Source organism: Mesoplodon mirus (assembly GCF_964341445.2).
Source record: "Mesoplodon mirus genome assembly, chromosome: 18".
NCBI lineage: Eukaryota > Metazoa > Chordata > Mammalia > Artiodactyla > Ziphiidae > Mesoplodon > Mesoplodon mirus.
In genome coordinates, this window is record NC_138994.1 from 37881014 (window position 1) to 38025192 (window position 144179).

General features: G+C 41.9%; 1 protein-coding gene, 2 long non-coding RNA genes and 1 pseudogene across 4 annotated transcripts; all 4 read right to left on the reverse strand.

The window, feature by feature from the left end:
- Window positions 1–4636: 4636 nt before the first annotated feature.
- Window positions 4637–27717, reverse strand: LOC309794216 (uncharacterized protein; the record flags this gene model as incomplete). The annotated part of the gene is made up of 11 exons (XM_082605425.1): window positions 4637–5033; window positions 5370–5530; window positions 6047–6204; window positions 6803–7010; window positions 8931–9016; window positions 10599–10705; window positions 11664–11824; window positions 12200–12322; window positions 23614–23793; window positions 24174–24353; window positions 27676–27717. The coding sequence occupies 11 exons, from the start codon at window positions 27715–27717 to the stop codon at window positions 4637–4639; spliced, it is 1803 nt and encodes a 600-aa protein (XP_082461551.1).
- Window positions 27718–30826: 3109 nt separating this feature from the next.
- LOC309794217 (leucine-rich repeat-containing protein 37A2-like) lies at window positions 30827–67419 on the reverse strand (annotated as a pseudogene). Its single transcript, XR_014296225.1, has 12 exons — window positions 67352–67419; window positions 63092–63172; window positions 57021–57092; window positions 56401–56475; window positions 47498–47615; window positions 45363–45484; window positions 43682–44171; window positions 43212–43256; window positions 32622–32686; window positions 31284–31338; window positions 31048–31202; window positions 30827–30955 (listed from the first exon to the last, which is right to left on the reverse strand). The product of XR_014296225.1 is annotated as a leucine-rich repeat-containing protein 37A2-like (transcript).
- Window positions 67420–83859: 16440 nt separating this feature from the next.
- On the reverse strand, window positions 83860–90204 carry LOC309792860. Its single transcript, XR_014291818.1, has 4 exons — window positions 90134–90204; window positions 88180–88287; window positions 87446–87501; window positions 83860–83977 (listed from the first exon to the last, which is right to left on the reverse strand). It is a non-coding gene; the product is annotated as an uncharacterized lncRNA (long non-coding RNA).
- Window positions 90205–122681: 32477 nt separating this feature from the next.
- On the reverse strand, window positions 122682–132617 carry LOC309792861. The gene is made up of 4 exons (XR_014291819.1): window positions 132279–132617; window positions 131333–131444; window positions 123608–123658; window positions 122682–122728 (listed from the first exon to the last, which is right to left on the reverse strand). It is a non-coding gene; the product is annotated as an uncharacterized lncRNA (long non-coding RNA).
- Window positions 132618–144179: the final 11562 nt, after the last annotated feature.

The following is a 144179-nucleotide window of genomic DNA, read 5'->3' on the forward strand; positions in this document are numbered from 1 at the left end:
AGAGCTGCAATGAACATTTTGGTACATGACTATTTTTGAATTATGGTTTTCTCAGGGTATATGCCCAGTAGTGGAATTGCTGGGTCGTATGGTAGTTCTATTTGTAGTTTTTTAAGGAACCTCCATACTGTTCTCCATAGTGGCTGTATCAATTTTCATTCCCACCAAGAGTGCAAGAGGGTTCCCTTTTCTGCACACCCTCCCCAGCATTTGTTGTTTGTAGATTTTTTGATGATGCCCATTCTAACTGGTGTGAGGTGATATCTCATTATAGTTTTCATTTGCATTTCTCTAATGATTAATGATGTCGAGTGTTCTTTCATGTGCTTGTTGGCAATCTGTATATCTTCTTTGGAGAAATGTCTGTTTAGGTATTCTGCCCATTTTTGGATTGGGTTGTTTGTTTTTTTGTTATTGAGCTGCATGAGCTGCTTGTAAATTGTGGAGATTCATCCTTTGACAGTTGCTTCATTTGCAAATATTTTCTTCCACTCTGAGGGTTGTCTTTTGTTCTTGTTTATGGCTTTCTTTGCTGTGCAAAAGCTTTTAAGTTTCATTTGGTCCCATTTGTTTATTTTTGTTTTTATTTCCATTTCTCTAGGAGGTGGGTCAAAAAGGATCTTGCTGTGATTTATATCATAGAGTGTTCTGCCTACAGGTTGAAGGAGAAAAACCATATGATTATCTCAATAGATGCAGAGAAAGCTTTTGACAAAATTCAATGCCTATTTATGGTAAAAACCCTGCAGAAAGTAGGCATAGAGGGAACTTTCCTCAACATAATAAAGGCCATATGTGACAAACCCACAGCCAACATCATCCTAATTGGCGAAAAACTGAAACCATTTACACTAAGAACAGAAACAAGACAAGGTTGCCCACTCTCACCACTATTATTCAACATAGTTTTGGAAGCTGTAGTCACAGCAATCCAGAGAAGAAAAAGAAATAAAAGGAATCCAAATCGGAAAGGAAGAAGTAAAGCTGTCATTGTTTGCAGATGACATGATACTATACATAGAGAATCCTAAAGATGCTACCAGAAAACTACTAGAGCTAATCAATGAAGTTGGTAAAGTAGCAGGGTACAAAATTAATGCACAGAAATCTCTGGCATTCCTATACACTAATGATGAGAAATATGAAAGAGAAATTAAGAAAACACTCCCATTTACATTGCACTGAAAAGAATAAAATATCTAGGAATAAATCTACCTTAGGAGAAATAAGACCTGTATGCAGAAAATTATAAGACACTGATGAAAGAAATTAAAGATGATACAAATAGATGGAGAGATATACCACGTTCTTGGATTGGAAGAATCAACATTGTGAAAATGACTCTACTACCCAATGCAATCTACAGATTCAATGCAATCCCTATCAAACTACCACTGGCATTTTTCAACACAACTAGAACAAAAAATTTCACAATTTGTATGGAACCACAAAAGACCCCGAATATCCAAAGCAATCTTGAGAATGAAAAATGGAGCTGGAGGAATCAAGCTCCCTGACTTCAGACTATACTACAAAGCTACAGTAATCAAGACAGTATGGTACTGGCACAAAAACAGAAATATAGATCAATGGAACAGGAGAGAATCTCTACTCTTAACCACTTTGTTGTATTACCACCAATGAGATGGGGAGAGGGACATGTTGCTGTAAAGAGGATGGAGTAAAGATGGGAGAAGAGTAGATGTTAAGGAATTAAATAATGGGGTAAAAAATGGAGAAGGAAAATATAAGGGCAATTAAAAGTAAAAGACTGAAGGAGAGGGCAAAATAGTAAGAAGGAGAATGAAGATAAGGAATCATTGAGAAGCAAAAGGTAGAAACAGAAAGTCAGTCAATGTGGATTGAGGAGAAAAGGAGGACCCAGGAAGACCTGAAGAAAGGCTGCCATGTCAGGCAGAATGCAGAGAACAAATGAGGAAAGGCAATTCTTACATGATGGTGAAGGTGCCGTTGTAGGTGTTAGGCTCTGGCTCAGGCACTCTGTGGAGCTTCTGCTTTGGGCTGAGACCAACACATGACAGCGTCTCATTTTTGCAGGTACAGAGCTCACATAAGCTGATGTTTGTGGTGGCATTCTGTTCTGGCTGCTTCTTTTCTGGGGTATATTTTACACCAGGAAAGCCTGTGGATACTGAACACTGAGTTGAAGGAAAAAGAACTGTCTCAGATGGCCTTGGTTGCTGAGATGTGTTAACTCCCAGGTTCACAGGTGGAACTGTGACTTGAGTCAGGTTTGGTTGTGCAAGTGTCACCTCAGGGTGTTTTGGTGGGGGAGCTGTAGGGATGTAGAATGTCCAGCCTCCGTAGTGGGTTCTGGAGTTGTGGTTTGCTCTAGGTCCACATGATGAACTGTGACGCTGGATGATGTTGAATACTGACCTTGATCCTTCCTTGGAGTTGGAACTGTCACCTCCTGCTGGAATGGAAATTGAACTACAATGCCCTGAGGTGCCTCTAGAGGCTGAGTTTGGGTCTCCTGCATGATTGGAGAAGGTACAGTCTCCATATTGGATCCTGTAGTAACAGTAAGTTCCACATCCTTAGGTTGAATTGTGACTTGAGTCAGGTTTGGCTGTGCAAGTGTCACCTCAGGGTGTTTTGGAGGGAGAGCTGTAGTCTGCTGCAGGGCTGTAGAAAGTTCAGACTCTGTAGTAGGTTCTGGAGTTGCAGTAAGCTCCAGGTCCAAAGATTTAACTGTGATACTGGGTGATGTTGGATGCTCAGCATGATCCTGATCTGGTGTTGGAACTACTGGGTTCTGATATACTGGAGGCTGAGCTACAAAAACCTCCTTAGGTGGTTCTGGAGGCTGGATTAAGGTCCCCTGCATGGTTGGAGAAGGTTCATCCTCCTTAGTGGGTTCTGGCCTTATGGTCAGTTCAAGGTCCAAAGGTTGAAGTGTGACCTCAGTCAAGGTTGGATGCTGAGCCTGAACTTGCTCTGGATTTGGAAATGTCACCTCGGGGTATGTTGGAGGAACTGCAGTCTGCTGCAGGGCTGCGGAATGTTCAGCCTCCATTGTAGGTTCTGGAGCTGTGGGAAGCCCCTGGTCCAAAGATTTAACTGTGACACTGGGCATGTTTGAATGCTGTGCTTGATCCTGTCCTAGTGTGGAACTGTCATCCCATAATGCACTGGAGTTTGTGCTACAACCTCCTTAGGTGGCGCTGGAGGCTGAGATGGGGCCTCCTGCTCGGCTGGATAAGGTTCTGTCTCTTTAAGGGGTTCCAGAGGTAGGTCTGGGAACTCTGTTGGACTGGAAAAGATTCCATATTCTCAGGGAGATGTAGAAGCTGAGGAAGGGTCCCTTGAGGGACTGGAAATGGTTCCACCTTTGCAAGGAGCTCTGATGACTGAGCCTGAAGCTCCTGCTGTGTGGGAGAAGGTACCACCTCCTTAGGGGGCTCAGGAGATGTAGCTGAGTCCCGCTGGGTAACTGGAGACTGAGCTGGGGCCTACTCCTGGACTAAAGAAAGCTCTATCCTTCCAGGGGGATCTGGAGTCTGAGTAGGGTCCTCCTGTTGCACTGGAGGATGTTCAACCTCTTTAGTGGGCTCTAGAGTTAAGATAACTGCAAGACCCATGGGTTTAACTGTGATATTAGGCAACACTGGATGTTCAACTCCCCTGGACTGAGAGGTGAGAATGTCACTTCATTATGCACTGAAGGTTCAGCTGCACCATCTGTAGAGGCCCCTGGAGGCTGAGTTGGGTGCTGATGCTGGACTGGAGAAGGTCCAACCCACTCAGTGTGCTTTGGATGCTGAGCTGGGCTCTCCTGCTGGCTTGGAGAAGGTTCAGTTTCCTCAGGAAGCTCTTCAGGTTGAGTTGGGGCTCCCTGCTGAACTGGAGAAGGTTCAACATTTTCAAAGGGGGTTGGATGCTGATCTGAAACCTCTTGCCGGACTGACAAAGGTTCCAACTGCTCAGGGGACACTGTAGACTGAGCCGAGGTTTCTTGTTGAGGTGGAAACGCTCATTAGTGAACGCTGGAGTTACGATAAGTGCGAGATCCACAGGTTTAACAGTGACATCGTGCCGCTGAAGAAGCTGAGCTTGATCCTGACCGAGAGGAGAAACTGTTGTCACAGGATGCTCTGGAGAGAAAACTACAGTCACATTAGAGAGTTCTAGAGACTGAGTTGGATAGGATTCAAACTCACAGGAGACTCTGCATGCTGAGCTGTGGCTTCCTGCTGAGGTGGAGAAGGTACAACCTCAGGAGCCTGTGGATGCTGATCTGGAGTCTCCTGCTGGCTTGTGGCAGGTATAACTTCTCCAGAATGCTCTGGATACTGAGCTAGGGTCTCCTCTTGTACTGAAGATTTATTATGTGTACTGGCTTCTGGAGATTGGGCTGGAGCCTCCTGTTGAACTGGCAAAGGTTCAACCTCCTCAGGTGGCTGTGAAGGCAGCGTGGGGGTCTCATGCTGGGTTGTAGAAAATTCTGCATTAGTAAGGGGCACTGAGGACTGAGCTGAAGGCTTGTGCTGATTTGGAGAACGTTCCACCTCTGGAGTGGGTTCTTTTGTTATGTAAGCTCCACATTTGCAGGTTTGACAGTGACATTGGATGTTTAAATGCTTAGCATGAGGGTGACTTGGAGGTGGAACTGTCATTTCCTGATGTCTGAAGCTTGAGCTGGCTGTCCCTGTTGAGTTGGGGAAGGTTCCACCTCCCCTGAAGAAGGTTCTGGAGTCTGAGCTGGTTGCTCCTGCAGGGTTGCAGAAGGTTCTATCTCCACTGGAGACAGAGCTGGGATCCCCTGCTCAGTTGGAGAAGATTCTGCCTCATTAGCGGGCTCTGGAGACTGAGCTGAGGCTTTCTCCTGGGTTGCAGAAGTTTCAGGTTCTCCAAAAGACTCTGAAAGCTGATCTGGGGTCTCCTGCTGGGTTGCTGGTTTCACCTTCTCAGGAGGCTCTGTAGGCTCAGAAGGCTGAGTCAGTTTGTTCCTCTTCACTTGGAGAAGGCTCAGCTTCCACAAGAGGCTTTGGAGGCTGACCTGTGGGCTCCTGCTTGGTTGGAGAAGATTCAACTTCCCCAGGAGGCTCAGAAGGCTGAGCTCATTGCTCCTGCTCCCTTGAAGGCTCAACCTCTCCAGGAGGCTCTGGAGGCTTCACTGAGGTCTTCTGTTGGGTTGGAAAAGATTCTGTCTCCTCAGGATGCTCAAGAGGTGGAGCCAGGGCCTCCTGTTAAGTTGTAGGAAATTCAGCTTCCGTAGTGGGCTCTGGAGTGATGGGAAGTTCCAAATCCAGAGGTTGAAGTGTAACACTGGGCAAGTTTGAATGAGCATGACACTGAACGCCAGGTAGAGATGCTACCTCTACACTCACTGGAATTGGAATTACATATCAGTAGGGAACCCTGGAGCCTGAGTTGGGGCCTCTTGATGGAGTAGAGAAGGTTCAATCTCCTCAGGGCGCTCTGGAGACTGAGATGGGGTCTGCTGCTGAAGTGAAGGTGGTTCTGCCTCTTCAGTGTGCTCTGAATGCTGATCCTGGTCCTCTGCCTGGGGTGAAAAAGATTCAACCTCCTCAGGGGTCTGTGGATGCTGAGCAGGGGTCTCTTGCTGCGGTAAACATTCTGCCTCCTCAGTGAGCTCTGGATGACGAGTTTGGGCCTCCTGCTGGGATGGAGAAATTTCAGCTACCTCAGGGGGCTCTGGAGGTTCATCTGGGCTCCCCAGAAAATCCCTACAAGGGTCTCCTCCGAATAAGAAACATCTGTACTGTGATCTAAATAATCACCCTGCAACTGTTGTTCTACACCCTGAGTGTTTTTTTCAATTTGGCCTGTCGTTCCAACAACTTTGGCAAGACGTTGATGCTGAACTGGATCATTCTTCAGGTTTTGGGGTGATACAATAAACTTCATTGGTTTTGAGACCTTACTACCTAGAGGTGGAACAAGAATTTCAAATGATTGGTGACCTTCAGCCTGATCTAGACCTATGTTTTTAGCCTTATTTTTGTGTAGAAGGCAGAACCAAGGATTGATTATGATTCCAATCTAGCACTGGAACTACCTCTGGGAGCTTTTGATGTTGGGTTTGCTTGTTATTCAGATCCTGATGTGGAACAGTAAACTGATCTGGTCCTGTAGGCAGCTCTCCAACGGAATCCGTGTCCGGGTATGGAGCCTCAGTCTCAGTCAACTCCTGATGAGGTGGGGCCAACATCTGGACTGGAGATGAGGACATCAATTAATTAAAGCCTCCGGCTTCTGCCAGGGGTGTAAGGGCATGGGGCAATTTGGGAGGGGGGTCTGAGGCATATGAAGACCAAGCCTCGTCAGATGTGCGGGGTTGGGGGGTCACCTGAACGGGGTCCAGGGCCCACTCCGAAGGCTGAACTGCCTGAACTAGAAGCCACAGTTGTTGCCACGTGAGGAAGAGCCGTGGCAACCAAAGGAATGACCGGGACATAATGTGCAGCGGCTCCCAGGTGCAGTGACACATGCCAGTGAGGAGCCAGAGCCACATCCTGTGTCTGAGCTGAACCGCTATGCCAGTGCCGAGGTGAGGGCTCACGTTAGCAACCGTGCGCCCCTCCCCCCCCCAACTTCCCACCCGTTATTTATGACATCTTTAGTTACACCACCTTTATTAGGCTCGTGCGGAGATCCAATCCGTGCCACCAGAGTGGGCCTTTTTCCCAGAGACCCAGGGCACAAGCCATCCTTCCCCTTGCAAAGGCAACAATTACCTCCTGCCGGGCCCTCTTCCCAACCCCTCCCTGCCCTCCCTGGCCCCAAACAATGAGGTGGGATTGGGGTTGCAGACCCGAGTGGCCCCAAACTCCAGCAGCCAAGGGGTGGAAGGGGGTTCGGAAGGATGTAGAGCTTCCTGAGGAAACCACAGGACGTGGCATTCTGGGAAATTCAAAAGTGCTAGTCCAGTCTGGCAATATGAACTCTTCCTCCTCCGAGCTGAAGTCTGAGAGACATTCTTCCTCCCTTTGGCCACACGGCTGACAAGAAAAGTAGCTGACCTGCAAAATGAGCACCAGTTAGCGTGGCGGGAGGGGAACACACCTTACAATTATTCAAAAATGTTGTGTATATATGTCCATGCCACTCTCTCACTTTGTCACAGCAGCTCGGTGATTTGTGACCACCTAGAGTGGTGGGATAGGGAGGGTGGGAGGGAGGGAGGTGCAAGAGGGAAGAGATATGGGAACATATTTATATGTATAACTGATGTATAACTTTGTTATAAAACAGAAACTAACACACCACTGTAAAGCAAATATACTCCAATAAAGATGTTAAAAAATAAAATAAATTGTTGCCATTTCCTCCAAACTCTCAGTATTCACGTCTCATTAATAATTCACCACTCTATTATTAGGGGTTACCACTGAATCAGTGATGACTCCAGAACTTCTATAGGAGGCGTTTGGGGCAGATGAATAATCCATTCTGGGAAAGAGACTCTAAAACCAAATGAATGGCCCTTTACATTAGCATGGGAAAACTTCTCCCACCCCACCTTGTCTCAACAGAGCCATTAATCTAGAGAAAACTACAGTGTCACTTTTCAGAGGTCTTCCCTGGGTGCAGACATGGAGAAGGCACTTAGAATGTTAAAGTCAGCATGTTAAGTAATTTTCTTGAAATACTGTAACTAGCACCCAGTTTACTTTCTTCACAGTCCTTTTCATAATCTATTTAATTTTAGTCCTTTTTAATTGTCTGGTACACCTCTAACACCTAAACTCCAAGACAGAAGGAGCTTCATCTTATTTCCAGTGCCTAGCACATAATGGTTTCTAAATGGAACTCATTCCACGATTGGCCTCATTTAGGAATGGATCTGTTGTTATAATCAGGTTTCCAAAATCTTTAGTATCAATACGGAATCCTTTCCTCTCACATTTCACAGTAAGCTAGACTTCTTTTTTTTTTTTTTTTTTTTTTTTTGCGGTACGTGGGCCTCTCACTGTTGTGGCCTCTCCCATTGTGGAGCACAGGCTCCGGACGCGCAGGCTCAGCGGCCATGGCTCACGGGCCTAGCTGCTCCACGGCATGTGGGATCTTCCCGGACCGGGGCATGAACCCGTGTCCCCCACATCGGCAGGCGGACTCTCAACCACTGCACCACCAGGGAAGCCCGTAAGCTAGACTTCTTAAAGCCCAAATATGGATACGTCTGAAGTTTCCTTGACTGATTTAAATTGAATTAAAATAATTATTTTCTACAGGAAAAACTTTCAAAATTTTTACATTTTTCAGAACATAACCACCTTTTCTTTCTCTACATTCTTCCCTTCAAAACAAACTTTGCAACATTGGGGTGAGTTAACTAATCAGAAATCTAGCCCCAAATTAAGCTCTCAATGACATGAAACACATTTTTTGCTCCTTTTTAATAAAAATCCTATGTGCAGTACATTACTGTTTTCTTTTAGAAATTACGTTGAGTATTTGATCCCTAATTCGAGGCATCCATATAATTGCTTTACAGCAAGGTTCTTTGGCAAAATATTTAATACAAGATATATATGAGATGCTGAGATCTGGGTAATATACCTTACTTGAAATGCATGAATAGTTTTTAAACACCGTAGCATAATCACACTTAAGGCCATAGTTACTTTGTTCCCAAATTCCTGCAATTCTATTTGAGGGGAGTTCTAAACGGCCTGTGTCTTCTCCTGTGTCCACAACTGTAGACGTATATTGATGGCCCTCAATCCTGCTCTCCAAACTTCAAATAAGGGGCCAGAGACAAGGCTCAGAACTTGGAAAAGTCCTAGAAATACCCTGCCTCAAAAGCAGTTTCAGAGTTTCACATTTTCCTAAGGATGACAGAGCTGAGTAGACATGCCAAAGTCTTCCAAATCCTGCTGGATGTTTTGAATTATGGCTACACTGGCTGTAAAACCCCTTGAGTTTTTATCTCCACATACAAGAATTAAATCCTGTAGTTCCTCTTCCGTTCTAGCAACTGTGACCTCTTCACAGGGTCTATATGCCACAGCTATTTTACTACTTTCTGAAATAAAGTTAACAAGGATCAATTCAGAAGTTTTCTTGTTCTAAAACTTCCTGTATACAATGGTAGCATCCAATAATTAGATATTCTTTTGATTTCTAAAAGCAGAAAATAAGAGCATTTTCCTAGAAGTTCCCTCATCTGACACTCCAGTTTTTATCATAATTATTTGTGAAAAAATATATAAGAAGTATCAACTTTGGTTCAAAAACCTTTATGATCTTAGAAATAAGAACTAAGGAATAATGACATAGAAATTAAAAGCTGTGGAAACAAAAATGTTCAATCACAATACAATTAAATAGGAAGGCATTAGGTGGGGGTCAAAGTGAGTTCAAACCTGGGATAGATACCACTGGACTATAATAGACACTTCATATTAGAAACAAGGTAAGTGCCTACTCCTTGGGACCAAAATTCTACCAGATACAATGAACAAAGTGTTGGAGACAGAGAGAGAGAGAGCATTTGCACACTCTACTGGCAGAAACTGGACCATGTACCTTTTTGACAATACAGCTTTCCTCAAGGCAAGCTAGAGCCACCAGGCTTTTTGGTCTAAGGAGTTTTGAGTACATATAAGGAATACTTTGGCATATTAGGGACAAACAACCCAGACATTTAGTTTGGTTCTTAAAGGTTGTTACCCAGAGTTGACAGCTGATGGAGATTCTGCCTGATGACCAGGGAAGTCAAACTTCACTGGAAGGACTGCCCAGGCTGGAAGGCCAAGACCAATCCAGGGTCAACTCTTACAAGCAAATAAGGTCTCTGACAACTTAGCTAGGATTTCTCAGTCTCTAAGCCTGTAGGGCTGTGAAGCAGGGGAGCAATTCTGTTCCAAGAATCTACTAATCATAAAGTTTCCTTTGGGCACAGCCTGTGACATTCTCACTGCTGTATAACTCGATAGGGAACACAATCAACGCTATTCAGTAGCATGACCACTTTTAAGGCTCACAAAAACATAGCCGATTATTATATAAGAATCATATTCACCCAATATATCAGAAGTGAAAACTGAAATTAAATTGATTCCAAAAACATAATCTAATAAACTCTTCAACAAGAAAACACCAACAATAAGAATAATAGTCCATATATTTTGTCTGCTTACTATGTTTCAGGCATAGTTCTAAGCTTTTTACATTCATCATCTCATTTACTCTTACAATATCCCCCATTAGGTGATAAGCTGAATTACTAACCCTATTTGCAGATAAAGAAATTGCAGCTTAGAGATATTAAATACCTTCAAATGTCTCTGGCTAGAAAAACCTAAAATTGCAACAACAACAAAAAAATCTAAGAGACAATGTTAGGACTCAAACACAGGTGTCCAAGGCTTGTAATCACCACATTATTCTGTATGATAAGCAAGCAATTGAGGAAGAACTGGATCAACACTTTCAGTATGAACTGAGGCAAGTCATTCTACGTCACTGCTGCTGTGAAAGCATCTGGTGAATGAAAGAATATGTAATGTTTTAGATAACCATTATTTTCATCCAATTAACTTTTCATATAACTTTATTTGCTCAATGAAACTGAAGCACTTCAAGGACAATCAAAAAGGTCTTACCTAAAACCACAATCAGCAGTTTCTGGAATGCATCTGTCATAGCCTTCTGAATAGCAAGCTTCTGGGTTACCTTCCTTTTCATAAGGAATGCTAATGACCCTAAATCCAACCAAAACAGATGAATTTAAAATGCCTGTCTGCATAACTGATTTCTAGGTTATGTGCTTAAAACTAAAAATGCATCTGTGATTCTTAGATCATTATCTTAGTGATTAAGGGCAGGCACAACACTGGGGTATGGGTGAATGTCTCTGTTGTAGGTATACCCTGGCTTGGCACATTTTTACTGCTCAGATCTATTCTGAAAGTTCCTAAAATACTCAATGGGAAATGCAAACCAAGAACGTGCACAAATCTCATACTACTCACAGATTTCAAATGGACAAGCTGAGGCTGCACTGCTACAGACCCTGCTCTCCTGTGCATAAAGGGCTGGATTCATACAGTGAGATAGATTTGGTGGTAGTGCAGATGATCTGGCCTCTCCTCAACCATCACCCACTCAGGTGGATGGTGGAGCATCCTCCACTCCATTCGCTAACAGCCCTGCCTCTGACTTAAAACCCTAAGCCCAAGTGCCATGGATCCTAGGAAAAACTCAGTACCAATCGGAGTCCTCCTTCTAGGGATCTACATTTACTTTTTCTGCTCAGGCCCTTCTATAGGAGGCAAAGGACTGAATATTTACACAAGAGTTTATTTCAATCTTTAGACAACGACTTTGTTGGGATAACTGAAGGCCAGAAGACATCTGTATTTGAAGGACTGTTTTAGCACAAAACAAATTATTAACCAAAAAACAAACCAAAAAAAACCCTAATTTTCCCCCCTCCTAAGCTTCTTTGCAGGCAGTCAGTTCTAAAATTCTAAAGTTTAAGGTGCTGTCAGGTATTGCCTAAGATAAAAACCTATATTGTCAGGCAGAAAAATTCTGCCCAGCTCATTAGTTGCCTGGCAAAGGTGATTATGTATCTGAAAAGTTGAGTTTCAGAAAGAAAGGAAAACAGAGAAATCCCACTCCCTCACTCCCCCCACACACACATACTGGAAAACAGACCTTCCTACAACTTATCCAAAGGTTCCTCAGCCATGCCAACTCCGGGACTCCTGCACTCGTGGGAGGAAAACTCCACCTCTAAAGCACAAAACAACTTCAGGCTTTGCTTCTGAAGTGGTGTCACAATATCTTCATTTTCCCTTTCTTCAAGGTTAGAAAGATGCTGAAGCTGTTAGGATTTTGAATTAAAGGCTAGACTTCAAAATATTCTGTTGTTAGAAATAAAAACTAAACTCCAGCAATCCCAGGTAATAGTTTAGGTATGCTATAGCTTCAAAATCAAGTGAGACTTGCAAATGAATGACTAGATATGGACAACTATTTTTTATTATATACCATACAAGTACTGGAGAAAATTATGGACACCACTGTCCAAGTCATTGAGATTATCACTAATTCTAGGTGGCAGGCCAATGCTCAGATACTTCCATGTGGAAGCCTCTCACATCTCCTCCCCATAGCCCTGTTCTATTCTTCTCTCTAAAATCTAGGAGTTCAATGTTGAAAGGAGTCTGCTTAGTCAAAGAAAATCTACCGAGTTTACCTTGATGATCCTTTTTGAGCACCCACTGAAACCAAAGTAGTAATTTGCCAATTCTTGGCATCTGGAGCTGTTTAGGGCCAATGTATTATGTTGAACCGCCTTATGTCTGGTGCCGAGATGAACCTAAAGACATAAAAGACCTAAAAGTATCACAATCCTACATAGAGACTTATTTTGGATATACCTGAGATTTATCAATACCAATTTCATAGAGTGGTTGTGAAGATTAAGTAGGACATTTTAAGCAATGAGTTCACAGTCAGCCCTAAATAAATGTTATTTATTTTTTTTTCTTTTTCTTTTTTTTTTTTGTGGTACGTGGGCCTCCCACTGCTGTGGCCCCTCCCGTTGCAGAGCACAGGCTCCGAACGTGCAGGCCCAGTGGCCAGGGCCCACAGGCCCAGCCGCTCCACGGCACGTGGAATCCCCCCAGACCGGGGCACGAACCCGCGTCCCCCGCATCGGCAGGTGGACTCCCAACCACTGTGCCACCAGGGAAGCCTATTATTTTTAAGTCAGTAATTTTCTGCATCATTTCCAGGGCCCTTGATTAACCGGAAGGTTCCCTGACCTCTGGTGGTGAAAGTGATGATGAAAGCAACCAAGGAAGCCCAGCAGAAGCCTATTATGGGGCTGGGGGTAAGCAAAGGAAGTGAACTGTTTTAGTCGTCTCATCCTGTAGTCCCTGCTTGAGAGTATGAGCTGAAGAGGAGATAAGATGGACCTGCCACTGAATTAGGACCTTAATCTGCAGCACCCCCTCCCAAGTTACTAAACCCTGTTAGAAGAGGGAATACGTATACCTCTATAAATATAAATAAAGCAACCAAAAGAATTAGAGGTTCATTTGCATTAACAAGCTTCTTTGAAAGTGCAAATATTTCCAGTCTTAACTCTCTAAATAACTTACATATTACTGTGGATTTTTTCACCACTAGTTCTTTCTTAAATGTGTATTTCCACTTTGAACAGGGTGTAGTATATAAATATAGTCATAAAAATTCAAATAATACAAATAAAGTCAAAGCATTGTTAATTCTTTATTAATTTCTTTGTGCATCTTCCTCTGTCACTAGTTTATGAGCTCCTTAAGTGCTTGAAGGAACCATATATTATTCTTTCCAGAAACAAGCATAGATCTTGGCATATAATAGAGGAGTGATGTTCTGTTGACTGAGTGAAAGAATGAGTACATAAGAAAATGAAATTACTTTCTCCAACTGAAGCTGCCTGCTGGGAAGGAGAAATGAAGACTAATTTTTAAATGTTGTGTGTCACATGGGAGGCTAGGCCCTGTACGGTGAGTCATAATGGAGCTGTCCTGGACAATTAGGAAGCTTCAGAAGGGCTCTGAGCCCCTGGGTAGTACAGAGAGTTGACATCTTGGATAACCTTGTCACAGTTCTTGCTGGCAAACATTTCCCTTCATGCTAATGAGAAAAACTCAGATACATTAGGCCTTTCCTTCATTTTATTTTAAGATGTTACTCTCTTTTCTGTATTTATTAAAAAAATACAGGGGAAAAAAGATAAGAAGTATGTATACCTGCCAATGAATAAAAGAACACATAATTGGAACTTCCCTGCTGGTGCAGTGGTTAAGACTCCATGCTCCGCCCCCGGAGGAAGATGGCGGAAGAGTAAGACGCGGAGATCACCTTCCTCCCCACAGATACATCAGAAATTCATCTACACGTGGAACAACTCCTACAGAACACCTACTGAACGCTGACAGAAGACCTAAGACTCCCCAAAAGGCAAGAAACTCCCCACATACCTGGGTAGGGCAAAAGAAAAAAGAATAAACAGAGACAGAAGGATAAGGACGGGACCTGCACCAGTGGGAGGGAGTCGTGAAGGAGGAAATGTTTCCACACACTAGAAGCCCCTTCGCGGGAAGAGACTGCAGGTGGCGGAGGGGGAAAGCTTCGGAGTAGCGGAGGAGAGCACAGCAACAGGGGTGTGGAGGGCAAAGTGGAGAGATTCCAGCAGAGGATCGGTGCCCTCAGGCACACACCAGCTTGTCTGCTCGGCCGCCGGGGTGGGCGGGGCTGGGAGCTGAGTCTCAGGTATCCGGTTTCAGTTGGAGCACAGGGAGAGGACTGGGGCTGGCGGCAGGAAGAGAGCCTGAAGGGGTTAGTGCACCATGGCTAGCCCAGAGGGAGTCCGGGGAAAGGGTCTGGAGCTGCCGAAGAGGTAAGAGACTTTTTCTTCCCTTTTGTTTCCTGGTGCACGAAGAGAGGGCATTAAGAGGGCTGCTTGGGGAAGCGCCGGAGAGAGGCGCGAGCCGCGGCTACAGGCGCGGACCCCAGAGACGGGCGTGGGATGCTGGGGCTGCTGCTGCCGCCGCTGCGGGACCTGTGTGCGAGCGTGGATCAATGTCCACCCCACCTTCCGGGGGGCCTGTGCACCCTCCACTGCCGGGGTCCCAGGACCCGGGGACGGCTTTCCCGGGAAAGCGCATGGAGCGCCTCGGTCTGGTGAAACGTCACGCCGGCCTCTGCCGCCACAGGCCCGCCCCACACTGCGTGCCCCTCCCTCCCCTCTGCCTGAGTGAGCCAGAGCCCCCGAATCAGCGGCTCCTTTAAACCCGTCCTGTCTGAGTGAAAAACGGACGCCCTCCGGCGACCTACACGCAGAGGCGGGGCCAGGTCCAAGGCTGAGACCCGGGAGCTGTGAGAGGAGAGAAGAGACAGGGAAATCTCTCTGTGCAGCATCGGAGGCAGTGGATTAAAGGTCCACGGTCCACTTGATGTGCCCTGCGTTTGTGGAGTGCATGTATGGACAGCGAATCATCCCAAATTCAGGAAGTGGACTTTGAGGACAAGATTTAAGACTTTCCCACCTTTTCCTCTTTTTACAACGAATTATCCCAAATTAAGGAGGTGGACTTAGAGAGCAAGATTTCAGACTTCTCGCCCTTTTCCTCTTTTTACAACGAATTATCCCAAATAGAGGAGGTGGACTTGGAGAGCAAGATTTTTGATTTTTCCCCCTGTTCTCTTTTTGTGAATGTGTATGTGTATTCTTCTGTGTAAGATTCTCTCTGTATAGCTTTGCTTCCACCATATGTCCCAGGGTTCTATCTGTCCGTTTTTTTTCAATGATTACTTTTTAATTTTAATAATGCTACTATATTTTATACTTTATTCTACTTTACTTTACCTGCTCTTTCTTTTTTTCCTACCTTCCCTTCCTCCCTCCCTCCCTCGGCCCCTCCTTTCCTTCTTTCTCTCTTTCTTTCCTTCCTCCTTCCATCCCACCCTTCTTCCTTTCACTCTTTCTTTTTCTTTCCTTCCTCCCTCCCTCCCTCCTGTCTTTCTTTCTTTCTTTCTTTCTTTCTTTCTTTCTTTCCTTCCTCCCTCCCTCCCTTCTTCCATTCACTCTTCCATTTTCTTTCATTCCTCCCTCCCTCCCTCCTCTCTTTCTTTCCATCCTTCCTCCCTCCCTCCCTTGTTTCTTTCTTCCTTCCTTCCTTCCTTCCTTTCTTTCCTTCTTCCATTCTTTCTCTCTCTCTTTCTTTCTTCTACTAATTCTTTCTTTCTACTTTTTCTCCCTTTTATTCTGAGCAGGGTAGATGAAAGGCTCTTGGTGCTGCAGCTAGGAGGCAATGCTGTGCCTCTGAAGTGGGAGAGCCAACTTCAGGTCATGGGCCCACAAGAGACCTCCCAGCTCCACATAATATCAAGTAGCGAAAATATCCCAGAGATCTCCATCTCAACACCAGCACCCAGCTTCACTCAACGACCAGGAAGCTACAGTGCCGGTCACCCAATGCCAAGCAACTAGCAAGACAGGAACACAACCCCATCCATTAACAGAGAGGCTGCCTAAAAACATAATAAGGCCACAGGCACCCCAAAACACACCACCAGACGTGGACCTGCCCACCAGAAAGACAAGATCGAGCCTCAACCACCAGAACACAGGCACTAGTCCCCCCCACCAGGAAACCTACACAACCTACTGAAACAAACTTAGTCACTGGGGACAGACACCAAAAACAACGGGAACTACGAATCTGCAGCCTGCAAAAAGGAGACCCCAAACACAGTAACATAAGCAAAATGAGAAGATAGAAAAACACACAGCAGGTGAAGGAGCAAGCTAAAAACCTACCAGACCTAACAAACGAAGAGGTAATAGGCAGTCTACCTGAAAAAGAATTCAGAATAATGATAGTACAGATGATCCAAGATTCTATTTCCAAGATCCAAAATCTTGGAAACAGAATAGACAAAATGCAAGAAACAGTTAACAAGGACCTAGAAGAACTAAAGATGAATCAAGCATTGATTAAAAACACAATAAATGAAATGAAAAATACTCTAGATGGGATCAATAGCAGAATAACTGAGGCAGAAGAACGGATAAGTGAGGTGGAAGATAAAATAGTTGAAATAACTGCTGCAGAGCAAAATAAAGAAAAAAGAATGAAAAGAACAGAGGACAGTCTCAGAGACCTCTGGGACAACATTAAACACACCAACATTCGAATTATAGGGGTTCCAGAAGAAGAAGAGAAAAAGAAAGGGACTGAGAAAATATTTGAAGAGATTATAGTTGAAAACTTCCCTAATATGGGAAAGGAAATAGTTAATCAAGTCCAGGAGGCACAGAGAGTCCCATACAGAATAAATCCAAGGAGAAATACGCCAAGACACATATTAATCAAACTGTCAAAAATTAAACATAAAGAAATCATATTAAAAGCAGCAAGGGAAAAAAACAAATAACACACAAGGGAATCCCCATCAGGTTAACAGCTGATCTCTCAGAAGAAACTCTACAAGCCAGAAGGGAGTGGCAGGACATAATTAAAGTGATGAAGGAGAGAAACCTGCAACCAAGATTACTCTACCCAGCAAGGATCTCATTCAGATTTGATGGAGAAATTAAAACCTTTACAGACAAGCAAACGCTGAGAGAGTTCAGCACCACCAAACCAGCTTTACAACAAATGCTAAAGGAACTTCTCTAGGCAAGAAACACAACAGAAGGAATATACCTACAATAACGAACCCAAAGCAATTAAGGAAATGGGAATAGGAACATACATATCAATAATTACCTTAAATGTAAATGGACTAAATGCTCCCATCAAAAGACACAGATTGGCTGAATGGATACAAAAACAAGACCCATATATATGCTGTCTACAAGAGACCTACTTCAGACCTAGAGACATACAGGTTGAAAGTAAAGGGATGGAAAAAGATATTCCATGCAAATGGAAATCAAAAGAAAGCTGGAGTAGCAATTCTTATATGAGACAAAATAGACTTTAAAATAAAGACTATTAGAAGAGACAAAGAAGGACACTACATAATGATCAAAAGATCGATCCAAGAAGAAGATATAACAATTGTAAATATTTATGCACCCAACATAGGAGCACCTCAATACATAAGGCAAATACTAACAGCCATAAAAGGGGAAATCGACAGTAACACACTCATAGTAGGGGACTTTAACACCCCACTTTCACCAATGGACAGATCATCCAAAATGAAAATAAATAAGGAAACACAAGCTTTAAATGATACATTAAACTAGATGGACTTAATTGATATTTATAATACATTCCTTCCAAAAACAACAGAATACACATTTTTCTCAAGTGCTCATGGCACATTCTCCAGGAGAGATCATATCTTGGGTCACAAATCAGGCCTTGGTAAATTTAAGAAAATTGTAATTGTATCAAGTATCTTTTCCGACCACAATGCTATGAGACTAGACATCAATTACAGGAAAAGATCTGTAAAAAATACAAACACATGGAGGCTAAACAATACACTACTCAATAACGAAGTGATCACTGAAGAAATCAAAGAGGAAATTTAAAAATACCTAGAAACAAATGACAGTGCAGACACGACGACCCAAAACCTATGGGACGCAGCAAAAGCAGTTCTAAGGGGGAAGTATATAGCAATACAATCCCACCTTAAGAAACAGGAAATATCTCGAGGAAACAACCTGACCCTGCACCTAAAGCAATTAGAGAAAGAAGAACAAAAAAACCCCAAAGTTAGCAGAAGGAAAGAAATCATAAAGATCAGATCAGAAATAAATGAAAAAGAAAGGAAGGAAATGATAGCAAAGATCAATAAAACTAAAAGCTGGTTCTTTGAGAAGATAAACAAAATTGATAAACCATTAGCCAGACTCATCAAGAAAAAAAGGGAGAAGACTCAAATCAATAGAATTAGAAATGAAAAAGGAGAAGTAACAACTGACACTGCAGAAATACAAAAGATCATGAGAGATTACTACAAGAAACTCTATGCCAATAAAATGGACAACCTGGAAGAAATGGACAAATTCTTAGAAATGCACAACCTGCCAAGACTGAATCAGGAAGAAATAGAAAATATGAATAGACCAATCACAAGCACTGAAATTGAAACTGTGATTAAAAATCTTCCAACAAACAAAAGCCCAAGACCAGATGGCTTCACAGGCGAATTCTATCAAACATTTAGAGAAGAGCTAACACCCATCCTTCTCAAACTCTTCCAAACAATATCAGAGGAAGGAACACTCCCAAACTCATTCTACGAGGCCACCATCACCTTGATACCAAAACCAGACAAGGATGTCACAAAGAAAGAAAACTACAGGCCAATATCACTGATGAACATAGATGCAAAAATCCTCAACAAAATACTAGCAAACAGAATCCAACAGCACATTAAAAGGATCATACACCATGATCAAGTGGGGTTTATTCCAGAAATGCAAGGATTCTTCAATATACGCAAATCAATCAATGTGACACACCATATTAACAAGTTGAAGGAGAAAAACCATATGATCATCTCAATAGATGCAGAGAAAGCTTTCGACAAAATTCAACACCCATTTATGATAAAAACCCTGCAGAAAGTAGGCATAGAGGGAACTTTCCTCAACATAATAAAGGCCATATATGACAAACCCACAGCCAACATTGTCCTCAATGGTGAAAAACTGAAACCATTTCCACTAAGATCAGGAACAAGAGAAGGCTGCCCACTCTCACCACTCTTATTCAACCTAGTTTTGGAAGTTTTAGCCACAGCAATCAGAGAAGAAAAGGAAATAAAAGGAATCCAAATTGGAAAAGAAGAAGTAAAGCTGTCACTGTTTGCAGATGACATGATACTATACATAGAGAATCCTAAAGATGCTACCAGAAAACTACTAGAGCTAATCAATGACTTTGGTAAAGTAGCAGGATACAAATTAATGCACAGAAACCTCTGGCATTCCTGTACACTAATGATGAAAAATCTGAAAATGAAATCAAGAAAACACTCCCATTTACCATTGCAACAAAAAGAATAAAATATCTAGGAATAAACCTACCTAAGGAGACAAAAGACCTGTATGCAGAAAATTATAAGACACTGATGAAAGAAATTAAAGATGATACAAATAGATGGAGAGATATACCATGCTCCTGGATTGGAAGAATCAATATTGTGAAAATGACTCTACTACCCAAAGCAATCTACAGATTCAATGCAATCCCTATCAAACTACCACTGGCATTTTTCACAGAACTAGAACAAAAAATTTCAAAATTTGTTTGGAAAAACAAAAGATGCCAAATAGCGAAAGCAATCATGAGAACGAAAAATGGAGCTGGAGGAATCAGGCTCCCTGACTTCAGATAATACTACAAAGCTACAGTAATCAAGACAGTGTGGTACTGGCACAAAAACAGAAAGATAGATCAATGGAACAGGATAGAAAGCCCAGAGATAATCCCACACACATATGGTCAACTTATCTTTGATAAAGGAGGCAGGAATGTACAGTGGAGAAAGGACAGCCTCTTCAATAAGTGGTGCTGGGAAAACTGGACAGGGACATGTAAAAGTATGAGATTAGATCATTCCCTAACACCATACACAAAAATAAGCTCAAAGTGGATTAAAGACCTAAATGTAAGGCCAGAAACTATCAAACTCTTAGAGGAAAACATAGGCAGAACACTCTATGACATAAATCACAGCAAGATCCTTTTGGACCCACCTCCTAGAGAAATGGAAATAAAAACAAAGATAAACAAATGGGACCTAATGAAACTTTAAAGCTTTTGCACAGCAAAGGAAACCATAAACAAGACCAAAAGACAACCCTCGGAATGGGAGAAAATATTTGCAAATGAAGCAACTGACAAAGGATTAATCTCCAAAATTTATAAACAGCTCATGCAGCTCAATAGCAAGAAAACAAACAACCCAATCCAAAAATGGGCAGAAGACTTAAATAGGCATTTCTCCAAAGAAGATATACAGACTGCCAACAAACACATGAAAGAATGCTCAACATCATTAATCAGTAGAGAAATGCAAATCAAAACTACAATGAGATATCATCTCACACCAGTCAGAATGGCCATCATCAAAAAATCTAGAAACAATAAATGCTGGAGAGGGTGTGGAGAAAAGGGAACACTCTTGCACTGCTGGTGGGAATGTGAATTGGTACAGCCACTATGGAGAACGGTATGGAGGTTCCTTAAAAAACTACAAATAGAACTACCATATGACCCAGCAATCCCACTACTGGGCATCTACCCTGAGAAAACCATAATTCAAAAAGAGACATGTACCAAAATGTTCATTGCAGCTCTAGTCACAATAGCCCGGAGCTGGAAACAACCTAAGTGTCCATCATCGGATGAATGGATAAAGAAGATGTGGCACATATATACAATGGAATATTACTCAGCCATAAAAAGAAACGAAACTGAGCTATCTGTAATGAGGTGGATAGACCTAGAGTCTGTCATACAGAGTGAAGTAAGTCAGAAAGAGAAAGACAAATACCATATGCTAACACATATATATGGAATTTTAAAAAAAGATGTCATGAAGAACCTAGGGGTAAAATGGGAATAAAGACACAGGCCTACTTGAGAATGGACTTGAGGATATGGGGAGGGGGAAGGGTAAGCTGTGACAAAGCGAAGGAGAGGCATGGACATATATACACTACCAAATGTAAGGTAGATAGATAGTGGGAAGCAGCCGCAGAGCACAGGGAGATCAGCTCGGTGCTTTGTGACCGCCTGGAGGGGTGGGATGGGGAGGGTGGGAGGGAGGGAGATGCATGAGGGAAGGGATGTGGTAACAGATGTATATGCATGACTGATTCACTTTGTTATAAAGCAGAAACTAATAAAAAAAAAGGTTATGAAGAACCTAGGGGCAGGATGGGAATAAGGATGCAGACCTACTAGAGAATGGACTTGAGGACATGGGGAGTGGGAAGGGTAAGCTGGGATGAAGTGAGAGAGTGGCATGGGCATATATACACTTCCAAATGTAAAATAGATAGCTAGTGGGAAGCAGCCGCATAGCACAAGGAGATCAGCTCAGTGTTTTGTGACCACCTAGAGGAGTGGGATAGGGAGGGTGGGAGGGAGGGAGATGCAAGAGGGAGGAGATATGGGGATATATGTATAACTGATTCACTTTGTTATACAGCAGAAACTAACACACCATTGTAAAGCAATTATACTTCAATAAAGATGTTTTAAAAAAAAAAAAGACTCCATGCTCCCAATGCAGGGGGTCCAGGTTCGATCCCTGGTCAGGGAACTAGGTCTCACATGCATACTGCAAATAAGATTTCACACGCCACAGTTAAGAAGCCTGCATGCCACAACTAAAGGAGCCTGCCTGCTGCAACTGTGGAGCCCTTGAGCCGCAACTAAGGAGCCCGCCTGCTGCAACAAAGACCCAGTGTAAACAAATAAATAAATAAATAAAATTGAAAAAGAATGCATAATTAAAGGAGGTAACAATTTCGGGGCTGTCAGTAGTAAACTAAGGCTCTGCATTAAATAAAGAAATCTAATACGAATGCCCTTTCCTCTCAACTCTATAGAGACGTGTAGGACATTTTCTTCTTTACTCTATCAGTGACGGGCTTTCTGCTGTGAAAATCTCAGTACCTAAGCTTATGGAATGGTCTTAATGTCCAATATAAGAAAAGAACTCATTACTCACAACTGATACCAAGTAACTGTTTCATAATCTTTCCAGGACCATCTGTAATATCTGAGTGGTTATGTGAAATGGTTGCAGGGTCTGCAAATTAAAGAATGTCTGACACAAAATCAGTTCAATCCCAGGGAGTACAGCCAGGATTGAAGAGGGTTGTAAACAGGGCACAGAAGTGGGGGGTAGTGTACCTGGAGTCATATCTGAGGAGAGTTCTCAGATTCAATAAAGGTGAAATCAGTGAGTAAAGAAATATGGGTGAGAATAGGCAGCAAGATCAGTAGGAAGTAGCCAGAGTAAGAAGCCAATCGGAGAAGACACAATTATAAAGTGAAAGGTCTGGGAAATCTAAGCCTCACTCACTTATTCAGTGGAAATGAAAAGGTCCTTGAGAAAGGAATGGTGGCTGAATAGAGGCACATAATGAAATGTTAATTCTGGGGCAGTAAAATTGGATGGCATGTTAATATGGAATAAGGCTTCTACAGTGCATTAAAGAATATTTTAATCATTTTCTGGAATCTGAAAGGAGCTCTGAATAGGCAGTTTGAGAGTGATGGTGATGATGAAGCCTCCTTTATGTTACATCTGAGAAAAGTTTGTCAAGCTCGGGACTTCCCTGGTGGCACAGTGTTTAAGAGTCCGACTGCCAATGCAGGGGACGTGGGTTAGATTCCTGGTCCGAGAAGATCCCACATGCCGCAGAGCAGCTAAGCCCGTGTGCCACAACTACTGAGCCTGTGCTCTAGAGCCCGTAAGCCACAACTACTGAAGCCCGTGTGCCTAGAACCCGTACTCTGCAACAAGAGAAGCCATCGTGATGAGAAAGCCATGCACCACAACGAAGAGCAACCCCCGCTCGCCACAACTAGAGAAAGCTGGCGCACAGCAACAAAACCCAACGCAGCCAAAAATTAATTAATTAATTAGAAAAATTTGTCAACCTCACACATTTAAAATCCACATAAAAGTAAATATAAGGAAGTCTCTTGTGAAGATTTCTTAAATTAAGGGGCAGCATAAAATGACATGGGGTTTAACATCAGTTAAGTTTGGGTTTGGCCTCTAGTTTCCACATATACTGTCATGAACCTTAAGTAAGTCACTTAACCATCCTGAGTTGGAGTTTCTTCATCTAAAAAAAAGAAAGAAAGAACTGGGGAACTGGGGCATCAGTGGAGCAGTGCATCTGAGGGCATTCTGTATACCACAGTGCTGTAGAAACGTTGGCCTTTTTTTTTCCCCTGGGATGTAGGATCTTAGTTTCCTGACCAGGGATTGAACCCGGGCCCTCAGCAGTGAAAGTGCAGAGTCCTAACCACTGGACCGCCAGGGAATTCCCGATGGCCTATTAGTTTTAAATTCAGCACTTCATCCTAGTAGAACGAGGAATTCCACATTTGGACCCACCTTCACTGGAGATGTCTGAAAAAGCTGCTTCTGGTCGCATGCCTTTTGGGCTCTGTGGGCATCCCTTGGTGAATAAAACTTGATGATGGCATAGAACCCAGGACCGGCCACTGCTGCATTTGGGAAGACTCGGACTGAATACAGAAGGCCAAACTGGGAGAAGACTGTGAACAGAGAATGCTGTAGGGTGGTCCCACGCTAAGTTAGTGCAGAAAATTTCACGCCCAGGAAACAAAACCACCCATTCCCTTATATTCCCCCAGCCCTCCGCCACAGGCAACTGTGGTGAGCCTGCAATTCCAAACACTTCTCATTTCATGAACACGTTTCCCTCTGAAATCCTAAGCTTCGAGAAGCATTAGGAGGCAATGCCGTCTGTTGGGAACTATCTCTCAAAACGCTATGGGGGCGAGCTGACTGCTCAGGTCGGCTCTAGAACTAAGATTCCTCTCAGTGGAGACCACAGGCAGATGAGGTGCTGAAGCAGTACCCCGGGGCACCCAGTTACTGGGGCTCGGGGCGGCTTCCTCCACCCCTCCCTCCGCCCCGGCTCGGCTCACTTGCAGGTCCTCGGCCATGGGTCCAGAGCTCAGCTCCCACACCAGCAAGGTTTTGTCACCCCCGATGGGAAACGCAAAAGGTACCAACTCCACCACCCTACCGTCACCGTGTGTGCGCGGCTCGGGGCGCAAGCAGACTGCGCCTGTGCACGCGAGCCCGCGCTTTTTTAAAACGGGAGCCTGAGGGGCGGAGTCAGCTTGGTGGGAGTGGGATGAGGGCGGTGCTTGGACCTCTCCCTCGCCCCTCCCACTCCCGGCTTGTCTCTGCCTCTAGTTTCCCTTCTGCAACCCCCGCGGCCAGAAGTCTTGGAGTTTAGCGCTTCTATTCAAGTGTATTTTTAGCGTAGAGTCCAAAGTGTGAGTTTACAGGATCGAATGGTGCGGACATCTTTATAGCAGCTGGCTTCATCTTCAAACTCTCAGAGAAGACTAGAGTACTAAGTAGTTAGCGCTAGCAATCCACTGAACTTTAAAAATTTAGACTTCCCAACTCGGTGTGAGAAATGACCACCACAGATACAATCCTTCGACTTGAGTGTTTTCATGAGCCTTAAATATGCATATCAAGGTATAACTCATTAAAGCCATCAACAGTCTAATATGAAATTCTTAAAAAGCTTGTTTCTAGCCCATTTTCCTAAAGTACCCCCAAATCACCGAGCACATTTCACCATCCCCACCATGACTTTCTCCACCTCAATATATCAGACCCTTAGCCCCACCCATTACCTAGTTCTGAGCTCTTTTATTTCAAAAATTGTTGACTTTGGAGGAATTACTTGGATGTTGATACTGTTTCAAACCAATAACTATAGATTTATTATCTATATCATTATCCATGGCATTCATTGTATGTATCCATTTATTCATTGTATCCATTATCTGTGTATGGAGAAGATCCATAATCTTCTCCAGATAGATTATGAACCCCTCATGAACAATATTTACAGATTTATCATCCTTTTTCTAGTACCTAGCACATTCATACTCTATTAGGTACTCAAATATACTTGGGATTAATCCGTTGTGGAGCACAGGCTCTAGGCAAGCGGGCTTCAGTAGTTGCAGCACGAGGGCTCAGTAGCTGTGGCTCGCAGACTCTAGAGCACAGGCTCAGTAGTTGTGGCACACAGGCTTAGTTGCTCTGCAGCAGGTGGGATCTTCCTGGACCAGGGCTCAAACCCATGTCCCCTGCATTGGCAGGTGGATTCTTAACTACTGCGCCACCAGGGAAGTCTGGAAGGCGGATTGCTTACCACTGGACCATCAGGGAATTCCCAGGATCCGCCTTTTAAAGAAGCAGCCCAGAGATGTTTGAGTGTAGAGGTCCACAGACCATATTTTGAGAAATGATATTTCCCTATGGACACTTTTCCTCTGGCAGTGCTTTTGAATGGCAGCTATGCTCTCTGATGCTGCACTGCCTGCAGTCTACCCAGCTTTCATTCCAGTGAGAACATTCCAGAGACCAACTAAGGATCAACTCCAGGTGTTTCTCCAGTCACCTCTGGGGCTGGCTGCATGTCACCAGCAACCAGTACCTTACCTGCTACCCAAGTACAGTGACACCTTCCAGATTTGTGACTCAGCTAGCTCTCCACCACGTTATTCTATGTAGACACCACCCCCCTTTTACAAAGCCTTGGACACCCATAAGCTTATTTTTAAAAAGGAGTAGGGCTCCAGGACTTCTCCAAGTACAGGTGGTGCCTCCACACCATACCTGTATATGGACACATGTTGGATAGTGTTGGTTGGCTCTTGACACCCATTTCTACCTCCTTCTCTGCAGGTGCTAGAAGCCTGGGAACCATATTTCACAGATCCCCTCGATAGCTGGGTTCTGCCAATAAAATGTACTTGTGTGAAATTTGGAAGGTGGAAAGCAGATGGAAATCATTCTTTCCTCCTCTGCAGTAGACACCATATTCCCCATTTAGTCACACCCTTGGGGCTTTGGGGCTGCAATGACCTCATCAGTGGTTTCCCAAAATTTCCTGACTTCTGAGTGGCAGCAGCAGTTTTGAGTCTATGGGAAGCAGCTGTGGTGGAGTAACCTGAAGGCTAGTGCTACAATGCCCCCATCCCCAACTTTCACCGCCATTAGCCCCCTCAATGATAAGCACCAACTGTTTGGATATAATCTCCCTTTCTTTCTGGCATTTTTTTTTTTGCTTGAAATATCTAGAGTGCTTTCTATTTTCTTGTCTATGGTAGTTTAAAAATATGTCTGCAAATTCTTTGACTCTTCTTTCTTCAAAAGCTGGAGTCTAAATCCCCTCCTCTTGAATGTGAGCTGGAACGAGTGACTGACCTCTAACCATGCTATGTGGCAGAAGTGGTGCTATGTGCCTTCTGAGGCCAGGCCATAAGAGGAATGACCTCTGTCTCTCTCCTGGACAGCTCCCTCTGGAGGAAGCCAGCCATCATGTAGTGAGGACATTCAATCAAGTAGCAGGTGGACAGACAGGCCCACACAGGGAGGAAATGAGGCCTCCCTCTAACAACCAGCACAACCCTGGCAGCCAGGTAAGGGAGTGAACCATCTTGGAAGTGGACCCTGAAGCCTCAGTCCAGCTGTCAGATGACTGCAGCCCTGGCCGATATCTTGAGGACCTCATGAGAGACCCAGAGACACAACTGCCCAAGATATTCCTAAAGGCTTGACTCAGAAATTGTGAGGAATAAATGTTTATTGTTGTTTTGAGCCACTATTTTGGTGTGATCTGTTACATACCACCAGATAGTCAATACACTGTCTGATTCAGGGGTTGAACCAGACAGACTTGAGACCCTCAATATATTGAATTGGCATATTAATGAATGATGCGCTCGTAACCGTTGGGGACTTCGGTCCTGGGCTCCAAGTCTTTTCCTCTAACACAATACTTGCCATGCCAACAACCCACAGATTTTCCTGGGCACGAAATTCCTCAACCCCCTACTGTGCAAATATACAGTAGGGTTTTATTGTTCAGGGGGTGGGGTGGGAACTTATAAGCAAAACAATAACAGTGTGCACTCAATCCCACAAGCTTTCAGAGAAGGGGATTAGACCACACTTAGCTGCATTGTGTGTCCCATGACCAGAGTTCCCGTAGAGGAGGAGCCAGCCTGGAGTGTGTCACAGTTACAGGGATGTGAGGCAGGGAACGTCTATACTACTAACAGTGGCAACTGCTTGGTGACAGAAATGGTCGCAGTAGGAGGGGGAGCCTATTTTTTCCATTGAGCTCGCTGGTACCTGCTGAGCTAGCTTTTTGCTGAGCTACTGAAAGTGGAAAGGAATGAGTGTTCAGGATTATCCGAATTATTTCTCATCATCTTCTGGATTCCCAACACCTCACTGATCTCCATTCCAAGGTTACATTTGGACCTTATCATCATCTAGAATTTGTCATAAAAAATCTTAAATCTACAATCTTTTTTTTAAGTACAATCTTTCATTCTCTGAACATAAGCTCTTGTCCTTTCAGTTCTCACTCATGTTTATCCACCGTACATGCTCTTCAGTTGCATCAAAACCTCTGGTCTGGTGTCCCATTTTCGCCCAGTTCCTACTTGGTCTAAACACCCAGGTTGACCTCTCGGCCTCTCTAATTTTAGGTCACCATCAATGTACTCTTTATAAAACTAAAGCTTCGTCATGTCTCTTCTCTGTTTAAAACATTGTACTTTGTGCTCTGTTTGGTCAAGGCCATGTGCTTTGACCAGGCCCTTTGGGATTGGTTCTCTGCTCGCCCGCACAGCCTCACCTACTGCCCTTTCCTCCTTGTGCTTCATGCTTGGGAACACCAGCCTGCACATGCTTCAAGCCCACCCAAGCTTTCATGCCTCTTGCCTCTGTACTGTCCTCCATCTAGAATGCCTTTCCTTCAACTCGTCCTCTCAAGAAACTTCTGTTTGCGTTTCTTCTTCTTCCCCTCCTCTAAGCCATCCCTCACATTACTCCTTTCCAGCCAACCAAGAGCTGAACCACTTCTTGGTACACTGCCATTGTCATATCAACACACTGTCTTCCATGTATGTCTTCAGGTGACTGTGCTTCCTCTCAGTCTTAGGGCCCCACAAGAGCAGGGACTTTGTCCTAATCAGTTCTTTCCCCAGCGCCAGGCACAGTGTCTGGCCTATAATCCAGGCCCAGATCAAGTTCTACCTTTCTCATGGACCCTCCTTAATTTCCTAACCCTCCCTCCTCTGAATCCTACAATTTTCTTCTCTGTATCATTTTTGCCCTAATCATATATTGTCTCATTTCATTATCTTTTAAAAAGTGGATCATTTCTCTGACAGATTTCATCGGAATCAGAATTTTCATTCATTTAGTAGCTGTTGGCCTTGTATCTCCCTCTCCCCTTCTATCTCTCAGGTCTCACTAAGGAGTTGGGCTCTGAGCTAGTTTGTCCATCATAAGATGGTGACAGAGGCAGCCCCAGGCGGCCATGTTTTGTACCACCTGACCCTGTGCACCCCTCCTGCTTCTGGGCCAGAGCCAGGGATGAGTCCCTGATCCAAGGAGAGACAGCTCACTCACAGGCTGGCCAGGTGAAGTCTCTGGCTCTGGCAAAAACACTGCCCAATCTAAGTCAAGCTGGGCAAAGCAGAATCTTACTCTTGGGAATTTTAATTTAGAAATATGGTAGGGTAGCATTTGAGACTAATAAAAACTTGTGCAAATCTGAGGTAGTATGATACAAAAAATATTATCTAAGCCTCATTTATGTACCAACTTTGAAATAATGGAACTATCCCAAAATAGGAACCTGGAGCTACCTGGAATCCTGGTCCACACTTTGGGAAGCCCAGCAGTACAAGGATCTCTACCCCTGGTTTCTCGTCAGCTCCCTGTCTTTGTGACCACCTCTCCTATTGAAATTAGACCCCCACTCATTACAGAGTTTGAGCGGGCATGGGGACCTTCCGCTCTTGTGACCTAATAGTGTAACCAAAGTGCCTAGTACTGTACCTGGTCCATAGCAGGTGCTCAATAAACAGCAGCTGCCTCCTTCTCTTCACTATTATCATTGTTATCAACTCTCTGGTGGCAAACACAGCTTATACTTCTCTGCATCCCTGTTGGAGTCTAACAGTTCCGGGCTCCAAACTTAACTCACACTTTTGGATGTGGGGCCTTGGGCCCTTGAGCAGGTTACCTACATTCTTTAAACCCTGTTTCCTATCTGTCAAATGAGGATAACAAGATATGCTTCCACGGACTGTTGGGCTAAATAAGACCATAAGATGCCTAACCCAGGGCTTTGCACCAAGCAAGCAAGTGGTGAACGTTAGCTGCTGTTGTTTCCTATTGTTAGTAGTACTAATCATGTGCCTTCAACACAGTAAATACTTGTTGGCTCACTGAAGTCATCGCCCAGAGAAAAACACTTGTTTTTCATTCTCAGTAAGAAACTTTGGGAGGTGACTTGGGCAGGCACTGAGAGAAGAGATGTCTCTCATGAAGCATCAGCAAACTAACAGATCAGAAGCATTGATGGGTCCTTCACTTTGCTTGGAACCCCAGCCAACCAGCAGAACCTGCTGGACCATCTCCCAGGCCCACTGATCCTCTGGGGGACCGTGTGCTATCACCCCATGGTTTGCACCGTCCTTCACCTCATATTACTAAACCACCAGCACTATCTGTGGTCATTTTGGTAGAGTATGAAGTCTTGTTCATCCAGAATTTCTTTTACTCATTAATGTATTTAACTCTCACTGACTTAATAAATGTGATGAATGACTTTCTTTGCAGGAGTGGAAGAGCCTTTGCAAATTCCACAGGTGGCACTCTCACTATATAATCACTTGGAATCATGCAGCCCTGTGCCTGTGCTGGGTGAGGCAGGAGGTGGCTAGGTTTGGTGCTGGGCTGAGCTGGAGGGAGCCGAGCAGCACACAGCTGACCCGCAGTGGGGTCAGGAGAGGCCAGGGCCTGAGGAGTGCTGTCTTGGGCAATGGCTGCTCTCACACATTCTTCTTTACCCTGTCTTTCTGGCACCTCCCTGCTAGTTATCCAAGAGTTGGGATTTTTTTAAAGAAAAAAACAACCCAATGGGAATTTTCCACCAGCTTGAAATGGTGGAGAATCCCCTACCAAGACAGGGTACACATTTGTACATGAGTTTGAGAACTTGGGAGAAAAGTCAGGCCTTGGCTCCACAGTGGAGGGAGGCCCAATGATCCAAATATTCTCACAACCACAATGACCTACAAGAGAGGCCAGAAGTAGATGATCCTCTATGGGCAGGAATTCGAGCATGTTGTAAATAACTGGTACTTGATGGACCAGGAGAGAGAGCACCAGAATAAACTATTTGATTTAATGATCTATGCCCCTTGTGGATGGTATGTTTTCCAGTTCCGAGGGACGGATGATACTGGGGAAACAAGGGAGGGAAGCCCCTCTTCATCCTTCCACTCATCCTCCTTTGCCCACATTTCCTCTTGTGGAAGTACTGGCTACCATGAGGGATTCTAGTTTCAGCTCTGTTTCTTCTTGCAGGCCCTTGTTATTGGTATATAAATATTCAACTATTTACATTTTAATTCCTTACCACATGGTTAGACTTGGTTATGAATTTATACCTTTTAATATGAGAAAAATATTTATTTTACAAGCAATGCTGAGAAGCCAATATTAGAAAATAAAATTTGCAGGTGGCTTGAGGCAGAACAGGGCTCACTCTGTGGCAGTCTTGTGTGCTGTCTCACTTTCCTCACCCTCCTCTTCATCAATCCAATATGCATCCAGAAGCTTCTCTGTTGGGGCTTTGATGACTTCCCTGGGGTAAGAATAATGCCAAAGCTTTTACTTTTGAAAGGAACAATTATATTTCATTATTTCCTCAATTTAGATGAGAATTTTAAATTGTACCCTATTATTTATGGTGCATCCTTATAGACTATCTCATCCTCATCAGAAGACCCCCTGCCATGTAGCTTTTCTGCCATGTTCTCCTTGCGTGTGGCGTTGAGAGGCCTATACATATCCTTAAGCCACAGTGGCCGCCTTCTCCCAAAAAAGCCCTCCTAGAACACAGAAAGGGAAATATTAATTCTGCATCTCCCTTGTTTTCTCTGGCCACAGTATTTTACCCTCCTCAAACTTACCTGACTCTCACTTTCCCCTGAGCTTCTCTTATGCAGAAGAAATCGAAAAAAGCCCCTTGGAGAAAAACACACAGTTAGTGTTACATGTCACTTTTCATCTCTCGCACAATGTGTTATCTCTCGTCTTATTAGAACTAAACGGGTACCTCAGTCCATAATCACAATGAGCAAAATCACCACAATCGCAGGATCTTGAAATTCATTACAAGCATGCTGGAAGTTCTCTGTGTCTGTCCAAAATGGCCCCCCAGTGTCTCTGGGGAGACCTTTGTATGTGGCTTAACATGGAGTATAGGCGGGATTTTCAGCCCCAGATGCGCTTCACAACAGTCCGCTTCGGACTTAGTTGCACATGCAGCATTTGCTTGGAGTGTGGGTGTGGGGAGAAGGTGCTTTTATTTTCCTGGCTGCTCTGTCCTATAACTTGAATCACACCAAGTAAACACCTGAACCCAACGAGCAAAGTCATCTATAGCTCTCTGACTTTCACTCTGCAGGCTGTCACTCAGGTGTCAGTGAACTGTGGAATCCGTTTAAAGGCCGTGACCAGCAGGGAAGCACAAAATACTCTTTTCGAATACAAATAGAATAGAGAAAAATCACAGTGCACAATAAGTTTGTTTCAGAAACTACTTATGTCCGTATAGTATGTGTCTACTCAACTGTGACATAAAACGTAGCTCACAGCCCAAGCACAGTGTGTGATCAGTGGAGAAGTCCTCAGTGGAAAGGGACCATCTTCTTCTCGGTAATCACTAGCAGTATGACCATGGGGCAAGATAGTTTCCCTTTCTCTTTCTCCAGTTCCTTATTACAAAAGGAAGAGACAAACTAGTGTCTAAAGTTTCTCCCGGTTAAAATTCTATGAGGTTTGGATAAAGGGAATAGAGAGTAGGGGCCTGAAAAACAGTAGGATGAGAAGGGAAGTTTTCTTGCCACTTTCCAGGAGGGACTCATATGTTCTACCTTTCGTCAGCTTTGAGTGAGGCCAGCCCCAGATTCCCCAACCAGGTGGCCCTCCCGACCCCAGAGCCTCCTAGAAGGCCTCTGGACTGGCCTGATGCCTAGGAACCAGGCATCAGGCCAGCAAGAACAGGTACAACCAAAACCTCCCCCCGTCCACCCTCTTTCCTTAAAGGACTAGTGAAAGCAGATGAATGTGTGCCAGTCCTGTTCTAACTCAGCTTGGGTTGGGGAGCTATATCTGCTGATAAATAAATTAGGGTAAACCATTAGGGTAATTAAACATTCCTCCTGCCTTTGGTGAGGAAATTGAAATTGATGAGTTCTAAGGTCTCCTCTAGTTGTAAAATTCTGCTTTTAAAGACCAATATTTACTTTCTGCTTCTTTTTCTATCTTCCTCTTTTGCAATTCTATGAGAAGAAATCTGTTTTGAAAGAAAACATGATCATGATTATCCATTACAACTATTTCCAAATCCTTATTCATTCCTTTTTACTTTATTTTTTTATTATTTTTTTTATTAGTTTCTGCTTTATAACAAAGTGAATCAGTCATACATATACATCTGTTCCCACATCCCTTCCCTCATGCATCTCCCTCCCTCCCACCCTCCCCATCCCACCCCTCCAGGCGGTCACAAAGCACCGAGCTGATCTCCCTGTGCTCTGCGGCTGCTTCCCACTATCTATCTACCTTACGTTTGGTACTGTATATATGTCCATGCCTCTCTTTCGCTTTGTCACAGCTTACCCTTCCCCCTCCCCATATCCTCAAGTCCATTCTCAAGTAGGTCTGTGTCTTTATTCCCGTTTTACCCCTAGGTTCTTCATGACATTATTTTTTAAATTCCGTATATATGTGTTAGCATACGGTATTTGTCTTTCTCTTTCTGACTGACTTCACTCTGTATGACAGACTCTAGGTCTATCCACCTCATTACAAATAGCTCAGTTTCGTTTCTTTTTATGGCTGAGTAATATTCCATTGTATATATGTGCCACATCTTCTCTATCCATTCATCCGATGATGGACACTTAGGTTGTTTCCATCTCCGGGCTATTGTGAATAGAGCTGCAATGAACATTTTGGTACATGTCTCTTTTTGAATTATGGTTTTCTCAGGGAATATGCCTACTAGTGGGATTGCTGGGTCATATGGTAGTTCTATTTGTAGTTTTTTAAGGAACCTCCATACCGTTCTCCATAGTGGCTGTACCAATTCACATTCCCACCAGCAGTGCAAGAGTGTTCCCTTTTCTCCACACCCTCTCCAGCATTTATTGTTTCTAGATTTTTTGATGATGGCCATTCTGACTGGTGTGAGATGATATCTCATTGTAGTTTTGATTTGCATTTCTCTACTGATTAATGATGTTGAGCATTCTTTCATGTGTTTGTTGGCAGTCTGTATATCTTCTTTGGAGAAATTCCTATTTAAGTCTTCTGCCCATTTTTGGATTGGGTTGTTTGTTTTCTTGCTATTGAGCTGCATGAGCTGTTTATAAATTTTGGAGATTAATCCTTTGTCAGTTGCTTCATTTGCAAATATTTTCTCCCATTCTGAGGGTTGTATTTAGGTCTTCTTTGTGGTTTCCTTTGCTGTGCAAAAGCTTTGAAGTTTCATTAGGTCCCATTTGTTTATCTTTGTTTTTATTTCCATTTCTCTAGGAGGTGGGTCCAAAAGGATCTTGCTGTGATTTATGTCATAGAGTGTTCTACCTATTTTTTCCTCTAAGAGTTTGATAGTTTCTGGCCTTACATGTAAGTCTTTAATCCATTTTGAGCTTATTTTTGTGTATGGTGTTAGGGAATGATCTAATCTCAAACTTTTACATGTCCCTGTCCAGTTTTCCCAACACCACTTATTGAAGAGGCTGTCCTTTCTCCACTGTACATTCCTGCCTCCTTTATCAAAGATAAGTTGGCCATATGTGCGTGGGTTTATCTCTGGGCTTTCTATCCTGATCCACTGATCTATCTTTCTGTTTTTATGCCAGTACCACACTGTCTTAATTACTGTAGCTTTGTAGTATAGTCTGAAGTCAGGGAGCCTGATTCCTCCAGCTCCGTTTTTCGTTCTCAAGATTGCTTTGGCTATTCGGGGCCTTTTGTTTTTGCAAACAAATTTTGAAATTTTTTGTTCTAGTTCTGTGAAAAATGCCAGTGGTAGTTTGATAGGGATTGCATTGAATCTGTAGATTGCTTTGGGTAGTAGAGTCATTTTCACAATATTGATTCTTCCAATCCAGGAGCATGGTATATCTCTCCATCTATTTGTATCATCTTTAATTTCTTTCATCAGTGTCTTATAATTTTCTGCATACAGGTCTTTTGTCTCCTTAGGTAGGTTTATTCCTAGATATTTTATTCTTTTTGTTGCAATGGTAAATGGGAGTGTTTTCTTGATTTCATTTTCAGATTTTTCATCATTGGTATATAGGAATGCCAGAGATTTCTGTACATTACTTTTGTAACCTTCTACTTTACCAAATTCATTGATTAGCTCTAGTAGTTTTCTGGTAGCATCTTTAGGATTCTCTATGTATAGTATCATGTCATCTGCAAACAGTGACAGCTTTACTTCTTCTTTTCCAATTTGGATTCCTTTTATTTCCTTTTCTTCTCTGATTGCTGTGGCTAAAACTTCCAAAACTAGGTTGAATAAGAGTGGTGAGAGTGGGCAGCCTTGTCTTGTTCCTGATCTTAGTGGAAATGGTTTCAGTTTTTCACCATTGAGGACAATGTTGGCTGTGGGTTTGTCATATATGGCCTTTATTATGTTGAGGAAAGTTCCCTCTATGCCTACTTTCTGCAGGGTTTTTATCATAAATGGGTGTTGAATTTTGTCGAAAGCTTTCTCTGCATCTATTGAGATGATCATATGGTTTTTCTCCTTCAACTTGTTAATATGGTGTATCACATTGATTGATTTGCGTATATTGAAGAATCACTGCATTCCTGGAATAAACCCCACTTGATCATGGTGTATGATCCTTTTAATGTGCTGTTGGATTCTGTTTGCTAGTATTTTGTTGAGGATTTTTGCATCTATGTTCATCAGTGATATTGGCCTGTAGTTTTCTTTCTTTGTGACATCTTTGCCTGGTTTTGGTATCAAGGTGATGGTGGCCTCATAGAATGAGTTTGGGAGTGTTCCTTCCTCTGATATTGTTTGGAAGAGTTTGAGAAGGATGGGTGTTAGCTCTTCTCTAAATGTTTGATAGAATTCGCCTGTGAAGCCATCTGGTCCTGGGCTTTTGTTTGATGGAAGATTTTTAATCACAGTTTCCATTTCAGTGCTTGTGATTGGCCTAGTCATATTTTCTATTTCTTCCTGATTCAGTCTTGGCAGGTTGTGCATTTCTAAGAATTTGTCCATTTCTTCCAGGTTGTCCATTTTATTGGCATAGAGTTTCTTGTAGTAATCTCTCATGATCTTTTGTATTTCTGCAGTGTCAGTTGTTACTTCTCCTTTTTCATTTCTAATTCTATTGATTTGAGTCTTCTCCCTTTTTTTCTTGATGAGTCTGGCTAATGGTTTATCAATTTTGTTTATCTTCTCAAAAACCAGCTTTTAGTTTTATTGATCTTTGCTATCGTTTCCTTCATTTCTTTTTCATTTATTTCTGATCTGATTTTTATTATTTCTTTCCTTCTGCTAACTTTGGGATGTTTTTGTTCTTCTTTCTCTAATTGCTTTAGGTGCAGGGTCAGGTTGTTTATTCGAGATCTTTCCTGTTTCTTAAGGTAGGATTTTATTGCTATATACTGCCCCCTTAGAACTGCTTTTGCTGCATCCCATAGGTTTTGGGTCATCGTGTCTCCATTGTCAGAATAACAGGGAGAAAAAGTAGAAAGAAAGAATTAGTAGAAGAATGAAAGAGAGAGGGAAAGAAAGGAAGAAGGGAAGGAAGAAAGGAAGGAAGGCAGGAAGGAAGAAAGAAAGAAAGGAGGGAGGGAGGGAGGAAGGATGGAAAGAAAGCAGGAAAGAAAGGAGGGAGGGAGGGAGGAATGAAAGCAAAAGGAAGAGTGAATGGAAGAAGGGAGGGAGGGAGGAAGGAAAGAAAGAAAGACAGGAGGGAGGGAGGGAGGAAGGAAAGAAAAAGAAAGTGGAAAGAAGAAGGGTGGGAGGGAGGGAGGGAGGAAAGAAAAAGAAAGAAGGAAAGGAGGAGCAGAGGGAGGGAGGGAGGAAGGGAAGGTAGGAAAAAAAGAAAGAGCAGGTAAAGTAAAATAGAATAAAGTATGAAATATAGTAGCGTTATTAAAATTAGAAAGTAATTTTTGAAAAAAAACGGACCGATAGAACCCTGAGACATATGGTGGAAGCAAAGCTATACAGAGAGAATCTTACACAGAAGATTACACATACACATTCACAAAAAGAAAGCAGGGGAAAAAATCAAAAATCTTGCTCTCCAAGTCCACCTCCTCAATTTGGGATAATTCGTTGTAAAAAGAGGAAAAGGGCGAGAAGTCTGAATTCTTGCTCTCTAAGTCCACCTCCTTAATTTGGAATAATTCGTTGTAAAAAGAGGAAAAGGGGGTAAAGTCTTAAATCTTGTCCTCAAAGTCCACTTCCTCAATTTGGGATGATTTGCTGTCCATTCATGCACTCCACAGACGCATGGCACATCAAATGGACTGTGGAGCTTTAATCCGCTGCCTCCGAGGCTGCACAGAGAGATTTCCCTGTCTCTGCTCTCACAGCTCCCGGGTCTCAGCCTTGGACCTGGCCCCGCCTCTGCGTGTAGGTCGCCGGAGGGCGTCAGTTCTTTGCTCAGACAGGACGAGTTTAAAGGAGCCGCTGATTCGGGGGCTCTGGCTCACTCAGGCAGAGGGGAGGGAGGGGCGCGCAGCGTGGGGCGGGCCTGCGGTGGCAGAGGCCGGCGTGACGTTGCAGCAGCCCGTGGCGCTCCGTGCGCTTTCCCGGGAAAGCCGTCCCCGGGTCTCGGGACTCCGGCAGTGGCGGGGTGCACAGGCCCCCCGGAAGGCGGTGCGGACAGTGACCCGCGCTCGCACACAGGCCCCACGGCGGCGGCGGCGGCCGGCAGCGGCAGCAGGCGGCAGCAGCAGCGGGTGGCGGCGGCGGCGGCTGCCCACGCCCGTCTCCGTGGTCCGCACCTTACCCGCTGCTCGCGCCTGTCTCCGGCGCTTCCCCAAGCAGCCCTCGTAATGCCCTCTCCTCACGCACCAGGAAACAAAAGGGAATAAAGTCTCTTGCCTCTTCGGCAGCTCCAGACCCTTTCCCCGGACTCCCTCCAGGCTAGCCGTGGTGCACTAACCCCTTCAGGCTCTCTTCCTGCCGCCAGCCCCAGTCCTCTCCCTGCTCTCCGACTGAAAGCCGATACCCGATACCCGAGTCTCAGCTCCCAGCCCTGCCCGCCCCGGCGGCCAAGCAGACAAGCCTCTCGGGCTGGTGTGTGCCTGAGGGCACCGGTCCTCTGTGCCAGAATCTCTCCACTTTGCCCTCCGCACCCCTGTTGCTGTGCTCTCCTCCGCTGCTCCGAAGCTTTCCCCCTCTGCCACCTGCAGTCTCCGCCCGCGTAGGGGCTTGTAGTGTGTAGAAACCTTCCCTCCTTCATGGCTCCCTCCCACTGGTGCAGGTCCCGCCCCTATCCTATTGTCTCTGTTTATTCTTTTTTTCTTTTGCCCTACCCAGGTATGTGGGGAGTTTCTTGCCTTTTGGGGGGTCTGAGGTCTTCTTTCAGCATTCAGTAGGTGTTCTGTAGGAGTTGTTCCACGTGTAGATGAATTTCTGATGTATCTGTGGGGAGGAAGGTGATCTCTGCGTCTTACTCTTCCGCCATCTTCCTCCGGGCCTCAGATGTGTGGCCTTTAGCAAGTCATTCTGTTGAGAACCAAGCAGAGTCAAAGAAAACTCTGAGTCCTTATTTCTCCTCTTCTGTAAATTGGCATTAATAGACCATTCTCAATCCACCTCAAGATATATTTGGGAAGTTGAGAACTTCCAGAGCCTCTAGATATGTGGCCAAACATGAAGCCTGTCCCTCAGGCAGAAGTTCCAGGACAAGCAATCAGGCCTCCTTTACAGAAAGACTGGGGGTGTGATTCGGTCCATTGTCCATGCAGTGCCTGTGCCCTGAGGTGGCAGTCGACCAGGAACTACCTCTATTACCGTCTGCGGGATCCAGGTGCACAAGCCTCCCAGCTATTCAGAGCCAGGCCATCAAGGGGTCAAGGGGTGGGAGTCCCCTGGGCGGCAGCTATAGAGGCCACAGCACAAGACGCCTGCAAAAGCTCCCCGCCGGGAGGTCCTGGTGCTCTGGAGACAGTGCCCACCCTCCAAGGGCTCCAGACAGGGTGACACTCAGCTCTGAGATGTGTGTTTAATTAGAAGCCTGCCCCTTACGCCGCAGCTGCTATAACCTAGGCCTGTGGTCCTCTGGCTGTGCCCTGGCGGTGGCAGCCCTTTAAGAACTCTTTTTTCTGTTGGTGATAGTTCTGTGAGACCCAGGAGCGAAAAGTCCCACTGGGCACCAGGGCCAGGAGATGTCTAGCTGTCTCAGGGCGGCAGCTGCGTGTAAGCCCCGCGCCGCTGCACACGGGAGCCGCGGAGCCCTTTTTACTTTAAATCTTATCTACCCAGTGAGAGGATAACTCTTTTAAGGAAAGGAATTCTACCCTGTTTAATAATCCTTTGACTCTTCCACAGTACCTAACTTAGGGTCTTGCATGCAGCTGGCGATATATTTTATTGACTGTTTTATATAACGTTCAACAGATAATTCGTAATAAAAACTCTTAGAAGTAGGAAAAGCAAATAATCCTAAGCAGAACCCTAAGCATTGTTTTAAAGTCAAGAACAAGAGTAGGATGCCCAATCATTACTGCTACTATTGATCATTGTGGAGGAGGTCTTAATCAACACGATAAGAAAAATGAAGCATTGGAAAGAAGAGACAAACATATTTGCATATGAAACGAGGGACCTAAAATGACCAAAAGAATCAACCAAAATTTTATTGGAAGTAACATGAGTAAGATGGCTCCATACAAAATCAAGAGATCAACATATAAGCCTCAATAGCTTTCCCATATAACACAACTAACTAACTAAAAAACAGAAGAAACATCCCATTTACTATATCAATAAAAATGCATAAAGTACCTAGGAATAAACTTAACCACAAATTTCTAAGGCCTATGTGATGAAAATACTAAAACTTTTCTGAAGGACATTAAGAAGTACTTACATGGCATAAGATACCATCCTCCTAGAATGTTGTAAAGAGGTCAATTCTCCTCAAATGAAACTACAAATTCAATGCAATCCATTTATAGCCAAAACAATTTTTAAATAAACCTGGCCAGCTGACATTTGGTAGAGAATATATGTAAGAATAGTTATAAAATGTATGCAAAAGAAGGTCAAAGAGTAGAAACTTGCCCTACCAGATATAAAATATATTATAGAGCAACTGGAATTAAGGAGTGTGATATTGGTACTGGTACAGGACAAGATAACTGGATCACAGAATAGAGTCCAGGTGGCGATAGTATAATAGACCAGGGAAGAAAGAATAAATGATTTAGTGAAAGATTTGAAAATGATTAGATTGTCATGTAGGGGGAAAAAGTTAGATCCCCTACTTCAACCTCACTAAAAACAAATACAACAAATTCTAGACAGATTATAAAAGTACTTGAAGAAAATATTAGAGATGATTTGTACATCATGAGTTGAAAAAGGCCTGGCTAACAAAAACCACCCCACATGAGCCATGAGGAGAGGACGGGCAGATATGGTGGCAGACTGTCAACACACTTTCTACTCTTCACAGCCTTCGCGCCCTTTTCCCTTGGACTGTTTGTCTTCTTATGGTTGACTTATAAAACTCCTGGGAGTTCCCTGGTGGTCCAGTGGGTAGGGCTTGGCTCTTTCACTGCTGTGGCCTGAGGTTCAATCTCTGGACAGGGAATTAATATCCCGCAAGCTGCACAGATTGGCCAAACCCTGCCACTTCCAAACAAACAAACAAACAAACAAAAAAACCTCTTTATAGTTAAGAAATACTGGCTTTCATTGAATTTCAGTGTTTTGAATCTTTCCAGTGTTTTTGTCTCTAAGGAGACAAGACAAAAGAGTGGAGTAGGGAGCACCAGCTTTGCAGTCAGGTGAAACTGGCTTCTGCTTTTGGTTTGGCCACTGGGGCCTTACATTGATTTCCTTCATCTATGAAGGAGGGATAGTAATATCATCCTCACAGGACTGTGGGCATTAAATCAGACAATATATGGAAAACTCTTCCTCTTATGCTTGGCATGAATCAGTGCTAAGCTGGTGTCACAGACAAGGTGGTGGAATATATCAAAGGCTCTGCTTGTGGCATCAGACTCTGAAGGCTCTTTCCCACCATAAGATTATAGAAATATTGCTTTTATTTTCTTCTAATACCTTTATGTGGTCTTTATTCACATTTATGGAAATACATTTATTTAAGATGAAACATGGAGATCTGCTATTATTTACCCCCCAAATAGTTAGGCAGCTATTCTATCACCATTCATTCATTTTCTTCCACTGATTGCAATATTAAAACATGACATTTCAAAAGTCTTAAGAACACAGGGGTCTATTGCTGGACTCTATGCTACTTCAAATAAATATTCGGTTGCATTATTCCTCACTGTGGAATTGACATAATGCCTCATCTCTCTTCCGTTGAACACCATTATTGTCTACCATAGGAAGAACAGTGCATGGCCCCTGTCCTCAAAAAGCTTATTGTATAAGTGGTGAGAGGTAATAACGGTTAGGACTCCTTGCTTCCACTGCCAAGTGTACAGGTTCAATCCCTACTTGGGGAACTAAGGTCACGCAGGCCAAAAAAAACCAAAACAAAACAAAACAAAACAAATGTAAGGTCAAACTACATCGAAGTTAAAAACAATAAAAAAGGGACTTTCCAGAAACTCTAAAACTGCAAAAGGCCATATGCCACCTGAGATATGGGGATACAGTCTGGGCAATGGTCAATGACTAGCAAGCTGACCCCATGCCAGTCCCCAGCCTCCTAGGATCAGAAATCATATTCTTCCTCACCAAGAAAGAACACATGTCTTCCTGTTGTGGCAGTCTCAGTTTATCAATATCACAGGATTGATCAAAAATCAGAATGCCAAATTATTACTTTACAATGAGAAATACATCTGTTCTACACACAGGGCATCTGTGTCTACACAATCAGAGAATTACCTTCTGTGGGGACAGGCCTCCGTGGCACACTAAAGCACAATCACAGAATCGAAGGCTACTTGGTGAGAACAGAATTAGAAAAGGAATCAGCTGAATCCAGAATTTAATGGGAAGGCCTGAGGTAGCTGGATCCATCCATCTCCTCAACAGGCACAGCCTGGCTACTGGCCCCGACTCTTCATTTATGCTGTCTAAGGTGCCATCTCTATTCTCGGGTAATGTGAGGATGGGCACTGCCCATGTTGGTCTCTCCTCACCTTTTCTATGCTTTCACTAGTGACCAATCCTCCTTCAGATAGACACATTTCTCTTTAGAAGTTAGTACATCATGTCAGGTTAGTACAGTTAGTACATCTCTGCTCAGCTCCATGATGTGCTAACTTGGTGTTTCTCTCAGGGGGCTGCCTTTTAAAAAACTGCTTACCACTTTTGTGAGTTCTGAGGGGAGGGGACTGCTGTGCTATGGGCCCTAAGAAATGGTGACAAACCTCACAGGACTAGGATAAGGATGGCTGGAGTATTCAGGGAAGGTTTTACGAAGAAATATATCCGAACTTGAGTTGGCTTTTGAGAGATTCATAGGCGTTCCACAGGCAAAGCAAAATAAAGGAATTTTAGATGGGCTAAGGCACAGACAAAAGTAGGAATGGGTATGGTGTAACTAGCGTATAGTGAGGAGCTGCTTTGGCTGGAATGGAGGGCTGCCATTACAAGAGAAAAGGTAAATAAAGTAGGTTGGATTGGTAGGGTAGAATCGAGATTGTCAGCTTATTAAAATCACTCTTTTAATGTTAGCAACTGCCTGTTGGGAAAAGTAATCAACCACTATGTAACTGAACAAAAGGTAAACAGGCTAGCTCCTGGAATAGGCTACTATAAATATGACATACTTTAGGGTAGCCTGCTGCAAGATTTTACTTGCAGTGTTTTAATGGAACCTATCTACAGAATTCCTAATACACCAGAGAAGAAAGCTGCTAAGTAAACCTGAGGAATTGATGAGATCACACTTTTATCTTTTAGGCATGTCCTTTTAGCCCTCCAGGGTGACTGATAGCTCCATGAGTATGGGGATCCTATATCTCTCATCACTTCAGCCAAGAAGGAAAGAAATCAACAGTAGAATGAGAGTGATGGGTGAGTACATCAAATCAGCATAGTTGTTTGTGTTGAAGAAATTTTTCTATCATGTCAACTCTGGCCTTCTTATAAACTTAACTTTTCAAAATAGTCCAATGGCTTGTTATCATGGATCCAATTCCATAGAGATCTCCTGGGAGTGGAGTTCCTTTAAAAATCCTGTGGGGACTTCCCTGGTAGTGCAGTGGTTAAGAATCCGCCTGCCAGTGCAGGGGACATGGGTTCGATCCCTGGTCTGGGAAGGTCCCACATGCTGCAGAGCAACTAAGTCCGTGTGCCACAATTCCTGAGCCTGTGTGCCTAGAGCCCGTATTCCACAACAAGAGAAGCCACCACAATGAGAAGCATGTGCATGGCAATGAAGACCCAATGCAGCCAAAAAAATAAAAATAAAAAAAATAAAATTCTGAGAATATACTTTTCAGTAAAAGAACAAAGTGTATCTCACTCCTCATGAATAAAGAGAAGAATCAAGTAGTAGTAGGTGGAAAGGTGGCTTTGATTCTCAGGTTGTAGGTTCTGAATCTGAATTAATTATTGCCCTTACCGCAATGAGACAGAGAATTGTAACCCAAATTGTCACTACTACAGGTACAGATATTGCCAAGATGAGTTTGTTGTTATAGCCATATCCTGGAACTTCTTTTGTGAGCTAAAGAAATAAATAACAGTTTTTTAAAAACAAGGAGATAGAAGGGATGAAAGCTAACTATTCTTAAACCTATTCTAAACAATAGCTAACTATTCTTAAACTACTATAAAACCCAATCCTTTCAGGTGAGTAGCTTCTATAAGAACACACCAAATTTAATGTTATTAATCTTATCATTAGCATTTTCTTCTACAATTTATCTACAATTTATTTATCTAGTGTTATGTCCTTTTCTCGTCTACCCTAGGAATAGTGGCACACTGTCTAAATGAGCAAAGTGGGAGATCACTGTCTTAGGCAGTTTCACGGCTGAAGATAAGATACAGACTAGGAGCCTGTGGTATTCCCACTTGGGCTCGTTAATGGCATGTCCTAAACTGAGTAAAAGTCCAGGTCCCATGTGTCAGGGGTTATCCTCATCTCACTTGACTGCTGCTCTTTCTGCTCACTCTGGGCTTCTGTGCTCTCACTGATATAGTTGTCAGCTTTCCACTGGTCCGTATCCCATTCCTCTTTGGCCACCTTTAGTTCTTGCTGCTTGCTGAGAAGCTTCATCAGGAGGCCTGTTCTAGAGATGAGGTTGGCACAGGCCAAGTGCACGTGGGTCTCCGAGCAGTCCATTTTCAAAGTCTGGATAACATGAGAAATGAGCCTTCGCACGTCATTGTTGGGGATGAGGGACTGTAGCTGCTGGTTTAGCTGAGTTTCAACTTGATCACCCGGGGATGTGAGCCCTGGGAAAGTGAAGGCTCTGGGCTTAGAAGATAATTCAGTGCCCGTGTTGTGGTGCTCCCAATGTGTTTCCTTGGTGTGTTGGACAGTTGGCATACTGTTGTCTGCAGCACCAGTAGAATGTGCAGTGGAGACGTTCCTATGGGTAGTGTTTCCAGGGCCGTTTCCTCCTGGCAGAGTAGAGTTTCCTGTAGAAATAATTTCTTCAGAAACATTTTGTGCAGCATTGTTTTCTGAAGTAGTGTTTTCTATAGAAGGGTCTGAAAGAAAATAATTCTGGAAAAGGATTTTCCTGAGAAGTCACTTCTCTTGAAGATGAAACAGCCTCTCCTGGAGGGGAATTTATGAGACTCCTCGCTGCAGAGAATGGAGGGCTTGCAAGCATCATTCTATTGAGGGAAATTTTCTTTCTGAACTTTCGACTCCTTTCGACTTTGGGTTTCCTGTGGACCCGATGAGACTGAGTTTTATTGAAGATGCATTTATTCCCAGAATGTGAGATTAGTTCAGGAGCCCTAATATTTCTAACTCTAGCCTTTGCAGCTTCTAAAATAAAAATAGTGTTGGTAAGTCTTTTGATCTCCTTTTAAGCTCAGCTGGGGATTTTGGAGGGATGGAGGCAGAAGGCCTGCCCTTGAAGTACGGTTTCAGGGGAGAGGAGTCTGCGGCCTTGTGTTCCTTTACGAATGAAGACTCTGCATTGGAGGACTTTCCCACCAGCTTCCTGGGCCTCTGCACCATGAGAAGCTGTTGCAGCTTTCTTGTGGATGGCCTCCTGAGATTTTGTTCTTCGGCAGTGTTCCCCACAGATGGCTGGGCATTCTGTTTCCTCCTGACGCTCTCATCTCCCACTGCTTTGAGGTGCATTTTCTATACGCCCCTTGGGCCCTTGAGGACGCTGTTCACTCTCAGCAGCTTTTCCTCTGTACTCTCAACCTCTGCTAGGCTGTCTTTCTGTGGCTGGGCAGTTTCCAATATCTTTTGAGAGATGTAGTGTTTAAACATGGCACTTAAAAGGTTGGAACGTGTACGCATGACAGGTTTTTCTTCCTTTTTAACCTCATCAATTTTTTCTTGAGTTTCTGCATCTAACAAATTTTCCACAAAATGGAGTTTCCTTAATTTGTTTTTATTAGTTGAATTGTTGGGTACAGGTTTAACAGAAGGGCTCCTTGTAGTGTTTTTCAAAAGGCCCAGCGGCATATCTCTATCTACTGTATTTGAAAAAAGAAGTTGAATGAATGGTAATAATGGTGATTCCACATCTCCTAGGTTTCCCTCTGAGATATAAGGCAGGACATAATTTAGTGCACTGATAATATCAATTTTATTATTAAAGTCCAGCTGCTCATTCAGGAAGCCTGACAAGCTGACAGCACTTTTATCTGAGGACGCCCTCTCTGACTCAATAGTCAGCTCGGTGCTGTTGTTCTTCTTCTGGGCTTGTAACACCTTCATCAACAATCCTCCTGCATTCCCTATAGATGTTTCTTCATCTGTCAAAAAAGAAGGGACTGTTTTTGATCATTGAAAACTGATGGGACAGCATTTTGTCAGTCCACAGCCAAAGAAATTAGGAATCAGTCAAAGTTTGAGTGCCACTTAGGAGAAAAAGAAATCCACACTTAAGCCTATGACTGGCAACAACAAAATGTGAAAAAGATCTCTCTTGAAAAAGGGGCTATCTACTCAGAAAATTCTGTAGCGTGAAATATAATAACTATATTCAGGATTACTCCACTGGTTCCCAGGGGCCAGTACTCAAGAAAAGCCAAGGCTGGAAGACAAATATTCCCCTACTCAGCTGGACTCTCTGCAGATCTACTGTGACTCCTCACATTCATATACCCGATCCTGTCCTGCCTCAGAGGCAGAGGAGTGTGAAGCTTCCTCTCTCCACCTCTTCAGTGTGCTTGTGTTCTTGCTGCTATCACAGATGACCATGACAACAACCACCGCTAACAGGTCGTCATGTGGACATGTCCTTCTCCAGCCACCCACCGAGTCCTCTGCTCAGTCCCTACTTCCATATATCCCAGCCACCATAACAGAAAGCTCTATACAGAAAAAAACACTATGTCCGCCCTGGCTCTTTGCTAAAATTTGGGCAGGGATGTGGGGAATAAGTTAAGAGATTTGCCAGACTGAATGCCAATGTGGAATGTTCAACAAATCAATGGAATAATACTTGAGGTCCTAAGCTGGAGAAGGGAAAAAGCAACATCTGTCAGATGGTTACTTTGCTTTCATTTCATTTTACTTCTAATATTTCCAGCTTTACTTGGGGAACCATCTAAAGCTGTGACTGTGTGAAGGTAATGTGTACCATTGGGTAGCTGGGCTTCTCTTCCAAAAGGATTAAAAGTATTTTTGGTAGGGCTCAAAGGAGGAGGGAAGGGTCATGAGAAAGGAGGAGCATGGGCTTGCAGAGAGCCCCAAACTGGGGACAGAGATCAGGGCACTAGGTTCATAGCACTTAACACCTCTGATCTTGTTTTTCCTCACCTGTTAAAGGAGATTAAAAATGCCTTTTTGGCCCACTTCTGGGGGAGAAGGGAGTAATATAATTAGTCAAAAAATTGTTTGGAGAAGTTCCCTGGTTGTCTAGTGGTTAGGACACGGCACTTTCCCTTCTGTGGCCAGGGTTCAACCCCTGGTTAACTAAAATCGCACCAGCTGTGTGGCACGGACAAAAAAAAAATTGTGTTGAAAAATCAGCAATATTGTCTTTATATAAGTAGCAAAGTGTTATTATTTATGATGTGCTCTAGATCACTGAAATAGACCTGTATTCAAGCTACGTGGGCATGAAAGCACATTTTGGAAGTCATTAAGTTAGTGCCAATACATCTAATACGTAGAAAAGTAGTTGAAAGCCCCTGAGTGTTTTGTGGATAGAAAAGCTTGAGATTCAGAGCAAGTTTAGAGCTGCACAGTCTAAGTATAAACTAGCTCTCCCATCCATTAGAAGGGCTAGGTAGCAGCTTCTGGTTATGGAACCAGAAAATCTCAGGCTCCAAATATAGGACATAAAACAGCATCACTTGTACCCTTTATAAAATTGCAGAAACAAACAAAATAAACAAAAATATATTTACACCTGTCTTATAAGACAAAGGGTATTTGAGACCTAATGTATATAAAATCAGTTTACAAACTGTGATGCACTATATGAATAAGTTCTCATTTGCAGACAGCACAGCATAGGATATGTGGCCATTAATGTGAATTCCCTTCCCCCTTCCATTCCTTTCTCTTGTTCCTTTATATATGCAGATCAGTTACATTATTAAGCTAACAATGTAACTGAGCTATTATTAGCTTAATAATGTAACCAAGAATCTGATTTTTAGCAAGGGGGTAGTTCTTAGAAACTTAGGGAGCTGAAACTCTGAATGAATTAATTAATATAATGCACTTACATCATTAATTTTAAAATTTATCATTCTTGATTAAAAATAAAAATTAAATAAAAACTAAAAATTTATTATCCCGCAATTGGGACTCACCACAATATGTGACATCTCTCAGGCATTCACTGTCACAACACATCTTGACTATCTTACAGACAACCTAATAGTATTTTTAAATTGGCAGAGGAAGCAGGCCATACAGCTAGGTAAGATCCTATAAATGGAAACAGAGGTAATTAAATTCGTGGTAAAAGAGTTACTTAAGTAGGTAGAAGACGTAGGCCAAGGCCACCACAGACCAGTGCAAAAAGGAGTTCTTGGGGCATATGGACTGGAGAGCTGGATAGGGGCCAGTTGGCCAATTGCTGCTCTTGACTGTTGTAAATAAATATAGAGGAGGAGAGAGGTGCTCAACAGAAGGATTAGGATTGCAGTAGATATGGTATGTCTAGAAAAAAGGGAATAGTGATTAGAATTGGGTGACACTGATCTGTAGTTTAATTCAGAAGTATCTCCTTCCAACCCAAAAGCTTCATTTTGGGTTGAGAGTACACAGGAAGAAGGCAGACTTCTAAGAAGAGTCTGAATAATACCGCACCTTCTGGAGTCCCTTTCTCAGTTCCTATTTGTGAGTAGTAATATATTAGAAATTAATCAAGTAATAAAAAAGCATCATGTGGTTAAACAATAACAGAAATCGCATTGGCCAAATCTGGATCATTGGCCAATGACTGGCCAAAAGGAACATTCCAAGGAATAACATTATCATTATAATAAGGTATAACATAGTTAATTTTTTAAAAAGCACATGAGTTCATAATGACACTCAAAATAAAAAGTGGGGGAGCTCTTCTGTATAGAATAATGTCAACTAATAAATTCAAAAGGAATGATAGAATTAGGCAAGTGTCATTTTGCAACTATTAATGTAATAATCGATTCAGACAAGGATTATCATTGATGCTCAGTTGAGTGAAGAGTTGTTTGAAAGTAGGATCTTCACTCATCCCAAAGTATCACCCCACATATTATTTCTCAGTTACCAAGGGGAAAAATAATTTTACAATGGAGAGATATGGAACATACCACCTTAATCAAGTGATCAAACTTAGCACTGGGCCACCTGAAGTGATGAAGTATGAAGAATACATCACCTATATAGTATTCTTCCCCAAAATGTATACTTTGAATCTAATGAGGAAACAGACAAATCCAGATTGTGGGGCAATTTACAAGACAACTGGCTTAGACTCTTCAGAAATGCCAATGTCACAAAAAAACAAACAAAAAAATATTAGGGAAATATTCTAGATTAAAGGAAACAAAGACATGACATGCAATGCCTAATCTTTAATTGGACCTTGTATCAAAACAAAACAAACTTAAAGAATGTTATTGGCTTCTGACCAAGATGAAGTAACAAGGACCAATTTAACCTCTCACCTGAAACAATGAAAACATCAGGCTGAACATATGAAACAACAGTTTTCAAGAAACTGGACCTCAGGCAATAAAGTTCAGTGATCCCCATGAGATGGAAAATAAATGAAGTGATCCCTATAATAGCCCTAACTTACTTCTCTGAGAGAGTTTCCAGGTCATGGTAAAGGGAAGAGAAGTCCAACCAGAGACTGGTGGACTCCCTGAATCAGGAAATGGAGCTGAGAGTCTGGGAAAACCAAGGTAACTAGAGTTCACAAAGCAGAGTATCAGAGAGAAAAGAAGTGCACAGACAAAGAACTCTGGGGATATGCAGAGGGATCTCTTGAGAATTCAACAAAGTATTGGTCAATACATTTGTGTGAGGAATTACTTGATGCCAGGAAAAGATCCACATGAAAGGATTAAGAATAACTGGATATCACACAGGGTTGTAGGAATAGTACCTGTTCTTACAAGTCAGACTGGAAAACCTCATGATATTCAGAAAGGACTTGTCTCAGTAGTTGTAAATAATGAGCTCCAGACTAAAGGCTACTTGGACTCCTATGCAAGGAATCTTAAAAACTAGACCTAAAAGAATAAAATTGTTTTGAGTAACTTAATTTCACCCAAACAAATTCCAAGCATTTTACAGGAATAAAAATAACTATAGAAAACAATAAACTAAAACTCACAACATCTGGGATTATATGAAAAATTGCCAAGCATGCAAAGAAGTAGGAAAATATGACCCATACTGAGGAGAAAAGGCAATCAATCAAAACTAACCCATAATCTATACAGATGTTAGAATCGGCAGAAAAGAACATTTAAAAAGTTATTATACATGAAGAAAAGTTATTATAACTGTATTTCATATGTTAAGAAACCCAGACTACACACTGAAAACGTTAAGTCCAGGCATGGAAAATGTAAAACAGACTCAAATTGAGCTTCTAGAGATTAAAAACAATGTCTAAATGAAAAAGATATTGCAGGAGGTTAAAGGCTGATTAGACACGGCAGAAGAAAGGGTCAGTGAACATTAAGGCATAGAAACAGAAACTATCCAAAATGAAACAAAAAGAGTAACAAAACAAAGCAACAACAAAAATGAATAGAGCATCAGTGAGTTGTGCAACAACTTCAAGTGGCCTAATACATGTGTACTTAGAGTCCATGAAGGAGAGGAGAAATACAAATATTTGAAGAAATAATAGCCAAAATTTTTCCACATTGGTAAACACTATAAGCCCACAAAGTCAAGAACATCAATGAACTTTAAGCATAAGAAACATGGAGAAAACTGCACCAAGGTACAAAAAATAAAGAGATTGCTCAAAACCAGCAATAAAGAGAAAAATTTTAAAGTAGCCAGAGGGAAAAACTATATACTACATACAGAGGAACAAAGATAACAATGACAGCAGAATTCTTGTTGGAAACAATGTAAACGGAACTCAGTGGAATAACATCTTTAAAGCAGTGAATTGAATTCTATCAAGCTAGAATTCTATACCCAGATCTGTCAAAACAAAAGCAAAATAAAGACTATCTCAGACATACAAAAGCTGAAAGAATTCATTACTAGTAGACTTTCACCATAAGAAATATTACATTAAGTATTTTTAAGCAGAAGGAAAATGAAACCAGGTTGGAATAAGGATCTACACAAAAGATTAAGAATAGTGGAATTGGGACTGCCCTGGTGGTTCAGTGGTTAAGAATCTGCCTGCCAATGCAGGGGACATGGGTTCGATCCCTGATCCGGGAAGATCCCACATGCCGCGGAGAAACTAAGCCCGTACACCACAACTACTGAGCCTGCACTCTAGAGCCTATGTGCCACAACTACTGAAGCCCACACACCTAGAGCCTGTGCTCTGAACAAGAGAAGCCATCCAATGAGAAGCCGGTGCACCGCAACAAAGTGTAGCCCCTGCTCGCCGCAATCAGAAGCAACAAAGACCCAAAGCAGCAAAAAAATAAATTAAAAAGAAATACTTACAAAAAATTTTTAAAGGATTATAGTCATTCAATATATGTCTATGATCACAATGGAATTACATTAGAAATTAACAAATCCGAAAAAGCTCCAAATATTTGGAAACTAAACAACACACTTCTCAGTAACTTTGTGGTCAAAGAAGAAATCAAAAGGGAACTCAGAAACTATTCTGAACTCATGGAAACTGAAAACATAATATGTCAACATCTGGGATATGGCTAACACTGTACTCAGCTTACTCAACTTCCACCTTAAACTGTAAAAATGAGAGCAAATTAATCACAGAGTAAGAGAAGAAAGAACACAATAAAGATCAAAGTAGAAATAAATAAAATGGAAAACAGAAAAATACTATACATATTAAAAGGATAATAAGAGAATACTATAGAATACTTTATACCAATAAATTCAAGATGAAATGGACAAATTCCTTGAAAGACATGCACTACTAAAGTTTATTCAAGAATAAAGATATTAAACAAATTGGATGTGCAGTTTAAAACCTTCCAACAGAGAAAGCTTGAAGTTCAGGTGGCTTAACTGATAAATTCTACCAAACATTTAAGGCATAAAATAATGCCAATTCTACACAAACTCTACCAGAAAGTTGAAGAGAAGGGAATACTTCCCAACTTATTTATAAGGCCAACTTTCACCGTATCAAGCTGAGACAATGACATTACAAGAAAACTATAGACCAATATCTCTCATGAACACAGAGGCAAAAATTCTTAACAAAATTTTAGCATATCAAATCCAATAATATATAAAAAGATGATACATCATGACCAAGTGGGGTTTATCTCAAGAATGAAAGGTTGGTTTAATATTTGAAAATCAACTTAACCAACTTAGTACACTAAAAAAGAAAAATCAGGACATCTCTGGTGGGGCAGTGGTTAAGAATCCACCTGCGAGTGCAGTGGACATGGGTGGGAGCCCTGGTCCGGGAAGATCCCACATGCCACGGAGCAACTAAGCCCATGCACCACAACTACTGTGCCTGCGTTCCAGAGCCCGTGAGCCACAACTACTAAGCCCATGTGCCACAACTAGTGAAGCCCATGCACCTAGAGCCTGTGCTCTGCAACAAGAGAAGCCACCACCATGAGAAGCCTGTATAGGGCACTGAAGAGTTGTCCCTGCTCACCACAACTAGAGAAAGCCTGCCTGCAGCAATGAAGACCCAATGCAGCCAAAAAAAAATAAACAAATTAAGAAAAGAAAAGAAGAGAAAAATCACATAATCATTGCAATAGATGCAGGAAAAGAATGAAAGAATCTAACATCCATTCCTGATTAAAGAAAAAAACAGCCCTCAGTAGACTAGTAATGGAAGGAGACTTCCTCAACTTGATAAACAACTTCTACAAAAAACTTAACATCATATTTAATGGTGAGGAAAAAGTACTTTCTCTCCAGGATCAGGACAAAGGCAAGGATGTCTGCTCTCATTACTTCTATTTGACATTGCACTGAAGGTTCTAGCCACTGCAATAGGGCAACAAAAAGAAAAGAGATATTCAGAATGGAAAGGAAGAAGTAAAACTATCTTTATTTGCAGATAACATGATTATGTAGAAAACCTGATAGAATCTACAAAAATGCTACTGGAACTAATAAATGAGTTTATCAACTTTGCAGGGTACAAGATCAACATACAAAAAGATTAATTTTTCTCAACAAACAATCAGAGAGCAAAGTTTTAAAATACTTCTTATAATAGAATCAAACATATAAAATACTTAGAATAAATCTGACAAAAGATGTAAAAGACTTGCACACTGAAAACTGTAAAATATTGCTGGGGGAAATTAAGGAAGAACTAAATAAATAGAGAGATATAATGTATTCATGGTCCAGAAGATTCAATATTGACATCAATACTCCCCAAATTGATTTATAGATCAAAATTCCAGTAGGCTTTTCTATAGAAATTGACAAGTTAATTCTAAAAATCATATGGAAATAAAATTTAGAATAAATAAAACAACTTTGAAAGGGAACAAAGTTGAAGAACTAACAGTAAATGATTTCAAGGCTTATGAAGCTACACTTTCAAGACATTGTGATAGTAGTGTAAAAAAAGATCAAAGGAACAGAATACAAAGTTCAGAGGTAGAATGATGTGGACAACTGACTTTCAGGTTCAAAGGCATTTAAGTGGAGAAACGATAGTCTTTTCAACAAATGATGCTGGAATAATTGAATATAAAGGTGCAAAAAAAACCCCAATAACTTCCATCCAAACCATACACAGAAACGAACTCAAATTGTTTCAAAGATCTAAATGTAAAACAGAAAACTATAAAACATAAAATTATAAAACATCTAGAACAAAACAGGTGAAAAATTTTATGATGCTAAGTTAGGCAAGATTTCTTAGCTGCAATACCAAAAGCATAATCCACACACACACACACAAAAAAAAGATAAATCACACACCATCAAAATTAAGAATTTCTGCTATGCAAAAGACACTCCTGAGAGAATGAAAAGATGAGTCAGAGAGTGCTTCCCTGGTGGCGTATTGGTTGAGAGTCCACCTGCCGATGCAGGGGACATAGGTTCGTGCCCAGGTCTGGGAAGATCCCACATGCTGCGGAGCAGCTGGGCCCATGAGCCATGGCCACTGAGCCTGCGCGTCCGGAGCCTGTGCTCCTCAATGGGAGAGGCCACAACAGTAAGAGGCCCACGTACCACAAAAAAAAAAGAAAGATGAGTCACAGAATGGGAGAAAATATTTAGCAACTTACATATTGGATAAAGGACTAATTTCCGGAATATATAAAGAACTCTCAAAACTCCAGAAAAATATAAATAAAAGATTCAAAGATATACAGATGGAAAATAAGCATATGAAAAGATGTTTGACATGATTAATCATTAGGGATGCTACAGTGAGACACAACTACACACCTAGTAAACTATCTAAAATTAAAAATACTGAGCACAGCAAGTGTTGGCCACAACGTGAAGAAAATGCAACTCTCATACACTGCTGGTAGAGATGTAAAATGATCAAACCACTAGGGAAAATAGGTATTTTTTAAAAACTTAAATATACACTTACCAATGATCCAGTCATTCTACTAGCAGGTATTTACCCAAGAGAAATGGAAATATACATCCATACAAAGACTTGTACACAAATATTCATAGCAACTTTATCTGTAATAGACAAACACTGAAACAACTCAAATGTCCTTCAATGGTGAATAGATAAATTGTAGTACATCCATATAATGGAATACTATTCAGCAATAAACAGAAATGAATTACTGTTATATACAACAATATGGATGAAGATTAAAATAATCACGCTGAGTTAGAAGCCAGTTAGAAAAAAGTATACACTGTATGATTCCATTTACATAAAATTCTAGAAAATGCAAACAGAAAGCAGATGAATGCTGGCATGGCAAGTGGGAAGGGCACGGAACGATGGGAAGGAAGAATTACAAAGAGACATTAAGAAACTTTCTGAGGTGATGGACATTTTGATTTTCGTGATGTCTTCATGGTGTGTATGTATGTGTGTGTGTGAACACAGATTACTGTATGTCAATTATACCTCAGAAAGCTGTTAAAAGAAATGATATTATATGAGAGAGACAACTGGGGAAATTTGAATAGAAACACTTTATTAGGTAATATTATTGCGTAGGAATTTAATTTCTTCAATACTGTGTGTTAACAGTATTGTCATTACATAGGGACATAATTTTTAATATCCAGAGAGAAGGGCATCTAGCTGACAAGAGAGGGATCGCAATTGTGGCAGATGCTGTGGGAGGCTGAGGAAGATGAGGCTAGAGCAGTGACCAATGTGTGATGGCATGATGAAGACAGTCATTTGTCAGCTGACCTGACAAAGACGGTTGGAACAGATAGCTAAATGCAGGGCCCTTTCTGCATACTAATCTCATGCAATCCCCTCAACTAACCTTGGCATAACGGAAATTTTCTATTAGCTTGCCATATTGGAGGGGGGATGGCACAATTTAAGGTGCAGTAAGTTGTGTAATAAACTGTCACAATAGGGTCCTACAGAAATAGATTTTTTAAATGCAAAAAAATGAAACTTGACCCTTCCCTCACAACATATATGAAAATTAACTCAAAATGAATCATAGACCTAAAGGTAACTATACAACTTCTGGAAGAAAACATAGGATAAAATCTTTTTGATTTTGGGTGAAACAACGGAGTCTCAAAGATTTCTTAGATAAGACACAAAAAAGCAGAAACCATCTAAGAAAAATTGCTAAGGGACTTCCCTGGTGGTTAAGACTCAGAGTTCCCAAAGTAGGAGGCCTGGATTCGATCCCTGGTCAGGGAACTAGATCCCACATGCATGCCACAACTAAGAGTTCACATGCCACAACTAAGAAGCCCATGAGCTGCAACTAAGGAGTCCATCTGCTGCAACTAAGACCCAGCACAACCAAATAAATAAATTAAATATGAAAAAAAGAAAAAATGCTAAATTAGAGTTCACCAAACATTTAAAACTTCTAGTCTTCAGAGACACTTTAATACAATGAAGATAAGTCACAATCTGGGAGAAGATATTTACTAAACACATATCTGAGAGAAAGGACTTTTTCCATTGCTTTTTCTATAAAGCACTCTTAAAACTCAATATCAATATACAATTAAAGAATGGATTTGAACAGACACTTCATTTTAAAAGATATTTGCATATGAATAGACACTCAACATCATCAGCTATTACAGAAATGCAAAATGTGGCAAAAACCACGAGATGTAACTACACACCTACTAGAAAGGCTAAAATTTCTTTTAAAACAAACATAAGGATCAGGTGAAGATGTGGAGCAACTGTAACTCTCATAGACTGCTAGTGGGAAAGCAAAATGGCACAGGCACTTTAGAAAACAGTTTAGCAGTTTCTCAAAAAGTAAAATATGCACTTAGCATATGATGAAGCAATCCCACCCTTAGGTATTTTACCCCAAAGAAATGAAAACATATGCTCGCACAAAACATACATTCACACACACAAGTGTTTTCAGAGGCTTTGTTCACAATAGCCAAAAAACTAGAAAAAACTGAAATGTTCATCAAACAATGAATGCAGAAACAAACTGTGTAACCACACAACTAGAATACTGCTTAGCAATAAAAAGGAATGAACTACTGACAGGTGCAACAAAACAGATGAATCTCCAAAGAGACTGGCTAAGGGAAAAAAAGCCAAAAACAAAAGGCTGCATATCACATGATTTCATTTATAAGATATTCTGGAAAAGGCAACATTATATGGACAAAAATCAGATTGGTGGTTGCCAGAGGCTGGTAGTGGGAGGAGGATGGACTGAATACAGAGGGCCATGAGGGGTCTTTTGGGAGTGCAGTTTTCTTTACCTCAAATGTGGTGGTGGCTACAGAACTATACGTTCATCAAAACACATCACACTGTATATTATAATATAGTGAATTTTGTTAAATGAAAATTATACATAAATAAACCTGACTTAAAAAAATAATAAAACAAACCTAAAAAAACAATTGAGTGAAAAAAATGTAAGAAAAATCAACTTACAGCTTTTCCAATTCAAGGGTCATCATGAGGATGATTTCAATTGTTGTAAGTGACACTTATGTTGTTCCCATGTCTCTGAATGAGAAACCCAAACATGCATGATATAAAATCGAAGGTAAAAATTCTAAACTTAAAAAGATACTTAACATGTGATTACTTCAATTCTGGCTTCTTACTTGCCATAGATGATAATTCTAAAGAGCTCTTATTGAAGAAATTTAAATTTGCATCATCATATTAATGACCTTGGTGCTGAACAGTACAATCATTTTTTATTATCCTAACTTCTCATTTTCATTTGCATCTACCTCTTTTGATCACTGTGTTTAAAAAAAACAATGTACCCCTTATTTCTTTTTGCTTTCCGGAATAAATAATATTCCTATATGCATCTATATGTTCCATTATCTATATGTGTTCTCCAACGCAATTCCCATTCTCTGCTGGCTGTCTTACCCATATATATTCTTTCTTAATCCTTTTCTTTGACAATAACTCTTATTTTCAATAACCCAGTTAAAATCTAAATTATGACTTTTTAGCCAAAGTACTCAATCTTTCATGAAAGTAAAAAAGAGCAGAAATTATCTCATGAGCCATGAAACTGTTGCAATACTTACAAATATTTTAATGCTGGCAATTTAAAAAGATAAGAATCTTAAACTGTTGTTAAAGGATTATGATTGAGAATTCTGAAAAATGGAATGGAATTAAAATTATCTGCATTTTCAATTACGTCCATGAAAGCTTATGTTCATTTTTTTTGGTAGGGAACTTGAAGGTTAAAAAAAATTATTTTCTGTCTTTACCTATAAATCATCCTTAGAATTTGTAAAACACTCTTTCATTGGGAACTACTCAGGTCTCTAGATGATAAAGTGGACAAGAGAAACAAACTAACAATCAAAAAATAGAAAAAAAGTGGCTACCGAAGAAAAAATATGCCAAAGAACTTTTCAGGTTAAAAACCCTAGAACTGCCTATGCTGGTAGGAAGCCCTTGCTCTGTAAAAAAGTACTATTTCTAGTGTCCTCCATAATTCAAGGTGTTTTTCTTTCATCTCTACAAATTTTTAAAAATTTCATGATTTAAACTGCTCAGTTAAAAACAAAAATAGGGCTAATTCCTTGGTTCTGGAGACAAAGAAGAAGAGATAAATCAAACAGGAACTGGTGAAAGCCATACTCCCATCACATAGTCCCATGTGTATTCTTGTATCATAGATTTTGTTACTGTGTATGTAATCACCTGTTTACTTGTCAGTCTCCTAGATAGTCAGCAACTTGAGAGCAGGAACCACATTTTATTGTCATTATTATTCCTATGCCTGACATAGAGCCAAATATTTAGTAGATATTTAATAAATGTTTGCTGAATAAATAAATAACATTTTGTTTATATATCAATAAAATAAACATATTAATTTTGGGGAACAAAATTTTTCCAAAATGCTGGAATAGATTTTCTTCTTAGTTCTTTCTTTCTTTCTTTTTCTTAGTTCTTTAAAACAAATAAGGGGTGGAAAAACCCAAAACAAACAGGAAGAAAGAAAAGAATATCTGACTTTAGGTTAATTCTACTCAAGAATTATTAGCGTATTTTTGCAGAATATTATAAAGATAATTATCAAAACTAATATCTTTTGGGTTGCCATGCATATGTGATCAGCATTTAACATTTAATCCTCACAGTAACCTTATGTGATAGATATATTTATTACCCCATTGTACAAATGAGGAAACTGAGGCACAGTGAAGTTATATAACTTGTCCTAAGTCATCAACCTAGTAAGAAGCACAGATGGAATTTGATCTCAGTTCTGACTCTAAAGCCTGTGCTTAACCTGAATGAAAAAAAGGGGGGGGGTTTTAAAACATCTGTTACTTTAACCTTAATTTTGAGAGCACTAAATATAGAAATACCTTTTCAGACTTCATCTACCCATCTGGGAAAGCCTCTATGAGAGTTATATTTCTTCTTTTCATTTATTTATTTATTTCTCTTTTTATTTATTTATTCCTTAATCATCTCCCATGATAAATATTTAATTAGCCTATGGTCATTGGGACTTTAGAGATTTTAAAAAATATTGCAGGAAAATCAGTAAAAATGATGGAGGAAGGACATCTGATAATTCATCCCTCCATAGAAGCAACACTACAATAACAACAACAACAAAACTGGCGAAAATGGTCAGAATGAACTTCTTCTGAACTCTGGAAATTTAACCAACAGGCTTGCAGCAAATTGGGGAGCAATTTATTCAAGGAAAACATATTAATTCCTGTAAGAACAATGAGATCTGTGTTTCTTTAACTTGTCCTTGACCTTGGCTCTCCATGCCAGAGGTAGCCTTGAAAAACAGTCCACATCCCTGGTACCAGAAGGAGCAGCATGGACTTGGAGGTCCTTCAAAGCCTCATTCCCAAAGAACTGTCATTGTTTTACATGTCTGGTCGTCCCCTGGAAGACCTCACTTGAAAGGCTTGCCTTTGACGTGACTGAGAGCTGTCTAGTGAGAAAAGCCTCTCCTTAGTGGCATTTCTGGAAAACAGTTTCAGGCAAATATTTTAACGTGGAGGTTGCATGAGGCAATGGAAAACAGTTGGGGGCAAAAAACAGCCCAACCAAAAATGCTTAAAAAGAAAAGCTGAGGAATGAGATGTTCACAGAGAATCTGAAATGTTCCAATGTATTCCTGGGAAACTGGAAGACCACAAGACATATTCCTGGGAATCTAGGAAAATAACTGTTAGCATTAATAAGTGAATTCAGCAAGGTTGTAGGATATAAGATCAATATTATTTCTACACACCAGCAATGAGTAATTCAAAACTGAAATTAAGAAAACAATTCCATGTGTAACAGCATCAAAACAAATAAAATACTTAGGGAAAAATTTAACCAGTAAGTGCAAGATTCACAGTGAAAAGTACAAAACTGTTGAAAGAAATTGAAAAAGATCTAAATAAATATAAAGACATGCTGGATTCATGGACTGGAAGTTAATCTTATTAAAATTTCACTACTGCCCAAATCGACCATGGTTCCATTGCAATTCCTATCAAAATCCCAGCTGACTTCTTTCCAGAAACTGCCAAGCTAATTCTAAAATTCATATGGCAATTCAAGGAAACAGAATAACCAAAACAATGTTGGTAAAGAACAAGGTGGGAGGACTCACAAATCCTGGTTTCAAAACTAAGTTAAAAGCTACTGCAATCACAGTGTGGTACTGGTATAAGAAAAGACATGTAAATCACTGGAACAGAATTGACAGTGTAGAAATAAACCCTCCTATTTATGGTCTATTGATTTTCAACAAGGGTGCCAAAACAATTCAATGTGGAAAGAACAGTCTTTTCAAATGACGCTGGGACAACTGTACATCCACACACAAAATAATAAAGGTGGACACCAACACCTCACACCATATATGAAAATTAACTCCAAATGGATCAAATATCCAAATGTAAGAGCTAAGGCTATAAAAGTCTTAGAAGAAAACACAGGAGTATATCTTTATGACCTGCATTAGACAACAGTTTCTTAGATATGATACCAGAAGCACAAACAACCAAAGGAAAAAATAGATGAATTGGATTTTATAAAAATTAAAAAGTTTGTGCTTCAAAGAACACTATCAAGAAAGTGAAAAAACATAGAGAATTGGAGAAAATACTACAGGTGGGAAGAATAAGATGCAGTTGCGAGAAAAAAAGTATATTAGTTTCTAGGTGTGACAATCTCAAAATTTTGAACTATTACAAATAAAACAGCCACCCTGAATCACCCCAAAGGGCAGACCCAAGTTATTTTTGTTATTAGGGCTTATGCCATTCTAAATCCTAGAAGCTGCCAGGATTCTAGTACATAGCAAAAACTGATGACAACACCCTGAAGTGTGTAAGCTTTTGTGTGTACATAGCTATGTAAAGGAAACCAATGCTAGCTGACTGGGGGAGCATTAGGGCGGCTCTGTGACTGCAGCTCAATTTGCCTTCATAGTGTGGCCACACCTCCCTCATTGATATTCTCAACAATGGGGTAAATAATTCAATAGGGATAAGGCTTTGATTCTCCTCTTATTCTCTCTTAGTACTTATGTGTTTGGTACAATATTGATGTACCACAGACAAGCCAGCATGTGAATGTGCTCTCTCTGGGTAAGTTATATAGCCTTTCTACATTGTAGAGTCCTTCAGTTTCTAAAATCATGGAGATTGTATTGTTAGAACCAATGAAGTGACTAAAAGAATTTGTAAAAATAAGCCACCAGTCTGGACCTGCATAGCTGAGTGAAGGAGAAACACTTTAAAGTCAGAAAAAAAGCATACTTAACATTTAGGATTATCAACCACTGCTGGTTTTCCATAACATATTTCATCCCTGATTTTATCTGAAAGAGATATGATTACTACCACCATTCAAAAAGTGGTACTTTATTAATTAAGAAGCTCTTGGCTCATCTTTGAGGTAGATTTCAGATTTAAAATAGACTACCACCCTGCTAACTACTTCACCTGATGTTTGTCAATAACAAAGAGGCTTCATTCAAGAAACCTACTGACTTATAAGTACCTGAAATCTGGTGATGAATCAAGGTTTTGTGGGGCCTGAACCTCATCTACTTTGGGAAATCCTATCTAATAAAAACATGCAAAGTTATAAATAGAAAAATCGCTAGGACCCCTCTCAAGACCTTGGAAGGGACCTATGCAAGTGAGGAGCCCTGAAGCTTAAACTTCATTGTATTCATGATAAATCCACCTCAGCTGGGGCCGTTTTCCAAACTTATTTAATGCAGGCAACTTATAAACACCCCAGTAATATGTCATTATAGGTAGTAAAATGACTTAGCTCAAGGGTGGCATCTTCCCTTGGTGGCTTGCCTTTGGAAAGAGATGCAATAAAGTTTATATCTCACCATGGCAAATGCTTCCTGAAGCAAATTAGCTTTTTCTATTAGAAAGACTTAGCCCAAAACAAAGACTTACTATATACTGTGACAATCTTTTGAAAGTAAGTGTAAATGAGTTTTAGGAGTACAGTACTAATTTATTTCCAACACCAGATAGTTCTGATTCTTTCACTACCTGTTTCTGTCATTTAAGAGGAACACAAATCCAAAAGGAAGAAGTTGGTGCCTCTTCCATTACAAATCTTTTCTAACCTACCAGCCATTTTCTACTTCACCACCCCCGTCCCTCTCCTTGTTACTCTGCTGCATAGATGCTAGAATGGCTCTCATGTATGTTTTCACATCAACATCCATCTTTCTCCTTCCAGTATGAAAGCTTCTTGGGGACAAAGTCCATGCCCTATGCGTCTTTGTATACCCAGCACTTATTACAGTGCTGAAACACAGTGGGTATGGCACTCAGTGAATGTTTTTGAATGAATTCATTAATTTTTAAACTGTGATTGATTGATTGATTGATTGATTTCCACAATGTATTTTCCTGTGTTGCCTACATAAGTATAGTGAAACTCTGATTCTTATAAGGAACTCTTGGTGTTATAGGATGTTTAGGAAAGGTGGTGAGTTTAAGACTTGTATTGAGGCTACTAAAGCCTCCTGGTGAAGGGACCTCATGAGCCTGCTCTCTGGCGTGCTGGCAAAAGAAGAACTGACCCTTGGTGCTCTCTCCCCAAGGTAGGCATCAGCAAACTAACAAGGGAAAGGAAGGAGCCCCCTCCCGCCCCCCCCACCCCAGTAAAGATAGGCATCAGCAGCAATTGCTAATCCAGCTCCAGACACAGCCTCAACACCTTCATTAACCCAAAATGTGTGAACTGTGTGAAGCAGGATGTCTGAACCACAAAACAGGGAAGAGAGTCTTTTCCAAAGCCAGGTGTAGAAGAGCTCTTTACCTTGAGTCTAAAATCGCCTTCGGGCCATTGAACGTACCCACTATCATTTCCTTCCATCATGAGGAATCACAAAATTTTTTAGCTGAAGGGGTGTAAAACCCACACTTCTTATTGAAGGGTAGTCAGCAAAGAAAGTATATTGAATTAGGCTACAGCAATGTATTTTCTTTGTATTTTTCACACTACAGCTGAACACAAACAACGTCTTTTTCCGTTCCTCAAAGGTTCCTACTGGCCACAGATAATTCACTTCAGAGATATATGCTTTTTGAAAAATAATGTTCTGGGTGGCTGGGGAGAGCCCTGTGGTGGGTGTTCAGGAATTCTTTCTGCTTTACCATTTAAAAGAGCTAATAATGGTTGGGGAAGCACCCACACCTTTTGCTCCCAGAAGAATTCCGTGCTAAACTTAGTTGTTTGCAGCTCTGTGTTGCATACATTTTAAGCAGGTAGGAACTTTGCACATGAGCAGGAATCAAAGTTAAATTCAAAAGTGGAACTTCATGGACCATTCGCATAGTGGAGGGGCATCAGTGGGATTCCATGACAATGCTAACTTGAGTGTTTTTGCTTGGTGCCTTTTATTGCCCGTGCCAAAGATCAGTACTATGGAAAGCAGAGTGTTTCATATATATGAGTTAAACAAGTCTCTTGGCCTCTTTGTACCTTAGTTTCCTCATTTGAAAAAAAAATAAATGGCTCTCAAGACATACTTTCCAGAATTCATACTGGGCTTACTTACACCCAGCTAACCAATAACTGCATGATTGTTTTTACACACAGTTTTTTACATGTATTCATCTTCTACTTCACTTACAACTTGTGTAAAAACTGCACTCCATGCTAGGCCTGAAACGTTCCAAAGCTCAGTTCTGTGAGTAAATAGCAACCAAGATTTCTACAAAAAAAGACACAAGCAAAAGAAGAAGAAAAAATATATATTCTTTCAGAACATTTATCCTTTGGCAATAATTCTAATTTATATTTGATGAAACATAACATCACTACTCGCTCCATCCACTAAAGTAATCTCACTGTGGAAGATATTATGATTTATACTTCTATGATTATATATGTGGTGAATTAGATACAAAATAGTAAATGCTCATTAAATACTTGTGTTAAGTGATCTTTATTTCTCTAGAAAGGCAGCACTATTGACATTTTGAGTCTGCACATATCTGTCCATATTTTTCCTGAACTTCTTCACAATGAAGAAATACAGTAGAATGTCTAATTAGAGTAGATGGGGAGAGGTGATTCATATGAATGCACGGCCTCTTAAAAGAAGACATTTTCTAATACTCAAATATTTTTAATACCTAAAGAGATATAGTGTGTATCATTTTTCCCTTCATGTGCACACTTCCCACAATCTTCTAGAGGGCAGTGGAAGGGAATGGATATACTGCTCTGAAATACAGTACATGAAATTTCATGCAGTCAGAGATTTCAACTGTGAAAAATCATTCTAGATGTTATGTCCACTTGATAATACTAATCATTTCAAAAATGAAGGCACTAAAAATATGAAACATAGTTTTGTTTTAATCCAAGGATCCACTGCTTCCATACAACCCTCTAAGTTCTGAAGTTCTACCAACTCCTACCCTCAAGTGTCTTTCAGAGCCAGTGTGCTAAAGGAAACACCACAGCAGGCCAAGACAGATGCTAGAAACAGCATGCTTCGGTGTGAGTCCTGTCACCAGCACCCACCAGCTATGTGAATTTGGCAAAGTAATTTCACTCTTCTGAGGCTCAGTTTTCTCATTTGTAATATAGGAATATTCTCATCTACCCTGAAGGCTTCCTTGAGGGTATTAAGTAAGATAATGCATATAAAGCATGTGAGATAGCCCCTGATGATAGCCTTATCTTTGCTACTACAGATTCCCATTTCATCTTTCCTCAGAAAAGTTGCACAGTGTTATCTGTGGCATCCTATCAACTCCATCTGATGGCTTGCTGCTTACTGTTTCTGCCCATTCTCCAAATTGAAGCTTTTTGGGCACACTTCCAAGCCACTAAGGGAAATACTACTTTATTTGGACAGATTCCCAGGTATGACCACTATCCTACTGGACTTCAAAATGGAAACACCCCAGCCGATGTCTCACCAACTGTGATAAGCCTTCTGCTATAATTATTGCAATTATCTGTAACCTCTCAGAGCCTTTCGGATCCTTCACCCCAGTATCCTTGTATTTTTCAGGGTTCTCCAGAGAAAAAGAACAAATAGAACATGTATAGAGATTTATTTTAAGGAATTGGCTCACATGATTATGGAGTCTAGCAAGTCCAAAATCTGCAGGGTAGGCCAGTAGGCTGGAGACTCAGGGAAGAGCCCAATGTTTCAGTTCAAGTCCAAAGGCTGTCTGCTGGCAGAATTCCCTTTTACTCAGGGGAGGTCAGTCTTTTGTTCTATTCACACCTTCAATTATTGGATGGGGTCCACCCACATTTAGGAGGGCAATCTGCTTTACTTAAAGTTCACCAGTGTAGGGCTTCCCTGTTGACGCAGTGGTTGAGAGTCCACCAGCCAATGCAGGGGACGTGGGTTCGTGCCCCGGCCCGGGAAGATCCCACATGCCGCAGAGCGGCTAGGCCCATGAACCATGGCCTCTAAGCCTGCGCGTCCGGAGCCTGTGCTCCACAACGGGAGAGGCCACAACAGCGAGAGGCCCACGTACCGAAAGAAGTTCACCAATGTAAATGTTAATCTCATCTAAAAACACCCTCACAGAAAAATCCAGAATAATGTTTGACCAAATATCTGAATACCATGGCCCAGCCAAGTAAAACAAAATTAACCATCACAATCCTCTCTTAGGGCTGTTGTCCAGGCAGGTTATATTATCTGAATGCCCTCAACCCCAACATAAGTTTTCGTTTGCTGCTGGTCTCCTCTGTACAGGTTTTGGCACACAGCTTTCTGTGCTGTGATACCAATCCCTAACTGTCAAGCAGCATAATGTCCCTAGTCATTTCAAGAACAATCAGATCATCAAAATCAGAAATCTTTCATATTTTAGGCCAGCCCATAGTACCCAGCATTGCATTCTTCAGACAGTAATATGTACCACAAATATTTTTTAAGAACATACCAAATTCTAGGCTTTTATCAGTCTTAAATATGGGGAAAAAAGAAGCCCCCACTCACACAAAACTTATTTGCTGACTTCATTATTTTGGAGGACCCCTAGTCAGAAATGGCTCCTTTCATTGCATTTATCACAAGCTGAAATCATCAAGGCACTGTGATAGAGTCTGAAGATGGAGGGCAATTTAGATGCAATAGCCTGGGAAGGTCTGAGGGTGACACTTGAGCTGAAACTGAAGGATCAGAAATGGAAAGAGCTGTGAGAAACTCCAGGTAAGGGAACAATAAGAAAAAGATTTTGAGATGCAAAGAGCAGTGTGATTGGAATATACAATTGAGAGGACAGTTTGGCGGCAAAAGGTCTAGATCATATAGGATGTGGTAGGTCATGGTAGCGCTTATGTTACATTAAAAATGCCACAAGACACGAGTGCATTTTAAGTGAGGATGTGGGACAAACCAATTTACATTTTAAAACATATTCCTTGGACTTTTATGAAGAAAACAGAATGAGAAAGTGGTCTACAATATCTGCCCCTCAATTATCTATCAACCGTCTATAACATTGGACCTGCTCATTTATATTTATTCCAGTTGGCACAGTTGGGAGATTTAGTTAAATGCTTCCATCATCTTACTTGCCTTGATGGTTTAATTTCTGCCTAATCCCATTAGTCCTACAATAGAGGCTTAGTCACAGTTTGGAGTAATCCCTGAAGCTTCAACAGTCTTGGTTTGCACCATAATCCATCCTTACCATTCATTCAAGGAACCAGGGTCTTGTATACTTTATTATAGTTAGGGATATGTTTTAAAAGAGATATAGAAAACGAAGACATTATAGTTCTTCAGAATCTCTATATTAGCATTTATGCACACACTTAAAATATTTATGGAACGTGTACTATGTTTCAGGCGCTGTGTTGGCCACCAGGGTTATAGTAATTGATAAGACAGGCTATTCCTCTGTAAAAGAGAATAAATGACTGAATAAATGCATCTCAAAGTGTTAAGGTCAAAGGTCATATTAATTAACAACATTTTCCTCTAAAACAAGAAAGTGTCTTCATCTGGAAATGGGGACGATAAGATTGTTTTAAGGATAAAAAATTTTAAATTGTCACATTGACTAGCACATAGCAGATACATTTTAAAAAGCCACACTTATAGGGCTCTGGATATCAGAAAGTGAAGTGCTTAGAATTATAGCACTACTCTGACTTCCTGTCCTATAATCAAGGCTTCTTTGAGCTGCAGATGCCAATGGATTTTAGGAATGGATTTATATATGATCTGCTAGGAATGAGCAACTTCTTAGCATATTACCTAGACCACACCAGTTGGGTTCATCCTTCAATTATATTGTATATATTGTTGTATATTAATACACATTTATCTATCAAGGGGGCCATAAGCTTGGCTTTAGGAACAAAATTAGCTTTAAAAAGCTAATTTTTTTAATGTACAAATAGAGATAGCAATCTGAATCTGATTGGTAGCAGAGCAGCATTTAGGGACTCACAGATAGTGGGTATCACTTTCTTCCAGACAAGATAGAAGTGAGGTATTGTATTATAAGTTTAGTAGTAACAATTGCGTCATTTGCGTCATGCGAACAAATGTGAACTTTATAAATAATAATCTATTCTCCTGGACTGGAGATAATCTAATAATAATAATAAATTCCATTCATTGAACATCATAATGACAATAGTTATAATGGCATTTATTGACACTTATGTATCTGCCTTAAGCACTTTGTATCTCACTTAATCTCCTAGCAGCCTAATAAAATTGTCTGTTGCCTCCATTTACACTTAGTAAAGCTGGGGCTTGGAAGGGTTATGCAAGTCACCAGTGGAACTGATAATCAAACCAAGGCACTCATCAAACCAGAGCCATGCTCATGATGCACCAATACTGCACCAATATAGAGTAATTGGATATAGGGTAGTGGTCTCGTGTAGGTAGGCCTACCTGGCCAGAAGTGTTGCTTCAGACCTCCTCTCTGGATTAACAAAGTAAGGCTGTTCAGGAACTATCATGCTGGAAATGAGCAGCTTTCAGATGCCAATGGCAATGACACTGAAAGTACACTGGTGGTAAAGAAGAGCCTTCTGTAACAACTAACAAAGGCTTTTGCCAAAGATGCAGTCGCAACACACTGGCTGAGAAAGCCACACTGTTTCTGTGAAATCTGCAATTCTGCACACTTTGCAGAATTGTACTGTATTACTTCTGAGCACACTGAATTTTAGAGCATTCTCTAGAAGAGAAAAAAAAAGCAAACTCAGTAAATCCCAGTATTTTTACTGCCTTTGCCAAATTGGACATCTTTCAAAGTAACTGTAAGAAGCACGCGCAATCTCTGCCAACCGCATGATTTAGCAGCTATAAAATCTCTCTGAATCAAACCCATTTTGAAATAAAAAGGAACCTGCTTGAGAATTTCATTGCACTGTTGGATACATACTCAAAGATCAATCACCTCTCTTCATTCTGTATTCCTGGTATATTTTTAAGTTTAATCTTTTTTGCAGCTCACCCATTTAGTTAAGGGTAGAATTTTAAAAGACTAAAGATTGAGAAAGGAGGAGGAGGACATGAAATCTGAACAAAGAGTTTCTTTATATTCTGCACAATAGAATTGAAAAGGATGGTCTCTTTTCTTTTCATTTTTTCCCCAATGGGGCAGTACCTAGATTCTCAAAACTTGAGTGTCCTTTCCCCCAAGGAAAATAGTATCTCTCTGCAGGCTGTCTAGTACGATGAAACAGCTGTGTTTCCTACTCCACAGGGGATTTCTTCAGATGAAAGTCTATTTTTTGTGCTGAATACGATTGGGTGAACAGAAGGCTAAACACATTGCTTATGGTAGGCCTCCAATGACAATTGAAAAAAGGTGTTCATAAAATGTAGTATAAAAGGAATTAATTTAACTATCTTGAGACTGAAATATACATTGTAAAATAAAATACTAGCTATAAGGAATATAAAGGTGTGAATAGCACCCAGCCTCAAAGAAATTAAAATAAAATTGATTGAATTTTGGTCTCTATAAAGGTTTAGTGCCTATGGAAAATAAAATTCTTGGCTCTCACTTTGAGTCTCACTAACACAAACATTTCAGTTATGATATATGCACAGACACTTCAGTTATACTGTATGTTTAAAAGTGAAGGCAACAAAGGAAGATACTTTTCCTCACAATAAGAATGTTTCTTTAAAGGACTAATAATGTTCATCTATAGAACTACTAAGAAAATACTAAGAAAAGTCAGATATGAGCTAAATTCCCATTAAGGGGCAAAACCTTATGTTGGAAATACCTCATAGCCTTTATCTTCCTCTCTCTGAAACAAGTCCCCAAAAGAATCACACCTAGAAACCATTCGTAGACTCTAATTGTCTACTAGACCATATTTTTCTGGTTTGGACAACCAATAGCATTTTATTAATAGCCCAAATTCATTTCAACAGTAGTCAACTTCAATGTGTATCCATTCATGTGGAATTGGTATGGCACTCCCAACATGAGGAATAGATTTGCAATTGTGTCAGTATAAGGAGCCCACAAGCCACAACTAAGGAGCCAGCCTGCTGCAACTGAGATGTGGTGTGACCAAATAAATAAATTTTTTTAAAAAAAAGATAAGATTTTTGAAAGGGTGTATGTTTACTCTGCATAAAGCCATGAAGTTGTTAAATTGTGATTAATGTCTTAGATGCAAAACACACATACTATCTGCAACTTCCTTATAAAATCCACTGTAGGCTAGATTCTGTGTGTGTGTGTGTGTGTGTGTGTGTGTGTGTTGGTGAGTCTGGACCACAGGAAAATTTAGAAATAAAAATAATAATTTGCCACTGAAACATAAATTAGAATGTGGGTTATTAGTAGAGTGATCATATAAATTATTATCTAAAATGGACAATCATGAGAATTAAAGGGGGCACAATTAATAATTGCACTGAGACAACAGGCATAAACTAGGATATATAATGACACTATATATTAGCAAAATATTCTCTTCTTAATCAGAACATAAGAAAACAGCAGCATGATGGGGGTAGGGAAGGTGTGCTTTCGAAGCAGCTAGGCTTAGATTTGAATCTAAACTCTGACTTACATTACTTATATGCATTTGTTTCCATATCTCTCCATTTCCTCATCTGTAAGATAGCAGGATGTATATCTAACTTTGATGTAGTGTTTACAATGCACCAGAAAATATGTTAAGGGGTAATGTTGAATAGCTTCATTTAAATCTCTTAACAACTACTCATATTGTTACTCTTTTCCCTATTCTACACGTGAAGGAATGAATTAAGTGAGGTTAAATGACTTGCTTGTGCTCATTCAGCAAGTGGTAGAGTTGAAATATGAACCTTGGCAGTTGGTCTGCAGTGTTCATACTCTCAAACCTTGTAATATCCTGAAGATGTCAATAACAATTTTTCAGAGTTTTTGTTAAGACTAAATGAGACACTGGATGCCAGACAACAAGCACAATGCCCAAAACATAGCAGAAAATAAAAATAGAATTACTAAAATGCTTTTTGTGATAACCAATCCGGGACTACTTTGGAGGTGACATTTATTTATAATGCGGCCCTTTCGTACTTCTATAGCTAAAGCACTCACTTGACTAGAAAACTCTACTAACCTGATTGATACTGAAAAATTGTTTATAAATCACAAGGTGAGGAGGAAGATGGCGGAAGAGTAAGACGCAGATATCACCTTCCTCCCCACAGATACATCAGAAATTCATCTACACGTGGAACAACTCTTATAGAACACATACTGAACGCTGACAGAAGACCTCAGAACCCCCAAAAGGCAAGAAACTCCCCACATACCTGGGTAGGACAAAAGAAAAAAGAATAAACAGAGACAAAAGGATAGGGACGGGACCTGCACCAGTGGGAGGGAGCCATGAAGGAGGAAAGGTTTCCACACACTAGAAGCCCCTTCACGGGCAGAGACTGCAGGTGGCGAGGGGGAAAGCTTCGGAGTAGCAGAGGAGAGCACAGCAACAGGGGTGTGTAGGGCAAAGCGGAGAGATTCCGGCAGAGAGGATCGGTGCCCCCAGGAACACACCAGCCTGAGAGGCTTGTCTGCTCGGCCGCCGGGGTGGGCGGGGCTGGGAGCTGAGGCTCGGGTATCGGCTTTCAGTCAGAGCGCAGGGAGAGGACTGGGGCTGGCAGCAGGAAGAGAGCCTGAAGGGGTTAGTGAACCACGGCTAGCCCGGAGGGAGTCCGGGGAAAAAGTCTGGAGCTGCTGAAGAGGCAAGAGACTTTTTCTTCCCTTTTATTTCCTTGTGCACGAGGAGAGGGCATTAAGAGCGCTGCTTAAAGAAGCTCCAGAAACGGGCATGAGCCGCAGCTAAAGGCGTGGACCCCGGAGACGGGCGTGGGATGCTGGGGCTGCTGCTGCTGCCGCCACAAGGCCTGTGTGCGAGCGCAGGTCACTGCCCACCCCCCCCTTCCGGGGAGCCTGTGCAGCCCGCCACTGCCGGGGTCCCGGGACCCAGGGACGGCTGCCCCAGGAAAGCGCACGGAGCGCCTCGGGCTGGTGCAACGTCACGCCGGCCTCTGCCGCCGCGGGCCCGCCCCACACAGCGCGCCCCTCCCTCCCCTCTGCCTGAGTGAGCCAGAGGCCCCGAATCAGTGGCTCCTTTAAACCCGTCCTGTCTGAGTGAAGAACGGATGCCCTCCGGTGACCTACATGCAGAGGCGGGGCCGGGTCCAAGGCCGGGAGCTGTGAGAGCAGAGAAGAGACAGGGAAATCTGTCTGTGCAGCATTGGAGGCAGCGGATTAAAGCTCCACGGTCCACTTGATGTGCCCTGCGTCTGTGGAGTGCATTAATGGACAGCGAATCATCCCAAATTGAGGAGGTGGACTTTGAGGACAAGATTTAAGACTTTTTCCCCTTTTCCTCTCTTTACAAAGAATTATCCCAAATTAAGGAGGTGGACTTTGAGAGCAAGATTTCAGACTTTTCCCCCTTTTCCTCTTTTAACAACGAATTATCGCAAACTGAGGAGGTGGACTTTGAGAGCAAGATTTTCGATTTTTCCCCCTGCTCTCTTTTTGTGAATGTGTATGTGTAATCTTCTGTGTAAGATTCTCTCTGTATAGCTTTGCTTCCACCATATGTCCCAGGGTTCTATCTGTCCTGTTTTTTTTTTCAATAATTACTTTTTAATTTTAATAACGCTACTATATCTTATACTTTATTCTATTTTACTTTACCTGCTCTTTCTCTTTTTCCTACCTTCCCTTCCTCCCTCCCTCCCTCCGCCCATTCTTTCCTTCTTTCTCTTTCTTTCTTTCCTCCCTCCCTCCCTTCTTCCTTTCACTGTTTTTCTTTCCTTCCTCCCTCCCTCCTTTCTTGCTTTCTTTCTTTCCATCCTTCCTCCCTCACTCCCTTTCTTTCTTTCTTCCTCCCTTCATTTCTTTCCTTCTTCCTTTCTTTCTCTCTCTCTTTCTTTCTTCTACTAATTCTTTCTTTCTACATTTTCTCCCTGTTATTCTGAGCCGGGTGGATGAAAGGCTCTTGGTGCTGCAGCCAGGAGTCAGTGCTGTGCCTCTGAAGTGGGAGAGCCAACTTCAGGACACGGGTCCACAAGAGACCTCCCAGCTCCACATAATATCAAGCGGCGAAAATCTCCCAGAGATCTCCATCTCAACACCAGCACCCAGCTTCAGTCAACGACCAGCAAGCTACAGTGCTGGTCACCCTATGCCAAGCAACTAGCAAGGCAGGAACACAACACAACCCATTAGCAGAGAGGCTGCCTAAAAACATAATAAGGCCACAGGCACCCCAAAACACACCACCAGACGTGGACCTGTCCACCAGAAAGACAAGATCGAGCCTCAACCACCAGAACACAGGCACTAGTCCCCCCCACCAGGAAGCCTACACAACCTACTGAAACAACCTGAGCCACTGGGGGCAGACACCAAAAACAACGGGAACTACGAATCTGCAGCCTGCAAAAAGGAGACCCCAAACACAGTAACATAAGCAAAATGAGAAGACAGAAAAACACACAGCAGGTGAAGGAGCAAGATAAAAACCTACCACACCAAACAAATGAAGAGGTAATAGGCAGTCTACCTGAAAAAGAATTCAGAATAATGATAGTAAAGATGATCCAAGATTCTATTTCCAAGATCCAAAATCTTGGAAATAGAATAGACAAAATGCAAGAAACAGTTAACAAGGACCTAGAAGAACTAAAGATGAATCAAGCATCGATTAAAAACACAATAAATGAAATGAAAAATACTCTAGATGGGATCAAGAGCAGAATAACTGAGGCAGAAGAACGGATAAGTGAGGTGGAAGATAAAATAGTGGAAATAACTGCTGCAGAGCAAAATAAAGAAAAAAGAATGAAAAGAACAGGGGACAGACTCAGAGACCTCTGGGACAACATTAAACACACCAACATTCGAATGATAGGGGTTCCAGAAGAAGAAGAGAAAAAGAAAGGGACTGAGAAAATATTTGAAGAGATTATAGTTGAAAACTTCCCTAATATGGGAAAGGAAATAGTTAATCAAGTCCAGGAGGCACAGAGAGTCCCATACAGAATAAATCCAAGGAGAAATACGCCAAGACACATATTAATCAAACTGTCAAAAATTAAACACAAAGAAATCATATTAAAAGCAGCAAGGGAAAAACAACAAATAACACACAAGGGAATCCCCATCAGGTTAACAGCTGATCTCTCAGCAGAAACTCTACAAGCCAGAAGGGAGTGGCAGGACATAATTAAAGTGATGAAGGAGAGAAACCTGCAACCAAGATTACTCTACCCAGCAAGGATCTCATTCAGATTTGATGGAGAAATTAAAACCTTTACAGACAAGCAAAAGCTGAGAGATTTCAGCACCACCAAACCAGCTTTACAACAAATGCTAAAGGAACTTCTCTAGGCAAGAAACACAACAGAAGGAATATACCTACAATAACGAACCCAAAGCAATTAAGGAAATGGGAATAGGAACATACATATCAATAATTACCTTAAATGTAAATGGACTAAATGCTCCCACCAAAAGACACAGATTGGCTGAATGGATACAAAAACAAGACCCATATATATGCTGTCTACAAGAGACCCACTTCAGACCTAGAGACACACACAGATTGAAAGTAAGGGGATGGAAAAAGATATTCCATGCAAATGGAAATCAAAAGAAAGCTGGAGTAGCAATTCTTATATGAGACAAAATAGACTTTAAAATAAAGACTATTAGAAGAGACAAAGAAGGACACTACATAATGATCAAGGGATCGATCCAAGAAGAAGATATAACAATTGTGAATATTTATGCACCCAAGATAGGAGCACCTCAATACATAAGGCAAATACTAACAGCCATAAAAGGGGAAATCGACAGTAACACACTCATAGTAGGGGACTTTAACACCCCACTTTCACCAATGGACAGATCATCCAAAATGAAAATAAATAAGGAAACACAAGCTTTAAATGATACATTAAACAAGATGGACTTAATTGATATTTATAAGACATTCCATGCAAAAAAAACAGAATACACATTTTTCTCAAGTGCTCATGGAACATTCTCCAGGAGAGATCATATCTGGGGTCACAAATCAAGCCTTGGTAAACTTAAGAAAATTGAAATTGTATCAAGTATCTTTTCCGACCACAATGCTATGAGACTAGACATCACTTACAGGAAAAGGTCTGTAAAAAATACAAACACATGGAGGCAATACAATACACTACTCAATAACGAAGTGATCACTGAAGAAATCAAAGAGGAAATTTAAAAATACCTAGAAACAAATGACAATGGAGACACGACGACCCAAAACCTATGGGACGCAGCAAAAGCAGTTCTAAGGGGGAAGTTTATAGCAATACAATCCCACCTTAAGAAACAGGAAAGATCTCGAGTAAACCACCTGACCCTGCACCTAAAGCAATTAGAGAAAGAAGAACAAAAAAACCCCAAAGTTAGCAGAAGGAAAGAAATCATAAAGATCAGATCAGAAATAAATGAAAAAGAAATGAAGGAAACGATAGCAAAGATCAATAAAATTAAAAGCTGGTTCTTTGAGAAGATAAACAAAATTGACAAACCATTAGCCAGACTCATCAAGAAAACAAGGGAGAAGACTCAAATCAATAGAATTAGAAATGAAAAAGGAGAAGTAACAACTGACACTGCAGAAATACAAAAGATCATGAGAGATTACTACAAGAAACTCTATGCCAATAAATTGGACAACCTGGAAGAAATGGACAAATTCTTAGAAATGCACAACCTGCCAAGACTGAATCAGGAAGAAATAGAAAATATGAATAGACCAATCACAAGCACTGAAATTGAAACTGTGATTAACAATCTTCCAACAAACAAAAGCCCAGGACCAGATGGCTTCACAGGCGAATTCTATCAAACATTTAGAAAAGAGCTAACACCCATCCTTCTCAAACTCTTCCAAAATATAGCAGAAGGAGGAGCACTCCCAAACTCATTCTACGAGGCCACCACCACCTTGATACTAAAACCAGGCAAGGATGTCACAAAGAAAGAAAACTACAGGCCAATATCACTGATGAACATAGATGCAAAAATCCTCAACAAAATACTAGCAAACAGAATCCAACAGCACATTAAAAGGATCATACACCATGATCAAGTGGGGTCTATTCCAGGAATGCAAGGATTCTTCAATATATGCAAATCAATCAATGTGATACACCATATTAACAAGTTGAAGAAGAAAAACCATATGATCATCTCAATAGATGCAGAGAAAGCTTTCGACAAAATTCAACACCCATTTATGATAAAAACCCTGCAGAATGTAGGCATAGAGGGAAATTTCCTGAACATAATAAAGGCCATATATGACAAACCCACAGCCAACATTGTCCTCAATGGTGAAAAACTGAAACCATTTCCACTAAGATCAGGAACAAGACAAGGCTGCCCACTCTCACCACTCTTATTCAACCTAGTTTTGGAAGTTTTAGCCACAGCAATCAGAGAAGAAAGGGAAATAAAAGGAATCCAAATTGGAAAAGAAGAAGTAAAGCTGTCACTGTTTGCAGATGACATGATACTATACATAGAGAATCCTAAAGATGCTACCAGAAAACTACTAGAGCTAATCAATGACTTTGGTAAAGTAGCAGGATACAAATTAATGCACAGAAACCTCTGGCATTCCTGTACACTAATGATGAAAAATCTGAAAATGAAATCAAGAAAACACTCCCATTTACCATTGCAACAAAAAGAATAAAATATCTAGGAATAAACCTACCTAAGGAGACAAAAGACCTGTATGCAGAAAATTATAAGACACTGATGAAAGAAATTAAAGATGATACAAATAGATGGAGAGATATACCATGCTCCTGGATTGGAAGAATCAATATTGTGAAAATGACTCTACTACCCAAAGCAATCTACAGATTCAATGCAATCCCTATCAAACTACCACTGGCATTTTTCACAGAACTAGAACAAAAAATTTCAAAATTTGTTTGGAAAAACAAAAGGCCCCGAATAGCCAAAGCAATCTTGAGAACGAAAAACGGAGCTGGAGGAATCAGGCTCCCTGACTTCAGACTATACTACAAAGCTACAGTAATTAAGACAGTGTGGTACTGGCATAAAAACAGAAAGATAGATCAGTGGATCAGGATAGAAAGCCCAGAGATAAACCCACGCACATATGGCCAACTTATCTTTGATAAAGGAGGCAGGAATGTACAGTGGAGAAAGGACAGCCTCTTCAATAAGTGGTGCTGGGAAAACTGGACAGGGACATGTAAAAGTTTGAGATTAGATCATTCCCTAACACCATACACAAAAATAAGCTCAAAATGGATTAAAGACTTACATGTAAGGCCAGAAACTATCAAACTCTTAGAGGAAAAAATAGGTAGAACACTCTATGACATAAATCACAGCAAGATCCTTTTGGACCCACCTCCTAGAGAAATGGAAATAAAAACAAAGATAAACAAATGGGACCTAATGAAACTTCAAAGCTTTTGCACAGCAAAGGAAACCATAAACAAGACCAAAAGACAACCCTCGGAATGGGAGAAAATATTTGCAAATGAAGCAACTGACAAAGGATTAATCTCCAAAATTTATAAACAGCTCATGCAGCTCAATAGCAAGAAAACAAACAACCCAATCCAAAAATGGGCAGAAGACTTAAATAGGCATTTCTCCAAAAAAGATATACAGACTGCCAACAAACACATGAAAGAATGCTCAACATCATTAATCAGTAGAGAAATGCAAACCAAAACTACAATGAGATATCATCTCACACCAGTCAGAATGGCCATCATCAAGAAATCTAGAAACAATAAATGCTGGAGAGGGTGTGGAGAAAAGGGAACACTCTTGCACTGCTGGTGGGAATGTGAATTGGTACAGCCACTATGGAGAACAGTATGGAGGTTCCTTAAAAAACTACAAATAGAACTACCATATGACCCAGCAGTCCCACTACTAGGCATCTACCCTGAGAAAACCATAATTCAAAAAGAGGCATGTACCAAAATGTTCATTGCAGCTCTAGTCACAATAGCCCGGAGCTGGAAACAACCTAAGTGTCCATCATCGGATGAATGGATAGAGAAGATGTGGCACATATATACAATGGAATATTACTCAGCCATAAAAAGAAACGAAACTGAGCTATCTGTAATGAGGTGGATAGACCTAGAGTCTGTCATACAGAGTGAAGTAAGTCAGAAAGAGAAAGACAAATACCGTATGCTAACACATATATACGGAATTTTTAAAAAAAATGTCATGAAGAACCTAGGGGTAAAACGGGAATAAAGACACAGACCTACTTGAGAATGGACTTGAGGATATGGGGAGGGGGAAGGGTAAGCTGTGACAAAGCGAAAGAGAGGCATGGACATATATACAGTACCAAACGTAAGGTAGATAGATAGTGGGAAGCAGCCGCAGAGCACAGGGAGATCAGCTCGGTGCTTTGTGACCGCCTGGAGGGGTGGGATGGGGAGGGTGGGAGGGAGGGAGATGCATGAGGGAAGGGATGTGGGAACAGATGTATATGTATGACTGATTCACTTTGTTATAAAGCAGAAACTAATAAAAAAAAAAAAGAACTACCATATGACCCAGCAATCCCACTACTAGGCATATACCCTGAGAAAACCATAATTCAAAAAGAGACATGTACCAAAATGTTCATTGCAGCTCTATTCACAATAGCCCGGAGCTGGAAACAACCTAAGTGTCCATCATCGGATGAATGGATAAAGAAGATGTGGCACATATATACAATGGAATATTACTCAGCCATAAAAAGAAACGAAACTGAGCTATCTGTAATGAGGTGGATAGACCTAGAGTCTGTCATACAGAGTGAAGTCAGTCAGAAAGAGAAAGACAAATACCGTATGCTAACACATATATACGGAATTTAAAAAAAAATGTCATGAAGAACCTAGGGGTAAAACGGGAATAAAGACACAGACCTACTTGAGAATGGACTTGAGGATATGGGGAGGGGGAAGGGTAAGCTGTGACAAAGCGAAAGAGAGGCATGGACATATATACACTGCCAAACATAAGGTAGATAGATAGTGGGAAGCAGCCGCAGAGCACAGCGAGATCAGCTCGGTGCTTTGTGACCGCCCGGAGGGGTGGGATGGGGAGGGTGGGAGGGAGGGAGATGCATGAGGGAAGGGATGTGGGAACAGACGTATATGTATGACTGATTCACTTTGTTATAAAGCAGAAACTAATAAAAAAAATAAAAATAAAAAGATATTGCTGAAAAAAAAAAGCTACAGTAATCAAGACAGTGTGGTACTGGCACAAAAACAGAAAGATAGATCAATGGAACAGGATAGAAAGCCCAGAGATAAACCCACGCACATATGGTCAACTTATCTTTGATAAAGGAGGCAGGAATGTACAGTGGAGAAAGGACAGCCTCTTCAATAAGTGGTGCTGGGAAAACTGGACAGGGACATGTAAAAGTATGAGATTAGATCATTCTCTAACACCATACACAAAAATAAGCTCAAAATGGATTAAAGACCTAAATGTAAGGCCAGAAACTATCAAACTCTTAGAGGAAAACATAGGCAGAACACTCTATGACATAAATCACAGCAAGATCCTTTTGGACCCACCTCCTAGAGTAATGGAAATAAAGACAAAAATAAACACATGGGACCTAATGAAACTTAAAAGCTTTTGCACAGCAAAGGAAACCATAAACAAGACCAAAAGAAAACCCTCAGAATGGGAGAAAATATTTGCAAATGAAGCAACTGACAAAGGATTAATCTCCAAAATTTATAAGCAGCTCATGCAGCTCAATAACAAAAAAACATACAACCCAATCCAAAAATGGGCAGAAGACCTAAATAGACATTTCTCCACAGAAGATATACAGACTGCCAACAAACACATGAAAGGATGCTCAACATCTTTACTCATTAGAGAAATGCAAATCAAAACTACAATGAGATATCATCTCACACCAGTCAGAATGGCCATCATCAAGAAATCTAGAAACAATAAATGCTGGAGAGGGTGTGGAGAAAAGGGAACACTCTTGCACTGCTGGTGGGAATGTGAATTGGTACAGCCACTATGGAGAACAGTATGGAGGTTCCTTAAAAAACTACAAATAGAACTACCATATGACCCAGCAATCCCACTACTGGGCATCTACCCTGAGAAAACCATAATTCAAAAAGAGACATGTACCAAAATGTTCATAGCAGCCCTATTTACAATAGCCCGGAGATGGAAACAACCTAAGTGTCCATCATCGGATGAATGGGTAAAGAAGTTGTGGCACATATATACAATGGAATATTACTCAGCCATAAAAAGAAATGAAATTGAGCTATTTGTAATGAGGTGGATGGACCTAGAGTCTGTCATACAGAGTGAAGTAAGTCAGAAAGAGAAAGACAAATACTGTATGCTGACACATATATATGGAATTTAAGAAAAAAAGTGTCATGAAGAACATAGGGGTAAGACAGGAATAAAGACACAGACCTACTTGAGAATGGACTTGAGGATATGGGGAGGGGGAAGGGTAAGCTGTGACAAAGCGAAAGAGAGGCATGGACATATATACACTGCCAAACATAAGGTAGATAGATAGTGGGAAGCAGCCGCAGAGCACAGGGAGATCAGCTCGGTGCTTTGTGACCGCCTGGAGGGGTGGGATGGGGAGGGTGGGAGGGAGGGAGATGCATGAGGGAAGGGATGTGGGAACAGATGTATATGTATGACTGATTTACTTTGTTATAAAGTAGAAACTAATAAAAAATAAAAAATAAAAAAAAATCACAAGGTGAGACTGAAGAAACAGTCATTTTAAACTCCTGGTAATCTGGGATTATAGCCATTACTGAAATGTTTTACTCAAGTCACTCAATAATTTTTGTACAAGTATTTCTTCTCAAGAAGTAAGAAGACTCAACCAGGTTGAAAATGCCTTGTCAAAAAGCATTTGACAAAAGTCGACATCCATTCATGGTAAATAACCCTCAACAAACTAGGAACAGAAGAAAACTTTCTTTAAGCTAATAAAGGGCATTTAGGAAAAAACCTGGGTCAGCTAACATCATACGTCATGGTGAAGGCTGAATACTTTTCTGCAGAGTGGACAAGAGAAGGATATCCACCCTCCCCACCTCTATTCCACATTATACTGAAGGTCCTAGCCAGTGCATCTAGTCAAGATACGTAGATAGATAGATAAACAGATAAATGTATAAATATAAAGATAAATAATAGTATATATATTGAAAAAGAAGAAATAAAACTATCTTTATTTTCAAATTATAAGATTGTCTTCATAGAAAACCCAAGGAAGTCTAACCAAAAAAAAAACTTTAGAACTAATAAGTGAATTTAGCAAAGTTGAAAAACTCAAGATCAACATAGGGACTTCCTTGGTGGTGCAGTGGTTAAGAATCCGCCCGCCAATGCAGGGGACATGGATTCAAGCTCTGGTCCAGGAAGATCCCACCTGCCGTGGAGCAACTAAGCCTGTGCACCACAACTACTGACCCTGTGCTCTAGAGCCCGCGAGCCACAACTACTCAGCCCGCATGCTGCAACTACCGAAGCTCGTGCACCTAGAGCCCATGCTGCACAACAAGAGAAGCCACTGCAATGAGAAGCCTGCACACCACAACGAAGAGTAGCCCACGCTCGCCGCAACTAGAGAAAGCCCGCGTGCAGCAACGAAGTCCCAATGCAGCCCAAAATAAATATACTAATTAAATTAATTTTTTTAAAAAGATCAACATAAAAATCAACTGTATTTCTTCATATAGTAATGAAAAATTGTAAACAGATTTTTAAAGTGTTGCCTTCTCTCCCTTAGTATGTGTAAATCTGGAAAGAGTATCACCCCCACCTAACAATAAGGAAAAGCCGGATAATCAACAAAACTATAACTTCTGTCAAATCTTTTGGAGAGCTGTGGTCACAGCAACCAAGTAGCCTAAGGAAAGACAGACATCTCCAAGGAGAGATGAAAACACAGCACTGCTTTACCTAAGACACAGCACTTGATAAAGACAAAGCCACCATAGAAGCAGGTAAAAATATTTCCGTTAAAATTTTTAACAAACTCCTGAAGGATAGAACCCCTAGGAGCTACAGACACAATGAGTGTCTGTAGTCCATTTCTAGATTCTTCCCCATAGAACCTAATGGGTGCCTGTTACAGTTTGAAAATTTATATGTTGAAGTCATAATCCCCAGTAACTCAGAATGTGGCCTTATTTGGAGACAGGGTCTTTATAGAGATAATCAAGTTAAAACAAGGTTCATTACGGTGGGCACTAATCCAATATGACCAGTGTTTTCATAAAAAGGGGAAATCTGGACAGAGATACACATAGAGGGAAGATGATGCGGAGACATGAGAAGAAGGTGGCCACCTACAAGTCAGGTAAAGGCATGGAACAGATCCTTCCCTCAGAGACCTTAGAAGGAACCAAACCTGCCAACACCTTGATGATACATTTCTAGACTTCTAGCCCACAAGACAATAAATTTCTGCTGTTTAAGTGACCCAGTTTGAGGTCCTTTGTCCATTAGCAAACTAATGCTGTGCTCATGAGAAAAATGGGAGTAGAGTGGGAAACCAGAGATAGCTTCCCTCACTGGTGCTGGCCTGGCAGAAAGGAGCAGCAATTCACCACAGGAAAGGCACAAAGCCCCATACGGATCTTTCTCTCCTATCTCCCCTAAAGAACAAAAGTCATAAGCAGGAAACCCTGTGGTCCACACAGCACAGGTGAAGACCCATTGAAGCAACTGGAAGGAAACAAAAAATAATAATAATCCTCTGCCTCAAGAAGGGGCAAGGCTCCATCCTGGACCTACCATTAGAAATACCCTAATGCTACCCACTAGGTAAGGGCAGAATCACTGAAAAATCCTCATCTTCAAGACCAAGAAACAATGGGTGTGCCTAAGACTGAGGCTACAATGAGACAGAATCCCCCCCAACACATACCACCAGGTAGCAATGAGCAAGTCACACATAACAGCAGTCTAATTCAGGGGAAAGGTACAAAACTTAGGGAAAAGCTCTCACTCTTGACATTCATGCAGATAAGAGAAGTCTAAATCTAGAGTAGAACAGAAGAACTGAGAGAAGCCCTCCAACACCCAACCCCCACCTAAGCAGAAAGTAATCAAAGGAATTTGAAGCCAGTGATTTACTGAGAGGAACCACTGTAACAACAAAACACAAACCCAGCACACCTCTTGGGTAAATTAATTGAACTCCACACACTAATAGCCTAGCAGAAAAAGAGCTATGTCTCTTTGCTGGCATATACCTTAGTCTCTACTGTTCTACAGAGAATATCACCCAGTCAACCAAAAGTGATGAGACTCAGTATTAGAAAGAAAAAACCAAAAAAACAAAAAACCATTGTCAAGAGACAAAATAATCAATGGAATTAGACTCATGATAGTTCAAAATAACAGACAAAGAATTTAAAATTCCTTAAGAAAGTCCTTAAGACAAGGAAAGAAATGTAACTTGCTATAACTCCAGTGGTAAAGGTGAAAAATATAAATGAACAAATGGAGAATTTTAACAGAGAGATGAAAACTACAAGAAAGAATCAAATGGGATGTTAGGGGGAAATGGTAAAAGAAATTAATAATGCTTTTGGTGGGTTTATCAGTACTCTAGGCAACTGAGGAAAGAATCAGTGAATTTGAAGTTAGGTCATAGAAATTATCCAAACTGAAATGCAGAGCAAGAGTCAAAAAAGAAAAAAAAAAGAAAAAAGAACAGAGTATGCAAGAGCTTTAAGACAATAACAAAAGGTCCAATACACATGTAATTGGACTCCTCAATGGAAAAGAGAAAGAAAAGGGCAGAAGAAACATTTGAAAAGATAATGGAAAATATTTTCCAAAAATAATGGAAGATGTAAAATCAAAGATCCAAGAAGTTCCAAGAACACCAAGCAAGATTTTTCAAGTAAATGAATGAAACATCACATTCCAACTGCTGGAAACCAAGCATAAGGAGAAAATCTTGAAGGTAGTCAGACAAAAAAGACATATTACATTAAAAGGAACAAAGATATTAATTATAGAAGAACTTCTCATCAGAAGCCATACAAGCCAGAAGGGAACAAAGTGACTTTTTTATTTTTTTGCGGTACGCGAGCCTTTCACTGTTGTGGCCTCTCCCGTTGCGGAGCACAGGCTCCGGACGCGCAGGCTCAGCAGCCATGGCTCACGGGCCCAGCCGCTCTGCAGCATGTGGGATCTTCCCGGACCGGGGACACGAACCTGTGTCCCCTGCATCGGCAGGTGGACTCTCAACCACTATGCCACCAGGGAAGCCCCAACATACATGTCTTACTTGGCAATACCCAGACTGTTGTCAGGAAATAGACACAAATCAACTGAAAAACTTGTATTTATTCATACCCAAGACAGGTTTTCTTGTCAATAACTATGTATGGATTTTTCCCTACTGATTTAAACAAAAGGAAGATGCAGAACGTTTTGGCCATTTATTCTTATCTTCATTTGTTTCTCTATAAAAATTGAGTTAGTGTTATATGGTGCCAATATATTGTGAGCAGAGTAACACTCTCAGTACAGCTATGACCTTTTCCTGTGTAATTAGTTCCAACTGAAATTAGATTCAGTAAAAGCATGGCTCCAATTAGAGTTAAATCAAAACAAAACTCAGGGCTTGATTTCATATAGCAAAAGCGTAGAGGAAAAAAGGGGTGAAAGAAGAGGGGATATTCTTCCAACATAGTTCAGCAGATCAAACCATATGGTAAGTCCTTTGAACTCTGGAGAAAATGTACATTTATTTCCATATAGGACTATGTTAATATTTTCCACGAATCATAGGGATTTTTCAGTCTCACCTTGGTTGGCCAGTTTTCCAAAACTCTGCATGCAAAAAGCAAAGCAAAAATTTTCAAAGTTCTGATCTAGGAAAAGAGATATTTTCTCTAGAAGACGAAAAGAGAAATCTTCAAGCTTCCTTTGGGGATAACCTTGTAAAACAGAAAGCCAAGATTATGAGAGTTATCAGAAAGCATTTACTACTTGTCTCACCCTGAATAACTCTACGGAGCTTCCTGACATGGAAGTCTGTAATGCAGCAGAATTTCTTTCTAAGTTCAGTTTCCTTATCTGTAAAACAGATGTACAAGTGAGCAAATAAACAAAAAGGATGGTAAAGCTAAATCCTGATTCATGAGGCATACTATAAATGTGAGTTACATCTCTTCCCTTTCTCTTATCAAACTTGTGTTGAGGCACAAAGCAGGAAAGTCCATAATCTAACCAGAATATAGGCTTCATGAAATACAGTAGCGGGAAAATTGGGCTTCAAAAAATGAGGTTTGGGAGCTTCAAAGTCCAAGTTAAGAAGCTGTGGCAAACATAAGGATGTGCCTCACAGACCTAAAGGAACAGACAGTTATTTCTGGTATGAATTTGTCTTTCATTCACAGAGAGTCTATTCCAGCACTGCTATCTGGGGATTTATGGAATTTCTAGTCCACAAGCATGAAATTCCATATCGCATAGCATCCAAAGATGGGACCCACTTACAGCAAAAGAGATGTAGGAGTGGACCCATGACTATGGGATTTACTAGTCATATCACATACTACACCATCCAAAAGTAGTCAGTTAGCTTCACAGAACACTAGAACAGCTTCTAAAGGCACAAATAAAGTGCCAGCTTGGAAGAAACACTCTAAAAGGATGGGGTGTCATCCTTCAAGATATAGTAAACTTACTAAGTTAGAGATCACTATATGATACTGTCTCCGCAGTAGAAGGAATATATGGGTTTGGGAATGAAAGAGTAGAAGACTTACCCTTTCTGCCAATGACCCTCTCTCTCAATGAACCACACGGAGACCTTGTGGTTTCTGCCCCTTTAATTCTGGGCAATGCAAGGTTGGAGATATTGGTCCCAAGAGGGGGCAAACTCTTATAAGCAGACATCACCAGGTTCAATCTACTGAACTACAAAATACAGACTCCTCCAGGGCCATCTGGACTCCTTGTGTCCAGAGGCCAGTAGATGAAAAGAGGAGTCACCATACTGGCAGGAGTAGTTTACCCTCATCAGCAGGAGGAGATAGGGCTTGGGAGAAATATATGTTGAACCTAGGTAATCCACTGGGTGTCTCCAGGTACTCTCTGGCCTCAGAATAACTGTGAGCGCACATATTTAACAACCCTAAACTGGGAAGGGTATGATTATCAAGTGTTCAGATCATTCAAGAATGAAGGTTTGGGACTTCCCTGGTGGTGCAGTGGTTAAGAATCCGCCTGCCAATGCAGGGGACACGGGTTCGAGCCCTGGTCCAGGAAGATCCCACATGCCGCGGAGCAACTAAGCCCGTGCGCCACAACTACTGAGCCTGTGCTCTAGAGCCCGAGTGCCACACCTACTGAGCCCACGTGCCACAACTACTGAAGCCTACGTGCCTAGAGCCCATGCTCCACAGCAAGAGAAGCCACTTCAATGAGAAGCCCGTGCACTGCAACCAAGAGTAGCCCCCACTCGCCACAACTAGATGAAAGCCCGTGCGCAGCAATGAAGACCCAACGCAGCCAAAAATAAATAAATTTTTTTAAAAAAAGAATGAAGGTTTGGTCACACCACCAGGTAAGCCACACAGACTTGCCAAAGTGATAGCTGAGAGTAAAGGGAATTTAAGAATGGATAATAGGGGCCTCCCTGGTGGCGCAGTGGTTGAGAGTCCGCCTGCCGATGCGGGGGATACGGGTTCGTGCCCCGGTCTGGGAGGATCCCATATGCCGCGGAGCGGCTGGGCCCGTGAGCCATGGCCGCTGGGCCTGCGCGTCCGGAGCCTGTGCTCCGCAGCGGGAGAGGCCACAACAGTGAGAGGCCCGCATACCGCAAAAAGAAAAAAAAAAAAGAATGGATAATAAAGGAGGAGAGCAGCCCCAATATCAACTGCAGTGATGGGAGTTACAGTTCATCTCAGTGACCTCCTTCTTTTTGAAATTCCCCTCAAGAAGAAAGGCTGCAGAAACCATGGAAGAGTTGTTTCCCAAACCTGTGTGGAAAAGTAGATCTGTGTGATACAAGGGTAGAGAATGTTCCGAGCAGATCTCCTATAACAAGTCTCAGAAAGGGTGAGAGCCTCCAAGGACCTCGGGTTTAGAGGTCATTAAAACTTCCAACTAGAAATCTGCCATTGCCTTGGCTCAGAGTCCACTTTCTAGTTTCTATTTTTCACGTTTTAAATTATCAGACAAAGAATATGACTGATCCAGCTTGGACTGGATGTCTAACTCTAGTCCTGTCATCTCTTCCCAATGTGGGAGGGTTATCTAGCAGAAAGTGGCTGTCAGAGTCTCAGCCCTAGAGAAGGCACCCACTGAACAGACCCCCATCTGCTAAGACAATCAAAAGCACTTGTTTTAATTGATATGACAAATATACCCTCTACAATTCCTCTGATGCAAAAGAACCCACTTTTTTCAGAAGCAGCTTTTCCATCTGGAGACAGTTCTAAATATTTCTCTTTGTCCTTGGGTATTTCTGTAACTGCATGAGGCCACTGCCTCTTAAGGTAATGTTACTGAACCCAGGTCTGGCTGCTTGCCACTCAAAAGCCAATTTTCGAGAGACAAGTGTTGGTAGGAAAGGAAAAGCTGCTTTATTTCAGAGGCCAGCAACCAGGGAGTGGGGGAGCAGGGGAGGGCGGACGCCTGTCCAAAGGCCAACTTCTGCCCCCCGCCCTGCCCCGACAATCAGGGGGCAAGAACTTTTATAGACAGAGGGAGGGGACTAGCAGAAACAATACAGTCAGCTCTGTCAGTCATCTTGAAGTTGGTCATTGGTGGTCTGACCAGCATCATCTTGACTGTTTTAGGTACAGTTAATCTTCAGTTCCAGGGTTGGTTTGTTTCCATTTCTTTGAGGCCAATTCTTGAAACTGTGGCAGCTTATGTCATGGCTATAGTCTGGTCATCATGTAGTCAACTTCTCCCACCTGGTGGGGGTTTCAGTATCTATAAGACAGCTCATAGGATACAGCTCAGAATATTATCTATAGCCCTTAAGGAGGAACTAGAGGTCCTTGACTATGCTTAATGACTAAACTATTATTATTTGGTCTCCTTTGACTGTTTTCCTCTGTTTCTGCATTTTCTCACTTCTCTGATTAAACTTATTCTTTGGCTAAATTTTTTCCACAGACAAAATGCAGGCTGAGGAGATGGGGGGTGGGGGACAAGGACCATGGGGTCCTGCTCCATTTCAGTAACACTGATGATATCTGCTGTCTCTCAGAATTTCAATAAGTGACCAGGAATCTGTTATCTTTTGAGCCTCTGGAAATTTCATCATTTGATGTGATTTCAACCACTTTTTTCTGTCACTTTTCACTCCATGCCCCATACACCACTACAGATAAGGAAAACAGCTTAAAGATACGTGTTATTCTCCAATATCTGTTTGGGTTACTCACTTGCAAGTGTTGTGATGCCAATGGTTATTTCGGACAGAGCAAATCTCCACTTAAGCCTATGAGGGGCGACAAAGGAGAGAAGTTCAGACTTGTCATTTTTTTCTGCCTGCATTTCCATTTTGTTTCCTAAACTTCAATCTCTCCAGAATGCAGTGTTTATTAGGATTCTGCATCTAAACGAAATTTCGATGCTCAAAGCTTTTATCTTCTGTTCCACGAATGAAATCCATCGTCCCACAGTACAAAACATCACTTAGCATGAATCCCTTTGGAGAGACATTATAGTAATATTTAAGCTTCATCATAATGGAGCTCCATCTGAAGATGTCCAACACAGAGACATCCTTCTTTTCTCTGGCCACTTCAGAGAATGTGCTCTAAGAAAATTCTTGGAATTGTGCCACAAACATTGACTGGAGCAAAAAGAGCCTAACTATTGGCTGAGAAGAAAACCTGAAAAGTAGGCTAAAAGAAAGGAATGTTTATAGAACCCCTCTGAAGGCCAGACACTGGGCATCCAAGGGCACTAACTTATTTAACATTTACAAGGAGCCTGAGAGACGGGCTTTATCCTTTTTGTCTTCAGGTGGGGAACTGAGGCTTAGAAAGGGGAAGCAACTTGCCAATATGGTCACACAGTTTATACACTGAAGAGATGGGACTCAAAAACAGATCATTCCAGCATCCAAGCATATATTTTCAAAAACACAGCAGGGCCCATTCTCTGGTCTCACCTGAACACTACTATTCCTCCTCCCTTGAAGGGAATATAAGAAGTTTTAAGAAGCAAATTTGGCATGACTTCACATTGAGTGGGCAGTCGCTGTGCCTCATAGCAATGTCTGAGGGGAAATAAAGACAAAAAAAACAAACAAAACAAAAACAGAAAAGAATAGATAATTATAGTTTAAAAGTTAACCAAATGAGTATAAAATGTTAGTGGCTATCAATATTATCTAACATCCTACCCTTAACCCTAACTCATGTGTGCTGAAATAGAGAAAATTTTATGTCCATATGGCAAGCAGAACTAGAGTTTACTGAACAATATTATGTATTTCGTGTTGTAGATGCTCTATCTTGTTGAATCCTAACAATCCCCTCATTCAGAGAATACAGTTCTCATTTTACAGATGAATAAACTGAAGCCCAGAGAGAGTTTAACACTTAGAATTGTTAAATTCTACCTTTGTTAATTGTAGAACTGTTAAATTCTACAATTGTTAAATTGTACCTACAAGCTACAGAAAACCTGACTAACAGTGACTTGGGCAAGTAAAGCCTTGTTTCTCATGAAATAGGAAGTCTGGGGTGACAGCAGAGGCTAGTACACAGAGTCAACATTGCCATCAGGGACTCAGGTTCCTTCTGCCTGCCTGTACACCATCCCCAGCATGTGGCTTTTATCCTTATTCTTTCAACATGGCTGCTGGACCTCTGGGCATTATAAATACATTCCAGATAGGAAGATGAAGGAATATGGAAGAGCAAAAGGTGAAGAGAAAAGAACCACGCCAGGCAAACCTGTCCCTTTTTATCAAAAGGACAACAGAGTTTCTGAAAGCCATACCCAAAGCTTAATCTTCTTGCTCAGAACTCCATTACATAACCACCTATATCTGCAAGAGAAGCCAGTGAATTGAGTATTTAGAATATTCTGAACTCCAGTGTAGTCCTGACTAAAATCAGAGTTAGTCATGAGTTAATATATGTAAAGTGCTTAGAATAAAATCTGACACATAGTTAAGTGCTATGTGTTTAATACATGAAGAAATGAAGGAATTAAGTAATGAAAGAATAAATAAATGGGACTGGATATCAGGTAGGCAAGCAGAATTATTTAACATAGAGATAAATGAGTTGCCTAAATTGCCCAGGTAGCAAATGGTAGTGATGTAATTTCCATTCTGAGTTCTTCTGATTTCAAAGGATCTTTTTACTATTTTTCTTTTTTTATTATTACATAACACACACACACCCCAATCACACACACAGTTTTTAAACTCCTATGTGACTATGTCTATGAACGTCATATGATTTTCCTGAGGGCTGCTTAAAATATTAGGATTCCAAGTGAAGAATCCAGTTATAAGAAAACAGGCATGGGGCTTCCCTGGTGGCGCAGTGGTTGGGAGCCCGCCTGTCGATGCAGGGGACATGGGTTCGTGCCCCGGTCCGGGAAGATCCCACATGCCGTGGAGCAGCTGGGCCCGTGAGCCACGGCCGCTGAGCCTGCACGTCCGGAGCCTGTGCTCCACAACGGGAGAGGCCACAACAGTGAGAGGCCCGTGTACCGCAAAAAAAAAAAAAAAAGAAAAAGAAAAAAAGAAAACAGGTATGCCAGTCTAACCAACTTCATTCTCTGGTGGGCTCCTTAGCCTTTGATATGCCAGGCTAGAAAAAGATCACAAATAGCACTGGCATTTACAGAAGCCCAAACCTGGCTTTACTGTAATTGTGCACTAAACCTAGAGCCACTGATAAACTGAAAATAAAAGAAAGGCATGACTCCCCAATAAATACTGACAAATGAGCACTTGATTGTAATGTGGGCACTGCCTTTTGTCAGCTAGGTTTCTAGCCCCTCTGGTTTTTAGCCCTTAGGATAGTGAATGATCTTAGTGTGCTAGGTCACCTATTGGTAGTACATCCATATAGCAACACAGTTGGTAACCTCCTTTGTCTGACCTTCAACATCCTTAAATGTCGAATATCACCCTCCGTATACAGACTACCAGGTCAACTCGAGTTTATCCTAGGTGCGAGAAGAGAGAATCAAAGATTAGCCCTTATAAAAATTCATTACTGATGAATATTGAAATATTACTGGAAAATTAATCAATATTATTAAACATCAAGAGATTAATGCTGGCTCATTCTATGGGAGATGGAACCAACCACTACAGAAAACCTATTAAAAGTGCTGAATGGGAATGTTTAAATATATATGTATATGAATGTGAAAATGACTAACTTTTCAAAGGTCCATCAAGGATAGAAAGCAAATGGAAAGCTGAGTTCAATGGCATAGAAGATTGTCCTTGGCCGTTCTCAGCAGTCCTGTCACACCCACAGAGTTCATATTGACTCTCCCTGAAGTACCTCCTTACTAATCAAAGAAAGGGAGTTTGGCCTTTTGCTTTAGCTGAGATCCACTGTGAATTCAGTGGATATCCACTGACTAGATCGAGACATTAAGAACCAAATCAAATAATGAAATCCCATTGCTTCCCAAAAAGAAATTGCTGTTTTCTTTTCATGTGGATTATGACTTGTTTAAACCCCAATGACTGTTCAGTTTCTGCTCACAGAAGACAAATATTTGCTAATTAAGGGTAAGAGGAGGTAGAACCAGAAGGTCAGTCTGCTTATCCCTTTCCAGAAATCATACAAGAAGGCTTATATCTTCTGAATTGTGTTTTACAAAACATTTAGAAATTCTTGTCTTGTCTTCCATATATACTGACACTGTTACTATTGTTTAAAACATGCCTTCCTTTGTGAGATTATTGTTGTGAGTCCCAGAATAAGAACAAGGGATGATTTCTGTCCTAGACACTCTTGAACTATTTCAGTCTGAATCTTAGATAATCTCCAATTCATGTTCTGGAATTAGATTCCCTGAGTTTGAATGTGGGTTCTACTACTCACTCCCAATATGGTCTTCAACAAGATATTTCATCTTGTAAGTCAGTTTCCTCTTCTAAAACATGATGATCTTGATAGTATGTATACCACAGACTTGTGGTTAGACTTAAAAGGGATCATACATGTGAAGTGTTTAGACTTAAAAGGGATCATACATGTGAAGTGTTTAACCTAACTCCTGGGTACCTAATAAATATCCAATATGCAAGACTAGTTATAACTTAAAGCAAAACAAAGTGTACTCTTCTAGGTAGAAGGCATTGAATCTTCTCATGATGGATTTACAGTGGACTCATATATAATCTTTTTCCCAGTCACCCTGTCCTCTCAGGAAATTAATAAACTACCTAACAATATGAATACATTTCAAAAATTCCAAATAGATCTTAATGCAAAGCCAATTATCCAGCACTCAATGGCTCACCATCTGATTAATGGATTTATTCCTTTCCTTTTCTTCTGGAATGGTAAGAGTGGTAAGCATTATCTACTCCAAGAAAGAGGTGTGATCTTTAGGGAATGTCACAGCCCCCTGCTTATAAGCCTCGGTACATAAATGGATATGTATCAAGGTGGCTCTCATTTGCTTTAGTAAAACCTCCCTTTGAGAGACATTAATTAAAATATTTAGGGGGCTTCCTGGTGGCGCAGTGGTTGAGAGTCCGCCTGCCGATGCAGGGGACACGGGTTCATGCCCCGGTCCGGGAAGATCCCACATGCCGTGGAGTGGCTGGGCCCGTGAGCCATGGCCACTGAGCCTGCGCATCCAGAGCCTGTGCTCTGCAACGGGAGAGGCCACAACAGTGAGAGTCCCGCGTACCGATAAATAAATAAATAAATATATATATATATATATATATATATATATATATATATATATATATATATAAATGGTACTATTTCAAATATTCAGGAAATTCTATTTGATTGCTCAACTCAAAGGAAGAGATTAACAGAAATGGTTTTCCACTTAAGAAGAAGCTAGTGTAGAAGCTGGACTCTAATTAGTATAATTGGTGAGTACTCAACTTTTGTTTGGAAGAAGGCTTATCTGCCCACATCATCCAACATTCATATGTGCCACTGGTGTCCATTTTTGCATTTAGTAAGTGGTTTAGGCAAAGGGATTATTTATAAGTTTAACCAACATGTTCTTCCCTCCTCAAAATAACAAATCCATAATACTGAAAAGTATATAGAGATAAATTTTAGAAAGAGCAGATATACACCAAGTTAGGCTAGTTCCTAGCTAATACTTTTACAGAAATAATGGACATAGTAGCACAATAACGATCAATCACAAAACTCATTAAATATACACAATACATAATCAATATATATCCACCTGAGCCAGTCTTAACATCTGACTGTTGTGCACACTTGGCCCAATTACTTCCATGAGGAGTAAGATTCCATCAGGTTTCCATTATTGACATTTTTAAATCACACACTACCTCTGGTTTCCTAAATACTAAACATACTAAAGGCTCATGCCACATCTAATAGTCGCTTAGACTCAGGAGTAAAATTTTCTGGTTTAAATCATAAAAACTTTTCATGTCTGAGAGAAAGACAAACAAAAAGTATATTGCTGGTATTTCTAATTCTAATCTTTCTTTGCCATGTACTAGTCTTTTTATCATATTCTTGAGTGAAACCAAGTTACTGTTGAAGCAGGTGAACATTTTAGAAGAGTTGTGTTAGGTAATATGCAAAAAAAACCTCAATAAATATTTCTTCTGAATCATTTAATCATTTATACAGAACATATTTTTCCTAATTACTACTTTGTCCCATTCACCATGCAACTTCTGAGAATGCCAAGGTGTGTAAGACTTGTCCTCTTTTTGGAGTCACTGGAGCCTCTTTTTTGCAGACACACAAGCAAATAATTAAATGTCATTGCCAGAATAATAGTATGGATGCAAACAACCTAACCTGACATCACAGAAGAAAAAATAAAGAGCTGATGTAAGAGAAGTCAAGAAAACATAATAGAAGAGGTGACATTTGAGGACTGAATAGGAGAGTATTTTAGGTGCATGTGTCAGGGAGAACAGGAAGAGGTAGATGCAAAGTGGGGAGAGAATCCTAGTGGGTTTAATGATCCACCAATTGCCCAATTTTAAGTGAAAAGGAGAGCAGGAGTGAAGGGACAGAGCTAAAGTATTCCTGTTCCTGCATACTGGCACCTATTTCATATATACAGTTATTGGCCAGGTAAAAAAAATCCTTAAAAATTAAACTGTTACTATTTATGGTAAAGATGACTTCTTCCAAACTGAAAAAGATTTCCTGCTTTTCCTTCCCGTGCTCTCCGTAATACCTCAGCCTTCTTCTTGCAGCCCCTCCCTCCCAACAGAAGCCCTCAAGTCCCTTCTACAGTACTTGTTAGACAGAAGGCCTAACAAGGTATTCAAACAGCGTAACAGACGCTAACTATTCCAAGTGTATCTACTGACTGAAGAGATCTGCGTTATGAACTAAGTCAGTGCAAAAAGACAATGGTAAATAGCAGCAAAAACAAAGAAATAGATCATTTAAATAAAGAAAAGGCATTAACAGCTCCACCATGTATCCATTTCTCCTCACTTGACATTTACCCTAGAGGGACTAATACAAACTGATATGAAAATATTACTTTCATTGTGTAAAAGAAATCCAGTGGGATGGAATGCTAATTCTGTATCTCCGACAGTCAAGCAGAAAAACAAGATATGCATTCAACTGCAACACATCCAGTTTCTGCTGTACACAAACTGTAAAATTCTGGAGATATAAAGATAAGATAGTCGTTGCTTTCAAAGATGTAACAGTTCTTCAAAGGATACAAATAAGAAATTGCAGCACAAAGTGGTGAAGTGGACAAAGGATGGGTACACAAAATGTCATGGGAGGATAGAAAAAGGAAGGAATCAACCTACTGTATTTGGTTTATATTACGTGGGGGAGGGAAGATAATTAAACATGAAAACTTAAGAGGTTACATTCAAGCCAGAGGATTAATAAATGGAAGTGCTGATGGGGGCTACAGATGACCTGGGAGATGAAGTGGCCTTTCAGGAGGAGGGAATGATGTACGATGCCTCAAGAATATGAAATAACGTGACCAGAGCAATTATTTCTGTATAGTAAAGGAAAAGAAGTATCAGTGAGGCCTGATGGAAAGAAGTTAAATTACAGGGGAGTAGTGATGGGAGTTTAAGCTGAAAAAATTGCATGGAGCCAGTCTGTAAAGAGCCTGCTTGCCACGCTAAGAAAGTTACATCATATCAGATGCTTTAAATGATCAGATTTGCTTTTCAAGGAGAAAACTAGGGACAAGGTGAGACAAGAGATTTTAGTTAGAAAGACCTAGGAAGAAGTTATTTTAATAATTTGAGGTGGGAGATGCTGCAACCCAAATCAGGATTTATACTGACTAGGGTAACTTTTATAATTTAGTCATAAAAAAACTAAAGAACACTTAATGATGATAAAGTGCTAAGCCTTCCTCCTAGCGTAAAGCACTTTTATTTTTAAGTAAAAGCACTAAGGAGCTCCACAGGGATTTTGCTTTCAGAAATCCCCAAAATCCCAATATATTCTCAAGACCTTGGATACTGCCTGGCAAATATCAGGTGTTTAATACTATCTGGAGAATGAATGAATGAATGAAATAAAATTTTACTTTGCATCTGACTTAGATCAGTTTCCAGATCAGGAACTAGACTTTGAGGCAGAGATTGGAGTGCAAGGTGTTTGGGAAAGCAGTCTCAGGAACAACACTTGTAAGAGGATGAGAGAAGCAAGACTGGGTCAGATAAACCACAAAGAAGCCTCAGCCAACCCTGGAGGAAGCTCTGCATGGCTCCTCAGAGTTATCCTGCTCTTCTTAAACGCTGTATCAACTAGTCATTGGAGAAGGACCACTTCCTTGGCTAAGGGAAATGTCCAGAGAGGGATTCAGCTCTGAACTCCTGTTAGCAGCCAACATTCCCATCATCTAGAGAAATGAATGCCTCATTCTAAAGCAGGGGGTGGGTCTGTGCTGTACTGCAGCTTCTACTACCTCCCAATATATAAAGGAGACAACAAATGATTGGCTCATATTGATGGCAGGAAGGGGACACAAGAAATCAAAATCCCAATTCTTCTAGTTTAGGTCCCAGGGCAATACAGGGTGTTTGTAAAGCACCTGGGCTACAATCCGGTACTAACCACATTCTATTTGCACACTTTCCCTGCTCTCTCTGGGAATTAGTTTCCTAGTGTAGAAACTGAACATAACAGTAATGCTTGTCTCACAACAGTTCCTGAGGATTAAGTAAGATAATATATTTCATGGTGCATGGCACATAGTAAACATTCACTAAATGATTAAATGTTAGTATTGTTTTGGAACCCTTGGATTACAAGGGTGATTTCCTCCCATTTTTTCCCTAGTTAGTCTCCAATAAGTTGTTTTGGGGAATTAAATTTTCCAAGTCTTAATTATCTGAAGTTCAAAACTCCTTGAGGTCAGGGATTTTCTTCTATACAGTCAAATCCCAAAGTCTTCTATAGAGTGAACGTGAAATAAATATAAATTAATGGTTACATAGAAAGGGTTAATTCCCCTGATGAGCAGGACTCTCCTCTTCAATCACATCACAGGAGTAAGAAGACATTGGAACACTTCTCAGACCTGTGAGTTTAAAGAAGTTGCTTAATCTCTCAGAACTTAACTTTTTTCACCAATAGTAGGCCTTTCCTCAAAAGGTTGATTTGAAGAGTACATGAAAGAACACCCAAAATAAAGGGCCACCTGACCTGTCAAGGGGCACTGGCTATTTAAGGGCTTCAGATTCCAAATGATAACTTCCTTTTTTATTCTTGGTCTCTGTTTAGTTTCCAAGAGACCTGGACACAGTTGGAGAAGTTAATTATTTGCATTGAGCTGTATGGGATTATACCCCCAGAGATTCAAAATATCATGAAATATCCTTACCTTATTATAAAGAGGAGGATTTTGTGTAAGCTAATGAATAAAAGTACATAAATATTTATGGAAATAATCTATACAAAATTCAAGATAGAAGAACCTCTGGGAAGGTTACGGAGGGGAGGAAAATACAATTTAGGAGAGGTTTTGTTTGGGTTTTTTTTAACTGAAATAATTGTGGCAAAAGTTAAATTTGGTAAAGCTGGGTTGTGGGTATAGGAATGTCAAATATAGTATTTTTATTTTTTCTATATTTGAAATATTTCATAACTATAAAAACATAAATATGAAAAGAAGTCTGCTGGTTTAGAAACCTGAATGGCTGACAGCTGGCAAATAACGGCAGAATTAAGGCAAAAAATTAAAAAATAAAAATAAAGAGGAGGATTTTTTTTTTTTTTTTTTTTTTTGCAGTTCGCGGGCCTCTCACTGTTGTGGCCTCTCCCGTTGCGGAGCACAGGCTCCGGACACGCAGGCCCAGCGGCCATGGCTCAAAGGCCCAGCTGCTCTGCAGCAAGTGGGATCTTCCCAGACCGGGGCACGAACCCGTGTCCCCTGCATCAGCAGGTGGACTCTCAACTACTGCGCCACCAGGGAAGCACGAGGATTTTTTAATTCAACAAAAGATATAAAAATCGTGTACAATATATGAAAATAGCTGTATTGTGTTGTATTATCTGTAGTTGGACTAATGCGCCAGATTATTTATTGGTTTTGCCATGTCAACTTCCTTGGACCCTAACTTTGCACACTGCTATATAGTTATACTAATATTAGTGCAGCCCTTGAGAGCAAGGGTTATAGCATCAGACAACCTACATTCAGAACATAGTTCTGGGACTTCCCTGGTGGTGCAGTGGTTAAGAATCCGCCTGCCGATGCAGGGGACACGGGTTTGAGCCCTGGTCCGGGAAGATCCCACGTGCCTCGGAGCAATTAAGCCTGTGTGCAACAATTATTGAAGCCCGCATGCCTAGAGCCCATGCTCCATAACAAGAAAAGCCACTGCAATGAGAAGCCCGCACACTGCAACTAGAGTAACCCCCACTCGCCACAACTAGAGAAAGCCCATGTACAGCAACGAAGGCCCAACGCAGCCAAAAATAAATATATGTATTTAAAACAAAACTTGTTCTACCACTTTACTAGCTATGCAATGAATTAAGATTCTTAAGCCTCCACTGCTTAACTTGCAAAGTGTGCATGAATTGCAGCATCTAACATAAGATTTTGTGATGACTAAATAAGATACTACATGTAAAGTACTTAGTGTAGTACTTGACATTTGATAACTCTTATCAGTATAAGCAGCCATCATTTTTGAACACTGCATTAATTTGTTAGGGCTGCCATAACAAAGTACCACAGATTGGGTAGTTTAAACAACAGAAATGTATCTTCTCACAGCTCTGGAGGCTAGAAGGCCAAGATCAGGGTGTCAGCAGGTTTGGTACCTCCTGAGGCCTCTCTCCTTGGCATGTAGATGGCACCTTCTCACCGTGCCCTCACATGATCTTTTCTTTGCATGTGTGCCTCCCTGCTGTCCCTTCTCTTCTAAAAAGGACACCCGTCATATCAGATTAGGGCCTCATCGTAATGGCTTCATTTCAACTTAATCACCTCTTTAAAGACCTCCTCTCCAACTACAGGTACATTCTGAGGTACTGAGGGTTGGGACTTCAACATATGAATTTGGGGCAAGGGGACAAAATTCACCTCGTAACAACCACTTACTATTTATTATCTATTATGTGCCAGGCACAATGCCAGAAACCACTTTCTTCTGAACTAGACCCAAATATGTTCTTAGCTTTACTTCTTTTTTTTTCAAGTTTTATGTAAGCTTTATTTTTAAAAATCTTTTCAGGAGTCTAACCCTTATATAAAAGAAGGTGCATACAAATAATGCACAGGTAGAATCCTTTAGGTTTGACCCCAAAAGAATGTTGATCACTTTTCTGCACAGGTTAAGTGTGGAGCGCGAAAAACATTTTATACAAGATTTGGGAAGCAAGAAGGAAGCATCAGCCATGTTCTTTTTACACTCAGAAGGATGATGCTAAACACGAGGAGTCACGGCAGCTCACACATGCTGCTATTTATCTGCTGGCTCAACCTGCTAGGGTGGTGAAGCAACTAAGTCAATAACTCTTCCAGCTCATCTTGTCCAATAGATCTCATCTTTATCTGACTCCTGGGTCAGGTGTGTGTTTAGCTTTTTGATGAAAGGCACCATGTTCTTTGATAGGTCACCCCCAGTGTTGGACGTGGAGGCTTGGATTTCAGTCCATCCTCATGGGTTTCTGCTTGTACTTGCAGATTCCTGTTTGTTCTTGATCATTCCCCTTACCCGTTTCTCATTCATCTTTCCTTCCCAACTTCTTGTCCTGCTTCAGGCCCCAGCACCAGAAACATAAGCAACAGCATCATAGAAAGTGTTTAGACTTAGCTTTACTTTTTACTCTTTAAGTCAGCTCCTTTAGCAGTTTACCTACCCTTATTTTTTTTCCAAAATAGAAACAGGGTTTTTTCCTAATTATTTAATATACATAATGTATGCTCATTGTAAAATATTCAGACAATACAAAACTGTGTAAAGATAAAAGGGAACCTACCCATAACCCCACTACAAAGAAATAACCACTGTTTCCAATTTTGTATATGGACTGACATTGTTTTCTTTTTCTATTTACACATATACAAATTTGTTATTTTCCAACACAGGGATTATACTCTGTCTATCCCCAATTTTTCACTTAAAATAGTTTAGACATTTTTTTCAGGTCAAGAAGCATAAATCTATATCACAACTACATAATATTTCTATATAATATTTCATAATACTATATAATATTTTATGGTGACTGTTTTCCAACATTAACTTACCGACAAATTTTTTTGCTGTCATAAAAAAAAAAGTTCAGTGAGCATCCTTGTTAAAGCATCTGTGCCCTGATCATTTCTTTCATATACTTTCTTGGATGAAAAACTTTCAAAAATCTTAGATTTGTTGATACATACTTCCTGATTTCCCTCCAGAAAGATGTTCCAATTATACTCCTTCTAAGTGCTAACAGGTTAATATAATTGCCAGGAAACCTGCTGATTTTGCATCAGCCCTCTCCTACACCCCGCTTCCCCCAACCATAACCATCGTTTTGAGAAGCCCTGTGGTATTAATCAAACCAATATAACATGGCTCTTTCCCCTCAGAGTGAAAAGGCTTAAACAGATGATACAATTTGCAAGTAACACATGGAAACATATATCCAAGTGCTAAATTACATGTAGTACAGATGCTAAGCACCCTGGGAGGCTCAACTTATTTTCTTCTGCTTTTAGTCCCCAAACAGGATTGAACTGAAACTGATCCATGAGTTGTAATGTGTTCATCACTGTAATGTACTAAAGGAATACTTAATCTGGCTCAACTTTAGAGAAACTGATGCAAAAATAGCCCCCATCAACCACTCTGTACCTTCACTTGGTACCATGATTACCTTAACCACTAAATACCAGCCACATTGGTTTTCATTATGTTTCTCTAATATCAAGTTCATTCCTGACCAAAAGGCTTTCCACTTGCTCTCACTCAAATGCTCCTCCCCTGGGACATCCCCCAATGGTTTCTTCTCGCTCTTCAGCTGTGAATGTCATTCATCTCACTCATGACATCTTCAGAAAGGCCAATACATCATTCTTTCTTTTTTCATAATATATAACATGGGCAAGAATTACCTTGCTTACTTTATACTCGTTTCATATTGGCCTTTACATACTAGAATGTAAGGTAAATGGAGGCAGTAATCTTGGCTGTTTCATCCATCACTGAATAGAATCCTATATTTCTTATCTAATATATACCATATTTCTTAGGCTTTAAGAGGTTTTTTTTCACATTTTAACCTCAAGGTGTGTGTTACACTTAGTGTCATTGAGACTGCAATCAGATATAATTGGCATTGCCTGGACATGCTCAAACTTGGTCATATCTGCTCATGTTGTTATTTCTTCATTGGAGTTTGTATACTGTTGAAACTACATGTGTGAAGTTTAACTGCCATGTAAATTATCTTTGAAAATTATGTTATAATTTAGCATTGAATTGAATACACAGAAAGTCACAGAAACACAGTACCAGAAACACAGCATATGTTTGATGTTAGTGAAACAAATAATCATAGCAAGGGATGTAATCACATTTTCCTTCCAAACAAAAAGAAATGCATTATTGGGCCTATAAAATGAAGATTTATCCAAGAAGATTAAGCTGTGTTACATTTTGTTGCTAAGACACATGCAAAAATTGTGTCCATGACAAGCAGAAGATTTAAAATTCATAAACATTTACACACCTAGTAACAGAGCTTCAAAATACATGACGCAAAAATAAATGTTAAAAATTCAAGTAGCCTGAGGAAGATGGCGGAAGAGTAAGACGCGGAGATCACCTTCCTCCCCACAGATACATCAGAAATTCATCTACACGTGGAACAACTCCTACAGAACACCTACTGAACACTGACAGAAGACCTCAGACCCCCCCAAAAGGCAAGAAACTCCCCACATACCTGGGTAAGACAAAAGAAAAAAGAATAAACAGAGACAAAAGGATAGGGACGGGACCTGCACCAGTGGGAGGGAGCTGTGAAGGAGGAAAGGTTTCCACACACTAGAAGCCCCTTCGCGGGCGGAGACTGCAGGTGGCGGAGGGGGAAAGCTTCGGAGTAGTGGAGGAGAGCACAGCAACAGGGGTGTGGAGGGCAAAGCGGAGAGATTCCGGCAGAGAGGATCGGTGCCCTCAGGCACACACCAGCCCGAGAGGCTTGTCTGCTCGGCCGCTGGGGCGGGCGGGGCTGGGAGCTGAGGCTCAGGTATCGGGTTTCAGTCGGAGCGCAGGGAGAGGACTGGGGCTGGTGGCAGGAAGAGAGCCTGAAGGGGTTAGTGCACCACGGCTAGCCCGGAGGGAGTCCGGGGGAAAAAGTCTGGAGCTGCTGAAGAGGCAAGAGACTTTTTCTTCCCTTTTGTTTCCTGGTGCACGAGGAGAGGGCATTAAGAGAGCTGCTTAAAGAAGCACCAGAGATGGGCACAAGCCGTGGCTAAAGGCGCGGACCCCGGAGACGGGCGTGGGATGCTGGGGCTGCTGCTGCCGCCACCACAAGGCCTGTGTGCAAGTGCAGGTCACTGTCCACCCTGCCTTCCGGGGGGGCCTGTGCACCCCGCCACTGCCGGGGTCCCGTGAACCAGGAATGGCTTTCCCGGGAAAGCGCACGGAGCGCCTCGGGCTGGTGCAACGTCACGCCGGCCTCTGCCGCTGCAGTCCCGCCCACACTGCGCGCCCCTCCCTTCCCCCTGCCTGAGTGAGCCAGAGCCCCCAAATCAGCTGCTCCTTTAAACCCGTCCTGTCTGAGTGAAGAACGGATGCCCTCCGGTGACCTACACGCAGAGGCGGGGCCAGGTCCAAGGCTGAGACACGGGAGCTGTGAGAGCAGAGACAGGAAAATCTCTCTGTGCAGCCTCGGAGGCAGCGGATTAAAGCTCCACGGTCCACTTGATGTGCCCTGCGTCTGTGGAGTGCATTAATGGACAGCAAATCATCCCAAATTGAGGAAGTGGACTTTGAGGACAAGATTTAAGACTATTCCCCCTTTTCCTCTTTTTACAACGAATTATCCCAAATTGAGGAGGTGGACTTTGAGAGCAAGATTTTCGATTTTTCCCCCTGCTCTCTTTTTGTGAATGTTTATGTGTATGCTTCTGTGTGAGATTTTCTCCGTATAGCTTTGCTTCCACCATATGTCCCAGGGTTCTAGCTGTCCGTTTTTTTTCAATAATTACTTTTTAATTTTAATAACGCTACTATATTTTATACTTTATTCTATTTTACTTTACCTGCTCTTTCTTTTTTCCCTACCTTCCCTTCCTCCCTCCCTCCCTCCACCCCTCCTTTCCTTCTTTCTCTCTTTCTTTCCTTCCTCCCTCCCTCCCTCCCTGCTTCCTTTCACTCTTTCTTTTTCTTTCCTTCCTTCATCCCTCCCTCCTATCTTTCTTTCCTTCCTCCCTCCCTCCCTCCTCTCTTTCTTTCTTTCTTTCTTTCCTTCCTCCCTCCCTCCCTTCTTCCATTCACTCTTTCTTTTTCTTTCCTTCACCCCTCCCTCCCTCCTTTCTTTCCTTCTTTCTTTCCATCCTTCCTCCCTCCCTCCTTTCTTGCTTTCTTCCTTTCTTTCTCTCTCTCTTTCTTTCTTCTACTAACTCTTTCTTTCTACTTTTTCTCCCTTTTATTCTGAGCCGGGTAGATGAAAGGCTCTTGGTGCTGCAGCCAGGAGTCAGTGCTGTGCCTCTGAAGTGGGAGAGCCAACTTCAGGACACGGGTCCACAAGAGACCTCCCAGCTCCACATAATATCAAGCAGCGAAAATCTCCCAGAGATCTCCATTTCAACACCAGCACCCAGCTTCACTCAACGACCAGCAAGCTACAGTGCTGGTCACCCTATGCCAAGCAAATAGCAAGGCAGGAACACAACACAACCCATTAGCAGAGAGGCTGCCTAAAAACATAATAAGGCCACAGGCACCCCAAAACACACCACCAGACGTGGACCTGTCCACCAGAAAGACAAGATCGAGCCTCAACCACCAGAACACAGGCACTAGTCCCCCCCACCAGGAAGCCTACACAACCTACTGAAACAACCTGAGCCACTGGGGGCAGACACCAAAAACAACGGGAACTACGAATCTGCAGCCTGCAAAAAGGAGACCCCAAACACAGTAACATAAGCAAAATGAGAAGACAGAAAAACACACAGCAGGTGAAGGAGCAAGATAAAAACCTACCACACCAAACAAATGAAGAGGTAATAGGCAGTCTACCTGAAAAAGAATTCAGAATAATGATAGTAAAGATGATCCAAGATTCTATTTCCAAGATCCAAAATCTTGGAAATAGAATAGACAAAATGCAAGAAACAGTTAACAAGGACCTAGAAGAACTAAAGATGAATCAAGCATCGATTAAAAACACAATAAATGAAATGAAAAATACTCTAGATGGGATCAAGAGCAGAATAACTGAGGCAGAAGAACGGATAAGTGAGGTGGAAGATAAAATAGTGGAAATAACTGCTGCAGAGCAAAATAAAGAAAAAAGAATGAAAAGAACAGGGGACAGACTCAGAGACCTCTGGGACAACATTAAACACACCAACATTCGAATGATAGGGGTTCCAGAAGAAGAAGAGAAAAAGAAAGGGACTGAGAAAATATTTGAAGAGATTATAGTTGAAAACTTCCCTAATATGGGAAAGGAAATAGTTAATCAAGTCCAGGAGGCACAGAGAGTCCCATACAGAATAAATCCAAGGAGAAATACGCCAAGACACATATTAATCAAACTGTCAAAAATTAAACACAAAGAAATCATATTAAAAGCAGCAAGGGAAAAACAACAAATAACACACAAGGGAATCCCCATCAGGTTAACAGCTGATCTCTCAGCAGAAACTCTACAAGCCAGAAGGGAGTGGCAGGACATAATTAAAGTGATGAAGGAGAGAAACCTGCAACCAAGATTACTCTACCCAGCAAGGATCTCATTCAGATTTGATGGAGAAATTAAAACCTTTACAGACAAGCAAAAGCTGAGAGATTTCAGCACCACCAAACCAGCTTTACAACAAATGCTAAAGGAACTTCTCTAGGCAAGAAACACAACAGAAGGAATATACCTACAATAACGAACCCAAAGCAATTAAGGAAATGGGAATAGGAACATACATATCAATAATTACCTTAAATGTAAATGGACTAAATGCTCCCACCAAAAGACACAGATTGGCTGAATGGATACAAAAACAAGACCCATATATATGCTGTCTACAAGAGACCCACTTCAGACCTAGAGACACATACAGATTGAAAGTAAGGGGATGGAAAAAGATATTCCATGCAAATGGAAATCAAAAGAAAGCTGGAGTAGCAATTCTTATATGAGACAAAATAGACTTTAAAATAAAGACTATTAGAAGAGACAAAGAAGGACACTACATAATGATCAAAAGATCGATCCAAGAAGAAGATATAACAATTGTAAATATTTATGCACCCAACATAGGAGCACCTCAATACATAAGGCAAATACTAACAGCCATAAAAGGGGAAATCGACAGTAACACACTCATAGTAGGGGACTTTAACACCCCACTTTCACCAATGGACAGATCATCCAAAATGAAAATAAATAAGGAAACACAAGCTTTAAATGATACATTAAACAAGATGGACTTAATTGATATTTATAGGACATTCCATCCAAAAACAAGAGAATACACATTTTTCTCAAGTGCTCATGGAGCATTCTCCAGGATAGATCATATCTTGGGTCACAAATCAAGCCTTGGTAAATTTAAGAAAATTGAAATTGTATCAAGTATCTTTTCCGACCACAATGCTATGAGACTAGACATCAATTACAGGAAAAGGTCTGTAAAAAATACAAACACATGGAGGCAATACAATACACTACTCAATAACGAAGTGATCACTGAAGAAATCAAAGAGGAAATTTAAAAATACCTAGAAACAAATGACAATGGAGACACAACGACCCAAAACCTATGGGACGCAGCAAAAGCAGTTCTAAGGGGGAAGTTTATAGCAATACAATCCCACCTTAAGAAACAGGAAACATCTCGAATAAACAACCTGACCCTGCACCTAAAGCAATTAGAGAAAGAAGAACAAAAAAACCCTAAAGTTCGCAGAAGGAAAGAAATCATAAAGATCAGATCAGAAATAAATGAAAAAGAAAGGAAGGAAATGATAGCAAAGATCAATAAAATTAAAAGCTGGTTCTTTGAGAAGATAAACAAAATTGACAAACCATTAGCCAAACTCATCAAGAAAACAAGGGAGAAGACTCAAATCAATAGAATTAGAAATGAAAAAGGAGAAGTAACAACTGACACTGCAGAAATACAAAAGATCATGAGAGATTACTACAAGAAACTCTATGCCAATAAAATGGACAACCTGGAAGAAATGGACAAATTCTTAGAAATGCACAACCTGCCAAGACTGAATCAGGAAGAAATAGAAAATATGAATAGACCAATCACAAGCACTGAAATTGAAACTGTGATTAAAAATCTTCCATCAAACAAAAGCCCAGGACCAGATGGCTTCACAGGCGAATTCTATCAAACATTTAGAGAAGAGCTAACACCCATCCTTCTCAAACTCTTCCAAACATTTTCAGAGGAAGGAACACTCCCAAACTCATTCTACGAGGCCACCATCACCTTGATACCAAAACCAGACAAGGATGTCACAAAGAAAGAAAACTACAGGCCAATATCACTGATGAACATAGATGCAAAAATCCTCAACAAAATACTAGCAAACAGAATCCAACAGCACATTAAAAGGATCATATACCATGATCAAGTGGGGTTTATTCCAGGAATGCAAGGATTCTTCAATATACGCAAATCAATCAATGTGATACACCATATTAACAAACTGAAGGACAAAAACCATATGATCATCTCCATAGATGCAGAGAAAACTTTCGACAAAATTCAACACCCATTTATGATAAAAACCCTGCAGAAAGTAGGCATAGAGGGAACTTTCCTCAACATAATAAAGGCCATATATGACAAACCCACAGCCAACATTGTCCTCAATGGTGAAAAACTGAAACCATTTCCACTAAGATCAGGAACAAGAGAAGGCTGCCCACTCTCACCACTCTTATTCAACCTAGTTTTGGAAGTTTTAGCCACAGCAATCAGAGAAGAAAAGGAAATAAAAGGAATCCAAATTGGAAAAGAAGAAGTAAAGCTGTCACTGTTTGCAGATGACATGATACTATACATAGAGAATCCTAAAGATGCTACCAGAAAACTACTAGAGCTAATCAATGAATTTGGTAAAGTAGCAGGATACAAAATTAATGCACAGAAACCTCTGGCATTCCTGTACACTTATGATGAAAAATCTGAAAATGAAATCAAGAAAACACTCCCATTTACCATTGCAACAAAAAGAATAAAATATCTAGGAATAAACCTACCTAAGGAGACAAAAGACCTGTATGCAGAAAATTATAAGACACTGATGAAAGAAATTAAAGATGATACAAATAGATGGAGAGATATACCATGCTCCTGGATTGGAAGAATCAATATTGTGAAAATGACTCTACTACCCAAAGCAATCTACAGATTCAATGCAATCCCTATCAAACTACCACTGGCATTTTTCACAGAACTAGAACAAAAAATTTCAAAATTTGTTTGGAAAAACAAAAGGCCCCGAATAGCCAAAGCAATCTTGAGAACGAAAAACGGAGTTGGAGGAATCAGGCTCCCTGACTTCAGACTATACTACAAAGCTACAGTAAACAAGACAGTGTAGTACTGGCACAAAAACAGAAAGATAGATCAATGGAACAGGATAGAAAGCCCAGAGATAAACCGACACACATATGGCCAACTTATCTTTGATAAAGGAGGCAGGAATGTACAGTGGAGAAAGGACAGCCTCTTCAATAAGTGGTGCTGGGAAAACTGGACAGGGACATGTAAAAGTATGAGATTAGATCATTCCCTAACACCATACACAAAAATAAGCTCAAAATGGATTAAAGACCTAAATGTAAGGCCAGAAACTATCAAACTCTTAGAGGAAAACATAGGCAGAACACTCTATGACATAAATCACAGCAAGATCCTTTTGGACCCACCTCCTAGAGAAATGGAAATAAAAACAAAGATAAACAAATGGGACCTAATGAAACTTCAAAGCTTTTGCACAGCAAAGGAAACCATAAACAAGACCAAAAGACAACCCTCAGAATGGGAGAAAATGTTTGCAAATGAAGCAACTGACAAAGGATTAATCTCTAAAATTTAAAAACAGCTCATGCAGCTCAATAGCAAAAAAACAAACAACCCAATCCAAAAATGGGCAGAAGACTTAAATAGGCATTTCTCCAAAGAAGATATACAGACTGCCAACAAACACATGAAAGAATGCTCAACATCATTAATCATTAGAGAAATGCAAATCAAAACTACAATGAGATATCATCTCACACCAGTCAGAATGGCCATCATCAAGAAATCTAGAAACAATAAATGCTGGAGAGGGTGTTGAGAAAAGGGAACACTCTGGCACTCCTGGTGGGAATGTGAATTGGTACAACCACTATGGAGAACAGTATGGAGGTTCCTTAAAAAACTACAAATAGAACTACCATATGACCCAGCAATCCCACTACTAGGCATATACCCTGAGAAAACCATAATTCAAAAAGAGGCATGTACCAAAATGTTCATTGCAGCTCTAGTCACAATAGCCCGGAGATGGAAACAACCTAAGTGTCCATCATCGGATGAATGGATAAAGAAGATGTGGCACATATATACAATGGAATATTACTCAGCCATAAAAAGAAACGAAACTGAGCTATTTGTAATGAGGTGGATAGACCTAGAGTCTGTCATACATAGTGAAGTAAGTCAGAAAGAGAAAGACAAATACCGTATGCTAACACATATATATGGAATTTTAAAAAATGTCATGAAGAACCTAGGGGTAAAACAGGAATAAAGACACTTGAGAATGGACTTGAGGATATGGGGAGGGGGAAGGGTAAGCTGTGACAAAGCGAAAGAGAGGCATGGACATATATACAGTACCAAACGTAAGGTAGATAGATAGTGGGAAGCAGCCGCAGAGCACAGGGAGATCAGCTCAGTGCTTTGTGACCACCTGGAGGGGTGGGATGGGGAGGGTGGGAGGGAGGGAGATGCATGAGGGAAGGGATGTGGGAACAGATGTATATGTATGACTGATTCACTTTGTTATAAAGCAGAAACTAATAAAAAAAAATTGCAACGAGTGTCAGTGCTTCACTCTTTTTCATGGCTGAGTAATATTCTATTGTGTGGATGGACCACATTGTGTGTATCTCTTCTCTATTTGCCAGTTGATGGTCATTTGGGTGGTTTCCACATGTTGGCTGTTTTGAGTCATGCTGCTATGAACATGCATGTACAAGTGTTTGTGTGGACGTGTGTTTTCCTTTCTCTTGGGTTTATACGTAGGAGTGGGATTGCTGGGTCTTGTAGTGACTCCATGTTGACATTCTGAGGAACTGCCAGACTGCCTTCCAAAATGGTGGCACCATTTCACATTCCCAGTAGCGGTTTTTGAATGTTCCAATTTCTTCCCTTTTTATCGTCCTTTGGATTCTAGCACCTTAGGGGGAATGAAATGCCATGTCATGGGTGTTCTGTCAGCCCATCAGACCCTCACCCCTTTTATATCAAGTACTTTGTAACGCTCCCCTCACTTTCTGAAATCAGATGCAGAGATAAGATAATCTCTCTACACATATAATTTAAGTATAATTATGTATATGTGTGTATGCATCTCTAGTTACCATAGAGAGAATTAAAGTTAAATACATTTTATTGAAATAATATGTAAATTAATAGGTGAATGCTTCGCTTCAACTACACTAAGTTTATTCTCACTGGTGTTTATTCTGAATAGATTATTCTGATGTTTATTCTGACTGGTTTGAGCTGATACCTCTTTGTGGTTGGATTTGCATGTCTCATAATCCCTTGAAATTGAGCTTTCAGGCATGTCCTTTTCTTCCTCAAACTGTGAGTACAGCTTACCTCTTCAAATTGTTTTCCTGAACTATGTGCCACATTTTGAAATATTTTGGCCATTACCTCCCTCAAGACATTTTGAGGGCAGGTTTCATTTACAGCCCTCCAGTACTGGTGCACATGAAGTGACCATTAGCACAAGTTTTAAAGCTGCTGTTGCAGGCAACGGCCAGAGGGCGGCAGCATTTCTGCGTTCCCCACTCTGGTAACTAGGGAAACAGACCTTCTTGCCAGTGGTGTTCCTCGGTTATAAATTAGAGTGGAATGTGCCCGGATAAACCCCCAAAAGCTGATGTCTCCTTACTTATGTTTGTTTTTTAAATTGAAATTATATTTTTTATTGGAGTAATACTCCACTGTGTACATGGACCACTTCTTTGTGCATTCCTCTGTTGATGGACATTTTCATTGCTTTCCAGTGTTGGCTATGGTAAATATTGCTGGAGCGCAGGATTGCCAGCCTGTGACTTTTGATTCCCATCCTCTCAGGCGATGGGCCCAGAAGTAGGTATGCTTGATTGAATGGTAGCTCAATGTTTACCTTTTCAAGGCACCTCCATTGTGTTTTCATTAGTGGCTCTTACCACGTCCCAAGGTACGCATTTCTCCACAACCCCTTCAGCATTTATTGTTTGCAAAATTTTTGCTGATGGCCTTTCTGATTGGTGTGAGCTGATAGGTTTTTGTAATTTGGATTTGCATGTTTTTAATAAGTCCTAATGTTCAGCATTTTTCCATGCCTTTTTTTTCTGTTAAACAAAAAAAGAAAACAAACTGTGAGTACAATGAACCTCTTGAAATTGTCTTCTTGGAAGGTTGCCCTCTTTTGTAGTTTATGGTCGATTTTCGACCCCAGGATTTTTTTTGAGGGCAGGTGTCATTTACGGCCCTGCAATGAGTGTGAATATTTAGTGACCATTAGCACTGGGTTTAAAGCTGCTGTTGTGGGAAACGGCCACAAGGCGGCAGCATTTCTCCATTCTCAAATCTGGTTACTAGGGCAGCAGAGCCTTTCAGGAAGTCGTTTTCCCAAGTTGTAAATTAGAATGGAATGTGCCAGGAAAAAAACCCATAAGTTTATGTCACATTACTTCTTGTTCGTTGTTTTAATTTTTTAAATCGGGGTAATGATTAGAATATTGTTTGTTTTAGGTGTACACAATCTGGTTCATTTGTACATTTTATATATATATATATATATATATATATATATGTATGTATGTGTGTGTGTGTGTATATATATATTCATATACATATCCTCTTCCCATGTAAATTATTGAAGAGTGTTCCATAGACCTCCCTTGCTATATGGTCGGTCCTTTTGATATATGTATTTAATATCTATTTGTATATGTATGGTAACCCTAATCTTAATTTATCCATTGCCCCCACCTTTACCTTAGATAAGCATAGTTTGTTTTCTAAGTCTGTGAGTGTCTTTCTCTGTGGAAATATGTTCATTTGTGTCAGTTGTTCGATAACGCCTATAAGTGATATCATAGGATATATGTCTTTTGCTTTCTGACTTACCTCATGTTCTGTGATTATCTCTAGGCTCATCTATGGTGCCTCAAAGAGCAGTGTTTCATTGTTTTTCATGGCTAATATTCCACTGTGTACATGGACCACTTCTTCTTGGTGCATTTTTCTGTTGATGGACGTTTTGGTTTCTTCCAATTCTTGGCTATGGTACATGTTGCTGCAGTGCAGGATTGCCAGCCTATGTCTTTTCGATTCTGGTCTACTCAGGTGATAGGCCCGTCAGTGGGCCTACCAGGTCACATGGTAGCTCAATTTTTACCTTTAAACGCACTTCCATTCTGTTCTCACTACTGGCTGTTACCAGGTTACATCCCACCAGCAGCTAGAGGGTATGCAGTTCTCTAAAACCCTTTCAGCACTTATTCTTTGTAGACTTCTTTGCTGATGATCATTCTGACGGCTGTGAGGTGAATGCTTTTGTAGACTGGAATTGCATGGCTTTATTAATTCCCGATGTAGAGCATTTTTCCATGCCCTTTTTTTTAACAAAAAAGAAAGAGAAGACAAAATGTGCGTAAAATATGCCTCTTGAAATTGTCGTTTTGAAATGTTGACATCTTTTGAATTTTTTGGTCGATTTACGACCCCAGGATTTGTTTTCAGGGCAGGTGTCATTTACAGGCCTGTAATTATTTTGAATATCAACTGACCATTAGCGCTGGGCTTAAAGCTGCTGTTGTGTGAAATGGCCACAAGGCGGCGGCAGTTCTCCTTTAACAAATCTTGTTACTAGAGCAACAGTGCCTCAAGGAAACTCGTGTTCTAGGTTGTACATTAGAATGGAATGTGCCAGGAAAAAGCCCCTTAAGTTTATGTCTCATTACTTTCTGTTCTTTTTTTAATTCAACTTTTATTTTTATTACAGCAAGTTTGATTGCAATGCTTTGCTTGGTCTAGGTGTGCAAGATGTGGTTCTTTTACACATATACATATATCTATTCTTCCTGGGATCCTTTTCCCATGTACGTTATGACACAATGTTGAGTAGTCTTCACTTGGTATTACGTAAGTCTTGGTGATTATATATTTCACCTGTGTTTGTATATCTCTGTTAACCCCAATATCCTAATGTATCCAATCCTCACACCTTTCCATTGGTGAACCATAAGTTTGTTTAATAAATCTGTGATTGCCTTTGTCTGTGGAAAATCTTCACTGGTATCATTTTTTAGGTAACACCTATAAGTGATATCATACGATATGTGTCTTTCTCTTTCTGACTTACTACAAGTTGCATGATTACCTCTAGACTCATCTATGGTGCTGCAAACTGCATTGTGTCATTTTTTTCCTTGGCTAATATTCCATCTGTACGTGTACCAGTTCTTTGTCCACTCATCTGTTGATGGACTTTTTGGTTGCTTCCATGTCTTGGCTATTGTAATACTGCTGCAATGCACATTTGCCTGCCTGTGTCTTTCCAATTCTGTCTTCTTAGGTTATAGGCCCAGGAGTGGGCCTGCTGGATCATATGGTAGCAAAATGTTTACCTTGGAAAGGCACCTCCATTCTGTTCTCATTAGTGGCTCTTACCAGGTTAAGTCCCACTTAAACTTGAGGGTATGCACTTCTCCACAACACCTTCAGCATTTATTGTTTGTAGTTTTTTTGCTGATGGTTATTCTGACTGGTGTGAGCTGATACCTCCTTGTGGTTGGATTTGCATGCGTCTCATAATCCCTTGAAATTGAGCTTTCAGGCATGTCCTTTTCTTCCTCAAACTGTGAGTACAGCTTACCTCTTCAAATTGTTTTCCTGAACTATGTGCCACATTTTGAAATATTTTGGCCATTACCTCCCTCAAGACATTTTGAGGGCAGGTTTCATTTACAGCCCTCCAGTACTGGTGCACATGAAGTGACCATTAGCACAGGTTTTAAAGCTGCTGTTGCAGGTAACAGCCAGATGGCAGCAGCATTTCTGTGTTTCCCACTCTGGTAACTAGGGAAACAGACTTTCCTGCCAGTGGTGTTCCTCGGTTATAAATTAGAGTGGAATGTGCCCGGATAAACCCCCAAAAGCTGATGTCTCCTTACTTATGTTTGTTTCTTAAATTGAATTTATATTTTTTATTGGAGTAATATTCCATTGTGTACATGGACCACTTCTTCTTTGTGCATTCCTCTGTTGATGGACATTTTTGTTGCTTCCAAGTGTTGGCTATGGTAAATATTGCTGGAGAGCAGGATTGCCAGACTGTGTCTTTTTTATTCTCATCCTCTCAGGTGATGGGCCCAGAAGTGGGTATGCTTGATTGAATGGTAGCTCAATGTTTACCTTTTCAAGGCACCTCCTTTGTGTTTTCATTAGTGGCTCTTACCACGCCCCACTTAGAACCCAGCGTACACATTTCTCCACAACCCCTTCAGCATTTATTGTTTGCAGAATTTTTGCTGATTGCCTTTCTGACTGGTGTGAGCTGATACATTTTTGTAATTTGGATTTGCATGTCTTTAATAATTCCTAATGTTCAGCATTTTTCCACGCCTTTTTTAATGCGGTTAAACAGAAAAAAAACTGTGAGTACAATAAACCTCTTGAAATTGTCTCCTTGGAAGGTTGCCCTCTTTTGAATTTTTTGGTCGATTTTCAACCCCAGAATTTTTTTTGAGGGCAGGTGTCATTTACAGGCCTGTAATGACTGAATATTTAGTGACCATTAGCACTGGGTTTAAAGCTGCTGTTGTGGGAAACGGCCACAAGGCGGCAGCATTTCTCCATTCTCAAATCTGGTTACTAGGGCAGCAGAGCCTTTCTGGAAGTCATGTTCCCAGGTTGTAAATTAGAATAGAATGTGCCAGGCAAAACCCCCATAAGTTTATGTCACATTACTTCTTGTTCGTTGTTTTAATTTTTTTAATCGGGGTAATGATTAGAATATTGTTTGTCCTAGGTGTACACAATCTGGTTCATTTGTACATTATATATATATATATATATATATATATATATATATATTCATGTACAGATCCTCTTCCCATGTACATTATTGAAGAGTGTTCCATAGACCTCCCTTGCTATATGGTCAGTCTTTTTGATATATGTATTTAATATGTATTTGTACACATATGGTAACCCTAATCTTAATTTATCCATTCCCCCCACCTTTCCTTTTAGATAAGCATAGTTTGTTTTCTAAGTCTGTGAGTGTCTTTCTCTGTGGAAATATGTTCATTTGTGTCAGTTGTTAGATAACACCTATAAGTGATATCATAGGATATGTCTTTTACTTTCCGACTTACCTCATGTTCTGTGATTATCTCTAGGCTCATCTATGGTGCCTCAAAGAGCAGTGTTTCATTGTTTTCCATGGCTAATATTCCATTGTGTACATGGACCACTTCTTCTTCGTGCATTTTTCTGTTGATGGACATTTTGGTTGCTTCCATGTCTTAGCTAGTGTAATACTGCTGCAGTGAACATATTTCCAAAGAGAAGGATACTCACAGACTTAGAAAACATACTATGGGTATCTAAAAGGAAAGGTGGAAGGAATGGATAAATTAAGATTATGTTTACCATATTATACAAATACATATTAAATACATATATCAAAAAGACCGAGGGCTTCCCTGGTGGCGCAGTGGTTGAGAGTCCGCCTGATGCAGGGGATGCAGGTTCGTGCCCCAGTCCAGGAAGATCCCACATGCCGCGAAGCAGCTGGGCCCGTGAGCCATGGCCACTGAGCCTGTGCGTCTGGAGCCTGTGCTCCGCAAAGGGAGAGGCCACAACAGTGAGAGGCCCGCGTACCGCAAGAAAGCAAAACAAACAAACAAACAAAAAAAAGACCGACCATTTAGCAAGGGTGGTCTACTGAACACTTTGTAATAATTTACATGGGAAGAGGATCTGTACATGAATATATATAATGTACAAATGAAACAGACTGTGTACACCGAGAACAAACAATATTGTAATCATTACTCCATTTTTAAAAATTACAACAGCGCACAAGACCTCACGAGACATAAACTTATGGGGGATTTTCCTGGCACATTCCATTCTAATTTACAACCTACGAACACAACTTCCAGAAAGGCTCTGCTGCCCTTGTAATCAGATTCCGGAATGGAGAAATGCTGCCGCCTTGTGGCCATTTCCCGCAACAGCCGCTTTAAAACCCAGTGTTAATGGTCACTAAATATTCACAATAATTGCAGGCCTGTAAAAGACACCCGCCCTCTACAAAAATCCTGGGGTCGAAAATTGACCAAAAAATTAAAAGAGGGCAACCTTTCAAGAAGACAATTTCAAGAGGTATATTTTACTGACAATTTTTTTAACAAAAAAGAAAAAGGCGTGGGAAAATGCTGAACATTAGGAATTATTAAGGACATGCAAACCTGAATTACAAAAACCTATCGGCTCATACCAGTCAGAATGGCCATCAGCAAAAATTCTGCAAAGAATAAATGCTTAAGGGGTTGTGGAGAAATGCATACCCTCAACTTTAAGTGAGACGTAATCTGGTAAGAGACACTAATGAGAACAGAATGGAGGTGCCTTTCCAAGGTAAACATTGAGCTACCATATGATCAAGCAGGCCCACTCCTGAGCCTATAACCTAAGAAGACAGAGTTGAGAAGACACAGGCAGGCAAATCAGCATTGCAGCAGTATTACAATAGCCAAGACATGGAAGCAACCAAAAAGTCCATCAACAGATGAGTGAACAAAGAACAACTGGTACATGTACAGATGGAATATTAACCAAGGAAAAAAATGAAACAATGCCATTTGCAGCACCACAGATGAGTCCAGAAGTAATCACGCAACTGGTAGTAAGTCAGAGAGCAAAAGACACATATCCTATGATATCACTTATATGTGTTACCTAAAAAATGATACCAGTGAAGATATTTCCACAGAGAAAGGCAATCACAGATTCATTAAACAAATTTACTGTTCACCAAATGGAAAGGTGTGAGGATTGGATACATTAGGATATTGGGGTTAACAGAGATATACAAACACATGTGAAATATATAATCACCAAAGGCCTACAGAATACCAAGAGAAGACTACTCAACACACAGTGTCATAACCTACATGGGAAAAGGATCCGAAGAAGAATAGATATATGTATATGTGTAAAAGAACCACATCTTGCACACCTAGAACAAACAAAACACTGTAATCAAATTTGCTGTCATAAAAAATAAACATTAAGGGTTTTTTTCCTGGCACATTCCATCCTAATTTACAACCTAGAACACGAGTTCCACTAAGGCTCTATTGCCCTAGTAACCAGTTTTGGTAAAGGAGAAATGCTGCCGCCTTGTGGCCTTTTCACACAACAGCAGCTTTAAACCCAGCGCTAATGGTCACTTAATATTCAAAATAATTGCCAGCCTGTAAATGACACCTGCCCTCAAAAAAAAATCTGGGGTCGTAAATCGACCAAAAAATTCAAAAGACATCAACATTTCAAAAGACATTTTCACGAGGCATATTTTATGCACATTTTGTCTCTTCTTTTTTTGTTGTTGTTTAAAAAAAAGGGCATGGAAAAAATGCTCAACATCAGGAATTAATAAAGACATGCAAATCCAATGTACAAAAACGTTCACCTCACAGCCATCAGAATGATCGTCAGAAAATAGTCTACAAAGAATAAATGCTGAAAGGGTTTTAGAGGACTGCGTACCCTCTGGTTGCTGGTGGGATGTAACCTGGTAACAGCCAGTAGTGAGAACAGAATGGAGGTGCGTTTAAAGGTAAATATTGAGCTACCATGTGATGTGGTAGGCCCACTGATGGGCCTATCACCTGAGCAGACCAGAATCAAAAAGACACAGGCTGGCAATCCTGCACTTCAGCCACATGTACCATAGCTAAGACTTGGAAAAAACCAAAATGTCCATCAACAGAAAAATGCACCAAGAAGTGGTCCATGTACACAATGGAATATTAGCCATGGAAAAGAATGAAATAGTGCTGTTGGCAACACCATAGAAGGATCTAGAAATAATCACCCAACTTGAAGGAAGAAAGAAACCGAAAGACAGATATCCTATGATATCACTTATAGGTGTTACCTAAAAATTGATACCCATGAAATTATTTCCAGGAGAAGGACACACATGGATTCAGAAAACCAAATTATGTTTAACCAAATGGAAAGGTGTAAGGAATGTATGAATTAGGATATGGGAGTTAACAGACATGTACTAATACATATGAAATATATAATCACAAAATATCTATGTAATACCAAGAGAGGTCTACTAAACACTCTGTAATAACCTACACGGTAAAGGATCCAAAGATGAATTGATCAATACATAGATATAATGAACCAGATTCTGTACACCTAGAACACACACATTTTTATCAAATTTGCTCTGATAATAAATAAAAATTAAATTTAAAAAACAAACAAGAAGTAAGGAGATACAAGCTCTTGGGGGTTTGCGCTGGCACATTCCACTCTAACTTGCAGCCTACTAACACGATTTCCAGGAAGACTCTGTTGCCCAAAAACCCAGAGTTGGAAATGTAGAAATGCTGCCGCCTTGTGGCCGTTTCCCGCAAGAGAGGCTTTAAACCCACAGCTAATGGTCACTTAACATTCACAAGGACTCAGGGCTGTAAAGGACAACTGCCCTCAAAAAATGTCCTGAGCTAGGGAATGGCAAAAAAACTCAAGACACAGCAAATTTTTCAAGAAGATCCTATGAAGGGGTAAGTTTTGCTCACTCTTTTAAAAAAAAGGAAAATGAATAAAAGCTCAACATCAGGAATTATTAGACTCATGTAAATCTAATCTACAAAAGGTTTCAACTCACGCCACTGGGAAGACCATCAGCAAAATGTCTACAAACATTAAATGCTGAATTGGTTTTTGAGAACTTTGTCCTCTCTAGCTGCTGGTGAGATGCAAAGTGGTAAGAGCCAATAATGAGAACAGAAAGGAGTTGCATTTAAATGTAAATATTGAGCTACATTCAATCCAGCAGGCCCACCTCTGGGCCTCTCACCTGAGAAGACCAGAATCAAGAAGACACAGGCTGCAACAGCTGCACTGCAGCCATACTGTCAATAGCCAAGACATGGAAGCAACTAAAATGTCCATCAACATGTGAATGGATAAAGAAGAAGTGGTCCATGTACATAGTGGAATATTAGCCACGGAAAACAATGAAACACTGCTCTTTGAGGCACCATAGATCAGTCTAGAGATAATCACAGAACATGAGGTATGTCAGAAAGGAAGAGATACATATCCTATGATATCACTTATAGGTGTTATCCAACAACTGACACAAATGAACACATTTCCACAAAGAAAGACACTCACAGACTTAGAAAACAAACTATGGTTGTCTAAAAGGAAAGATGGGAGGAATGGATCAATTAAGATTAGGTTTACCATACGTATACAAATACATATTAAATACATTTATGAAAAAGACCAACCATATACCAAGGGAGGTCTATGGAACACTCTGTAATAATGTACATGGGAAGAGGATCTGTACATGAATGGATATATATAATGTGCAAATGAACCAGATTGTGTACACCTAGAACAAACAACATTGTAATCATTACCCCAATTTAAAAAATTAAATTAGGGCTTCCCTGGTGGCACAGTGGTTGAGAGTCCGCCTGCCGGTGCAGGGGACACGGGTTCGTGCCCCAGTCCGGGAAGATACCACATGCCACGGAGCGGCTGGGCCCGTGAGCCATGGCCTCTGAGCCTGAGCATCTGGAGCCTGTGCTCCACAATGGGAGAGGTCACAACAGTGAGAGGCCCACGTACTGCAAAAAAAAAAAAAATAGAACAACGGACAACAAGTAATGAGACATAAACTTATGGACGTTTTTGCTGGCTCGTTCATTGCTAATTTACCACCTAGGAACACGACTCTTCTGCCCTAGTAATCAGATTTGGGAATGGAGAAATGCTGCCGCCTTGTGGCCTTTTCCCACCACAGCAGCTTTAAACCCAGTGCTAATGGTCACTTAATATTCATAATTATTGCATGGCTTGTAAATGACACCTGCCCTCAAAAAATGTCCTGGCATATGTAATAGCCAGAAAAATTCAAAGCAGCAAAAATTTTTCAAGAAAATAATTTGAAGTCATAAGTTTTACTCACTCTTTTTTTTTTAATAAAAGTACATGGATAAAAGCTCAATATCAGGAATTATTGGTCACATGCAAATCCAAACTACCAAAAGTTATCACCACCCAACATTCAAAATGCCATCAGCAAATGTCTACAAGCAAGAAATGCTGAAGGATTTGTGAAGAAATGCATAACCACTATATGCTGTTGGCTGGATATAAACTGGTAACAGCTAATAATGAGAACAGAATGAAGCTGCGTTTAAAATGTAAAAATTGAGCTATCATGATCCGGCTGATCCACTAATGGGCCTATAACCTAAGAAGACCAGAATCGGAAAAACACAGCCAGGCAAACATGCACTGTAGCCATATTTACCATAGCCAAGACACAAAAGCAACCTCTATGTCATCAACAGATGAATGGATAAAGAAGAGGTGATAAATATATACAATGGGATATTGCTCAGCCATAAAACAGAGTGAAATAATGTCATTTGTATCTACATGATGGACCTAGAGATTATCATATTAAGTGAAGTCAGACAGAGAACAACAAAGAACATACGATATCACTTATATGTGAAATCTAAAATGAGACACAACTGAATCTACAAAACAGAAACAGACTCACAGAGATAGAAAACAGACTTGTGGTGGTCAAGGGGAAGATGGGAGAGGGATGGATTGGGAGTTTTGGATTAGCAGATGCAAACTATTATATAGAGGATGGATAAACAACAAGGTCTTACTGTAAAGCACAGGAAACTATATTCAGTACCCTGTAATAAACCATATGTATATATGTAATAAACAGTACGTGTGTGTGTGTGTATATATATATATATATGAACCACTTTGCTGTACAGCAGAAATTAACACAGCATTGTAAGTCAACTATACTTCAATGAAATAAATTTTTAGAAAACTAGGTTGAGATTATACCATCAATTAGTATGAAGACACTTTTATAAAGTAGGCCTTATTTTTCTTGTCCTTTCATCCTGGGTCAAATGTATAACAGATAGAAACTAACCAGGATTACTCCAGTTTGAACTCATATCACACAGAACTTTAATTGTTGAACAAACCATTGATACCAATTACACCATGGGATGTCCTGATCCAATATCAAGTTTGTAAACCTTGTATCAAGCCTGCAGAATCCACCCAATTTGGAAATTCAAACTGAAATGAAGCCAACTATCCCATGACTTCTCCAAAACTAGTCATACGACAATCAATCGGAAACTATATGCAATTAAATGAATGTAGACAGAAACAACTATACCCTTCCTTTTTTTTCCTTTTAGATGAAGACGGTATTTAAGGTGACATCTTGGGCCATGTCAGGGTGTTACTCAATTTCCTGAGTATCTCCCATGCATACAGGAGGTACACATGTTAGTTAACTTGTTTGTGCAACTATATGAAGGTAGTTAATACCACAAAACTGTATAAGTAAAATGAATTAAATGGTAAATGTCATGTTTTGTATTTTAATGACAATGAAACAAAAGTTTAGTGCTGATATTTCTTACAACATAAATGAACAATAAAGACATCCTTAGTATGCAGCTCAATAACAAAAACAAACAAATCCCAAAATGGGCAGAAGACCTAAATACACATTTCTCCAAAGAAGATATACAGACTGCCAATAAACACATGAAAGAATGCTCAACATCATTAATCATTAGAGAAATGCAAATCAAAACTACAATGAGATATCATCTCACACCAGTCAGAATGGCCATCATCAAGAAATCTAGAAACAATAAATGCTGGAGAGGGTGTGGAGAAAAGGGAACACTCTGGCACTCCTGGTGGGAATGTGAATTGGTACAGCCACTATGGAGAACAGTATGGAGGTTCCTTAAAAAACTACAAATAGAACTACCATATGACCCAGCAATCCAACTACTGGGCATATACCCTGAGAAAACCATAATTCAAAAAGAGTCATGTACCAACATGTTCACTGCAGCTCTATTTACAATAGCCCAGAGATGGAAACAACCTAAGTGTCCATCATCGGATGAATGGATGAAGAAGATGTGGCACATATATACAATGGAATATTACTCAGCCATAAAAAGAAACGAAATTGAACTATTTGTAATGAGGTGGATAGACCTAGAGTCTGTCATACAGAGTGAAGTAAGTCAGAAAGAGAAAGACAAACACCGTATGCTAACACATCTATATGGAATTTAAGAAAAAAATGTTATGAAGAACCTAGGGGTAAGACAGGAATAAAGACACAGACCTACTAGAGAATGGACTTGAGGATATGGGGAGGGGGAAGGGTAAGCTGTGACAAAGCAAGAGAGAGGCATGGACATATATACACTATCAAACGTAAAACAGATAACTAGTGGGAAGCAGCCGCATAGCACAGGGAGATCAGCTCGGTGCTTTGTGAGCACCTAGAGGGGTGGGATAGGGAGGGTGGGAGACGCAAGAGGGAAGAGATATGGGAACATATGTATACATATATCTGATTCACTTTCTCATAAAGCAGAAACTAACACACCATTGTAAAGCAATTATACTCCAATAAAGATGTTAAAAAAAATCCTTAGTGAAAAAAAAGCCATACAGAAAAGGCCACCCAGATCCCATACTCATCTTGTCTGCTTTAAATACATCAAGGTTGTCCAAATGAGGGAAAAACTCAGTAATAGATCCAGAAAAAGAAAACTGGATTGGGATGGAAAAAGACATTTTCATACAGTTGGGACAACAGGCGAAATTTGAAGTGGGTCTGAGTATTAAATTATAATGTAGACATCATGATTTCCTCATTTAGGGGTTATGTGTTGCTTTCTCAGGAGAGTGTCCCTCTCACTATCCCCTGACTTCTCCAAAACTAGTCATGGTTTTGTGAGCATTTTGTGTGAAGTGGCAAATGTGAGTACTTTTGCCATTACTGAAACTTTTCTGTACATTTTAAATTACTGGAAAGTAAATTACTTTTCAAAACAACCATGTCAGTACTATGCCAGAAAATCAGATAAGGCAGTCAACAAACTTTGTTATAGAGGCCAAGACTTACCCACACAAAGTTCAACCAAAATTGTGACTGTTATTTCCTTTGTAGGAGTCCACATAGTATTAAGAGGCAAAGTGGATGGGGCTTCCCTGGTGGCTCAGTGGTTAAGAATCCGCCTGCCAATGCAGGGAACATGGGTTCAACACCTGGTCCGGGAAGATCCCACATGCCACAGAGCAACTAAGCCCGTGGGCCACAACTACTGAGCCTGCGCTCTAGAGCCCATGCACCACAACAAGAGAACCACTGCAATGAAAAGCCCGCATACTGCAACGAAGAGTAGCCCCTGCTCGCCGCAACTAGAGAAAGCCCGCGTACAGCAACGAAGACACAGCTCAGCCAAAAATAAATAAAATAAATATTTTTTTTTAAAAAGGCACCGTGAGAGGAGTATATTAGTAGCTACCAAGTCTTGGGTCCTGCGGATTACCTGGGATGCAGTAGAAACCATGAGATTTTAGCATTAAAATTTTTCACGTTCAAAAAAATGTTAAAAAAATAAATTCAGTAAAGTTGCAAAATATGGAATCGATACGCACAAATCAGTTTTGTCTCTATACACTTAACAAACCATGAGAAAGAAAAATTAAGAAAACAATCCCATTTACAACTCCATCAAAAAGAACAAACTATTCAGGAATAAATTTAACCAAGGACATGAAAGACCTATACTCAGAAAACTATAAAGCACTGATAAAGAAATTGAAGACACAATAGAAAACAATATTCCATGCTCATGCCTCAGAAAAAATGACTATTATTAAATGTTTATTCTACCCAAAGCCATCAACAAACAGAACCAGGAAAACTAGACACCAGACTCCAAAGAACGACACTTGTCACCATCTACACTGCACATAAAACTAACTAAAAGCCCACAGTATTCCACATTAAACCCTTTCTCTCCTGAGTCCCCTGAAGATGCACCCCACCTACTCCGCAGTCAGCTGCACAGGAAGATTCTCCACACTTTCTCATTTTTTCCTCTTGTGACATCTCCTCACCAGTGGGTCCTGAGAAAAGCCAGCTCCAGTCAATATAGACACTGCCCCGTGGTCCAGAAACCTAAGGCCTGACAGGAGACAAAGCTCCCGTCAGCTTGTCACAGAGCAAAGTCTGTGGCCCGGATGCACCTGTGCCCCCAGGGCCAGACAGGTGTGTTCATTGCCCACTGTGGGACATCAGAGAAGTGCCGGGAGCACCACACTCACAAATCCAGAGGCCTCATCCCGAATGCTGTTCTGCTGTATGTACTAAGTTTGGAAATCCAAACTGAAATGGAGCCAAGTATCTCACTGTATCTTCTCAAAACCTGGTTAAGGAACAATTAATTAGAAACCGTATGTAATGAAATGAATGTAGACACAAACTTTACAATGTAAACCAAAATTCACTCAAAAGTGCCCATAGACAAGTTTAAATTACCAAACTATAAAAATTCTAGAAGAAAAAAGAAAATCTGGGACTTCCCTGGTGGCGCAGCAGTTGGGAGTCCACCTGTCAATGCAGGGGACATGGGTTCAAGCCCTGGTCCGGGAGGATCCCACATGGTGCAGAGCGGCTGGGCCCGTGCACCACAACTACTGAGCCTGTGCTCTAGAGCCCACGTGCCACAACTACTGAAGCCGGCACACCTAGAGCCCATGCTCCACAATTAGAGAAGCCACTGCAATGAGAAGCCCGCACACCGCAACGAAGAGCAGCCCCCACTCGCTGCAACTAGAGAAAGCCCACGTATAGCAACGAAGACCCAACGCAGCCAAAAATAAATAAATAAATTTATTTATTTTTTTAAAAAAAAAAGAAAATCTACATGACCTTGGGTCTGGTGATGCGTTTTAAACACACAACACCAAAAGTCAATCAACAAAAGAAAAATAATTGATAATGTGGACTTTATAAAATTAAAAATTTCTATCCTATGAAAGAACTTATTCAGAAAACCAAAAGACAAACCTCAAACTGGAAGAAACTATTTCCAAAACACATATCTGACAAAAGGTTTGTACTCAAATTATACCAAACAATGCCATTAAAATTTGGTAAAGATTGAAACACACACCTGGCCAAAGAAGATAAACAGATACTAAAAAAGCATACAAGAATATATTCAAGATGCTGGTGGAATGCATGTACAACCAAGCTTGGAAGACGGTTTGGCAGTTCTTTTTTCAAATCTAAATAGTCTTACCTTAGGATCCAAGAAGCGTACCTCTTGTATTTAGACAACTGCTTTGAAAACCTGTGTTCAAACAAAAACTAGGATCAAGTAATGCACAGCAGCTCTATTCATAATGGCTAAAAACTTAAAGATATCAGGATGTTCTTCTGTAGATGAATTCATAAGCGAATTAGGGCACATCCATGTCAAGGGGAGCAGAATACACCACCCTAATATATGTCCCTTTGACAAAAGGATTATTTTGGACTGATTAATTTTAAAAAGAGCAGACCCAGGAGAATTTTTGAAAACCAAGTAGAAAATGCCCTTTTATGAGGTAAATTTACATTTATTAAGGATATCTCCATTTGTAAGGGTATGTCCCTCTCTGGACCAGGAATTGAATGATGACTAAATATCAAGAAAGACTTGTCGGGACTTCCCTGGTGGTCCAGTGGTTAAGACTCCACACTCCCAATGCAGGGGCCTGGTTCGATCCCTGGTCAGGGGGCTAGATCCCACATGCCGCAACTAACCCCTGGTGCAGCCAAATAAATAAATATTTAAAAAAAAAAAAAAGCTTGTCAATGAAATAGGTCTGGATGTAAATCTGCATAACAACCATACCCTTGTTTACTGTGCTTTGCCTAAAACCTCCCTTAAATGGCTTCCTCCGTTCCTTAACATATTTTTTCTTTTCTTAGCTGAAGGTAGCCTTTAAGGTAATGGCTTGGGCCAGACTAAGTTCTCCTGGGTATCTTTCAAGTATACAGGAGGTATGCATGGTATATATTAATCTTCTGATTGTTTTTCTCCAGTTCATCTCCCTTTCATTACAAGGGGGATCTCAATGAAGAACATAGAAGGGTAGAGGGAAAATTATTTTTCCTCTCCTATACATGCAATGCAATAATATTCAGAGATATAAAGGAATGAATCATCAACCTGTGCAAAAAAAATAGATGAATCTAACACTTATATTGCTAAGTAAAAGAATCCAGTCTGAAGTGCTACACACTGTATGACCTCATTTATATGACATTCTAGAAAAGGCAAAACAGACATGGTAAGCAGTTTATGGAATATGTGATTGAAAGGTCCGTATGATATTTTAGTAGTGAATACCTGTTACTATGCATTTGTCTACACCCACAGATTTTTTTTTTACAGCCCAACAAGTAAATTATAATCTATTCAAATTTAGTTACTTCGGATATGGGAGTGTCAAAGACTGGCATACAGAATGTAACAAACAATCTAACTGATTTCGAAAAGTATGAAAAAATCTCACTGTTGGTGATGGGACAGAATGGGCTGACCTAAGTTAACTTTGGAAATGGGAGGACTCTGTAGGCCAAAGGCGAAATATGCCGTACATACACAGTGGACTCTGTAAGTTCTTTCCCATGGGGAGCGCAGCTCACAGTACTGAAACTACTATATCAGTAATCGAACGGAACAAGCCCTGAATTTAATGACAAATGGTGGAAGCCAGGTTTCTTAACCACTGGAGTGAGAAGTCACAAACAAAGGAAGGTTGCAATATCTATGTCATAATAGATCAGGTTGGAGACATCAAGTATAAACTATCTTTAGCCTAACAGAGATACACATAGCTCCACATGGAAATCTTAATAATTATGTGTATATGCATAGGCTGGGATACATGCATATATTTCCATGCACTTTCAGCTGAGCATATTTAGCTCCAACATGTAAGTCTTTATTTTTTATTTTTATTTTTTGGCGGTACACGGGCCTCTCACTGTTGTGGCCTCTCCCGTTGCAGAGCACAGGCTCTGGATGCGCAGGCTCAGCGGCCATGGCTCACGGGCCTAGCCGCTCCGCGGCATGTGGGATCTTCCCAGACTGGGGCACGAACCCATGTCCCCTGCATCGGCAGGCGGACTCTCAACCACTGCGCCACCAGGGAAGCCCCAACATGTAAGTCTTTAATACTATTCTCTAATAAAAAGGAACAAGGGCTCTTTGAAGAAAGGGCTGATGTTAGGACTGAGACAGTAAATATATAAAACAGGATAATCCTAAAATGTCAGAAAGTAAAGAAGTACCCAAAATTTTAAAAACCCACAAAAGAAAAATTATGTAAAATGAAAACAGGAGCAAATGGAAAAAGCTCTCAACAAGCAAAGATTATAAACAAAAGTTTACAATAATTATTCATGTGTCCAAACTGGTAAAAATAAGTTACAGAGTTTTTGATGAATGGTGTTAAATAGAAATCTCCTATGCAGAAAGTTTCTAAACAATTCATATAGACACTCAGCTATCCATCAAGGATGTGAAGCTAACCCCTCTCTCCTCAAGTGTGGCTTCTGCATTATGACTTCCTCCTAAATAAGACACACAGGATGGACATGGGAAAAAATTAACTTCACTGTGGGAAAACTTCACAAACACTACCTCAGCCTGGTGACCAAAGTTAAGAATATAAGGGAGAAGTTCCCTTAAGAGCCTGTTCTCTTGATATATAGTGAAGAGGAGTCACTTTACCTCTGATCTGCTTTTTCAAAGCCAAGTCTAATTACAACAAAAACACCAAGCAAATCCCAGTGCCTGGCAGTCTATAAAATACCTGACCAGTCCTCCTCCACACTGTCAAGGTCATGGAAACAAGGAGAGTCTGAGCAACTGTCAGAGCCCAGAAGAGACTAAAAAGACATGATGACCCAATGTCCTATGAGACCCTGGAACAAGGAAAGGTACAACAAAGGGAACAAGAATAGAGACTTCAGTTAATACTAAGTATCAATATTTGTTCATTATTTGTGATGATTCTGTAGAAAATTAGACTGGAAAAATTAAAAGTCAAATAAGAGAAACCTATTGTAACAAACTGGAAATCTAGAGGAAACGGGTGATTTCTTTGTAAAAACACATTACCAAAATGGACCCTAAATTAAGGAAAATACAAAAAGACTAATTAACCACTGAGGAACCTCTTCCCCTACTGGTTATCCTATCACTTCTCCAGGGTTTTCCTCTCCCGGGACAGGGAAGGAACAGGGACAAAGATGTCTGGCAGCTCCCCTAGTATATGACCTCACCCAGTGTCTTCATCTCCCCCAGCCATGCCTACCCACTTAGGACACCTGAGGATGGATCAGGGATTATTGATTTGGATGTTTCAACTAGGACTTTTTTTATTCTCAGCGACTGGACACACTTACTGAAGTAAAATAAATTAGTATTTATTGTAAGGAAGGGTAGAAATAATTTAATACTTGCAAGTGGCAAGTTGAAGAATGGGCTTGGACCTGGCAGGTCCAGTGTCTCACACTCTCTCAGGGTGACCTTATTTCTTTCCAAACCTTTGTCCTCCTCAGTGCCTTTGGGAGACCCCATTCACAGGCACAGGCTCTCTCCCTGCCCTTGGGCCAACAGCAATTCTAGGCTGACAACCACTCACCATTCTTTTTCCAAGAAAAAGTTTCTCCTTTTCTTGGGTTCTAAGAAAAGTCATGGTTTTGAATACCTCTGGCCTGGCTTGGGTTTCACTCTCATCCTTGACCCATCACCAGAAGATGGAAAATGGGACTGGCTAGATGTGGGTTGTAAACCCATCTTCGAGCTGGGTGGAACATGGGCTCATCCTTCTGGAACTATCTGGACTGGAAGCAGGTGAGACGTAATTCCCAAAGGAAAACTGAGGCACCAGACTTGGACATGAGAACAGATGCTGGCTGGGAGAAAGCAGCAGATTCTATGTCCATGACAGCTCACTGCACAACACAGAATCTGACACAAAAGGAAGAAAGGGGTTCACTTAGGGTCAGGGGCTGCAGCTACTCATCCAGTGCTCTTACTGTCCTCCCAAGACTGCAAGAAGTTCTTTCACTTGCTGAAAAGGCAGGATCATTTTTGTTGGTAAACTCAAGTCTCCTGCCTTGGGCATCAGGCCCTCACATCTCAGAGGCTGGCCCAGAACAGCCCATGTGCCCTCAGAAGACACACAGACCTCATTCCTGCCCCTGAGAGGTGGGAGCCCTTGAGCTATGCCATCTCCCTGGCCATATTAACTTACCCATCCCTGAAAAACAATACTGCTCCTTTTCCAGTTTCTTTTCTCTCCTTTTCTAAGGGAAGAAACCAAATGCTAGGGTGGTAAGGAAACTCTTGTGCAATGAAGTAACAGGAGGCTCAAGAATTATTCCATGCCATGGAACCCGTAATTGGCAGGCTTTCCAGAGGCCACATGGATGCATATGGCTCTCCAAGACAATGCAGTGTCAGTGTAAACCTCCTATTGGGAGGCCCGGTTTCTCCCATAACTTTGATTCTTAATGAATATGAATGTCAAAATTTCTAACAACTAGTTCTAAATTATTACCCACACTTGTTATTGGTAGACTTTACTTGACCTAGTCATTATGTCATAATATTTCATTGTGGTTTTTAATTTATATTTCCCTGATGATGGAGGAAGTTGAACACCTTTATTGGTTTATTGGTTCTTTGGATTTTCTTCTCTGTGAAAAGCCTGTTCAAGTCTTTTGCCAATTTTTCTATTGGGTAGTCTGTCTTACTGATTTGATTTTCAGAAATACTTTATTATATTCTGGGTACTAGTTTTGTGCCATGCAACTATATCACAAATATATCATCTTCCATTGTGGGTGTCTTAATTTTCATTTCCTTTGTGGCTCATGAAGTTCAACATCTTTTTATGTTTATTAAGCATTTGGACATTCTCTTGTGAGAAGGGTTCAACTCTTTTTGTACAGTTTCTTTATGTGTTGTGTGATTTGCAAGAGATTACTGATTTGTAGGAGTTTTTTTAATATATCATGGGTATAAGTTCTTTGTCAGATAAATATACTATAAATATTTTTTTCTGCCCATGGGTTGCTTTTAGACACTATTATGATTGTCTTGATGAACATAAATTCTTAATAAAATTCCATTATAATTAAAAAAATTCTAACACCTAAAAGGACAAAGGATTGAAGGGCCATGGTGTGCTGTATGGTTGTTGTGTCAGGGACACACTCAAATATTTAGAGGGTTATTACCTCTCTTGGCAGGCTATGAGGCTGTGAAGGCTGTGAAGGGGAGGCCCTTTTCTCAACCACATGGATGTTGGTAGTTGAAACATCTCAAAGGAATGTCTACACTGCCCAGGTAGCTGTTCCATTGCTCAGTAACATGGTCAGCTCACTAACTGTCCATGGGGTCTTGACAGGGCCCAGGCTGAACTGAGCTAGAGGACCACAAATGCCTGCTTGAATGGTCAGAGGTCAAGGACTGTCCTGCCTGAGACTTGATTGTCTATTGCTACCCACTCAGATGGGACAAAGGATGCCTGCAGCCCCAGGAGGGCCCCAGCAGCCCTCAAGTAGGCAGGGGGCTGGCAGGTTGCTACACCCAGTTCTGCATTAATCCACACAAGTCCACTGAGTGCCCTCCTGTCTGGGCACTCTGCTGGAACTGGGGCTGCCCAGGCAGAGCAGGGCCAACACCACCTTTCCCAGATGGGAGGGCAGGAAGGAACCAGGCATGACTCCAGACACCCTCCACACCCCGTGACTGACATCGAGTTCAATGTGAAACACTCAGAGACAGTACAGACATTTCATTCTTCTCTCAGAGCCCAGGACTGGGGGGTAGAAAGACAGTTGTCCAGCTCAATTCCCTGACTCATGTGTGACCCTGGGCAAATCCTATCCATCCTGGAGACCTCAGAGAAGAGAAAGGAAGGGCAATGGGGGCCAGTTATGCTTAAACCTAACCCTAACCCTAAGGAACCCTAACCTCTAACCCTAACACCCTAACTCCAGAACCCTAGATGCTCTACCCTGATTCTCAAAGCCTGACCCATGACCCTTAAACCCTGACCTGACTCAAACCCCAGACCTAAACCCTAGCCCAGTGGATACTGAGGGATGATGGTACTCTGGAATAAACCAAGGGATTCATGACCTTGCATTTAGCAATAGTTTCTTAGATCTGACACTAAAACACAAGCAATGAAAGAAGAAAACAGATAATCTGGAGTTCCTCAAAGTTACAAACCTTGGTACATCAAAAGAGGCTATCCAGAAAGTAAAATGACAGCCCACAGAATGGAAGAAAACATAGGCACATTATATATCTAATAAGAGTCTTTATCCAGAATATATCAAGAACTTTCTACCACTCAGTAAAAGGGCAACCCAATTTTTGAAATGCACAAAGGACTTGCATGGACTGTTCTCCACACAAGGCATACAAACGGTCAACAAGCACATGAAAAGATGTCAAACATCAGGAGTCATGATGGAAATGCAAACTAAAACCACAATGTGATAGCCCTTCACACACACTAGAATGCTTATATTAAAAATAAATAAAAATAACAAATGTTGGCAACAATGTAGGGAAATTGGAACCCTTAAACTTTACTTATGGAAATGTAAAATGGTGCAATCTATGTGTACAAAACTTTGGCATTTTCTCAAAAATATAAAAATGTAATTATCATATGTTTCAACAACTCCACTCCTAGATATAGACCCAAAGAACGGATAACAGTGTTCAAATAAAAACTTATACACCAATATTCACAGCAGCACTGTTCACAATAGCCTGAGGTAGAAACAATTAAAATGTCCACCAACGGGTGAATGGATAAGCAAAATAAGGTAGATCCATAAGATGCATTATTCTGTCATATGAAGGAATAAAGTAAAATTGTGCAGCTGCTGTGGAAAACAGTATGGCAGCTCCTCAAAATCTTAAACATGTAATTAACGTATGATCCCTCAATTCTGCTCCAGGGTATACACCCAAAATATTAGAAAGCAAGGACTGGAACAGATATCTGTACCCCATATGCAACATTATTCACAATAGCCAAAAGGTGGAAGCAACACAAGTGTCCTTCAACAGATGAATGCATAAGTACAGTATAGTATATACACAATGAAATATGATTCAAACTTTAAAACTAAGGTAATTCTCACACAGGTTGCAATGTGGATGAACCTTGAAGTCATTATGCTAAGTGAAACAAGCCAGACACAAAAGGACATTCTATGATTCCACTAGTATGAGGTATCCAGATAAGTCAAATTCAAAGACAAAAAGTAGAATAAGTTTGCCAGGGGTTGAGGGGAATAAGTGTTTAATGGTTACAGTTTCACTTGGGGAAAATGAAAAAGTTCTGGAGATGGGTGGTGAGGATGTTTTTACAACAATGTGAATGTATTTAATGCTATAGAAGTGTATACTTAAAATGACTTACATGATAAATGTTATGTGTTTTCAATCACAATGAAAAAAGTGGTACATATTACAATATGGATAAACACTGGAAACATCCTAAGTGAAAGAAGCCATACAGGAAAATCCACCGAGATCATACTCATCTTGTACACTTTAAATCCATGAAGGTTTTTAAAATGAGGGAAGACCAGTGATGGTTCCAGAAAAAGAAACCTGGATTAGAATGGAAAAAGACATTTCCACAAAGTTGGGGCAGCTGGTGAAAGCTGAAGTGGTCCTGTAGGTAGGATTATAATGTGGACACCATAATTATCCCTCATTTTGGGGTTATGTCCTGGTTCCCTGGGAGACTGGCCCTGTTTTGGCTAAAACACACTGCAGTATTTGGTGTGAATGTAGAAAACTTTGTACTGTTATTTAAAGTTTAAACATTTGAAATTTACTAGAAAACACCTTTCAATACAACCATGTCAGTAACATGCCAGAAAATCAGAGACGACATCAAACATTGCTAGAGAGGCCAAGACTTACCCAGACCAAATTCAAGCAAAGTGGTGATGCTATTCACTTTGTCCACATGGTAATGAGAGGCACCGTGGGAGATAATATTAGGAGCCACTAGGTCTTGGGTGCTGTGGATGACCTGGATGGAGTGGAAAACAGTGGGATTTCTGAATTCTAGGTTTCTACATAAAACCACCAAAAAAACTGTCAGAACTAAAAAAATGAATTCAGTAAAACTGCAGGATCATTTGTGATTCTATACACTAATAATGAACTATCAGAAAAAGGAATTAAGAAAACAATTCCATTTATAATCTCATCCCCAAAAAAAACTAGGAATAAATTCAACCAAGGGCTTGAAAGACCTGCACACTGAAAACTAAGACATTGATGAAAGAAATTGAACAGATCAATGGAAAGATATCCCGTGCACATGGGTGAAAATATTGTGAAAATGTCCATGCTACCCAAAGCAATGTACACATACAAGCAACCACTACCAAAATTTCAATGACATTTCATAGAAACAGAACAAACAATCTTAACATCTGTGTGAAGCCACAAAGGACCCAGAAGAGCCAAAGCGACCCTGAGGAAGGAGAACGGGCTGGAGGCATCTCACTCCCTGACTCCACACTTCATTACGAAGCTACAGTCCCCAAAAAAGTGTGGAATTGGCACAAAAACAGGCACACGGAGAGCCCAGAAATAAACCTACAGGTATGTGATCAGTTGATTCACAAGAAAGGAGCCAAGAACATACACCAGGGAAAGGACAGTCCCCTCAATGAACGGTGCTGGGAAAACCAGAGGCCACTCACCAAAGAACAACACTGCACTCTGTGTACACCACACACATAAGGAGCCAAAAACCCAGTTTTCCACATCAAGCCCTTCCCCTCCTGGGCCCTCTGAAGACAGACACCCTCAGCGGTCAGCAACGCACAGGAACCTTCTGCCCACTTTTCCTCACCTTCTCCCTCTGCGGCATCACCTCCCGGCAGGTCCTGAGGAGACCAGGCTCCTGTCAGCATGAATTGGACCCCACAGTGTCCCAAAGCTGAAGCCCCAGCAGGTCCTGAGGAGACCCAGCTTCTGTTAGTGTGGACTCAACCCCAGCTTGTCCCAAAGCCCGGCCGTCAGCGTGGACTCAGCCCTGCGTGTTCCAGAAGCCAAAGCCCCAGCGGGTCCTGAGGAGACCCGGCTTCTGTTAGCGTGGACTCGACCCCGGCTTGTCCCGAAGCCCGGCCGTCAGCGTGGACTCAGCCCCGCGTGTCGCAGAAGCCAAAGCCCCAGCGGGTCCTGAGGAGACAGGGCTCCCATCAGCATGAACGTGAACAGCATGATCTGAACAGACATCCTGCCAAAAAAGATACACAGATAGTAAAAGTCATACAGAAACAAGCTCAACATCATATACCATTAGGGAATTACAAATTAAAATCATGAGATATCACAGCACACCTGTTAGGACTGCTAAGCTCCAAAAATAGGACAATACCAATGCTAGAGGGTGAGGAACAAAAGGAACTCTCCCTCATCATTGGGGGGATGCATGTGCAGCCACTTTGTAAGAAAATTTGGCAGTTTTTTCCAAAGCTAAACAAGTCTCATGTTGAGATCCAACAATCATGCTTCCAGTATTTAAGCAACTGGTTTGAAAACCTATGTCCAAATGCAAACAAGGATGTAATTATGCACAGCAGCACTTTCATAATGGCTAAAAACTTGAAGAAATCATGATATCCTTCAAAAGATGAATGCATAAGCAAATTGGGATATATTCATGTCAAGGCGAGTAGAATATGCCACCCCAAAATATGTCTCTCTGGCATAAGGATTATTTATCTGCTTAAAAAAAATTAAAAATTAAAAAAAGTCTTCCCTGGTGGCTCAGTGGTTAAGAGTCCACCTGCCAATGCAGGGAACACAGGTTCGAGCCCTGGTCCAGGAAGATCCCACATGCTGCAGAGCAACTAAGCCTGTGCGCCACAACTACTGAGCCTGCACTCTAGAGCCCGTGAGCAACAACTACTGAGCCCGTGTGCCACAACTACTGAAGCCCGCATGCCTAGAGCCTGTGCTCCGCGACAAGAAAAGCCACCACAATGAGAAGCCCGCGCACCGCAATGAAGAGTAGCCCCTGCTCGCCACAACCGGAGAAAAACCTGCATGCAGGAACGAAGACCCAATACAGCCAAAAATAAAATAATAAATTTATTTTTAAAAATCTCAGAAAACTGAGATTGCCATTTTATGAAGGACGTTTACAATAGAGAAATCTCCATTTATAAGGGTATGTCCCTCTTTGCACCAAACATAGACGGATAATTAAATCTTAAGTAACTCTTTTCAATGGAGAAGTCCTGACTTTAATGTGCAATCATACTCTTGTTTACTGTGCTTTGCATGATAACCTGCCATAACTGGCCTTCCCCCCTTCCGCAGCATCTTTCTTCTGTTTTTAGCTGAAGATGGTATTTAAGGGGATGGTTTTGGTCATTTCAGGGAGTGACTCAGTTTCCGTGGTATCCCTCCTGTATGCAGGAGGTATACATGTTATTAAACTTCTGCTTTTCTCCTGGTAATCTGTCTTTTATTACAGGGGCAGGGGGGCCTCAACCAAGAACCTAGAAAAGTAGGGGAAAATTGTTTTTCCTCCCATACACATGCAGTGGAATCCTACTCAGCAGAAAGGAATGCACCATCAACCTATGGAAAGACATGGATAAATCTTCAGTATATACTGCTAAGTGAAAGAATCCAGTCTGAGGAGGCTGCACACAGTATGACCCCATTGATGACATTCCGGGAAAGGCAAAGCTACATAGATGATAGCAGATCATGGGGTGGGGGGTTTGAAGTAGTCCACGTGATACTCTAGGATGGATACCTGTCACTATGCAGTTCTCTAAGCCAACAGATGTGTATAGCCCAAGGGGCCAATCATAATCTATTCAAATTTAGTTATTTAGGATGTAGGCATGTTGCAGGATGGAATACATAATGTGACAGAGTCTAACTGTATTAGAAATATATGGCAACAACTCACTGTAGGGGATGGGGTAAAAGGTGCTGACCTAAGTTACCTTTGGAAATGAATGGAAACGGTAGATTAAAGGCAAAATGGTCCATATATAAAGAGTGGGCTTTATTTTACGAAGTTCTTTCCAGGGTGTAGTAGCTAACAATTCTGAAACCTCTGCACATGTAACCTGGAAAGGAGCAATGCACAGATAAATGGCAGATGGTGGGAGCCAGCCTCCTTGCTGTGGGCGTGGGAAGTTACAGATAAGCAAGTGGAGAGCCTCTGCCCTCCTAATCCTGGATCTGGGCTTCCTGGGAGGATGCTGACTGGCCGGGGGAAACACACACATCTTCACGCTGGGAAGACCCTGCAGACACAGGAACTTCACACCCCATCTTCCCACCCATACCTGCTGGAAGCACTCAGCCCTCCATAATCAGGCAATTGCAGCGTTTAAGACATTCTCATCCCCAGGCAGATAAAGGAGCATGAGGGTCTTGCTTACCCCTAAGCTGTCCCAGAATCCAGGCCCTGGGGGTGGAGCCAGGTTGGGGGTTCCTGGGCCTCTGACCAGCAGGTGAGAAGAGGGAGGAAGACCGGTCCTGAGGACAGAGGTTCCTTAAAATCTGTGAGCCCAGGAGCCCCGATGGGGTCCATTCCCAGTGAGGACATGGGCGGGGCCTGCAGTGGTTGTGTTCCCCCTGGGCCCTTTGATGAAGCCACGGCAGCACTGGGCCCAGACGTCTCCTGACGGTGTCTCAAACTCTGACACAGCGGTTTTACAAAGGAACAAGAGAATGGAGCTGAGCCCGACAGCCACTCCTTTCTGGCTCTGAGTTGCTTCCAACAGGACCGCAGTCACCTGCACGTAGTCTGCTGTGACCCATCTGCCCCCACTTTGCCTTCCCTCTCCCTCCCTGCAATGATTCCAGTGACATTTCCAGCCTGGACCCCTCCCCCAGGCCAGACGCCTCTGTCCAGCCACTGCACCCCCATCTCACCTTGGGGGCTAACAGGGCCCTCACAGGACTGGGATCCCGCAGCTCCCTACACCCAGGAGCAGCCCCACCTTCCCAGGTTGCCAAGCCCAGGCACCGGGTGTAACCGAGCAGGACCCTACGGGGCCTTCCCAGAACAGAGCCCTCCCCTACGTCCTCTGCTGTAGGTCCTCTCTGAAGTACCCGGATAACAGTGTCTGACGCATGCTTCCTCCACCACCAAGTGGAAGAAATTAACTAACTACTTGATGATCATGAACAGGTTGCCCCGGAGCTTCTGGTGCCTAAGAATTTATAATGTTAACTGCCTGTTACCTCACCAACAGCCAGAGAATTGTGCACCAGCTGATCACATACCCTGCGACCCCCCTCCTTCACTTGGCCTTTAAAATTTCTTTGCTGAAATCCTTCAGGGAGTTCGGGGTTTTAGAGCACAAGCCACCTGGCCTCCTTGTATTGGCCCTTGTACAATTAAAGCTGCACTTTCCTTCACCACACCCAGTGTCAGTAGACTGGCTTTACTGCACTCCGGCAAGCAGACCCACGATTTGTTCGGTAACACTGGGGTCTCCCAGGCTCCTACCCTCCTTGCGCCCCAGTGACTGTCATTTGCTCCTCCAGAGTCTTGTTGCAGCAAAAATAGAAATGAAGTCTTCCTTCCCCTGAGAACAAGGAAAACAAAGGGAACAGCGAACAGGCTAGAGAAGAAACATAACCCGGCCTGAAAGAGTTCATCACTCCTTGTTTTACTTTGTCACTCATTTGCAGTAACTATATTTGTACTTTACAAAGCTAACCTCACTCCCTGGCACTATGTAATTTACATTCGGCCCCCATCACCCCTGACTCTGTGTGAGTTACATCCCCTGCCTCTCACTCCCTAACCTTATTATGTCCAGCACTTACATTCTATACACCCATCCTAACAAATCACCCCCTCGTTTTTCATTTCAGAAACAAGTTCATTGGCCGATAAACCAGAGACAAACATACGCAATTACCAGACTGCTGAACCCTAATTACCGGGCAGCCTGACGCCAACTATGACTGTTTTGAAATAATGCAAAGGAAAGGAGGAATGCAAGACCTTCACTACTTTTATCCTTATCCTATACCCCGGACTGCGAGAGCCCCACATATAAAATCTTCCCTGATTCTCAAGGAGGTGTGCCCAGTTCCTGAGGTGCTAGCCAGCTGTGTCTTCCCTTCTGCCTGGCAGAAAAATAAAGCCATCTCTCTCTTCCTCCAAAATCCCTGTCTCTGTATTTCTGCTCAGCCTCAGTGCACAGGGAAGCCGATATTTCGACAACAGTCTGTGGCCAGTTCCCACACTAATTCCCCTCTACACCCACAGCCCTGGCCCAAGCCCGATCTTGTGCCTGGTTCCTCCATCAGGCCTGACAAAGCTCTCTGTCCCCCGGTGCATCTCACATCCCACCCAACGTGGTCTTTCTGAAGCATAAACAAGACTGTGACTCTCTCCCACCTGTAATCCCCCCAATATTTCCCCATTTTCGCTAGGGTATCTGCTGGGAGAGACATCTGCAAAGGCCCTGAGAGTCCCTGGCATCCCCACTAGGCTGCTGGCTCCTAAGTTCCCTGACAATGAGCACCTCGGCAGGCCAGGAGACATGGCAGGAAACCCCAGAACTGCTCACCTCAGGAGGGGACTGGCACTGCCACGGCCTGATCAAAGAGAGTAGAGAAGGGTTCCCCAGCTGGCACACAAACTCTGCATGAGTGGCCTCTCCTTGAGCCATTACATCACCTCGTGTGACTTGAGGGAAGGAAGGACCGAAGCACACTTGGTTCCTAAGGAGGATGGTATAGGCTCAGTCACGTCCCCCCAAATTCACAGGCTGAATCCCTAACCCGCAGAACCCCAGGACGTGGCTGTATTTGGAGATGGGGTGATCAAGGTAAAAATGAGGTCACTAGGCTGGATCCTAATCCAATAGGATTGATGTCCTACAAGAAGAGATTAGGACACAGATAGGCACAGGGGGAGACCATGTGAGGACCTGGGGAGAAGACGGCTGTCTAAGCACCAAGGAGAGAGGCCTCAGGAGAAGCCAGCGTGCAGACAATTTGACCTCCGACAGCATCCAGGACTGGGAGATAGGTCTGTTATTCAAGCTGCCCAGTCTGTGCTATTTGTTACAGCAGCCCTGAGCAGACTCACATGCAGGGTAACTCAGGGCTCAGACTGGACAGAGCCCACTCTCCATCCCCCTGTACGTGAGTTACAGAATCCTCAGGAACTGAGGAGGTGGTCCCTGATGGGAGGCACAAGATAGAAGATGGTAGGTATTAACATGACTGCATTCATGTTAAACGTGCCTGAAATCCATTCACACGAGATGGTTTTGCCCTGTATGTACACCCACATCGGCACCTTCAGTCTGAACTGCAGATCTTTGGCTTCACCAGCTCCACTGAGAGCATTAGCTTCACCTGCTGTGGACCGTCTCCTATAGGATTTCCAGAACCACAAAGCATCGAAGCTTCACAGGCCCCAGAGTCTGTGCACTACTGTCCAGGTGACCCTCACAGCAGAGCCGCACAGCTGCCCATCAGAACCCATTTCCCTTTTTCCTGTTCACAGCTACCCTGCACCTCCCAGCCTTCCCACCCCTTACAGCTGGGGCACAGTGTCTCGTGTTACCAAGGGGAAGGGGTGGAGGTGGTGAGGGCCTTGACCAGACTGCATCCTAGGATGGAGGGCATGATGCCCACCTGGTCATCCCACCCTGCTGGTTGGAGCCCTCACCTGGAAGCAGGGAGGAGAAACAAGGGGGACAGAGCCCCCCTGACACCAACCTGCCCTGGACTCTCACAAGAAGGGGACAGAGACATCTCGAGCTTCAGCCCAGTTTTGGGAGACACTTTGTCCCAGCAACAAGCTTTTGCCTTAAAAGCGAAGGTGCTTTACAAACCGTTCCCCAGCTGTCACAGAAAGGCAGGCTTAATCTCATCACACTTTTCTCAAACCCCAGCTCACGCTGAGACCACCTCTCAGGTGATGGTGCTTCAGAGCAGCCCCTTTAAAAGATCCCTGGCGTTCAGCTCTCCCAGCCCTGCCTTCAGTTTAAGGGAGAAGTTTCCTTGACAACCTTGACAAACCTGCTCAGTTTCCTTGACAACCAAGCTTTTCAATCTCCCAAACTCTTCTCCTTCAAACATTCCTATTCTAGGCTTGATAAGCCTAAAGTGACAGTGCTGTCATCATGTGCCAGAGAGTGACTCCTCCAAGCCCGTAGTTATTGGTTACATGATGCTATTGATAATGAAATCCCATAAGAGCCAGCTTTGCAATATAACCATTTCTGGACTCGGCACGGGGTCCCTTTCCACGGGCAGAGTGGAGTGGCTGTTTCCACGGGCCCCGTGGTGGAAGAGCTCACCTAATGAAGCCAGGACTTCATCCTTTCCAGGTGATTCCAGGGTCCTCACTCTGTCCAGACCCCCACCCACATGGCTGCTGGCTGCTGTCTGTGCCAGTCTATACGGGACCTTGGTAACCTCCTAAAATGAGGGTTATTTTATACACAGGTAATGGGTTACCCAAAAGATGTACCCCCCCCAGAACACGTGAACAGGACCATATCTGGGAAAAGAGTCTTTGTATATGTAGCTAAGGATCTCGAGGTGAGGTCATCTTGGGTTAGGGTGGCCCTCAATCCAATTGAGAGAGTCCTTATGAGAGACAAAAGAGGAGAGACACAGACATAGAGGAGAAGCCACGTGAAGACAGAGGCAGAGATGGGAGGGATGCAGCCGTAAGCCTGGGGATGCCTGGAGCCCCCAGAAGCTGGAAAAGGCAGGAAGAACCCGGGAAAAGCAGGAAGAACCCTATCCTGGAGCCTTTGGAGAGACTTCCGTCCTGCAACACCTTGATCTCAGCTGCCTGGTCTCCAGGACTGGGGGAGGATGAATTCCTGTTGTTTTAAACCACCCACCTTGTGGTCATTTGTTACAGAAGCCACAGAACGGTCACACAGTCCCTGCTCTGTAGGATCCTGGAAGTGCGGGTCTCATTAAAGGCTGGCAGAGGCTGGGTTGCAGAACCCTTAGAGTCAGCACTGAGCCCCAGAAATCCTAAAGCAGTGGCTGGACACCAGAATATTGAGGGGTCAGTAGGAAGCCCATCCCTAAGGGTGCCGGCTGCACACGGCCTCCCCAGGTTTTTTCGCCTGTACCTGTTAGGGGTAAGTATTTTCATCCTGATTCAGGACTTCTGATGTCACCGTTCACGCTGCTAATTAAGAACCCACTAGTTACACAGATGAAAACCCTATCAGGACACTTGCTCCAGTGGTAAACAATTCTGAAGTTGGTCAGAGGTGGGGAATCGTCTCCCATGCAGCCAGCAGGCCCCCCGCAAGGAGCGTCCTCATTGCAAAGCTGGGGGACCGTGCCAAGGCGTCTGTGAGTAAACGTGAGCTGAGCCCCAGGCCAGCTGCTGCTGAACTGTTCCCACCCTTCCCAGGTAAAACACCTGAATACGTACACAGACTTGAAAGCCTAGAGGAAAGGGCTTGGAGTCACACCAGCGACAGCACGCAGGCCAACTTGGTGCCTGCAGGCCAGCCAGGATGGTCCTGGCCCCGGGCGCTCTTCTGGAAGCTTTCCATTTCCCTGCCTGAGATACCCCTCCTGTCCCGGCCCCCACTGCTTTTTTCCTTCCTCACCTCTGCCGGGGGAGAAATTCCAACGGTAAGTACTGGTGACACATCCTCTTCTTTAACAGGTGGCAGTCCAGCAACTCCTGCGGAAAGTCCAGCAGAGCCCCACTCACACCGGGCCACCCACAGAGCCGTGGGCCCTCACTCCCTCCCACCAGCCCAGCCCCTGAGACTGCTGACAGGGCAGAGAATATGGCGTCAGGCACAGCTGCAGAGGCTCTTGCTGCCTGGAGGGGTGTTTATATTGACCTCAACCCAGGCACACCTGGGGAGGGCTGGAAGGCAGGGTCAGGCTGCCCAGGTCAGCCAATCCTTGCCCATCAGGGGCTCAGAGTTGCAGAAAATGGGCCTTGCTGCACTGGCCAGGTCCCAGGAACAGGTGTGGGGTCCTGAGGGTCAGGATAGACATGGGGCTGCAATGCTGCTTGTTTTCTAATCATTTTATCTGGCCTATGAGTGGGAGACAACTTCAAGAAGACCCTCTCCTAATGAAGGGAACCCAAGAGTCAGGGAGAGGAGGGGTGGTGGGTGAAGACAGAGGCCTGGTACCCCAGCTGCACTGGAAGCCTCTGGAAGACCCGGTGGAAGGAGGTCACACAGAGTGAAGCCCAGGGTCACAGACCTGTCCAGTAGCTGCTGTTTGTTACTTCAGGTCCTGCTCTGAGGTGCTCAGGGTCAGCTCTGACCAACAGGTAGGCTGGGGGTGCTCTGCAATTAGGGCTATGTGCACGGTTCCTGGGTGCCCAGGCTTGCTGGGTGCCTGCCCAGGTGAGCTCCATACCTGGGGAGGAGCCTGACCATGAGAGCCCCGGGGGCTGCTGGGTACCTGCTCAGGTGAGCTCCATATCCTGGGGGGCCTGACCACGAGGGCCCCAGGGGCTGCTGGGTGCCAGCCCAGGTGAGCTCCATATCCTGGGATGGGCCTGACCATGAGAGCCCCGTGGGCTGCTGGGTGCCGGCCCAGGTGAGCTCCATATCCTGGGAGGGGCCTGACCACGAGGGCCCCAGGGGCTGCTGAGTACCTGCCCAGGTGAGCTCCATACACGGGGAGGGGCCTGACCACGAGAGCCCTGTGGGCTGCTGGGTACCTGCTCACGTGAGCTCCATATCCTGGGAGGGGCTTGACCACGACAGCCCCGTGGGCTGCTGGGTACTTGTCCAGGTGAGCTCCATACCCTGGGAGGGTGCCTGGCCATGAGAGCCCCGTGTGCTGGGAGGGGGGCGTGTATGAGCATCCTCTCTGTGCAGCCGGCACAGAGTTGCTTAGCAACTTCCCTGTGGGCAGTGCTGGGATGAAATGAGAAACAGGAGATGCCACGGACCCCCTGAACCCCTGTCCATCTAGAGTGATGAGGTCAGTAGGTGGGTGCTGGCCACTGTGCTGCGTAAGGGAGGCCCCACGGGTACCTCTTGTGTCTTCCACCTGACACCATGGAGGCCTCCCCAGGACAGAGGAGACAGCCTGCCTGGGGCAGGTGGGAGCTCCTGGTGACCCTGCAGGGGACATGAGAGGGATGGACCAGGCAGGAAGGTGTGGGAGCCCAGGCAGAGCCACGGGGCTCAGGGCTGAGGGGGCCTTTCTAGGTCTGAGCTGAGAGTGGACGTGCAGGTGGTGAGTGTGATCCAGGAAATCTGCTCTGGTGACGTGAGGCTGAACCTGCTTCAGAGTGACAAACCTTCCAGATGATCACAAAACAGGATAGTGAGACAGATCCTGTTAGAAGAAGGTAAGTGCATCCCCCCAAGAGGAGGCTCTGTGAGCTGGTCCCAGGAGGGGGTTGAAGGGAACAGGCGTGGAACCTGCAGGGAGTGGGCAGTTCCCTGGGGTGTGTGGCGGGTGCAGACCCCCCCTCCGTGTCCCACATCTGTGCTTCCGGCTGGATTACTTGGCTTCTTGGAGCCTCAGCTTCCTGGTCTGCTCGTGGGGTGATGGTAGCATGGATTGACTAGCAATTTTGCTCAGAACAGGGTAGGAAGGGGTCTAGTGGAAATTCCACAGAACACCGTCAGTATAGGAATCGCAGGCCCTGTTTCCCGCAGGTCTGCCTTCAGGATCGGGAGAGCAAATCCGAGCAAACTTTAAGCAGAGCCTGGGGACGGGCTCTGTTTGGTGGTTTCCCGTTTCCTGAGTCTCAGAAGGAGCAGCTCCAGCGGGCAGTGGCAGCTTCATCCCACACCTGGAAGCATCCAGACCTCAAGGCCCAGCAACCCCGAGCCCTGTGTCTGGGCCCCCGGGAGGCAGACGGGACAGGCTGGCCTCCTCCTCGGCCCTCTTCCTGCCCAGAACATTCGGGGTCCAGGCCGTCATTAGGGAGAAGCACGGATGGGGGTGTCCCATGTGGGAAGAGGACACGGAGCAGCTTGTGCACGTGGACGTCCATACCGGAAATGTGGGTCGGTGGGATGCGGGCACCGCGAGGGGCAGACGGTGGGCCTGAGGAAGCAGGGCTGGGCCGGGGGTCCTGGGGGGTGTGTGTGCAAGTTTTGCCTGCGCCGGGTCTGAGACTCCACGGGGCTTCCCTCCCCTGGTCACTGGGGAGGAGGGGCCGAGCAGCGTTGGTGGAGGGACCCCTCGCGTCCCCAGGCCCTGGCAGTGTCAGCCCTTCAGGCTCTGGGTCGGGGAGCCTCAGGAGTGCAGGTCCAGCTGTGCCCATAGGGAGGCCTGGAGGGGTCGGGCAGGAAGCACTGGTGTGGTCTCGCCTGTGCAGAAGCTTCCAAGCCAGTGTCCAGTGGGAGCTTTCACCTGGCATGTGGGTTTCAGGTCCACAGCTCAGATCACCTTCTAGCCGCTTGGTTTGTTTTCCAGACACAAAGTCCTAATATCTCCTATGTCCCCTGCCCGTGAAAAGGCACGTCTCACCTGGCACCAGGTGCTGCCTCTGGTCCCTCCTGACTGGACGCCCAGCAGCCAGTGTCACCGTGTCACAACTGTCAGGGGGTGTCAGGCGTGGGGGGACGAGAGCACACGGTCCAGGCCCACGAGGGGCTGTGCCATCCACAGAGCCGGTGCTGTGGCTGTAGGTGTTCCCTCTCCCACCCCGCGGGCAGAGACCACCGTCCCCTTACAGACTGCTACCAAGTCATGTGGGCCCTGCTCGGGCCCCAGCCTGGTGAGGCACTCTGCCTCAGCGGGGAAGGTTTCCTTTTTCCACGTGGGTTCAAGTAGGCAAACAACAAAACCAAAGCTGAGACCACCACAGCACAGGCTCTATTCAGTGGCCAAAGAATGGAGAAGCAGGAACTAAGTTCACAGATCAACTTCTCACCCTCCTGGAGAGAGTGGTTTAATTTTAAAGAGTAAAGACAAAGGGAGGAGGAGTGAGGCTAGTGATGGGGATGAAAAGGCCTTCCAGGGAAGGGGCGGGGCTTTTTCCAAGGGGGTGGGCTACCACCTCCTTTTACCCATTTTTGGTCCTTCATGTCCAGTCATGGCCACCGGTAGGTAGGTGTGTCACTTAATATGCTGATATAGTAAATTCAACCTGTGATGAGACTCAGGGTCTGTTGGAGGTCACATTCGTTGCCATCTTGGTCCCAGCTGGCTCCATCTGTCTGTTTGTTTGTAGCTTCCTTTTTTATCTCTGGACCCCTTAACTTAAATACTTAGGTGAACTCCTGCTGAAGGTGTGGTTGGAGGATAGCCCTGTGAAAGGTGGGTCCACGGGTTTTGAGCAGGGCCTGGAGCAGCTCTGACAACAAGAGGAGGCTGAGACGGGCGGTCAGTCTGACGTCCGCACTGGGGCCTGTGGTCGGCATGTGGAGGTGGTCAGCTGGGGGCACATGTCAGGGAAGGTTCTCGGTGTTTACACAGAGGATGTGAATGTGGGTCCAGATGCAGAGCTGCCTGCAGACGCTGCTACAGAAACCCCTGATTCTTTCCTGAGAAAACTGGTGGGGGGGAGGCATTCAGGCAACAGGGCAAACAGCTTGCTCTGGAGGTTCTTGTGGGGAAGTGGGGACATAGCAACAGGGGCTCAGCCTGCATAACCCCAGAAGCCCTCCAAGAATAGCTCCAGAACCGCTTCTGGAATGGCAAGCAGAAGTGGGTCTTCCACCTACTAGACGTGGAGGAGAGGGCTGGGGTCTGCAGGGCCGCCCTCACCTTCAGGGACTGGCTGGGAGGCTCACAGGACCCAGCACATGCTCGTGGCTTGTGTCCTCAC